Source organism: Rhipicephalus sanguineus, chromosome 8, assembly GCF_013339695.2.
Source record: "Rhipicephalus sanguineus isolate Rsan-2018 chromosome 8, BIME_Rsan_1.4, whole genome shotgun sequence".
Lineage (NCBI taxonomy): Eukaryota > Metazoa > Arthropoda > Arachnida > Ixodida > Ixodidae > Rhipicephalus > Rhipicephalus sanguineus.
In genome coordinates this window covers 59044048-59188226 of record NC_051183.1, presented here as the reverse complement: position 1 = coordinate 59188226, position 144179 = coordinate 59044048, and the positions used below count along the sequence as shown (strand labels likewise).

General features: G+C 47.1%; 3 protein-coding genes across 3 annotated transcripts; 1 reads left to right on the top strand and 2 right to left on the bottom strand.

Moving 5' to 3' along the window:
- Positions 1 to 1476: 1476 nt before the first annotated feature.
- LOC119402765 (neprilysin-1) lies at positions 1477 to 3954 on the bottom strand. The gene has a single exon (XM_037669842.2). The coding sequence runs from the start codon at positions 3952 to 3954 to the stop codon at positions 1495 to 1497; it is 2460 nt and encodes an 819-aa protein (XP_037525770.2). The 3' UTR covers positions 1477 to 1494.
- A 36836-nt stretch (positions 3955 to 40790) lies between these two features.
- On the bottom strand, positions 40791 to 43229 carry LOC119403248 (neprilysin-1). The gene has a single exon (XM_037670193.1). It carries the CDS (start codon positions 43227 to 43229, stop codon positions 40791 to 40793), a length of 2439 nt encoding a protein of 812 aa, XP_037526121.1.
- An 8983-nt stretch (positions 43230 to 52212) lies between these two features.
- On the top strand, positions 52213 to 133962 carry LOC119401986 (multidrug resistance-associated protein 1). Its single transcript, XM_037669018.2, has 30 exons — positions 52213 to 52390; positions 62792 to 62971; positions 65596 to 65721; positions 75649 to 75786; positions 78083 to 78220; positions 79502 to 79563; positions 79768 to 79896; positions 83190 to 83357; positions 86843 to 87017; positions 90063 to 90161; positions 92392 to 92547; positions 92949 to 93152; positions 94788 to 94934; positions 95616 to 95700; positions 97591 to 97784; positions 102999 to 103175; positions 104262 to 104429; positions 108866 to 109116; positions 110254 to 110476; positions 115075 to 115291; positions 116003 to 116147; positions 118071 to 118236; positions 120704 to 120903; positions 122153 to 122279; positions 122400 to 122501; positions 123065 to 123211; positions 126119 to 126277; positions 126845 to 127011; positions 128907 to 129101; positions 132593 to 133962. Exons 1-30 carry the CDS (start codon positions 52361 to 52363, stop codon positions 132720 to 132722), a joined length of 4605 nt encoding a protein of 1534 aa, XP_037524946.1. The 5' UTR covers positions 52213 to 52360; the 3' UTR covers positions 132723 to 133962.
- The last annotated feature ends 10217 nt before the right edge of the window (positions 133963 to 144179 follow it).

The window sequence follows — 144179 nt, the reverse complement described above, 5'->3', positions numbered from 1 at the left end:
CCTTATTTGCATATAAGCTAATTCATTGCACGCAAGTCAAACTTAAATCCACGACATCCTTCAAATCGCTGATATGTAAAATCCACGCGACGCAAAGCAACACCATTCTTGCACGCATCACATTTCGTTACGGAGCAAGACGCAAGAGAACCTTCAATAACAACACTGTAACAACATCAGAATTTGCGCGATAGACGCCGCACGCAGTGGAGTACGCGGCGCATGTACAGTAGCTAAGAGCAAGTGTCACGGCTGGTTGCAGGGGCGTAGTAAAGGGGGGGGGGGAGGGGAGGGGTTGGGGGAGGTTCAAACCCCCCCCCCCGAAAATTCTCAATTATGCTTGCGTATATATACACGCACACATACAAACGCACGCACGAACATACATAACGTATGGTTGAACCCCCCCACCCCGAAAAAAATTTCTGGCTACGCCCTTGGCTAGTTGGTTGGTTGTTCCTGGAGGAATGGCACAACCCACCACGGAGGATCGGCCACGAATCGTGCGGCAGTAGGATTTGTGAATGGGAAAAAAAAGGATAAATCTAAAGAGATGATTTGTAGGTAAGCGAAAATATTATTTGTGTTTGCGGTTTCCCAATTGAATGCTAAAGAGATAGATAAAAAAGGAAGAGAAAGAGCGATTTAAATAAAAGAATTACATAAATAATTAACGATAAATGAAATAAATAAGTATGTACTAGAAATATTAGCATGGCAGTCTTTTTGATTCTTTTATATAGTTAAATACCGCCTCACATATGTCCCTGTTGCAGTGCCCTAGTGCCGACGTCCCCAGGGAGAGTAATGCCGTTACGGAAAGCTCAAGCCCAAGTTTTCGGAAAGGAGGTTCGAGAAATCTTTGCCTTAGATATTATTAGCGCAACTAAAAAGAAAAGAAATCGAGAGAACAAAAGGTGCGTGGGCTGGGCGTAGACGTCCGCGTGCTTGTCTTCTTCATTTTATACCCTCACTGGATGACTCTGGCGTAAAAATAAAATAACGCCACTGCCCTTAGACTTATTCAGATGGCTTAGTGGCACCAGTACCAGCTTGAGAAGCGGAGCTTGGTCAGCAATTATTGTTTCGCACGGTTGTGTTGCGATAGAAGTATCTTGTACCTTAAGATACACGATACTATATGGAATGTATCGGAATTACAAATACAGATTCTCGTCTTTCGAGACGTATCGCGATACAGATACAAGATACCCATAGAGTATCTAAGACAGTATCTAAGATACATGTATCTTCGATACTGCCCAGCACTGCCAGGTACCATTAGGCAAAAGAAAAAGAATTCAAGTTGCTTCTGCTGAACAATCACAGGTCGCATTCCACGTTTGTACAGGAATGTCTTGTAGATATCTGCGGTGAAAGTGAACTGCTGCCTACCACATGACACTGTTTGCACCCTTTCGTACCCTCACCAGGGTCACCGACAAATTTTTGGTGAAATGCGCTCGTGTATGGTAAGCTGGAGCGATGTCAAGTTCACCAGACCGTGCACTTGCGAGTAGGGTTCATGGGTGAGCCTAAGGGGCAGTTGAACGCCGTCGAGAACCTCGCAAAGTTCTTGAGCGGAATGTTCACTCGCAGTTTGCCGGGTATTTCACCAAACATGAGCTTACGTTTCCAGACTTCGCTGTTAGGATTGTCGCATAGTCCCACGGCGTAGAGAATGAAGAACAGCTGATTCATGCCGAGCTGTCGCCCGTCCACCGTGATCTTCAGTTTGTCCGCGCCATCCTGAGACATCAGTGTTTTCATGTACATGTCAAACAGCGGTCCAATGACGGCGTTGTCCGCGATGTTATCCTCCAGTCTTAGCCGTGCCTCGAAGTTGTCGCCGATGAGGTCGGCAATGTCGACGTAGTATTGGTCGTGGAAGCAGAGCTCCAACTGCGAGAACTTGCTCATCTCGTCGGGGTTCCACCACGTGGCCACTGCGAGGTTGTGGTCCACCGTGGATCCGCGCCTGTCCACTGCCCCGAACATGCCTCGGAAGATTTCAGTGAGAACCACCGGGAAGAGTACTGGGTCGATGTTCTTGGTGATGTCATTGAGGAAGGCGATGTTGGCGTGTGGGATGAAGAGCACGTTACGACCGAAGAAGTACTCATGCCCCGGTGAAAGAGCTGTGTGGTCGTACCTGGCGTCAAAGTCCTCCTTCGGAGGCCTGGTCTCCCAGTAGACGTTCATGGTTCCGGCTTGCAGCTCGCGGAAGCTTTCCACTAAGTGGCTTGTATCCAAGGGCTGAGCGTTGAAGTTGTAGTAGCTTGCGATGGCGTTGATGTCGTCCGTGCTGCCCAGGAAAATGATGCGCATGTTCTCGAGCTTGTCGACGCCAGTACCGATGGCCGAACGGTCTAGCCACGACGAAGATGAGAGGAGGCGATCGCTCATGCTGCTCTTGAGCTGCACTTCGAGGTTCGACATGCTGTAGTCATAGTGCTTCAAAAGCAGCGTGGAGTTGCTCTTGCTGAAAGTCATTCGGCCAAAGAAGCGCATGCCGTGCTTGTACAGACGTTCGAGCAGATGCATGCATGCCTGACGACGGTCTGGTACGAACTCTAGGTAGTTGTCGTGGCTCAAGCGCAGAAGAGGGCTAGCTGACTTGACTAGCAGTGGGGAAACGTGTACAACCATACGGTAGCCCACGTAGTTCAAAAGGGTGACAATGTCCGTTTCGTTGAGTATGCGGGCCAGCTTGATGACGTAGTCGTGGTTCATAACAGCCACCGTCCTGTCGTTATCGAACGTCTCTATATCTTGAAACAAGATATTGAGGTAAGCTTTCCAGTCCCAATTTCCCTGGTGGTCGAGCTGTCCGATGCTCTTGATTCTGTGCGCGAATTCGACGAAGCGGGGCGCCGACATGACGTGGTGGAGCTTCGTCTCGAGGGCGCCTATAGCTTCCGCTTGCTCCGCAACGTCTTGCGTCTTGTCGAGAAGCGACAACGCGAGCGCTATCTTTTGAGTGAAGTTACTCGGCGGCTCATCGGGGTACGCGAGGTTGTACCTCTTCAGCGTTAGGCTAGGCACGTCGATGTGGACCGTGTACGTGCGGTCGTCTTCGAATGGCTTCCGAAGGAACACCCTGGCGAAAGGGAAAACGCCGAGGTCTCGGTCCACGAAAGCCGACACGGCGACGATGTTCGAACCCCGCGGAGCCCTCTTGTAGGGCCAGTTTCCAAGGTTATACTCTTCCAGGAGACCTCGCAGGGACGTCAGGTTCTTGTCATCCTTCTCCTCAGATTGACACTTTGGCAGCAGAGAGATGGCCTGGTGGAGGAAGACGCCAGGATACCTGTGGTAAAGCTCTTCGTTCTCGCTGAGGTAGTCCCGGAAGAACCTCTCAATGTCCATCATCATCATGCCCGCCGTTCGCTCCCTGAACGCCCTGGACTGGAGGCTCAGGCCTCGCGACGCCCATTGGCGGGAGCAGACATGTCCGTAGAAGTCGACGCATGGGTTGATGGCTGTGTCGAGTCGGCCCTGAAGGTAGTTCTCGACCCAGGTACAGACGTCACTCCCACAGCTGGACCGTGTCGACGGAACTTTCCTTTCCTGCATGACCAGGTACCGGCTGTCGACCTCGTGTAGCGGGCCGCTGTCGTTGGCGACTGTCGCGTTGCCCCGCAGCCTCAGGAACGCCGCGGAGTGTTTCAGGAGCGCCATCACGGCATCGCCCGCGTGCATCTTGTAGGCGGTGGTGGCCACACCGGCAATAGTCAGGAGCACGAGCAAGCTACAGACGGCCATGTACGGCAGGTGTGTGGACGAGCCGGGTACCTGCATTGGCGACTGCGACCGTGTTTGGACAGTCGTGCATTCGGAGTCCAACGGCGACGCCGGGCCCGGCAGTTCTTCGGAGCGCGAGCAAGTCGGGAGAGGCTGCTCTCCGTGGTCGTCCTGCACGTCGACGTCTCGGTCCTCGGCAACCACAGACATCGCAGCGTTATGATGCCGTCGATCTCGGCTGATGCTTCTTCTTCTTCTGTGGCTTGCGGTTGCGCGCGCCGCCACGTGACAGTTGATGTTGACGATGGCGTCAGAAATTTTGGCACGTACAAAGCATGAAAGATCAACCGGGAATCGGGACGTCGTGTACGAAAAAAGGATTTGTGGGACTTAAGCTTTCGAGGAAAGGTACGAAACGAATAAGTTGCTGCTCATTTTTATAATGCTAACGGGAGCACAGACGAAAGCCTATGCTCTCACAAGACTCATTAAATTACTCCAATGTTCTCAGTCCACTGCAATGTTGGTTCTGTAAAGGCGTTTATTGGACGGTACCAAGAAGGGACGGTACTCGGCGACGATGCACAAAGGCGACAGTCAAGACGGAGCATGGACTCCCAGCACGAGCGGCGTTCTCTCAGAAAGGAGCCGAAGAGGACGACCCACCAGAAGGCGCTGGAGACGCACAAGTTATGCACGCACCCGAGGACACGTACAGTCGAGCGCGATATGAAGGTTATCGTGCGAGCGTCGACCGGCCTGGCGTCCCAGGGGCCTAGCGGTACGTTTGGGAACAGTGAAAATCAAGATTACGCATTCTTCTCGCCCTCGTTGGCTGTTCCATGCTATAACAATCACCCTACGGCGAACTCTACACCCTTTCTCTCTATTTTAAGCTTTCCATTCGTTGCGATAAAGTGTATTCTTCGTTGGCTATTATCTCCACGGACGATAACGTTATTGCTGTGAAAGATGTGGTAAAGCTGGTGCTTGGAACGGCTTCGTTTGAACGGCTTACTATGTTGAACAAAATATATCGCGTTGTCAAAAAAAAAGAAAAATGAAAATTCGCCTTTATCAGGCGGGAGTGATCGCAGTTTAGGAACAGCAAGAAGAGTGAGTGAAGCTTGCCTGATACCTCCCTCTCCTCGAAAGAGTAGTCTGGGCCGTGGCGCTGTTGTAGTTCTTGCTCGAGGCTCGTGCGATAACCTTCGATTCGCGCTCGACTGTACTTTCCCAGTTCCAGAGCACTCAGCGCTGTTTCCACTTCCGATTCGTCACCCGCCGATGTATTCAGTTCCTCCATTGCTGACCCCAATAAAGTTTGCATCATCATCATCATTACCATCATCATCATCATCATCATCCATTGCTGACAACCTTACGTCGGTACAGCGTTCCCAGCTTCTGTGCCTGTTGGAAGAATTTCGTTCTTCTTTCGATGTCGCGCAAACTTCTTTCGGCCGCACGTCCGCTGTTACGCATCGCATCGACACTGGCGCCCAACCGCCACTGCGGCAACGTCCATATCTTTCTTTTTTTTTTCTTTCTTTCTTTATTTCCTTAAAGACCCCACTAGGGGGTATTACATAAGGGGTGGGTTACAAGATACACAACAAGGGAAACACTTTGTTACAAGGTATATAGGGATGTGATAGCTTCCATGAAGGTAGATGGGCTTGAGTCAGCGATTTCCTGCGCAAGGTCGTTCCAGTCCTTGGCTGCTCGAGGAAAAAAAGAAGATGCGAAGGTGACAGTACGAGCATGAGGACGGGCAACATTTAGAGGGTGACCAATGCGATAGGATATGCGTGATAATGGCAAAATATACGGTGCTTGATTTAGCGCGCTGTGATAGAACTTATGAAATAACGATAAACCAGCGATGAGACGACGATTGGAAAGTGTTTGTAGGCCAGATTCTGCTTTCAAAGATGTTACGCTGATATCATATGAGAAGGCGGAGTGGATGAAACGAGTGGCACGATTCTGAAAGGCCTCAAGGGCATTTGTGAGGAAAATCTGGCGAGGATTCCAAATGGCTGATGCGTACTCTAGTTTCGGCCGTATTAGTGTCTTGTATGCTAGGAGTTTGACATGCTGTGGAGTGCTTTGTAAGTGACGTCGTAAAAACCCAAACGTTTTGTTAGCTGATGCGATTACTTTTGTCACATGCGCACACCAGTCAAGGTCATTAGATATCGTCAAACCTAAGTATTTATATTGGCTTACTGTCTCAATTTGTTGATTTACTATTTCATACTGGAATTCCAACGGGTTAGAACGGCGAGAAAAGGACACAGTTTTGCATTTACTGGGATTTAAAACCATTAACCAACGTTGACACCAATTTTGAATGTTGTGCAAGTCATGTTGAAGAGCAAGCTGGTCAGTATTGTTAGCAACTGAACGATAAATAACGCAATCATCGGCAAACATGCGGATTTTGCTAGTAACGTGCATTGGTAGGTCGTTAATATATATTAGAAAAAGTAGGGGGCCTAATACCGAACCCTGAGGGACGCCGGATCCTACTGGAAGAGGCTCAGAGTTGTTATTGACGCACACTGACTGTAGGCGGTTAGTAAGGAACTGCTCAATCCACGTTAGAACAGCGGGTTGTAGATTTAGTTGTGAGAGCTTTAGTAATAAGCGTTGATGAGCAATCTTGTCGAATGCTTTCGCAAAATCAAGGAAAATTGCATCAGTTTGTATGTTAGCGTCTAGATTTAGGTGCAGGTCGTGCAGAAAGCCAGCTAATTGTGTTTCGCAAGATAGTCCCTTGCGGAACCCATGCTGAGAATGGTGAAAGAAATTGTTATCATCAAGGAAGTTAATTATATGAGTGTATATGACATGCTCCATGATCTTACAAGGCACTGATGTGATGGAAATGGGGCGGTAGTTTAGAGGTGAACTCTTGCTGCCAGATTTGTGGACCGGAACGACATTGGCCATTTTCCACTCTATCGGTAGGCTTCCAGATGACAGTGACTGGGAAAACAACAAGGTTAGCTATGCCGCAGAAATGAATTTGGTATTCTTTAGGAACTTCGACGTGATTTCATCAAAACCGGCCGATGATGACAGTTTAATGTTGGAAATTATGTTTGAAATGCCTTCTATCGAGAAGGTGATAGGAGGCATTGTAGCCTCAAAAGGGGCAAGAAACGTAGGAAATGGTCCGTCAGATTCTTTGGTGAATACAGAAGAAAACGCGGTGTTAAACGTGTTAGCAGTGTCTTTATCCGATAGCATTTCACCCTGTTCATTGGGCAGAGATATCGTGCGGGTTGGCTGCGGATTGATGATATGCCAAAATTTCTTAGTATTTTCTCTGATCATCTTAGCCAGGTCGTAGTGAAAGAAGGTGAACTTGCTTTGACGGATTGCTTTAAGATATAAACGTTCAGCTTCATAGTACTTTTCCCATGCGTGGTACTGGGGGTTTTGTTTAGCCTGACGAAAAAGTCGCTTTTTCTTGTTTTCAAGTTTTTTGAGGCTTTTCGTGAACCATGGTTTGTGACGGTTAGCGTTGATTGATATTGTTGGAATGTATTTGTTGGTTAGATATGCAATTTTTTCTTTGAAAAGAGACCAGTTTTCATGAATGTCGCGCTGTTGAAATGTTGCTTCGTATTCCTCGTAAAACTGTTCAAATTCATTATTTATCGCTGAGTAATTGCCTTTATCATAGAGACGGATGATTTTCTTTTGTGAGTGACGCGCGGGCTGGGTTAGAGCAAATGTGGCATGAATTACTTTGTGGTCACTTATTTCGTGAAGATAAGTGATAGAAGACAACGTTTCTGGGCTTGAAGACAATACTAAATCAAGAATGTTAGCACTATCTTGTGTGACACGTGTTGGCTCGGTTACCAGTTGACTGAGGTTGAAGTTTAAACAGACGTTAACGAATTCTTTAGATTCCAAACTTCCGGTACTTAGTTCAGGGTTTGACCAATCTATGTTAGGGTAATTAAAATCCCCGAAGAGTAGAAGGCGCGCGTTCGGGTACTTTTTGACTAGTTGGCTTAGGATGTTGTTCAATTTCGTAGGAAAATCTGAAGAACTGTTTGGGGGGCGGTAGCACACACCAACGAGAAGAAGTTGCGGCTTGGAACGACATAGGATCCATAGAATTTCCAGATCTTAACGTAAATCAATCGTACAAAATGGAAGTTCTTTGTTAATGGCAATGAGGACGCCACCACCTCTGCTTCCATGCCGATCTTTGCGGATTAGTTCAAAGTTTGGCAGATCTTCCAGTATTTCTGCGTCGGAAACATCGGCACTCAGCCATGTCTCTGTTAATATGAGCAGGTTGCTCCCAGACGAAGAGACAAGGTTAGATATGGCATCACGTTTTGAAAGAATGCTTCGTATGTTAGTGTAGATAATCGAAAAAGCCGTAAGTGTACAAGCGGCACGTGTAGCATGGCATGGAATTTTAGTACGGCGCGATAGCTATGTTAATTCCTCGACCATTTGAGATGACTCGTTAAAGACATATCGCTTTGAGTTGATGTGCAAGGTTTTGTAACGAAGCGAATAAGGAACGGATTTGTTTTTTGCAAAAGCAGTGAGATGCTTACGCGCGTTTTGGGTTTGCCGGGAGTAGTCTTCGCTAATGCCAAAAGAAGTACCCTTTAATTTACGGCTGTTGGATAGTACTGCTTCCTTCGTTTTGAAGAAGCTGAATTTAACAATAATTGGCCGGTTTCGACCTTGGGTGTGTCTACCCAGTCGATGTGCACGCTCAATTAATTGAGGGTCTAACGTGAAGTTAAGGTGTTCGGCACAGTGGCGAATGATTATTTCTTCGGAGCGCGCGAATGATTCTTTTGAATCTGAATCAGGAATGCAGTGGAACAACAAGTTGTTACGCCTTGAATGGTTCTCAGCTTCATCGAGGCGGTTCTCCAGTTTTACAATTCGACTAGCCGAACCAACTATGTCCGATTGTATCGATTCCAGCTGCCTCCGCATAGGTTCAATACGCTGGCAGCTGGTCTCGACATTAGCCAAACGTGAACTCAGGTCTGAAATGGCAGCGCTGTTAACAATGAGTTGGGTTTTGATGTCCTGCACTTCTGTTAGTAATTTGGACTGTCCAGCAGATAGTTTCTTCAGCTCGGAGAGAACGTTTGCCATTTCCGGCCCGGGGTTAGTCTCTCTATCTCCCGCAAGCAATAGTATATTGCGGGCAACAGCAATACATTCGCAACAGATACACATCAAACACTGCGGGCTCGGCAGCTGTACCAACATGTAGTTACTAGTTTTTTTGGAGTATAATTGATACGATGGACCAACCTGCATGGCGAAGCGGAGCGGGTTAGTGGATGCTAATGTGGCACAGCCACCAAGCCCACAGGGCGGCGCAGATCCAAGCAGCAGCTTTATAGGCATCACTGTGAAGGTTGTCGTTGGCGATGGGGCCAGCCAAGGTGGATTGATGACTAGCGGCTGCGAGTGAGTTTGTGGATGGGCTGACGATATGTTGCCTCCTGGCAACTCCCACTGATACGCCGCACGAGCTCGACCAGCGCAGAGATTTGGTAGATGAGACGGCATTGCGCACGTTGAAACAGCAGCCAAGCCAGGAACGAGCGCTAGCAGAAGGGCAGCTCGGATAGAAGCCTGCATGGCGAAGCGGAGCGGGTTAGTGGATGCTAATGTGGCACAGCCACCAAGCCCACAGGGCTTGGTGGCTGTTCGCGTCTCCCGCAGAACGTCGGGTAATTAACGAGCAATTCGACGACATTCTTTGACGTGGTGTTATTCGACCCTCAAGCGGCCCCTGGACTCTTCTCCCGTTGTTCTAGTTGCGAAAAAGAACTGTTCTGTGCGGTACTGTGTGGACTACCGACGCCCCAACAAGATCACTCGCAAGGACGTTTATCCACTGCCGCGAATAGACGACGCGATTGACAGCCTGCAAGGAGCAGAATTCTTTTCCCCTCTCGATCTGCGCTCAGGGTACTGGCGAGGACCCATGGCTGATCACGCTGATGGCTGATGAAACCAAGCGTTCACACCTCTCATAGAGCTAGGAGAGGAAAAACATCTGGCGCCTTTCGTTAAGCAGCTGGCGTCTTTTCGTTTTGCTTTAGAAACATCTGGCGCCTTTTCGTTTTGCTTTTAGAAAACATCTGGCGGCTTTCGTTAAGCAGCTGGCGTCTTTTCGTTTTGCTTTAGAAACATCTGGCGCCTTTTCGTTTTGCTCTTAGAAAACATCTGGCGTCTTTCGTTGGTTTATTTCATCAATCAACGGCGTTTTGAACAAAATTTTTATTGTTTAATCACGCACAGGAGAAATCTCACCAGGCACTACCTTGGAGGTAAACAATGGCTGCTAATGGGAATGAGACAGAAAAAGTCGGCTTTTAGCTAACACTTACACTTCTACTTCTACTAACGTTTCCTACTGGAACATGCCAATGGCTGTTAATGGGGAATGAGAGACAGAAGAATCCGGCTTTTAGTTAAGGCGCACGCTGCTAACTTTTTATTGTTCAACAACGCACAGGAGAAATCTCCCACCGGCACCACCTTGGAGGTCAAGGTCTGGTACTAGCGTTAAGACTGGTTACGCACTACGAGGGACGAACGGGTGCCGCTTTAAGGAGCTTCGCCCCTAAAAAGACAAAACTCCAGGCCTGCGTGCGTGGAACACGCAGCACAGTCACAGCGAAAACTGGGGGAGCGGCCTTCATAGAGCCCGTTGTAAGCCCTTGGGGTTACTACTACAAATGCACTTGCAAGATACCTACTACGCCACTATTGATCAAAATTTTGAGATGTAGGGAAGAACCCACTATGCCATTATTAATAATTCTGCGGAGATGCGAGGTAGCCGCGACGTGTCTCCAAGACACAATATATGCACTTTGTGACGCTCTTGCTGATGACGATGAAGAATTATGGCTGAGCCCTTTGTAATGGGTGGGAAGCTTTGGCACTTCAATTCAATAATTAAAAACAAATAGTGTACCAAGGAGTTATGCCTTACAGAAAATACAGGAAGAATTCACTAACTACTCGGCCGATCCCCTCCAATGGGTATGTGCCATGAGGAGAGGACAACAACAACAACAACAACAACAACAACAACAACAACAACAACAACAACAACAACAACAACAACAACAACAACAACAACAACAACAACAACAACAACAACAACAACAACAACAACAACAACAACAACAACAACAACGACGACGACAACAACAACAACAACAACAACAACAATAAGCTTTAAACGACCCACTCGTTACGCAATTCGCTATGCGTGATTCCTGGTTGTTATTTTACTTTTCTGCCACGCTATATGGCACCTGCTAACGCGATTTCTTGCCCGACCTGACCCCTGCATAGGGTCTTTTTGTGGAGGAGGTTCAAGCACTAGCGTGGCCACGACGAAAGAAGTATTTGAGGAGGAGAATCTGCTAGGCCGTGGCAGGTGCGCGAGGGCCACCCGGTAGTTTCACGGAGGAAATGTGGTTTTCGCCGCAACACGACAGATGACACTTGCGGCGTGTCGGCATCGTTTACATGTTCTTCTATGGACGTGACGCATAGAAATCGCGATGCCGTCTAATTACTGTAAATGTTTCAAGATTTCCGTCTCTAACATCGATTAGTAGGGCGAGACATATTTAGCTGCAGTTTCGATTTCACCCTTGAAATTTGATTATGAATATCTCGATCTACGGGGAACCTCTGTGATTTCTAAAAAAAATGAGTACCCTAAATTGTCATGCGCTACAACTTTCTTATATAAAGAACTGCACTCAAATAAATAATTAAAATGTTAATTAACGAGTTTTGTGAATTAGTCTCGTGAACATCATTTTAGCTGCGGGAAAGTATTTCAGCCTCGACATAGGGTTCATGCGCGAACACTACAGGAGCCTAGCTGTCGTAGAATTTTTATAAAAAATCTGTAATGTCTAAAAAAAAACACATCCTGTATATAGCCGTATTCAGCGCTTGAAACGTGCTACCGGAAGTGGTGGAAGCTACGACGTTTGCCACATGCAAAGGTCCCTCGCTTGCGTATTGTGTGGACGCGTGTGTCGGGAGCCTTGGTCGAGTGTACTGTACACTCTAGCCTTGGGAAGGAAACTTCCCACCTTGGACGAGCAAGCTGTCGCGTATTCTTTCGGTGTCTGCAGGCTTTCGCTCTCTCTCGAGCGCTATCGCCGGCTTGCACGCATTGCGCCGGCGGCGACGACACCTCGCTCTTTGCGCGCTTTTCACTCGTTAAAAGCTGGGCTAGTTGGTATTGATTGTATTGATTGTAGCGGTTGTCCTGTCTCTTTCTATGTCGTCCTTTGTGCGTGTTCGCTAGCAATATGGAAGCGCGCTTTTCACGCTGAGACAGAGTTGAGCGCTTTCCAGGATTTCCGCCAGAGCTTTTTTAAGGACGGGGCAGATATGTATGACTACGTAGCCGCCCATATCTGCACGTAACCGCGGCTACGCATCCTGCAAGGACAATGTAAGTACCTTCAAAGTTGGCAGTGACCCGGTGAGGTTGGAAGCCTCGGCTCGTGCGATCCCAAGGAAAGATTGAGAGCTCACGACTCGTGGCTACGTTTGCGAGAAGCACTTTTCGGAGAGTGACACAGCGAGGCGACGTTCTCATGGACAAACGGAAACGGCCTGTCTTGCTACCCGGCGCCGTGCCTTCAATATTTACGCACTGTCCGTGCTACTTGTGGTCTGTTACAGACTTCGATCGGCAGGGCGGTGAGTGAGGAAGCGGGAAGCTCCGTACAAAACTCACTGTGCTCTCGCATATAAAATGCAACAGCACTAGCTGTAGGCCTACTAAGGGTTCCCTGTTATTGGGGGCGGGGGCTGGGGCGAAGTCTCACCGCACCACTCACTCCTCCCCCCCCCCCCCCCCCAGATGGCCGGTTTCGAAAAACAATAAGAAGCTTCGCAGTGGATGCAACAAAAATGAAAATGAAGCGACGACGTGCTTCCCCCAACAGCCTGCCTCTGGCCCCCAACTTTCCGGGTGAGGGGAGGGGATGGAATGGGTAGTAAACAGCGCTCGGAACATCAGTCCTCGGCCGTCATTATTGCCAAGAACATGCGTGGTCATAAGATTGCACTTTAAAAGAATGACGTGACAGGCACGTCTCAATAAAGGTACGGAGCAGACTTGACGCCCCGTCTTCAGTTGATCACAGGGGGCGACCTCTGCCCCGCTCGTAGGCACGCCTATGGCATCAGAAAAAAAGAAAAAGAAAAACGAGTTCTCATGTTTAAAAATTGACGCCAGAAATGCAGAAATATGCATAGTGAATTCCATGCACATTGTTTTTTTAGCACCGTACCATGGATCGTCAAACACCTGAAGAGATACTATAGCAGGAACTAGTGATTCGCAGTAGTGGCGAATGGCGATGGTTTTAATTCTTAAAGGCAAGAGGGAAAAACAGTATAATAAGAACAACTTAAACATGAATTGATGTCATATAGTGTAAGTTCACGTTCAAGTTCACGTTAAAGAAAAAAAGTCACAGTTTCGCCGCAAGGGCGAAGCAATGAATGCAATAGAAAGAAATCGAAATGTCACACGAAGAACGAGAAGCAGCTCGATACTTGCAGCGTGCCGCTGTAGCACAAAGAAGGACGCCCTAAATGAACGCACAGGTATACACAGGACTAGCGTGAACTAACAACTGTCACAGTTGTTACGCCTATGTGCTTGAGCAACACGCTGCAAGTGTCGACAATGGAGAATCAGACGCTTGCTTGCTTGACCCTTAATTCTTGGCTCTTACCCACTACGGGGTATTGGCCATGAAACCGGCGGTTAATATAAGTGGGGAAATTAAGAATTTAGATAGATAGATAGATAACTTTATTGTACACCGAGGGAGAAGAGCCGGAGGAGAGGAGGACGAAGAATTTAGAAGCTCTTAGATATTTCTTCTTCTTTTAAACTGCGGCGCGTGGAGTGACGCTCTGCGTCTCCTACCACAGGGGGCGCCTGATGCAAGGTGTGCCTAGAGTTACTGTATATGCTACCTTTAGGTAGCAGAGTTGCGCCTCTGATAGAACTCGCCGCTCGCGCCACCATTCGCCCAGCACGCTCACGTGCGCAAAAAGCATCCGTTTTAGGGAAAGCCAACTTCACGGCAGCGCGGGTGCTAGCGATCGCCGCGCCACCACCTCTGTATCAAGCCAAATCAAGCCGTACGGCGAAGCGCAAGACGGTCCAGCTACATAGTCCAGCTGAGTTAGGATTGTTTGTCGTTGTTGTGGTGGTGTCTTCTGCTGTCCGTTTTTGCGAACGTCTGCGCGGCACAGCGCCCTGACTCACTGTTGCGAAGTTGCGACAATGACAGGATGCTGCGCTCCCCGCTGCACGAACCGACAAGAGCACGGAAAGGCCTTCTTCTCGATTCCATGTGGCAAGTCTGTCTCTGTCGTCCGTCGCCGTCTCAAGTGGCTGCTGCGCACGAGACGTCAGAAGCCGGCGACAACGAACAGGATATATATCGCTTCTCTCTCACTGGTCAAAGTTTGACTAAAAATCGAACGGGACAAAACGGTAAAAATATGCGCGAGTGACTGTGTGAACGAGGCGATGTGTGTGAATATGAACCTTACAGGTCTATCAAAACAGCATGATTCATTCCGAGCACTGTGCGGCATAAAAGTTTGAAGCATGACCGAGTGTTTATTATATGCCGCATCTACCTAGACGTACGCGAAATTCTCGTTAGCTTGCGCTATTTGTAAAACACAGTGATAATTTTAGCACTTGTTTTCTCGAGCTATCCACTTAATCTTTTGAAGCGCTGCATCAAAAACTACGTGAAACGAATAATTAGGCTGAATTTAATTGGTCCAGAATCGTGACCGTCGCACTTTTTCTAAATGCCATTTAAAACAAAAATATTACTTATGATAGTGTTCCATCTCCACCTGTTCCATCTCAAATTATTGTTTCTCCGAGCTTTCCATTCTTTTTTTTCTCTTCGAATCGAAAGTCATTGCGCCAGCGACGCGTTATGAACGAACGAGAAGGTGCACGGAGCCGCTGGGCCGAGAGGACAGTATCAACAACAGCAGCCGCGTCGGCTCCTACATTCCAGAGAGGTGGCTTTCCTGCTTAGCGTGGATGCCACGGCGGGCAAGATGGCGGACCTACGCGCAACTCTGCTACCTAAAGGTAGCATATACAGTAACTCTAGGTGTGCCTAAAGTCACTGGAACGGGAAAAGTACCGCGACCGTCGTGCGCGCCGCCATATTTGGTCCAGCGCTGCCGAAGCTGCGGCGGTGCGGTGTTGATTTCACGTGGAGTAACGCATGTTTTACGCATTGCGTGCGCTTTTGCAGCCCCGAATGAAGCATACCGTTGTTCTCTGACTGATTAGGAAAGAAATAGCGGCAATTTTCACTTGCCTACATGCGCACGCACGCGTACTAACGCGATAAAGAAATGCGAACTGCGCGGCATTTACGCGCTCGGCTGTCTGCATTTATTAAATGCGAAGCATTTCTTAGCGAATTTCTGTGACTATCTATCTATCTACCTATCTATCTATCTATCTATCTATCTATCTATCTATCTATCTATCTATCTATCTATCTATCTATCTATCTATCTATCTATCTATCTATCTATCTATCTATCTATCTATCTATCTATCTATCTATCTATCTATCTATCTATCTATCTATCTATCTATCTATCTATCTATCTATCTGCCCCGACTTTGTGCTGTCCTGGCCGCTTCGTTAACGAGAAGTACACCAAATTTGGTATGACATAACATGACTGTATGACAAATTTAAATTAAGGTGATAACATGAAAATAATGACATGTATGCCATGTACGGCATCATTTACATGCCACGCTTATAGTGCGCTCGCGACCGCTTCGATAGCTTGACATACAACAAAATTAGAATGGCGTGACAAAAGTGTATGACGAACATAAGTGACTGGTTATACGTGCAAATCATGACAGACATGCCATGTAAAACATGATTTACAAGACATGGTTTCGGGGCGCTCGCGGTCGTTTAATGAAATGCATATATACCAAAATTTTTATGACGAGCTATTTCTGTATGACTAACGTTAGTGGTAGGTGGTAACATGAAAATCATGACTTCCATGTCATGTACGGCATGACCTACTTGCCACGCTCATGCTGCGATGGCGGGTGGTTCGCTAGCTTGAAATGTACCCAAATTGGTATAGCGTGAGGTGACTGTATGACGAACACGAATGACAAGTGGTAACGTGAAAATAATGACGGTATTTATGTTGGTCATACAGTCGCGTCACGCAATACCGATTTTGGTGCATATCAAACAAGCGAACCGGCCGCGAGAGCATCATGGGCATGGCATGTAAATCATGCCATACATGACATGCGTGCCATTATTTTCATGTTACCACCTGTTATTAACGTTCGCATTACAGTCACGTCACGCAATACCGATTTTGGTGCATATCAAGCAAGCGAACCGGCCGCGAGAGCATCATGAGCATGACATGTAGATCCTGCCTTACATGACATGCCTACCATTATTTTCATGTTACCGCGCGGTATTATGTTGGTCATACAGTCACGTCACGGAATACCGATTTTGGAGCATATCAAAAAAGCGAACCGGCCGCGAGAGCATCATGAGCATGGCATGTAAAGCATGCTTTACATGACATGCGTACCATTATTTTCAAGTTACCGCACGGTATATATGTTGGTCATACAGTCACGTCACGGAATACCGATTTTGGAGCATATCAAAAAAGCGAACCGGCCGCGAGAGCATCATGAGCATGGCATGTAAAGCATGCTTACATGACATGCGTACCATTATTTTCAAGTTACCGCACGGTATATGTTGGTCATACAGTCACGTCACGGAATACCGATTTTGGAGCATATCAAAAAAGCGAACCGGCCGCGAGAGCATCATGAGCATGGCATGTAAAGCATGCTTTACATGACATGCGTACCATTATTTTCAAGTTACCGCACGGTATATATGTTGGTCATACAGTCACGTCACGGAATACCGATTTTGGAGCATATCAAAAAAGCGAACCGGCCGCGAGAGCATCATGAGCATGGCATGTAAAGCATGCTTTACATGACATGCGTACCATTATTTTCAAGTTACCGCACGGTATATATGTTGGTCATACAGTCACGTCACGGAATACCGATTTTGGAGCATATCAAAAAAGCGAACCGGCCGCGAGAGCATCATGAGCATGGCATGTAAAGCATGCTTTACATGACATGCGTACCATTATTTTCAAGTTACCGCACGGTATATATGTTGGTCATACAGTCACGTCACGGAATACCGATTTTGGAGCATATCAAAAAAGCGAACCGGCCGCGAGAGCATCATGAGCATGGCATGTAAAGCATGCTTTACATGACATGCGTACCATTATTTTCAAGTTACCGCACGGTATATATGTTGGTCATACAGTCACGTCACGGAATACCGATTTTGGAGCATATCAAAAAAGCGAACCGGCCGCGAGAGCATCATGAGCATGGCATGTAAAGCATGCTTTACATGACATGCGTACCATTATTTTCAAGTTACCGCACGGTATATATGTTGGTCATACAGTCACGTCACGGAATACCGATTTTGGAGCATATCAAAAAAGCGAACCGGCCGCGAGAGCATCATGAGCATGGCATGTAAAGCATGCTTTACATGACATGCGTACCATTATTTTCAAGTTACCGCACGGTATATATGTTGGTCATACAGTCACGTCACGCAATACCGATTTCGGGGCATATCAAGCAAGCGAACCGCCCGCGACAGCATCAGCCATTATTTTCATGCTACCATCTGTTATTTGTGTTCGTCATACAGTCACCTCAGGCAGTACCAATCTGTAGCAGTCAGTTTTCATGGGGCGCTGATCATTATATGTGAGCCCAAAGGCGTCAATTTTACGCCATACATAATAAAATATTATTGTGCATGAACCTCCTGCGACAACCACGCGAAACAAGCTGCACTAGTGCAGGGTAGGCGCCAACATTCCCCGAAACATTCGCGAATTCTCAATGAAGCGCTTACCTCACAATGCGGGTATCAGTCGTGGGAACAAATCTTTCCCGCCCAATTCTGTGCAGCCACACAGCCCGTCGTTTGGCATCCTTTTTCCTGCTGGGATCGGCAAAGAGGGCCTTACCTGGGCATTCTTCGATGCCTCGATAGGCTTTCGATGAAGTATCAAAACGATACGGGATGTCGTAATGTTCCTGTACGCTTTCCTGAGCCTATAAAAACAATCGCCCTCCAAAGCGCCGTACGTCTGCGGCCGGGAGACACTAGTGAGGCGAGCGAGCTGGACTATTTATGTGGCGAAGCCGCCGAAAGGGCGCGGCGGCGAAGAGAAAAGGAACGCGGTACTTTTCCCGTTACAGTGATTTTAGGTGTGCCCGGTTACAGTGGATAGAATGGGGAAGTGTGATGAGCGCGCCCGCTCGGTCGTGCCGTATTGCAGGGAACAAGGTAGATGGCGCTGCGGCCCGTATTCACGTCGCGCGCTTGAAGCAGAAGCGTTGCCAAGGTCGTGTATCGCCGCGTTTTGTTATTCCACTTAGCGTTTTTTTTTCTCGCTAGTGTGGCTACACACTTTGCATGTTGTAGCTCATTGATATGTAATGCTACGATCACCTGAACAGATGGCTGAAGCTTGCACGGATGCGGAATGCCCGCAGCTAAACGCGATCAACAGGATGTTGGATTCTTGCGATTGCAATAGTTTAGTTCGCCCTTAAATTTATTAAACAACTCTTAATGAAAAAAACAGTGTGGACACTTCATTGTATTATTGTTTATTGTAATACACTTTATTGTATACTTGTCCAAACACAACAGAAAAACACACAGATGCAGTTGCACAGGTTAGAAAGCAGTCATGTGGCCTGAATGTTTATGTCAGACGGCTAAGCTTCAGATGTTTTGTTTTTTTTTCTCTCACTGGTAGATGCACGTTCCTTGATCAGCGACTTCGTGTAAAAGTGGAGGCGCGTTATGAAAAAAATCTTTATCATCTGCTTGGTTAGGCTCTTGCCTAACCAACCAGATGATAAAGCAGCTGAGGGCTCTTCATTCGCATTATCATGCATTCAACTAACCAATCTGGGTTGTACTTCATTCCCTTTGCCGACTTACGTCGTGCACCCTGAAAACACTGAATGATGACAAGCTTGGGTGTGAGATCTTTTAGTCGGCTTTCAAGGACGTTTCCTTCGAGCTCCTCACTTTGCTGTTTCAGTTTCTGCATAGTGTCTTTCATACCGCGAAAGCTTGGCCCTTAATATTTTAATAGCTTGTGTTTGTGCCCTCCTCTTTAATGATATACGAACAGCTCGAGTCAGGCTGCGTTGTTTCCGCGCAGACCTTTCATTAATGAGGCCTTTCCTGAGATGCTTGCACGAAACGCATTGTTTTTCTCTTGCGTAGTTCCCTGGCATTTTGACCTCCATATTACGGTACCAGTGACCACGTATGTACCTCTCGTTGCCGACGGCAAACGGATATTCTTCAAGAGTTCCAGCCCCTGGGTACACACTCAGAGCGTCTACCTGCCCTTACAGTGAGGCAGGGTTGTCGCGCCCATCATGCAGTATCTGCACTCCTTTCACAAACACTTCTTGCTTCACCCCGTTTTCTTCTTGTGTGAAAACAACCAACTTCCTGGCGAACAAGATGCTTTTGTCTTTTCTGGGTTCACACACGCTGTAACCAACAGTCAGAGGAGATGCACCGAAGCAGGGGCGTAGCCAGAAATTTTTTTCGGGGGGGGGGGGGGGTCAACCATACATTATGTGTGTTCGTGCGTGCCTCTGTATGTGTGCGTGTATATATATCCAAGCAAAATTGAAAAATTCCAGGGGGGGGGGCGGGTTTCAACCCCCCAACCCCCCCTCGGGTACGCCCCTGCACTGAACGTGTGTTTCCCCCACGAGGGCGACGGTAAGGCGAGATTGTCAAACGGCATGCATGAATCGCTGTCCATGTCAACACTGTCGATCGCGTGCTCAGCACTTAGTGATGAGGCAGTTTCTTGAGCACGTTTCTTCCTCGGCGGGGCATACTGTTCAGTCCTTGTAGCGCGCGCTTTCTCCCCGGAAGCAGCACAGGCCTGGTTCTGTCAATGCGGACGAGCTCACCATTCACAGTGTGCTCATAGTATCTAGAAATGAACCTGTCGTGGAAGTGGAGTCCGCACACTGCACCATTTTCTTCCAGTTCTTGTCGGCGCGAGGAATAGCGCGTTGCCCCTGTGCGAGCAAGGCTGGGTCCTTCGGTACACCAAACAAGGACAGTTTAGTCTTATTAGACTTAAAGCCTGTCGCACATCCAGGCACAAAACAGTGACTCTGCCTCCGCGGCATGGCTACAAAGGACGGGGGGCGAACATTGCGCGCAGATCCGTAAAATTAACCGCACGCACATATGTCACTCAACAAAGAGAAACAGCAGGCTTTTCGGCGCGGCGGAGCTTCAGCGACGTGAATGCGGGAGCGAGCGCCCCCACGCGGTTCCCTCTCCTCAGTCTTCAGCGCCTCCCATAGGAACCGCTCGCCGGTCGTCACACTTCCCCATTCTAGCCACTGTAGCCCGGTGTTCTTTGCCTTTTTTTTTTGTCCTTCTACATCCCGAGTGGGTACAGGAAATGGCCACTTTGTGGCGCGCGACTCAAGGGCAGTTTTCAAATTTATAGAAAATTAAGAGTGTGGCGTGATAGAAAACACGCTCACGCTCCTCCGAGATTTGTTTACCACCAGCGGTACATGGTGTATATAAACAGTTCGCCGTTATTTCGCCTGCGCTTACATGGCGTGTGGCTGAGTTGTCTAACGCAGCGCGGTCGGGTACTTCAGAACTTTTTTCTTCTGTTTTATTTTTCTTTGTGCCTTTTTAATATATATACATACATATACATATCCGGGATATGACGGCGTCGACAGACGGCGACGGCAACGGCAAGAAAGAGCCGAGTGTGTCCATATAATTGCTATCGCAATAATATAGATTTTGCGTTCTAGAAACTGTATTGTCACGGGGAAGAATGTCACGGGCGGAGATGGCAGAGAATGACGACGACGAAGTGCTGAGTGGAACGCGCTTGGACTGCGGCAGCGTTGTACGCTCATGCTGTTAGATATATCCTGTGTATATAGCATCTTCTCCGTAACACATTGGGTGGAGATGCGGGGACTCGCTATACAGCACCAGGAAGTGGATCTTCGCAGCGGACGGCGCGTTGCTGCTGCCACGATGACGTTCCAAGCGCGTTCCCCTCAGCACTTCGTTGTCATCCGACTCTGACATCTCCGCCCGTGACAATAAAACGCAGGTAATTTCCTTGTTCTTTTTCATCTTCAACTGTGGCTCACACCAACCCAGGGGGATTGGCCAAGGTTTGAGTGGTTTTATATACTGTTATAGTACTTTAGAATAAGGGAGGTTGTAGAATAGAAACATTACAGATTTGACAGAAAATTTCGGCGCTCGATCACGTTTCCCTGTATGTGACGCCCTTTTCCTCGTTAATTTGCCGAACGATTTGAAGCCGGCAAGGAGGTGCAAGAAACACGCCCACTGATGCGTTAATCACTACACCCTATAAGAAAAAAATTCACGGACAATTACGATACTGCCTAATGCGAATTCTGAGCGCAGCTTCGCGTTGGGGCAAGGCCAACCGTGTTTGAAGTTTTGGCTTTCCACAAGGTATCGACTACGCCATTAATCGTAACTTTTTTGAAGTAGGACAGCACCCACTACGCCATTATTCGCCTTTCTGCGGATAAGCGAGGTACCCGCTACACATCTGTGAGGTGTTATGTGCACTTTGGTGATGCTGCATGTGGCTGATTACGGTGAAGAGTTATGGACGAGCTTTTTGCAGTGGGTGGGAAGCATTAAACAGCACACTCGTTGCGCAATCAGCGTTGTGTGATGACTGGTTGTTATTTTACTCTTCTGCCACGCAATATTACATCATCATCATTCTCATCATCAGCCTGTCTACGCCCACTGCAGGGCAAAGGCCTCTCCCATGTTCCGCCAATCAACCCAATCCTGTGCTTTCTGCTGCCACGTTATACCTACAAACTTCTTAATCTCATCTACCCACCAATATTACATAGGTTAACGCGATTCCGCGCCCGACATGACACCTGTATAGGGCCTTTTGGAAATGAGTTTCAAGCACCAGCGTGGCTCTGTGGTAAAATACTCGACTGCCATGCACAGGGCCCGGGTTCAAATACCATTCAATCACGGGAATTTTTTTTTCATTTTAATTTTTCATGTCTCTTGCTTACTTTTTCATGTCTATCGGTTACGCCACCGACGGCGACGGTGACGGCGCTCAACGTAGGAATGGGCACCTAAGAGCTGCGCTCTAAAAATCGAGTATTTGGGGAGTATTTCTGCCAGACAACTACAATCGTCATCTACCTCGTGTACTTTCCCTGCGTTATCACTGCGGTCCCGACATTTCCCGGTCACGAACGGCGTGCGTGCTTTCAGCGTGGCATATCATTCTTGATAGGGAAGTGGCGACAGCCAGGTTTTCAAGAAGGGAATGCGAGCAAGCTAGATAACGATCGTAGTTGTATGGCAGAGATACTCCCAAAGTACTCGATTTTTTAGAGCGAAAGCTCTTATCAGATCACAACAGCGGTGGGGTAATTGTCCGTCGCCACCGCCGCCGATGTCCGTAACCACTATCGCGCAGAAAAAAAATAAACGAGAATAAAATTTCTAGGCATCAACCTGGGCGAAAGATACCACCGGTGGTGCGTGTTATTCTTTGCTTCCACCCACCACCTACCTAACCATTGGTAAGCAGCCACTCAGTGCTCTCGGTCACTGCTCTGGTGGCAGTGATGGTGTTTGGGGCCCTTATATATATATTACAGCGACAGCTGTTATGAAATCACAACAAGAGCCGATTTTGGCGCCGTTGTTGTCCGCTGCGCCTCCGCTGCCCGTACCCGCTCTCGTGCAAAATAAGAAAAACTGAAGACAGAAACAAATTTTAGGAACGGATGGGATTTGAAGCCGGACCCCGCTGCATGGCAGTCAGCTATTCTACCACAGGGCCACGCTGGTGCTTGAAACTTCTCGCAAAAATGCCCTATACAGTTCTCATGTCGGGCAAGCAATAGTGTTAACATATGTGATATGGCGTCGTATAAGAGTAAAATAACAACCAGGCGTCACGCAATGTGAATTGCGCAACGAGTGATCGGGTCGTTCATCGCTTCCAACCCATTACAAGAGGTTCAGCCATAATTCTTCATCGCCATCAGCCACGGCACAAAGTGCACGTAATGCCTTACAGATGTGTAGCGGGTACCACGCTTCTCCGCAGAATGACGAAGCGTGGGTGCTTCCCTACTTCATGAAAGTTACGATTGTTTATGACGTAGTGGGTGCCTTGCATGTGTGCCTGTATTATTTGCCTAAAGAGAGTCGATTACGGGCTCTAAAAAGGCCGCTCTTCCACCTTTCGCTGTGACTGTGCTGCATGTTCCGCGCAGACCTGGCAATCGCTTCATCGGAGAGCGCGACGCGTTCGTTTTGACAGCGAGGCTGTGCTAGCTAAGCGCAACGCCGTGACTCAAGAACTATCATCATCACGAACGGGTATGTGCCACAGACATTGGACGAATTGAGCCGATTTCTCCGACGTGCAGCAAGGGAGTGAGAGGAAGAGAGAGAGAAAGAAAGAGATGGAAAGACAGAGAAAGAGAAAAAATCTTCGCGAAAAAGAAATTCCTCACAAGGCGGCGGGATTTGAACCCACGTACCCACGATCCCAAGGCAAGGGTCTTACCCACTCGGCTAACCAGGCACGCTGACAGAACATAGCATAGCGTTGTATAGTATCGTATAGCAAGGGGGTAGAAAAGGGAAGTGTGGATGAGGAGGAGGGAAAGGAGGAGGAGAGAGAGTAAAACATAGCATATGAGGAATGAAAGAGATAGAAATAGAGAGAAAGAAATGGAAAAAGAGAGAAAGCGTGAAAGAGAGAGAATCAAAGAGAAAGAAATAGAAAGAGAAAAAAAAAGATATAAAGAAAGAGGACGCAAGCGAGAAACAGAGAGAGGGTCTGACAAAGAAATGAAAGAAATGGAAAGAAAGAGAGAGAGAAAGATAGAAAAAAAAGAGGGAGAGATAAACAAGGAAAAAATATAAATAAAAAGAGACAAAGGAATGCGGAAAGTTTGCATTACGTCGCACAAAGCTTGGCACATCGAAGATATAAGATCCTCAAGCAAAACCTAGCTACAACATAGCAAAGCCTACTTACAACATAGCAAACCCTAGCAAGAACCAGTTACGACATAGCAGCAACCGGCGTTAGCCTAAAGACTTGAGAATCGGCAAGCTTCGCGCGACTTAGTGCAAACTTCCCGCATGTTTTAGGGACGAAGCTCCTTAGGGTGTGGGCCGTTCCCTCCTCTGTAGTAGTAGTAGTATGTATGTAGCCAGCTCTAGTTTAATGAATTGCTCACTAGATGGCGTTTCATGTATTTCTTAGAGTTGCTGTTTAGAGATGAGAGATGACGCTTGTATAATGCGAATTGCGCATGTAATTGGATGCCTGCGATCGTAAAAGGTGCTCGCTCTTGGCGCGCTTTCTCTTTCGCTCGGGAGCGGACACTTTCCCTGCATTTGACCGATCACAAAGCGATGATAATGAAGAGACCACGTAAACCAACAGTACAATAAAAGTTTGATGTTTAATATATACACGGTGGTTCACGCTCTTTATATGATGTACTGGGCGAATTTCACGGAAGAGTTTCACGGTTTACCGATGATTCCCTCAGGAGCTTCGCCCCACTCATCATCATTCACCCCGTGGATATGCTGTGATTTTTTTTCCCTCCTCCGCTAGCGGACTCAGACGACAGAGGGCGCGTCAGTGCCGGGCCCGATTCCGTGACATTATTAGGACGCCCGAGCGAGCGCTATTTCTCCTCAAGAGTTCTTGCTCCGTGGGCGTGGCTCTGTGGTAGAATACTCGACTGCCACGCAGAGGGCGTGGCAGTTCAAATCTCGCTGGGTGAAAATCATTTATTACCAAAGAGAGCTGTGGGACGAACCTCTTTAGAGGTTCCTACAGACTAGGTGGAGTCTCTGTCCCAGGACCCTATTGGTTGAAGCCGGCGGCGGCAGCGGACAACTATGCCACGAAAATCGGTTGTTGTTGTGATGTCATAACAGCTTTCGCTGTAAAACCTTTAAAAGTAAATTTAGGTCCGGCCCACACGTCACTGGACAGCCTGGCATTACGTTGCCCAGAGACGTCTGCATAACAAGCAATCGCTTTCGTTACGGAAGAGGAAATCGATACACTCTCTTTTTGAAAACAACCGCTTCCTTTTCACAAACGAAACAAAAATTAGGCAGCTTGTGCATTCCTATTTTGATCGCCACACGAAAAATAGCGAAGAAAATCTCGTTCAAGTTCGGTGAACGCATCCGGAACATAGACAAAACATATACTATAGAGTTGACTTTGTCAGCATGAAACAAACTGCAGATTGCAGCTCATGCTAATATCTGCGCAATCTTAGGTCTCCACTTTATTATTTGTGCTTGAGCCCGCTCACTTTGCTCGGTTTGCAACTTTGTCGTATCGCGATAGTATTGTAAAAGTAACACGACGATAAGCGGTTGGCATATCGGTAAGCGGTATGTTATCGCACATAGCTGGCCGGCCGGCTGATGCATTATTCATACCAGTCGCCTAAGCTTTTCTGCGAACTTGTGTCACAACCGGTGAGTCTTCGAAGTAGTCTTGCAGCTTTGGCTGCCTCGCGTGCGCGCTCTTGGAAGGGCCCCTAAACCACTCCGAGTTCAAAGACGAGACGGTGGTTTCTTTGTTGCCTTCGCTACCACTCCTACGGGCGCTGTCTTCTCTTAAAAACCACTTATTTCTTTATAAGGCACGTGGACAAAGTCAACGCTAAGCGTTAAGCCTATCAGGATTTCGCGCTTTTCGCCTGCACGCCGTTATCTCCGCTTGAGCAGTACAAAACGCCCAAAACGAAGTGAAATCACTCGATTGCGCAAGGTAGCCAAGCGAGACAAGTCAGAACGGGTGGGCGACTGCGTGGCAAAGCAGGGTAGGAGACAATTCGTAACTGACATCCTTCGTATTTGGACCAATCGGGAGCTTATTTCCTCACGACGTCACGTGAAAAGACTGCTGGGTGTCACGAACTGCGCCGAAAAGAGGGGAAACGCCAGGAAAGAATAGCGCGCCCGTTCTTTGTATTTTCAGAGGTTGTTTAGGGGCCCTTAAACAGCCCAGGATAGGGCATACGTCGTCAGCGTAAGCTAGCATTCTTGGCTCTTAACTTAAAAGACGGTAGCCGTGGGTGCCTTGACTCTAGGATCTTCAAAGAGAAACGTTGAAGAAAAAACGCTGCTGTTGATGCGGCTCCGCGATCCGTTATGACGGTGAATGGTGCGCCATGTCTGAGCACGATATTTTCTATGAAAAAGCGGGCGACCTCCGCTTCTGTGCCCCTCTGGATAGCTCGTGTTTCGGCGTAATGAGTAAGGTTGTCGGTTGCTGCAATAACCCAGCGGTTACCAGCACTAGAGGTAGTGTCTCTTTCTTTCCCTTTCTGTATTGATCTCCGTTTTGTCTGTCGCTTTTTGGGAGCGCGCACATAATCGGGGAGCGAATCAGAAGATGAAAAAGAGGACGAAGAGAACGCGCACCGCCATGATAGTTTTCGCGAACGCTTTACGGGGGTACACCGAGCGTAAACACCACGGCTGTTAAAAGGAGAGAGGTTAAACGGCGCCAGCCAGACTATTTTGGGTACAGCGGCTGTGTGTAACAATGTTTCTTATCACTACGTTGGGATACTTCATACAACTGTTACATTGTTTCAGGACAAGCGTGCAAAGGTTTCACTGAGTTTGTGCGGTCTATATATGGGTCTCGACTGGGAAAGATGTAAGCGAACAATTTTGGATAGATAAAGGATAGGGATTAGGCTTGGCGCATCTTTTTGCACAACTAGTCAATAGATCTTTGCTTTCTTCTGAGGTCAGTGACCCCTTACTGCTCACCGTATGACAACTACGATTAGGTAACGCTTTCCTGGCACTGATTTTCAGCACTTATAATAATTATTGTTGTGGTTTTACGTCCTAAAACAACGATATGATTATGAGGGACGCCGTAGTGGAGGGCTCCGGAAATTGCGACCGCCTGGGATTCTTTAACGTGCACTGACATCGCACAGTACACGGGCCTCTAGCATTTCGCCTCCATCGAAATGAGACCGCCACGGCCGGTATCGAAACCGCGACCTTCGGGTCAGAAGCCGAGCACCGTAACCACTGCTCCACCGCGGCGGGAGATAGTGTAAGGATGTTTCAGACATTGTTTTTATAGTGTCATTTACAGAGCCATACGCAGTGAAAGGCAGGGACATAATGTAACCGAAACGTGTGAAAAACACGCAGGTGCCTACGGGAGTAAAAATTTTGTTCCTTAAGTTGCACGAACACATCTATGGAATAACGGAGCTGGCTTGTATCACAGGGATTGCAAGGGTTCGCATGAAATAAATCATACGGTACTTATTTGTGCACTGTTGGTAAGGAGTATAGATTTGGGACATATTAAATGAAGAGTAAAGAATGAAGTTTCATTTGGATCTGCATGATATCTTGTATTTGGTGACAAAGAATCAGGTTGTCGTTCTATTTGACATGATAATGCTGAATGACCACCGCTCGACCATGCTGGCGGGACAATGAGTTCCGTATGAAGGGTGTAGGTGCTTGTTTCTTCCTTCTGGACCGGTTTAAAGGAAAATGGACTGTCAGAAGTGGGATTCAAACCCACTACTCGCAGACGGGACTTCGATCTGAACGCCTTGACCAGAAGCGCTTGGCCATCATGAAGGGAAAATACCACCGTTTGAACAGAAGCGTCCATACTGCTTCCTCTTCACCGCTTCAGAAAATGAATTGTCAAAAGGAGGATTCTAACCACCGCCCACAAGAACGGACTAGGACATGAACGCAGCTCCTTGGACCGCTCGACCATCCTGACGAGACGATAAGCCCAGGTGAGAGGAAACTGTCTCAATACTACTATCATTTCACAATTTTAAAAGAAAAAGGACTGTCAGAAGTAGGATTCGAGCCAACGACTAATAGACCGTACTGCGACCTGCACGCAGCTCCTTGGGCAGTCCAGCCATCCTGACGGGACAGTAAGACCGATTGAACAGAAGAAAATTCACTACTACTTTCGTTCACTCCACCACTTCAAAAATGGAACAAAAGAACTGGGATCCGAACCCACGCCTGAAATACCGGACTGGGACCTGAATGCTGCGCGTGATTATACTTTCGGCTCACGTTCGGTGCGGACACAGAATGCTTTGCTCCGTTGAGTCGGTAATTGCAGCTCAACCCAGCCGCGGATATCGGAACACTGAGAGGCAAGGACTACCAAGTTGTTTTGCCGCAAATGTCTACAGCAACCTTGCGTTTTCAGTGCTGTTTTACTTGAGGGAGGCGTGAAGGCAAGTCCTTTACGCGCCAGAGACGTCAGGAACACTATGGCAAGTCTGGGAATGCTCTCCCAGGTTTCCACCTTGAGGGCGTTTCATATGAACCACACTTCTGCGGTTACGTTTAGGAACCCGTCGTCGGCAAAGAAGATGCCGTTCTTTCTGAGAAGCTTTATTTCTCAGAAATCCGTATGGATTTCCCTGTGGCTTCGTGCTACAAAGGGGTGGTTCTCTATTTTCCCTTTCTTAAGGTGCTGGTGTATGGCGAAGGTGCTGGTGTTGGGTGGAGAAAGGCCGCTGGTGCTTAGTATAGGACCCGGCAAACTAGGACGTAAGCTTGAAAGTATCCTGGCTCCTTGACCGTGTCCTAGACGAGGATATCCGAGAAGTGCTTGCTTCTTAGGGAAAAGTTACTGATGTGTAAAAAAACGCTGGTGAGTGCAAGAAATTACGGACAGAGGTAATCTTGAGGACCGTAACCTTGAAGCTCAAGCCTAGCGGAACAGTCAAGAACCTGTGGCACCAGCTTCGCGTACATGGTGCTTCTCGTGGCCCCATTGCTCCATTGTGTTTGAGGAGCAACCACACCGGCCATATCAGTGGAGAGTGTCTCGCATCCCGCTGTCTTCTGTGGTGGCGATTTGGACACGACGACAGCCACCGCGTGAAGACGTATGCGAACGTCGCAGGCCCAGCTAATGGCGATGAGTTCCCTCAAGAGCACGTTATGGACGCTGCCGATGCCGAGCAAGCGGCTGGTGGGTTAAGCACAACGCGAGAACACAAAGGTAAAGAAGGTGCTGCGCAAGGCGCGGATAATGACGTAGTTCAGGGTGATTCTTTTAGAACTGACCTATTTCATTGGGATGTAGTTTTGTTACAAATTGTCTGTTTTTAATCTGGTTTGCGGCAAAAGATCCGGGAAGCATGAAAATTTCATGTCCAGTCCCGTTTTTTTTTTCTATTTGCAACGCCGAAAAATAAAAATGAATAAGAAATAACGAAAACCGCGACATTCTGCGGAATTTCAAAAAGAGGGACTGCATACTGTTGAAGTCGCAACAGTTTGTCCTTTTTGGGTGGTCATTTTAACACCTGCTCTAGGGTAAGTGATTATAAACCTTTATAACAGTTATAACCTTTACAAACTTCAACTAGACACGTTTGGTGTGCCCCATATGAATCATAGTTTTTGACAACGTTGTCTAGGCGCAAGCCATCCCTTCTTGCATAGCATTTTGCCGGCTTTGCTATTTCTTCATTTTTTTTTTTGCGGCGTTGCAAATAAAGAAAACGGGGCAGGCCAATAAATTTTCATCCTTCTCGTATGTTTTCCTGCAAACCGCATTAAAATCGGATACTTTGTAAGAAATCTACAGCCCAATGAAACAGGTCGGTTCTAAAAGAATCACCCTATATAATATAATGACCGACTGGAAGGAGCAAAGGGAGAAATGCAGTTCAGTAACTTCGCGACAGAGGTCGCCACGACGGTCAGCACTGAAAATGTTGTGACGACGCTAGTTGAAAAGGTAACACTAAGGAACACTACTGGCCCACGTTTTGCAGCAGCAAAGAGGACCCACGAAGAAAAGGACAACGAAGAACCCGGGAAAAGCGAGACGGTTACAAGCGGGCCGCCCTTGAGGACGGCGCCTGCTCGTCGACTGACAATTAAGCCAGCATCGAATATATTACCTCGAAGGAAACCGCCGGCGGCAACGCCGACATCATGTGACAATGGGCGTGCTGGCCATTTTTTTCTTCGTTTGTTATTGATTGCGGGGTGAGAGTGGAATGGCTTGCTTGGGGACAGATACGAAGTCGACGGTGAGACAGGACTCGGAATGAGCGATTGAATGCCAGAGGAATGACGCTGAACGATGGCAGCAGAGACGATGTCGTTTGCGGAGCGTTGCTACTGAACGTGAGTGGGCGGGCTGCAAGTTGATAAGAACTGCGAATGGCGTACCAGCTTGTTCGCGAGTGTGTGTGTGAGGGGGGGGGGGGGGTAGGCAGGCTCCCTCACCCAGTCCGCCGTATCTATCTATCTATCTATCTATCTATCTATCTATCTATCTATCTATCTATCTATCTATCTATCTATCTATCTATCTATCTATCTATCTATCTATCTATCTATCTATCTATCTATCTATCTATCTATCTATCTATCTATCTATCTATCTATCTATCTATCTATCTATCTATCTATCTATCTATCTATCTATCTATCTATCTATCTATCTATCTATCTATCTATCTATCTATCTATCTATCTATCTATCTATCTATCTATCTATCTATCTATCTATCTATCTATCTATCTATGCAGAGAGAGAGAGAGAGAGACGATAACTTCATTCACACTGAATAAGATGTGATTTTTCATATACAGAGAATACAGAATTTGGGTTGCAGTGTATAATAACATTATAGGAAAATTCGGCAGATCCCACGTACCGTGGGAATCGACGATATGCGACGCATGCGCAGGAAGGTGACTGTGTCGCAGTTCTTCACATTGAGCGAACCGTTACGGAATGATGCTAGAGGAATGTGCAAATGGTATACGCACAGACATATTTGGAAGAGTCGCACATGTGTTATATAACCAGTTGTGTACAGTTGCTTAACGATGCCAACAGCAACGTGGGTGTTACCAAAACCAGACGAAATAAGCTGATACGTAGTGCTTATATTCTTCAATATTATATAGCGCGAATTCTAATGGAACAATGAAAGAACACAGATGCACAGGACAGGCGCTGCTCGCAACTAAGCTTTATTCAGAAAATTTTCCCTAGATATATACACAGCCGAGTACCACGCGCAGGCGCACTGCACGTACGTTACAGTCACAGTTGCAGTTGTTAGTGTTGCGTTACAGTACTTATGCTTATACTTATCCGCTATGACGGAGAACGCACGCACGTTTCACGAATCCACGTGCATGTGTGGAAGGGGTTCTTGGCAGTTCTTGAATAACGTCATCATCACAATGATCAGTGAGCACCAGCAGCTGGACAGGACTTGTTGTCGGATCCGTTCATGATTGCGGCAACGAGGGCTCTAAGTGCAGTGAAGTGCGAGGTATATATACTATAGCTGGTGGAAATCCTGGATGCCTCTTACGATGAAATGGTCTATGATGCCGCCTGTCCAGGACGTGGCAGCGATGTATTTTGATGCCCTGTCCACATCCAAGCCATCTTTCATGCAGTATAAGGACCAGGCGTTGTTCGGTTTTGATAAATCGATGCTGAAGTCACCGGTAATCATGGGGGACATGGCCTTCTCGGCAGAGTTATTGTAGGAAGCATTGACCCCGGTTTTTACGTAATTCTAGTGCTCGACGTTTCGACTTGAGACGGAAAGGAAACACACAGGACAGGCGCTGTTGCGACGTTGCGGACCACGTGGACGAGTGGAGGGTAGCCCGGCGTCTTCCAGGGGTGCTCTGTCTTCAGCTCCCTTACTTTCCTTGCGTCGGCCGCTGTGGTATAGTGGTTACGGTGCTCGGCTGCTGACCCGAAGGTCGCGGGTTCGATACCAGCCGCGGTGGTCGCGTTTCGATGGAGGCGAAATGCTAGAGGTCCGCGTACTGTGCGATGTCAGTGCACGTTAAAGAAAACCTGATGGTGCAAATTTCCGGAGCCCTTCACTACGGCGTCTCTCATAATCATATCGTGGTTTTGGGAAGTAAAACTCCAACAGTTACTATTATTGTCACTTTCCTTCCGTGTAAATGTCTATGTTCGCGGTTACTGCGTTGATTGAGACTCTGTTATCACCCGTGGCACATACCCGCCTAACATAAACTCTGGTATGCGGGTATGTGCCACACGTGACTGTGAGAAAGGGTTTCATGACGTACTCTACAGGTATTTTGCGTTGTTCATGTCATCACCAGTGAATCGTGTTCGTCATATACTGATCCTATGCTATGCAAATTTTGGTATATTGCAACCTATAGAGATGACCGGGAGAGCGCCCAGACGTAGGCGGCTAGATAGATAGATAGATAGATACGTAGATAGAAACGCCCAAAGTGCCTGAGGTTCGCTAAGAAATGCTTCGCATTTAAAAGTACAGTCAGCTCAACCTAGCACACACTGGGACAACTGTACACATGCGTGTTATGCATGCAATAGTATTGTAAGCGATACTTTTTATACATTACCCACACAACTTTGTGCATAAATACAGTTATGTCTCAACCCCCTCCCCTATACAGAGTAGCATGTAGGCGCCTTTGTATACGCCGGCAGAATTCTCTGTTTTTCATTAAAGAGCTTTCTCTCTCTCTCTCTACAATTATGTCGATGGCGGCCTCCAATGTAGAATAGATTTGTATCGTTCAATGAAATTTCGTTAACGTCTAGAAGCTGCTCACTGATAATTGCGTTTTTTAATTAGGTGGCAACGACTGCACCTTTTATTTTCCGTAATTAGTGCTAAATTTTCTTGCAGATAGTCAGGCCTGCGTGTCTTATATTTTGTCTTGTTTGCTCCTAGTCGAAATAGTGTTTCTAGCGCATTGTTGTTACTATTACTATTATTATATTACTATTATTGTTAACTTGTCAACCACAAGTTATTTTTAGGTAAGAATGCGTGGTATTAGGGGCGTAGTACGTTGTTTATACTCATCGTATTTGTATTTGCAACTTTGCTTGGAGCGTGCGAACTTCATAACAGAAAACAGCGCAATACTAGAAATACAAGAAAGACCAAACAGGGCCTGTTTGGTCTTTCTTGTCTTCGTTGTATTGCATTGTTTTCTAGTTTGCTTGCAGGGCCCTCCGGCCCCTCCAAGGAAATACGCCTATGCAAATGTTCTTAGCACAATTCTTGTTTAAAAAAATGTGGGCAATTATAACGTTAAAATACCCCGCATTGTTTCCTTCTGCATTGATTTTTAGCTGTTTACGATTGGTCGATATTTTCTGGGTCATGCGCACAGCCCCTGCTCTTAACGCGATGCAATGAATGGCCCCACAATGATCCACTGCGCAATGACCACGCATGCACGGCTACGTAAAAGAATAAGAGAATACACTATTTTCGATACGGCATATTTTCGGCCATTGGTTCTTCGCCATTCGTCGATTTTCGGTATGCCTTAAAACCGCGTGCCTGTTACGCGACGTCACAAATGTGTGAAATCTCGCGGTGTTAAAATGATGTGTGCACTCTAAACGACGCACTGCTATGCTGAACAATACGGAAACATTTTTTCAGAATAGCCGGAAAGTGTCTCATTCTGAATGTAATTCAAGGAGGCTTCCCGCCGATCACATTAGCAGCGGCTACACACAGCAGTCGACGAGACGGACTCATATGAGTATAAAAAATAATTTCAGTTGTAGTGTAACGATGTTGAACTGTTTGTGCGCGTGTACAACTCCGTGAAATCATCCCTCCTGACAGGGAAGGAGGGAGGGAGGGAGGGAGGGAGGAAGAGAAATAAACGGTGCTGCGCATGTGTGCGTCTTTGCCGCCCCATTTGTATAAGTCAACTCGTGATGACTCAAAGCCAGCTAGCCCAGCTGTCAATACAGTCTCCTTAGTCCAGAAAACCCAGGTCACGGGATCGAATTCCAGCCGCGACGGCTGCACTTTCGATGGAGGCGAAAATGCTAGAGGACTGTGTGGTTCGACCTCGGTGCACGTTAAAAAGAACATGAGGTGGTCGAAATTTCCGGAGCCCTCCACTACGACGTCCCTCATAATAATATCATGGCTTTGGGACGTTAAACGCCAACAATTCTTAGTCAAGAAAACCGTGGGCCTTGAACGTTTCCACAGTATGGTAGATGAAGTTGCGGGACAAGTGGAAGCCGGGTTTCCCGATGTACTCGAGTCCACTGCCTTATTCATCGCCTTGTTCCAAGCCACCGCGATGGCTGCAAGCTGCCGTGTGATAAGCAAGACCAACGTTTCTATATTAATCTATAGACGTTGGCAAGAGAAATCAGGTTAATAGGAAACTCAAGCGGAAACATTCCTTAGATCCCCCAATGCAGCCCAACTAAAACGCTCAACAGTTCTGGTCACTCATCGACCCATAGCAAATTGGATATAGAGCATCGGTGATGCTTTTCCTTTCCGATAACAGAAAATGAGTTTCCTTAAAGGGGAAGAGCGTTTGATAGGTCCATAAAACGTTTACTGGTTCCTGCCCGCATTTACGTTGTCAATTACCATGGGCGTAGCCAGAATTGTTTTTCGGAGGGGGGGGGGGTTCAACCATACTTTATGTATGTTCGTGCGTGCGTTTCAGTGTGTGCGTGTATATATGCGCAAGCAAAATTTAAAAATTTCGGGGGGTTTAACCCCCCCCCCCCCCCAGCCCCTCCTTGGCTACGCCCCTGTCAATTACGTAAAGTTCAGGCCATGCAGGGCAGAATAAAATCATGACAGAGTGCTCTAACGTTAAGAGACCCTACTCAGCGGTAGCCTTCTCTGCAGTGCTCTAGCGCAAAGCGCGAAAGCGTCGCATAGGCGGCCTGCACCGCGGATAACCTAGAGTGCGTGGTCTTGAGACACTGGAGACATTCTCCACAGCAGAAGCGCAGGACAAATTTCATTATATAATTAAGCAATTGCTGTGTAGAAGCAAAATTTCGCCTCATTTGATGGTTTCCCCAGTGCACAGCCGACAGTGACTACTATCGAGAGTGGGGGGGGGGGCTCCGCCCCCTTAACTTTTCTCTGTGGGGGGGAGGGGGGGGGCAGCGCTCCCCTTGGCCTCCGGTAGGTACGCCCATGCAGCCATCCCATCTTCATAAGAGTATTGACGTTAAAGATGACGTCACACATCGGCTGCATTGATAACGTAAGGGGCCTTGACACTAAAAAGAAGCAATACCAATTAAGCAGGCTTTTCTTGGTAAATGATCTTGACATTATCGTAAGAAACTAAAGAAGGAACGGACCGTGTCATAGAGGTTCTACGGCCACGGTATTATGTTTGCTTGTCGCATTCTGTGGGGAAGGCTGGTGGGTGTGCACTCTTCGATGTAGGAGAGGGATGCCAATGGACGCTTAGCTATGTCGACCTTATAATTGGCACGGTGGAGTGGAGAACGATGCTTGTCTACGTGCCCCACAAGGAAATTGATTGAAAATTGTTGTTTGATGAGTTAGAATATCATTTAAATTGCGAAAAAAAAAATGTATTATTCTTGGGGCAAATGCGAACAGTCGCACAGAGATGTAGCGGACGTAACTCTACCGGTGCTCATTTATAAGTCGAAGTATTCCGTAGAAGGCGGTGAAACTCTTTTTTTTTTTTAAAAAGGGGTTAAGCGGACTTATGTATGTTTGTCAGTAAAATCGTTTTTCCTTCAATTTCACGGCGAAACACGACCGGTCAAACCATGGCTCATGGAAAAAGGCGTGTTTGTAGCGTGGCCAATCAACTACTTAAAGGGACACTAAAGAGAAACAATGAATCGGTTTAGATCGGTCAATTGTGCCGGGAGAACTCTAATGTCGTTAATTTTGCCATCATAGGTTTGTTAATAGAGGAGAAAATCAAGCTCAAAGTTTCATTTTTGAATTTCGCACCGAAATCTTCCCGTGTGAGGTCACTGATTCCAAAGTGTATATATCGTATTTCGGCGCCATTGGCACAACAAAATTACCCAAAACTTGGTATGTTAAGTCTATGGCCCCATCAGATGACAGCGTACTTCATGTTTGCCGATTAGGAACTACGTAGTCCTTAGTAGGCGCCGTCAAAACATGTGACGTCACGGCAAATGGTGCAAAGAAAAGGCGTCGCCACCCACATTTTGTTTTTGCGCGTTTTCTCGCTTACTAAGCGTCTTCTCGCAGCAAGGGTCGTGCTTTTGCGATTGTGAAAGAGTACTTTACTCATATGGGAAAAATCATTTTGCTTTTAGTGTCCCTTTAAGACGCAGAAAGCCATAAAGAATAGAGCTCATTTTTCTAAACTGCTCTGACGCATAGTTCTTGTGGGGACATTTTACCTTGAGAAATAAGCTACCGGTGACACCGTGCGGAATCCGCTTTCTCCCGACTTCGAGTGCTGATGAAGCGCCTCATGACATGTTCATCTTATTGTGTCTTCACATTCTATGAAAAAAAAAAACATGGAGGTTAGTGTTATAGATGTACTCGCATCTATCAAGTGCTTTTAAATACCTGTGTCTACCTGGGATTGGCAGACGCTTGTAAATATCATGAACTGAGATTTCCTGTACTCGTCGAATATATCGCTCATTGGCAATGAAGAAAAAATCTGGCAGATCCCACGCATGGTGGGAATCGATTTCATGCTAGGTAGTCAATCAGTAGCAGCCTATGCCGGATTTTTCGCTTTAAGCGAAGCGTTGCGAGATGGTTCGACGTATTCCTGTAATTTGAGTAGTTGTGCACATATCGTGTGCTTACCAGGCACGCCGAGTACACTAGCTTGTAAAGGGTAGCTCGTGGTCCGACGTAACATCGGCATTGCCTTTAGAGCAGAGACGTCGGTTTCATCGCCTCGAAGTTCACGCTACGGGATGATGTGCGTAGCGATCGTAGGCGTATTCACGCTAGGCTTGACTATAAGCTTGAGGAGTATTAGATATGTAATGTTTGTTCCAGTGATATAAAAGAGGATAGCCGACACTGCCGCCGCAATTGGCGTTGTCGTGGCAGGACACTAGTCTATGATCTTTTTTACAGCGAAAGCTGTTATGAGATCATTTCACCGGCCGTTTTTGGCGCCGTAGTTGTCCGCCGCCGCCACCGCCGCCGCCGCTGCCGCCGCCGCCGCCGCCGGTGTCCGTAACCAGTATCGCTCGAAATAAGAAAAAAAACTAAATAAGAAAAAAATTCCAGGATGGAACGAGGTTCGAACCTGGGCCCTCTGCGTGGGAGCCCAGTATTCAACCTCTGAGCCATGCCGGTGCTTGAAACTGCTTTGCAAAAAGGTCCTACACAGGCTTCATGTCGGGAAGGAACCACATTAGCATATGCAATATAGCATGGTAGAAGAGTAAAATAAGCACCAAGCGTCGCACAGCGCGAATTATGTAACCAGGCGTCATACAATGCGAATTGCGCAACGAGTAGGTTGTTGAATGCTTCCAACCCATTACAAAGAGCTCTGCCATAATTCTTCATCGTCATCACGCACATCATCAACGAAGTACGCATAATGCCTTACATGCGTTTAGCAGGTACCACGGCTGTCTGTAAAATGACGAAAAATGGCACAGTGCCTACTGCCCTACTTCTCAAAAATTACAATGATTTATAGCGTAGTGGGTTCCTCGCAAGTGCACTTCTGTTGATTGCCAAGGAAGCCCATAAGGCTCCCATGATCCATTTCCTCAGGGTCTCAATAAAGTCAATTCTCTCTCTCTCTCGCTCTACGTTTCTCCGGTTAAAGTGTGTTATAAAGCGTGGTGGGACAGTTAAATAACGACCGGGCGTCACACAATATGCATTACGTAACTAGTGGGTCGTTTAAAGCTTCCAACCCATTACAAAGGGCGCAACCATAATTATTCATCGTCATCAACCGCCGCATCAACAAACTGCACATAATCGCTTACATATGGTACCTCGCTTCTTCGCAGAACAACGAATAATGTCGCGCTGGGTGCTTCCAAACTTCCCAAAAATTACGCTTTGTGGCGTAGTGGGTACGTTGCTAATATACCTGTATTAGTAGCCACAGGAGAGTTTATAACGCGCTCTAGAAAAGCCGCTCTTCCAGCTTTCGCTGTGACTGTGCTGCGCTTTCCGCACAGGCCTGGCGTTTTTTTCTAAACAGTTTGAAGCATTGCTGTGGCTCTGTGGTAGAATACTTAACTGTCGTGCAGAATGTTTGCGTTCGGTTACGGTTGGAGCAGTGATTATTACTGTTTCGTTCCACTGGGATACTTAAGCCATCGACAACACTAGCTACTCCGGCACCACTTTTTCTGTGACACGGGCTCCTGCAGGTGGTCGGGATGAGATTTCCAAAGTCTGGCTTTTTATAGGCTGATGATCACCTGTGGCGTATACCCGCACACCATGGGCCGTGGTATGCGGGTATACGCATGCCAAAAAGATGTGCCGCACGTGACAGATAAAAAGGATTTCGTGACGTACGCGACAGGCAAGTCAAGTTATTCATGTCATGACCTGCAAATCTTGTTCGTGAGACATTCACATTCTCCCATGCCAATGTTGGTATGTACCAAGCTAAGCAGACGACCACGAGAACGCCAAGACGCAGGCGGATAGATAGATAGATAGATAGATAGATAGATAGATAGATAGATAGATAGATAGATAGATAGATAGATAGATAGATAGATAGATAGATAGATAGATAGATAGATAGATAGATTTTTTTCTTATTTCGAGCGATATTTGTTACGGACACCAGCGGCGGCGGCGGACAACTACGGCGTCAAAAACGGCTGTTGTGATCTCATAACAGCTTTTGCTGTAAAACTGGCGTCAATATGTGGCAGAATACCCGAGTGCCACGCAGAATTACTGGGTTCGATTCCATAGCGAACCCGCAATTTTTATTCGTTGCAGCGATCAGAATTTTTCAGGTGACGGACAACACCGCCGACACCGCCTTTTACAGCGAAAGCTGTTATGAGATCATTTCACCGGCCGTTTTTGGCGCCGTAGTTGTCCGCCGCCGCCGCCGCCGGTGTCCGTAACCAGTATCGCTCGAAATAAGAAAAAAAAAACGAAATAAGAAAAAAAATTCCAGGATGGAACGAGGTTCGAACCTGGGCCCTCTGCGTGGGAGCCCAGTATTCAACTTGTGAGCCATGCCGGTGCTTGAAACTGCTTTGCAAAAAGGTCCTATACAGGCTTCATGTCGGGAATGAACCACATTAGCACTTGCAATATAGCGTGGTAGAAGAGTAAAATAAGCACCAAGCGTCGCACAACGCGAATTCTGTAACCAGGCGTCACACAATGCGAATTGCGCAACGAGTAAGTTGTTGAATGCTTCCAACCCATTACAAAGGGATTTGCCATAATTCTTCATCGTCATCAGGCACAGCATCAACAAAGTGCGCATAATGCCTTACATGCGTTTAGCAGGTGCCAACGCTCTCCGTAGAATGACGAAAAATGGCACAGTTCCTGCTGCCCTACTTCTCAAAAATTACAATGATTTATAGCGTAGTGGGTTCCTCGCAAGTGCACTTGTATTGGTTGCCAAGGAAGCCCATAAGCGCATGATGCACTTCCTCGGGGTCTCAGTAAAATTATGATGATTTATAGCGTAGTGGGTTCCTCGCAAGTGCACTTGTATTGGTTGCCAAGGAAGCCCATAAGCGCATGATCCATTTCCTCGGGGTCTCAGTAACGTTCTTCGCCCCCCCCCCGTCTCTCTCCCACGTCAACGTATGTTATACAGCATGACGGGAGAGGGAAATAGCGACCGGGCCTCACCCAATGCAAATTACATAACTGGTGGGCCGTTTAAAGCTTCCAACCCATTACTAAGGGCTGAGCCATAATTCTTCATCGTCATCAGTCGTCGCGTCAACAATTGCACATAATGCCGTACAGACGTGTAGCTGGTGTCTCGCTTCTCCGCAGAATGACGAATTATCGCTTAATAGACGCTTCCCAACTTCACAAAAATTGTGATTTATGGCGTAGTGGGTACCTTTCTCGTGTACTTGTATTGTAGCCCCAAGAAAGCTTACAACTGGCTCTAGAAACGCCGCTCTTCCAGCTTTCGCTGTGACTGTGCTGCGGTTTCAGCGCAGGCCTGGCGTTTTTTTGCAACACTGGATCTTAGATGGCGTCAAGATGCCCAAAATGTTCACAACTTATCCGCTTGCCGTTCCGTAAGAGCGCCCGGTCGCAACTCTACAGTGCGGCGATCCCAATTACAGCGCACCTTTCTTTACCCGAAGTTGCTACGCCGTCAAAGTGCTGTCCTCTCTTTGGCTTTGAGCGTCCAGTTTACCAGTAGCGTAGCCAGAAATATTCTTCAGGCGGGGGTATGTTCGTGCGTGCGTTTGCATGTGTGCTTGTATATACACATGCAAACGTTAAAATCTTGGGGAGGGGGGTTGCCCCCCTCTCCCCTGACTATGCCAGTGCAATTTACATTTATGCAGGTAAGGAATCACAGTCTGCTGTTTAGCTTTGTGGGCTTCATCAAGAAAAAATTAAGATGAACGGGATGCACTTACGTGCCGTGTCGAAACTAATGACAAAAGCTGTGATAGTTTCTTTAATGATGGGACAAGAAGAGAATGTCACTGAGCCATGAGACTATCACCTGAAAAAAAAGGAAAAAAATATACTAACACTCTTGAGGGACATTCTGACCCAACCACATGCCGCACTCACAGGCAGCGCCAACATTCCCGTTACCGAGCCCCGTGCAGGTCTGCTTTCCACAACTGTGCCGGGGTGGAATGAATTTTCACCAGATTGTGCACTTGCGCACCGGATTCATGGGCATTCCTGAAGTGCAACTGAAAGCAGATGAGAACTTCGCGAAGTTCATGAGCGGAATATTGACTCGGAGCCGACCGGGAATGTCGCCAAACTTCAGTGTCCGCATCCAGGCCTCGCGGTTCGTGTTGTCGCATAGCCCCACAGCATAAAGGACGAAGAACAGCTGCTCCATGTCCAGTTGACGGTCGTCTACGGAGATCTTAAGCCTGTCGGCGCCGTCCTGGGACATGAGAACCTTCATGTACATGTCGTGCAGCGGACCGATGATGGCGTTGTCAGCGATGTTCTCTTCCAGCCTTAACCTCGCCTCGAAGTTGTCCCCAATGAGGTCCCGTATCTCGACGTAGTACTGGTCCTGGAAGCAGAGCTCCAGCTGCGAGAACTTGCTCATCTCATCGGAGTTCCACCAAGTGGCCACTGCTAGATTGTGGTCCACTGTGGCTCCGCGCCTGTCCACTGCCCCGAACATGCCTCGGAAGATTTCAGCGAGGACAAGTGGGAACAGTACCGGCTCAACACTTTTGGAGATGTCGTTGAGGAAGGCAATGTTTGCGTGTGGAATGAAGAGCACGTTACGACCGAAGAAGTACTCGTGTCCCGGCGAAAGGGCCGTGTGGTCGTATCTGGCGTCCAAGTCGTCCTTGGGAGGCTTGGTCTCCCAGTAGGTGTTCATGGTACTTGCCTGCAGTTCCCGGAAACTCCCGATCAGGTGGCTTGGGTCGAGCGGCGACGCATTGAAGTTGTAATAGCTGGCGATGGTGTTGATGTCATCCGTGCTGCCAAGGACGACCAAGCGCATGTTCTCGATCTTGTCGACACCTATGCCAATCGCGGAGCGATCTAACCAGGAGGAGGAAGAGAGAAGGCGATCCGTCATGCTGCTCTTGAGCTGCACTTCGAGACCCGACAGGCTGTAGTCGTAGTGCTTCAAGAGGAGCGTCGAGTTGGTCTTGCTGAAGGTCATCCGGCCAAAGAAGCGCATGCCGTGCTTGTAGAGTCGTTCCAGCAAGTGCATGCAAGCCTGACGTCGATCTGGTACAAATTCCAGGTAGTCGTCGTGACTCAAGCGCAGCAGAGGACTGGCCGCCCTGGCGAGAAGTGGAGACAGGTGGACGACGAGGCGGTAGCCAATATAGTTGAGAAGGGTCACAGTGTCTGTCTCGTTGATAATGGGGGCAAGCTTGCTGATGTACTCGTTGTTCATAACAGCCACCGGCTTGTCTTTTTGGAAGGTCTCCAGGTCCTGAGAGAGTATACTGAAGTACTCTTTCCAGTTCCACTTTCCGGTGTGGTCGAGTTGTCCAACGCGCTTGGTTCGGTCTTGAAACTCGGTGAAGTGCGGAGCACCCATAATGCCTTGTAGTCTCTTCTCAAGACGGACAATGGCTTCTGCTTCTTCACTTACGTCTAGCTTTTGGTCGAAGAGGGACAACGCGATGGCCACCTTCTGAGTGAAGTTCTCCGGCGGTTCATTGAGGTACGCTAGGTTGTACCTCTTCAGCGTCAGGCTAGGTGCATCGATGTGCACGGTGTAGCCTCGGTCGTCCTCGAAAGGTCTCCGGAGGAGCACCCTGGCAAACGGGAAGACGCCAAGATCTCGGCCCAGGAAAGCAGCGACGGTGACGATGTTAGCACCGCGGGGCGCCTTCTTGTACGGCCAGCCACCGAGGTTATACTCTGCCAGCAGGCTTCGGAGGGACGTGAAGTTCTTGTCGTTCTTCTCTTCGGACTCGCACTTTGGTAGCAGCGAGATGGCCTGGTGCAGGAACACGCCGGGGTACTTGTGGTAGCGCTCTTCATTTTCCTTCAGGTAGTCCCGAAAGAATCTCTCGATGTCCGCCATCATCATGCCGGCGGCCCGTTCTCTGTACGCCCTCGACTGCATCTCCAAGTCGACCGCCTCCCAGTGCCGTGAGCACACGTGCGCGTAGAAGTCCGTGCACGGGTTGACGGTCGAGTTCAGCCGGCCGCGCAGGTAGTTTTCGGCCCACACGCACACGTCACTACTGCACGTGGATTGAGACACGAGGACTTTTCTTTCGTGCTTGGCCAGGTAGGTCGGATTCGCTCCGGACATAACGTTGTCGAGGCCACTCCCCCCGCCCGCTGATCCGTTGACTCCGCGTCGAAGCAGCTCCATCGAACTGTTGAAGAGGGCCATGATTGCGTCACCCGCGTGTAGTTTGTAGGTGGTGACGGCGACGCCGACGGCGACCATGAGGAGGCCCACGCTGCACACAGCAAAGTACGGCAGGCGGCTGGGCGTGCGGGCCACCATGATCTGCGCCCGCGACCGTGTCTGGACAGTCGTGCATCTGGGATCCTGCAGCGGCGAGCCCTCTTCTGGCCTCGCAGAGTACGGGGCGTCACGCTCGTCCGGACTTATGTCGGCGCAGTGGGACATCGCGGGCACTCGTCCGACCGGCCGCGGGAGAGGCGTCTTCTTCTCTGGCGCGTGCTGCGGCGCGCGCACGCATCCGGGATTATTGCCGATGATGTTGTGGCCGTTGTTAACCCAACACTGGCACCTACTTGCTTGTGCATTCGCGGTTTCTAAAGTGAAAATGTGATCCGAATACTGAACAACCTAGCAAACTTACTGGGCAATGCACGTTTATCGACAACCTGCTCCTACGGATGGAACTTCTATGACGTTAGCAATAATATAAAAGTTTAGAAGAAGTCAAATTTGGGTGAGCTTGTAGCTGTTCATAAATGAACGAGGAAAAACCTAGGGCATAGACACGATGGGGCACAACGCTGAGTGCGTGCCCCATCCCAGTTCACTGTTCTTGAACAGGCAGCGCTAAGGGGCAAAGGAATGAGCAAGGAGCGCAGTTTGAAGATAGCGCTCGTGTGGTCTTCTTGTCGTTGTTTTAGTGCGCTCCTTGTATAATATAATTGTTGGGGTTTAACGTCCCAAAACCACGATATGATTATGAGAGACGCCGTAGTGGAGGGCTCCAGAAATTTTGACTACCTCTAGAGCTTTCGCCTCCATCGAAAATGCGGCCGCCTCGGCCGGGATTCGATCCCACAATCTGCGGGTCAGCAGTCAAGCACCTTAACCACTAGGCCACCGTGGCGGGTGCGCTCCTTGTCCAAATATAAGATTTCGCACGCAACTAGGAAGTACACTCTGAACTGCTGAGACGAATGCTTGCTCGTCTCTGCTTGGATACATCGCACTCCTATAGCCGCACCGTTTTTGAGCAGTTTTCTCCTCCGTGGTTTCATTTACTCGAGACGCAGCGTCCACTATGTTGTATAGAAGTTACCGGGTGGTATCAGTGAAATAAACAAAGACAAAAGGTAAAGATCGCTCAAAATACATATTATGTCAGAAAGGAAGATTTAGAGGTGCCACTTTTGCCGTGAAATGAAACCGGTATGACTCACGATGAGGTATTTTTTTTTTTTTCGTTACCTGCATAGTAAGCAAACCAGTGAGCAGAAACGCGAGGGCAACAAAAGGCGAGAGGCTGCTTATGCGTTTTGCAGATAGCTTGCTTTCGCAGATTCAAAGAAAATTGAGGAGCCCTTGAAATATTGAGAAAGTGGGGGCAAACTACGCTTGGCGTGTGCGGGCCTGACTTTCTTTCTTTCTTTCTTTCTTTCTTTCTTTCTTTCTTTCTTTCTTTCTTTCTTTCTTTCTTTCTTTCTTTCTTTCTTTCTTTCTTTCTTTCTTTCTTTCTTTCTTTCTTTCTTTCTTTCTTTCTTTTCGGAATTTTGCCTTCATCTACGAGCTTAACAGCGCGAGACAGGCTAACTTGGAGATAATTTGGAGATGCCATGGTCCTGCAGTGTGCAAAGAATGGGCTGCTACTGCTCACGATGATTAATCATTAACAGTTCCCATCAGAGATTGGCTGGTGTTTTATTTCTCACTTTCGTTGCATGAACTGACTAGTTTTCGATGACATGTTTATTGATGGCACGCTGACACATTCCCTTGCGCGTACATGCTCTTTGGGATGTGTTCACGTATATCCGCCGCTCTACATTGCAGCGCGATTTCTCCAAGACAATATAAAGAATTAGATGACACGAGATAATAGAAAGAATTGCGCAGAAACTCTCGGCCACTGCTATTTTCTGATCCAGGTCATCCATCCTTCAAATGAAGGTTTCATTCTGATTCATTCATTCCGATTTGGTAAAGTGTTGCCTCGCTCTCCGAGGCCAGCGGCTCGCGGAGGTTATAGAGGCGAAGAAAAAATTATGCTGACCCTATCCACCCGTTAAACTATATCTACACAACACTGACCTGGGGATAGTTGTGCCAGAAAAAAAAAAAAAGGATATATTGGTCCCCTTGTTATCAGCTGTCGCTAGCCAATAATAATAATAATAATAATAATAATAATAATAATAATAATAATAATAATAATAATAATAATAATAATAATAATAATAATAATAATAATAATAATAATAATAATAATAATAATAATAACTTGCGGGTTCATACCTCATTGAGGGTACGTGCCAACTACTCGAATGCACCCCTTTATCATCATCAGTGTCATCATCGTTTTTTTTCACAGTTTTACTGGTCGTGCTTTTTTTTAGAATCGCCTTATTTTACTTGAAAAAAGCCACTTTTCCCTTTCCCTGATATTTAAAAAAAATTTTTTTTAAACCCAATATTCCAATTGACTGTAACCGCCGGCTTCTTGGCCAATTCCACTTGTGGGTGTGAGCCAATTGCAAGGAACAAGCAAGCAAGCAAGCAAGCAAGCATTTGCCGGACGCTTCGTGCTGATTTGACGCGACAAGGATTCGCCGAAAGCATCCACGCACACACACAGGTAGGCCAGCTGCCAAGCGCCTTAAGAGACCATAGATTTAGCGCTGGGAACTGTGGCGAAAAGGACTTGTGGCGTTTGACAAGTAAGCCTTCGTGCAAAAATCCCGTATGTTTCACACCCTAATCACATATGCTCGTACGGATTTCTACGGGATCACAATTTTCATAGGAGATCACGAAGAATTACGTAAGCAGGGCTTAATGGGAATCCGAGGTTTTCAAGCGAAGCTTCCATGAGCTACAGATTTCGGTGATGGTAGCGGTGGCGGCATAGTTCGCGAGAAACCTGGCGCCTGCCTGTGTACACAGATGCGCGTGTACACATGTGAGGCCCTCGAGGGTGTGCGGTGAGCCTTGGACTGGACGCAGGAAGACTCGCAGCATAATAGAGGCACTGTTTAATAAGGCTGTGTTAGGGCTAGACACATGGTTCCACAACGTCTTCACACGCCAGCATCCGTGGCCCTATTACTGAACACATTGCACTGCGACGCACCACAAAATCCCGGAAGCGGAACACACAGTGTGGCCGACCGTGCGGCTAGTTGCTGCGCAGGACACGTTGCGCCATCTGTAGCAGTCCTCGCAAACGTGCCCAAACATCCCTCACGGTGCCGGTCACATGCGTGTTGTATGCGCCGTTTTCTAATAACTGATGCTCTTCCGATCGTGGGCTTGTTGGGGATCAGCCGTTTCTGATACGGCGCTCTGATCTTTTATCGAGGTCGCTGTCCATTTCATGACGCAACATTTGATTGTTGCATTTCACTGCTGCGTTTCATTGTTTCACGCATGGACATCATTGTTACCTGTAGCAATAGAAGTGCTGCTCTGCTTAGCACGTGAATGCGGGTCGAATTCACGGCATGGAGGAAGAAAAATTTGAGAAAGGAGCATTGCGCAATGCGAAAGAAAGAAAGAAAAATAGTAGGCGAGCCACGCACACGCCGTCTTCGCTTGCTCCTATTTTCCCGACAGGGAAAGGGTTCCGATAAGGGGAGGGTTTTCCCGATAAGAGAAGGGTTCAACACCTACGTACGAAAAAAAAAAAAAAACTCGAATACTCCACGGCATTTTGCGTTTTCGTTATGGAAACTGTCTCGTTACTGTTTAATCCGCATGGTATATTTCTGCAGTCACAAAGACGTGCACCACCTCATTAGACTCGAAGAAAAACCAATCAAAATGCCCGTAACCGCTGTAAGAGCCTCGTAGAATTCTCCATTCGTTTCACATGACACGCAATTATTGTCTTGATATCATTTACATTATTTTGCGGTTTTGAAATTGATTTGTTACTTTTTAAAACACGGCGCTCGCTTTAACTTTTTTACCTAATCATCTTGCTTATTAACGGTAAACAGTTACTTTATTGACGAGACTGTTTATTTTTATTTATTGATGGTTTAGACATTCACTGATTAGGATGGGTTGGGGAAGGGGGGGTGTGTCGGAAGGCCTATGCAACTGCCTCACAAGGGGTTACAAGGGACGTAGCAGCTTTGAGCAATTAAATTTGCGAGAACTCGGTTTCGGCTAGTTCGTGGATACGGCTTGTAAGTGTCCACCTTTTAGTTTCATGGCATGAACACCACCATCGGCAAATTACTGAGACATTAAAAAATGATATTAGGACTTGATAGGTAGATTATTCGTCTTGAAATGGTTCACTGTCTCATGTGTTACGCTGTTGCTTTAAAAAAAATCTGCAGAATTGATGACGGCCTTGCCTATTTGAGGAAAGCACCTATTTTGAGGAAAGTACCGATAGAGGAAGCAGCAATTGGGGAAGGAGGGTGCTTCTGGGGCCTACGTGATTGGTCGTGGGCTTACCAGGCACGTCAACTACACTGACGCCCAAAGGGTATCCTGTGATTCGAGGTGAGGTCGGTACTCACCTTAGAGCAGAGATGTCAGTTTTATCTGAATGACCTCCTCGCTACGGTGAGATGATGTGCACATCAGAAGAAGCGGTTTCTGCCGTATTTCGCCGGCTTGAGCAATAGTTGACCATGGCTTGGCGAGTGATGGGAGTTAATATGTCATGTTTATTACATTGTTACAAACGCTGATTGCGAACACTGCAACCATAGTTGACGTTGCCGCGATATGAAGCCATTATAGGGTATTTTTCGTAAGCAGTTTCAAGCACTGGCGTAGCTCTATAGATGAATACCTGACTGCCATGCAGAATGCCTGGGTTCGATTGCGGCTCTAACCGTGATTTTTAATCTTTGCATCCCTCTGATATTTCCCTCACCGACAACACTGCCAACGCCTGCTCCGAATTTTCTGCGACATAAGCTGCATAACGCGATCGCGTAAATGTTTTTGTAGCGTTAGCTACATTTGCCTAGCCGGAGCCGATTTCGCGTGGATAGTCATGAGCCGTGCTACGCATGCGCGAGGATCAGTGATGTCACACAGTTGGGTCACCGGAGATGGCATCTCACGCGCTCTCCGACACCGCCGCGCGCGGCTCGCCGCTGCTGGTCTGCGCCGCATTCGAGAGGAGTGACGTCGTAGCCATAGACACAGTGGCACCGGCGCGCGCGCAGCTATTCGCCTTCGCTGTGCAGTCGCCGTCTGACACTGCGCTACGGCCGCTTGATATCGCCTCTGACTGGCGTTTGCAGGTGGGTAACGCCATGGAGAAGGAAAGCGCAAATGCTGCTCGACGGCGCAGAAAAGCCGAGAAGCTTATCTCATCGGATCCCGAAGTCGTTGCCTGGCAATTAGCGGTTCAGCGTACGAAGAATGAACCGAAGAAGGCTAATAATCCTGGACAATCTCGAAAGCTAAGAATATTCAGCTGAACCTTTGCTGACGCTACGTATATCCTGGCATAGCCAAGCTAAGCCACTGCAAATTTTTGAGCCTGTTGTCGCCGTTCCTGGGTTGATACAAACTGTGAATCACCTGTGGCTCATACCCGCATTCCATGGGCCGTGGTATGCGGGTATGTGCCACACGTGACTGAAGGAAAGAGTTTAATGACGTACGTGACAAGCATTTCATGCTATTCATGCAATATGTCCATCGTGTTCGTCATAAACTAATGCCCTCCCATGCAAAGTTTGGTATGTGTCAAGTTAAGCAGACGACCACGAGAGTGCTCAGACGTAGGTGGCTAGATTGACAGATACGTTAGAGACAGTCGAAGTGTTTTAAAGACGATAGTCTTTCTTGGGGAACTTAAACGCAGAAATTTTGGTCTGTCTGTCTTTCTGTCTGTCTTTCTGTTTGTCGGCACGTCCCTCGATTCAGCCACTCGACCAAAGTTGAACCACTTGCCCAAGGGCCAGCCATCGTGAACGGCTGTCTAGGTTCATACTTGTGTACATTGTTGATCAAAAAGCAAACATTACGCATATCTGAGGCGCAACATCACTAGGTAAGTATTAGCTGGTGTGTTCCTTTAATAGAAAATACGGTTACGGGGAGACGACAGAAGAAGGCTGTATTTACAGTATTTACACAACCACAGAGGTAGGGGTGACAACCAAGATGGCGAAAGCAGCAATGAACACGTCCTCTTCCTCTTCGTCCTCTAGGTAAGCGGCACATAACATTACCCGCCGGCGGTGAAAGCACCGACTCGGTGCGCCCGGGCAAACACGGTCGCGAGGATGGTCACTATACACACGCGTCAGTGGGTTCCGGTATGTGATAGGGCTACAGACGGACAACGTGAACAATGTCGGTGCGGGGCTGAGTCGACGAGGACGAAGACAATGGCTCGATTTCATACGTCACATCGGTTACTTGGCGGCATACACGGTATGGTCCGGTGTACGGGAAGAGGAGCTTTTCAGAAAGCCCAACACGTCGTGCTGGAGGCCAAAGGAGGACAAGAGATCCAGGAAGAAAGTGGGCGTTTCTGTGACGGCGATCGTAGCGAGATTGTTGGCCCGCTTGCGATTCCGTTAACCGAACGCGCGCAACTTGACGTGCATGGTCGGCGCGGGCAATAGCTTCTTGAGCGTACTCAGTAGGTGGGTACATGGAAGGCGGCACCATCGTGTCCATCGTATCTATGTATAACAATACATAGATACGTAATTCTAGAGACCCTAGTTTCTTAAGCTGCGCTGAAAATGCGACTGCGCCGAAACTTGGCTTCCTCCGTGCCCTCTGCACGAGCTCATTGTTGTGTTTCGGTTTCAGTTCAGTATTGCACTGTACGAGTGCCATGGGGCGCCGCTCTGGCATTCCTGCTTTACCTAGGCGACGTGAATATAAAAGAGTGTGTGGAGAGTACTCGTTGAGTGCGGACGTTTCTTCTGCTTCGGCGCTTCGCGCCAAACCGCGTGTTCGGGCTGGCTGGCGTCCCCGCCGGTCGCGTTGGTCACCGCCGGTCTTCGCCTGCTGCTGCGCCGGGACTACGAGCCCGCAACACAGCATTCACGTTTCCCGACGTATTGCCAGATGGCGTTCATATCTCACGCAGCGCCTCTTCTATCGTCTTTAGACGACATTTGCAGCGAAGCACGCAGATACGCGGCCAATTTTTTTGGTTCGCTAACAAATGTTACGCATTAAAAAAAAAATTGCGCTAACGTCAGTGGCAACCCAGCGCTGTGTACATATATACCCAGTGTTGTGTAACATATAGCACTGTGTGAGATTCGAACAACACTGTTATTTATACAAAAGAAACTTATCTCTCATTATGCTGAACGGTAGTGGTGCTGAGCCGTTCGTTGCAACGTTCGGTGCTAAGACTTAAGGTATGAAAAAAACATCCCTTAATATACGGCAGAAATGTCCACAGCCAGTTGTAAACGCTGTATAAAATTTTCTTGATTTTGAATGTGTGCAATTGAAAGTTAGATGAAGAAGTATGCGACAGAGCTCTTATTTATGTTGTTATTCAAAAATGCAACAGAACATCTATTCCGAAGGACGTACAAAGGGGAGTAAAGATATTTTTTACAGGATGGGGCACCCACGACGAGGGAGTTCCTTTAAGGGGGGGGATTGCCCCCTTTCCCATTCGCCACCCTGGCGCCGCCTCTGAGGAGGTGCCAATACGGCTGGAAAGGAACCTGCTTAGAGTGCACTCAAACGCACTTAGCATCTTTACTTAGCGGTGATAGACCCGTCAGATAATCTTGTCATGTGGAGACGAACAAATTTAATTAGCTTGCGACCTGTCTCTGGCGCTTTTCGTCGTAAGCAGTTGCCTTTCATTCACCCGTGGCCGTAACGGTCTGCATCTTAAATGCCCCATTCAGCCCGAAGACGCGGGTTCGATGCCGGCCGCGGCGGTCGCATTTCAACTGACGCGAAATGCTAGTAGAAGCCTGTGCACTGTGCGATGTCAGTGCGCGTTAATGTGCACCAAGTGCTCGAAACTAGCCGGAGCCCTCCACTACGGCGTCCTCTCACAGCCTGAGTCGCGTAGGAACGTTAAATCACGCAGACGGCACGCCAACCAATAGACGTTTTCACATGAATGCGACAGAATGCGACGCTAGCGCATCACGAGTAATCAGTTGCATTAGCGTTTACATGTGGCCCATTCACTCTTTCGATTCCCACCAGCAGCTACGTTACAATAGCCCCGCTTAGATGATTGCGGCAGGTGCGCGTCGCATCGCATTTCTAGCGTGTCGCATTCATGTAAACAGCGGCGATGCTCCAGTAAGGCGCATCGAACTAAGACGCCGGACATGGGTGGTGTTGCGGGCCCCGGTTGACTCAAGGGCCGTAAATCACGAGGAGGAGAACGGCGCCACCCTTCGTGTGAGCTCCGAGAGCGCCTCTCTCGCTAAAACCCGACACCACATGGCCGCTGCGACGAGCGAGAAAATGAAGGCTCCTCGGAAGAGTTAATGCGCTACATGTAAACAGCGTCGCATTGCCTTTCCGAAACGCGCTTGCAAAAGCGATGCGCTACTGTCGCATTCGTACGAGCCGGGTTCGTGAGAACGGTGCGCTCCAAACTCGCACGATCGTGACTCGCGGCCCGTAAGTCGACTTGCCGCTCGAAATCCACCCCCGCCGGGCTTACATGGACTGAACTGTTGGGGATTTGCGTCCCAAAAGCACGATATGATTATGGTGGAGGGCTCCGGAAATATTGACTATATGACTGTTTCGTGTTCTGACTGTTATACCTAAATCTAAGTATACACGGGCTTCAAGAATATTGCCTCCATCGAAATGTGGCTTCCACGTCCGGGATTCTATGCCGCAAGCTTTGGGGTTAGCAGTCGAGCACCATCGCAAGTACAGAACCGCGGCGGGTCCATTTACCTGGATGCGATGCGCTGCGACGTGCGAGTTGTCGCATTCCTGAAAATGCGGCTAATATGTCCGTTTGCCTTTTATACCTCAAGTGCAACCATTTGAGCAGGCCGCTACGGCGCATCCGCGCACCAGGCGGACGCGTATACAAACACAGACGCACATTGCACACATCTACACAGGCACACCTACGTACACGCAAGAGATAAAACACGGGAGTTAAAGGAGCCGCCGGTAGCGCTTTCCGTGTCGCGAAGAGTATCCGGCGATAGCGCTTATCGGGGGACGATCGCTTTGCTCTTTCCGACAGGATTGAAGAAAGCCCGAAAGGAACACGTTCCTCTTCGAAGACGGTACGAAAAGGACGCTGCGGAGCTGAAATCGAAAATGTGGTGTGACTGTTGGCGGGATCGAAGACTCTGAGAGGAAGAAGGACATCACGTATCGTAAGGGCACCGTCCTCCCAGGTCGCCATGCAGTCCTTTTGTGGATCTGCGTTTTGGGTAAGTAGTGTATGGTGTTCGAATCACGTCCAGGTCACCACTTGAAGGGAGACACGAGGCGCTTCTTGTCGTGCACGTTATATTTATCGACGCTCCTGCCGGGATCTCCTTCTCTCGTGCTCTGGCTAGAACTCGCGGAGCTGCTGAGGCGTAACTTCGTCGTCGTCCCCCAGACGTTGACGGCTCGCCATTGGTGTAAGGTAGCAGCCTTTGTGTGTGTTTTTACGTCGCGGCTAAATTACGTCCTTAAGTAAATACCAACTAGGCCAGCAACCAGTCTTGCTTAAGGCTCCCACAGATTTGTCTTTGTTTAATCAAATTTCTTTCGTCTTACCGCGTTTCTTCTTGATTGAACTGTGCAAGTGTTTTTCTATTGAACGTCTTGGTTTTCTTCATGGTTGTGGTCTGTTCGCATTCCTTCGTCTTCTTCTTCGTTGTGCTCTACTTGTATTGCTTGGTCTTGCGTTGACTTTCCGGCTTAGGTTACTTAGTCTTGCGTTGACCTTATGGCTTGCGTTGCGTGGTCTTACCTGGCTTGAGCAGGATCCCGACGCCATTTGCATTCCACAGTCGCAGCCTTGCGGCGGCCGTGACATACAGCCAATGGCATGCCTATTGGCTTCAGGTCACTAAACTACAGATTTGCAAAGTAAATCAATTTACGTGCCTCGTATAGTAGTAGGGTACTGAACCCACCGCTTCGAGAAGCGCTTCAACTTGAATCTCGTCATGCGTGCGACCACTGTCACAGAAACGTTCTTGTACCATTCGCTGGCGCTCACGTCGGGTAGCTTGTTCCTTGGGAGTGCTAGCGGTCTTGGTGACTGTCGAAGAGCGAATATATATAGTAGGTCTTGCTGAAGAGACGCTGTTTTCTGTCTCCCAAGTGCGGACACGGCTCAGCACAAGCGAATGTGAACCTCAGAATGGCTGGCAATAGGGCATGCATGCTCATAATCAAAAGTGTTGAAATGCGCAAACAGGACAACCTTGTTCTGGTAGCGCAATTCAACACTTTTGAATGTGAACCCTCTTGTCTTGGCGTAGCTCTTTCCCCCTTTCCCCCTTTCCACATAGCCTCACTCTTGCCCCTTTCGATGAAGCAATCTCATTGTCTCTCCTGCTCGGCCCTCGGCGCGGCGCAACCCATTCCTCGTCGGCGCTACCCATTCCTCCTTTCCACCAAACCTCACTCTCGCCACTCAGGTCACGTGACCAGCTTTACCCAACAACGGCAACGACACAGGGTCGACTAAGACAGATTCGTGGCAAAACTTTTCCGTTGAGTCGATCTTCAGCAAGTAGGTAGATGCGAATGGGGGCTGGATGGAAAGGGAGCGAAAACGTGGCGGCAGTGAAGTGACGTTCGTAAGAATGCTGTATAAATAATAACGATGTTCCGGCAGTGAATGTAGAACTCTACACCATTAGTAGCAACCGAAGCCCGATTACATAACCACTATGCCACAGGCGCACCACAGTAGGCAAAATAGAAAACTATTAAGAACGTCCCGCGTGGCAGAAATGGCATTCATACGCTTGGAACTTTTACCACGTGCAAGCCAACGCGTCTAGACACTTCGCGCGTTTCCACAGCGCTGACGCTAGGTCGCCGATCTCATATGGTCGTGCATACGACATACAGCTGCGACACCACAGGTGGTGCCATTGTCTACTTTACGGTTTCGGTTGTTGTAAACAAGATGTTTACCTCTTCGTTTCTTTCTCTGCTTCAAACTAACACGGATGACAATGCGGGACTTTTCCTGGTGCGCTCTTGTGTGCACATCGCCTCTGTGTACTTTTCCCGTCAATGCTTCGGTCAAAGTTACCCACGAGCATAGTTCGCTTCATTAACTGTAGCGGGTGTCCTGTTGGAGAAGACCCAGGTACACCCCTTGCCATAATACTGAATCATCATATTGGTTTACGTTAGAACACATCCTTTCATACAGGATCACAATCAATTATATAACGTTATGCATATGTGATATACGGGGGTTACTAAATTATCTTATCGGGCATGGACTACAAGGGCACACCTAATTAATTATTGAAGGTCGTAGTAAAGTCTAATCGCGCGCACCCTGCACGCATAAATTATGAAATCGCGCTGCGAACTGCGAAGATGATGTGTGCATGTGTGAGGAGGGGGTTGTTTGAGAAGCCCTTAGTAAGAAGGTTGGTGAACTAGAGACGGCAAAATTGGATGCGAACAACAAGGAACATCACCGAGATTTGCAAATACAGCGCGCGAGAAGTCGAAAGAGGAACATATGTACGATAACGCGGAGAGCAGTGCCTGTTATTTGAGACTAGGAGAGGCCGCCTGAGGAGAAAGGGCTTATCGGAGGCAAATATTTGCATTAGGATTGTATGCTGCAGCAGTAGTCCGGCAACGAATCACGACGAGAAAATAGAGCGCTAGAATATTCACCCTGCAATGACCCTAGAGGGCGTGCGCCTCTCAAATACTCTGGGGTTTGAAAGGCGATACGAGTGTAATCTTGTCAACAAGCTAGATAAGCAAAATTCGCATAAGGTACTGTTTAAAAAGGAAACAGGCAAGAGATTGATGGAATCAGAGTCATTACAAGCATAGATACAGTACTGTACAGACGGATCCACTGTCAAAGGGAACACTTGCGCGCATGGTATGTTTGGATTTCGCTCTCTTGCAAAAGCATAGTGGCTTAGATATCCGTAACATTGCTTGTGGCTGACAGTTCTGAGTGCTTTTCACAGACTAGTCCAGTGTATGAACAATGCTTCCCTATCCACTAGCTGCTAGAGTTCCAGCAATATGAAAGGTGCTCATTCGAGTGTTCCCTTTAACAGTGGACCGTGCTGTACATTACAAGAACAGAGGCTCGTATGAAGAAAGAAAACACCATATGATAGCCTGATTAGGTCAAACAATCTACGTGATTCTTTATCATCACTCTTTTTCAAAGAAGGTGCCAATCATCATTATTGACTGATTGATTCTGGCGATTCATAAGCCAAAATCACGACATGGTTTTGAGGCACGCCGTAGGGGAGGAGCAGAAGGGTACGCAATTGGGCTGGGTGGTTCAGGATTATGTGCAGGAAACAGTGCTCCCTAAAGTCGCGGGATCGAATCCCGGCCGCGGCGGCCGCATTTCGATAGAGGCGAAATACTAGAGGCCCGTGCACTTAGAGATGCGCGTTAAAGAACACCAGATGGACAGAATTTCCGGCTCACTCCACTACGGCGTCCCTCATAATCATATTGCGGTTTATGGACGGAAAACCTCGACAACTATTATTAGGAAACAGTGCTATTAGACAGGAAGGAAGAAACCACCAGTGCGGTGGTGTGCGTTCTTTCTTTTTCTTCCCGCGTTATAGCGCTGTTTCGTACCTGTAGCGGTGGACCCCAGCCTAATTTTCACCGCCCAAGGTTCTTTAACGTGCACTTAAACCTAAGCATACGGATGTACTTGCATTTGGCCTCCGCTGAAATGCGGTTGACGTGACCAGGAAATCACCACAGTCTAATCTTATTTATGCTCTCCCTACTCTTAACATGCGTTAATCTTGCGCGAGATGGGGAACTACTGACGGTAAAAGCTGTGAATAAATTTTCCTTTCTCAAGCTCGAAGCTTTGTCTGTAGTATATCGGCGTGACGTCTTCGAGATTTTCAAATCACGTCTTGTGTCTAGGCAAAGCCAGATGCATGAAAAGTTCTAAAACGTTCCTAACTTGAGTTTTAAGTTCTCTTAAAACACGAGATAATAATCCTTGCTTTTCGTTGAACGATTACGTACACTGAAAAAAAAAAATGCTGTTATGAGCCATGGCATGGCGGCCAGCTCTTGTAGTCTGAATGTCTTAGGACATAAATCTCTTATACTGGACGTTCTGGCGCGTTGGACAATTCGGTTAAGACGGAATCTTGCAACGTTCTCCTGGAAGAGATAATATTTATTGGTTCAAAGTTCGCTAAATTTAATGTGGATGGAGCCCTTCGTCCAGAGCTTTACTGGCTACAGCGGCTCACCGGGCCCGGTCCAGGGTTGCTAGTTGGTTTCCCAAGGCCTGTTTGGGAACTCGCGCCTGCTACTTCAAGTGTGATAATACATAATCGTCGGTGTTTTACGTCCTAAAACCACGATATGATTATGAGACAATCCATCGGGGAGGGCTCCGGACATTTCGACGACCTGGGGTTCGTAAACGTGCAGCTAAATGTAAGTATACGGTTCTCTAGCATTCTTCCTCCATCGAAATGCGGCCGCAGTGGCCGGGATTCGATCCCGCGACCTTCGGGTCACCAGTCAAGTACCATAACCACTAGAACGCCACGACGGGTTGCAAGTGTGGTAGCGTGTTTGTTTGTATTAGCGTCGAGTTTGTATCACCGATACGCAACCTACACTTATAAGTAGTGTGCGTCAGTGATGGTGCCCCTCCGCACCAGGAGCATTCGTCTCGATATTCCGTGTGCATGTGTCTTAGTGCCCGTAAGTTTAAGCACATATTCGTCTGCAGCCGGCTCCAATTCCCTGGACTATCATCTGTCCAAGTTCAGAAGAGGTGGTATCATAATGACTCGTCCGAGTCATTGAGCTTCCAGGATGTCGGCTAACGCTGTGTTCTTTACCCATCATCCAGGCGAGGATTGGGTTTTTTCAATACTACTTTCTCCACGAGGGCTCGCGTCAATGGCAAGCGGGGATTCCAGTAGAGTGTCTGGGATTTCAATAAAGGAGGTGTCAGGATTTCATGCACCTATGGCAGGGGCGTAGCCAAGGGGGGGGGTTGGGGGGGTTCAAACCCCCCCCCCCCCGAAATTTTTCAATTTTGCTTGCGTATATAGGCACGCACACATACAAACGCACGCACGAACATACATAAAGTATGGTTGAACCCCCCCCCCCCCCCGAAAAAAATTTCTGGCTACGCCCCTGACCTATGGAGTAGTGGGGGTAAAAATAGTGCGCCGAAGTTTCGGCTAGTTCTAATTCATAAACCAACCCGGGTTCCAGATTTAGTGTCCCCTTCCCTCTTTTATGTCGTCGGGGCACCGTTTAGTGCGCTAAATAATTACACGCTGTTCATACTCAGTGCATGCGCAAGTCCTTACTTTACTTCTCAGATGCACATTCTGTCTCAGCCGGACAAATTAGTATCGTTGGACACTCCGTCTCGATGGCCATCCAGACTCTTTACCCGAGTCGACCTGCTGAGGGGTTCATCATAGTGACGACCCATCCTACCTGTCATTCTCATAACCTTTCAGACTTAGCTACCCTGATTACCGCCCCCCCTCTCCCCTCCTCTTTTTTTTCGTCTCTCGAAAAACGTGACTGTTGTGCTAAGACACGAGTTCAATGTCTTGACGAAGCTTACTTCATACCGGTGTCACACGGGCACTTTTGATCGCGATCAGCGCCAATTCGGATCAGAATAATTGATCGCGATCAATAATGGCCGCTGCTACACGGCCCAAACTAATCCGTATCGCACATGGCGCAGACCTCAGTTAAATCGCGATCTGGGATGCGCTGATCGCGCTCGTCTTGATATCCATCGGGCCTGATCGCGAATAAAAGTGACCGTGTAGAAGCACATCATCCGGATCGAGCCTACAACGGATGAGCTTTGAACTCGATCGAAAGTGCCTGTGTGCCACCGGTATCCCTACAATTTAGTCTCGCTTGACAACGCAATTGTACAGCCTTTGTGGTATGAACGAAGCACTCGCTCGTACGATTGTGGATGCCTCATACGCATCTCATGTGCGTTATCTGTGCCGGAGCCCGCAGGCGGACAACTTTCACCCCTCGTTTTTATCGCTATGCTCGCAACACCCTTCATGCCTCGACACACCGTTTTGATGTAGCTGAGTACTGACGGGGTATATATATCTATGCTTCTATTAGGTGGTTACAGAAGATGCGCGTCTTCCACGCGGCAAACATGCCCGCCACGGTGGTCTAGTGGTTATGGTGCTCGACTGCTGACCTGCAGGTCGCGGGATCGAATCCCGGCTGCGGCGGCCGAATTTTCGATGGAGGCGAAAATGCTTGAGGCCCGTACTTAGATTTAGGCGCACGTTAAAAGACACCAGATGGTCAAAATTTGCGGAGCCTTTCACTATGGCGTCTCTCATAATTAAATCGTGGTTTTGGGACGCTAAACCCCAACAATTGTTATGAACGCTGCCACCGCAAAAATAGCGGTCAGTGAAGGAGCTGGCCATTCGGCGTACCATGCTTGTTAAACGCGCACATCCGGCGTCTGGTCTCAATGATCAATTGCGACACACAGCTGCGATGAAGTGCCGGCGCGTTTGATTGCTGACCACTTATCGCTGAGGTGGCGGCGCTTACAAGGGCCGTAGCTGAGCACTTAATCGCTGAGTGGATAGACCATCCACCGATGTAGTCGATGAAGGTGCTCTAGAGTGCTTATTTGGGCCGGCTGGTACATGTCCATAGAAAACGCGAAACAGCATGGACAACAGGACAGAGTCCGTCTCTATCTTGATATCCTGTGGTTAACACTGTTTCTCATTTTCCGTGCCCAGGACGGCCAGAGCAAACAGAAAACGGACGAGAGGAAAAAAAAAAAAAAAACTCTCGACACGCAGCGCCTGTGTCGTCGTTTCTATTTCTTTGTTTCGTCCGTGTCCCGTTTGTGCTGGCCGTCATGAGTATTTTCCAACTCGCCCGATTCGCGACCCTATTACCGTTTTCTATGCTCATGAGTGCTCCGCTTATGCGATGCTCTTTGGGACATATTCGAATGTTCAGTCTAGAGCATTCCGGGAACGCCACATAACCTTCGCGATGCATCAGCGAAAACATTGCTGTAAGAGAACAGACTATTGGGCTAGTTGGTTTGTAACGTTCATTGAAGCGACAGCGCTGTTAATAGCGCACATCCCGTCCTCTTTCTGTGGTCCCTGTCTTAACAGCGCTATGGCTTCAATTTGATATAAGGCCGACAGTCGGCCTTATAGCAAAGTGCCACAAAACACGTTGAACGCGTCAGTGCCATCAAACAAACTGAAGGGCATTGAGGCAAGCCGTAACAAGCAGGCCAAGATTCATTCGAACCTCTGGGTTTATGTATTGCTGTTTAGAATCTCGGTGGCTGAGCACTTGAGCACGCTATCTCTACTGGAATGCCAACTCAGTGACCAGGAATGGAAACCAGGGAGCTTTTTTGTGCTCGCCTGCTGAAAGTCGTAGCATCTCATCTTTCGCATAAAAATTTTTCTGGGGATACATATAGGGTATGTCCGAAAAGTAATGTCGATGAGTCAATTAAAAAGATGTATTGACCACGTCAGTACAACACAATTGAAGGTTTCAAAATGGGCTCCTCCTGCGGCGATACATCGCTCCCAGTGAGATTTCCAGGCACCGAAGTCGTCACGGTTGGACTCTTGCAGAATGTCATTTAAAAAGACTTGGTGCAAGCCTCGTTGACTTCGTCGTCTGTCCCGAAATGATGTCCTTACACGGTAAATTTCAAGTGCGGAAACAGAAGGAAGTCTGGAGGATCCTTGTGAGGACTGCAAGGTGGCTGGTGAACCCTTGGCACATTTGAATCGACAAGAAAGCGGGTCGAGACGAAGGCAGTGTCGACTGGCGCGTTGTCATCGGTGATGGTCATTGGCGGCCTTCCAGCACGGGCTTCATCGCTGACCTCTTTACTACCTTCTAAAACGGCTTTATGCTGCCGGTACACATGAAGTTATGACTAACAATTATAACCAAAGATCTTTATCACAGGAAATGTTTTCACTTCGGACTTGTCGAGTTTCACACAAAACATGATGACAATCCTTTGTTCTAACGAGCGCTGCATCGTCGCTTGCACAGGAAATGAAAACGAGCCTCACGGAGGAGTCTCTCCTTACTCTCCAGATGGTATCATACGACAGTGCGACCGCATGTGCGTAAGCTTACTTCCACCTCCACCAATGTCAAGATGTTCTAGCCTGCTGTGAGCTGTAGACACTTTACAATTTTGTCATTGACATTACTTTTCGACAAAACCCTGTATGAGCCGATACCAAGATATGAGACTGGGGCACGCCATAGCGGTGGACTCTGGCTTGATCTAGACTACCTGGGGTTCCTTAACGGGCAGCTAAACCTATGTACATGGGTGCTCTTGCATTTCGGCTTCATCGTATCTAGTGAAGGAAGTGCTTCGCCAAAGGACCGCAACATATTCAATATGCAACGTGTTCAACCTGCTCTGTGTGGCGCTGTCTGCGGCCAGGCTTAAAACGTAAAAGGAAGACGAGAGGAGTGGGGCACGCTCTCGCTCACGCTCGATTCGCCGTTGTGGGCGGTTATTCTGGCTCCGAAGTTCGAAAAGTAAAGCCACGAGTTTCCATCTGGCTGTCTAAGTGTCATCTATAAGGTCTTCAGCTGGCCGCTGGCTCCGAGGCCACGACCCTGAGCCGATAACTTATCGCAGAGTGTGCTAAATAAATCCCGGATCGTTTAGCTCTGCAAAACGTAGCGAACAAAATACAGAATGACTTGGGGAAATCTCGCAATATCACATGCTCAAGTACTAGCACAGTTGTTCTTTTGAAGCGCCTGAAGTAACAGTTTCAGCTCTCTGTAATAAGGCCGTTTAACACCTAAAGCGAATTGGCCGCACATGAATCGAATGTGTCAGGAAAGCTGCCCGCGTGTCATACTTTGCGGTATTTGTTTACGACAGTTTTTTTTCCTCTTCAGATCTAATGAATCCACACACGTTTAAGTTCCCGTAAATCATCGGTCATTTTGTCTTCGTCCTTGCGCTAGTCCTTATCGCTCCGTTTGTGTGATTGCCTATATAGTCTTGAGCTGAGCACGCCAAAATGAAATACCATACAGCCCGGTTCCACACCTTGTTTCAGACAATTATCCCGCCATTTCTTGCTATATTAAAGCTACTTAGCACGTGTACTTCACCCAAAATATCGGTCCGAAATTGGCGCTCTTCGCAAAGCACACATAGCGCTGTACGGAGCTAATATAATAATAATTGCTGGAATTTTACGTGCCAAAGCCTTGATATGATTATGAGTGACGCTTTAGTAGAAGGCTCCGGGAATTTCGACCACCTGGGGTTCTTTAACGTGCACCTAAATCTAAGCACACGGGCCTCCAGCATTTTGCCTCCATCGAAATGCGGCCGCCGCGGCCGGGATTTGATCTTGCGGCCTTCGGGTCAGCAGTTAAGCACCACAACCACAAGACGACCGCGTAGGGTTCGCTGTTGTGAGCTGTCACCAACGCAATTTACTGCATAAGCAACACATATCTACACACGTGGAACATTACGGCATATTGTCCATAGCGTGTTTTATATAATATAAAAAAAGGTTGTTCGTTCACCTCGTGGAGGAAGCCTGCCCTGCACTATAAAACACGCAAAATTCGGTGAGCAGTTTAGCAGACAAAGCGCTGTACATGTAATTTAATTAACTGTTCATTTGGCGAACTGGTGCACGTAAAGTAAACGAAACTTGAACCACAACGGTAACGGCGAGCACAGTCGCCGAAAATTTGATCTGTGGGTGAAAGGCGGCAGTTCGTTACAGATGCGCCATCGTACATTCCAGCTGCGGCTCGCCTAAATTCTACGCTGGAAAGCGCTATCCGCGTCACGCATCATAGTCTGATTAGAATCGGCGATAACATTCGAGCAACTTCCGATGCATGAAGGCGCGTCTTGCACCGAGCGATAACTTCGTAACCTGTAAAAGATGGTCACGAAAAAAAAAAAACATACGCATTCGTGCGGTACAAAGTTGAGGCAGTTGGTAGGCGTTCATCAAGAAACAGCGTAAATCGTGCAGACACGTGCATAAGAGATGAGGCAATGGTCTAGTTATCTTTTCTGACGTCGGTGACTCACGCCTTACATTATTTTATGAGCAATAAAGAAGCATACGTGTGAATATGTGGAGTGGCTAGTGGCAAGGTTTTGGCACGGCTTAAATTGTCGAAAAGGTTGTTGTACTCGGAATTACAGCAGAGGCGGGGCGAGTCTTGAGCACGTTCATCTTTATTCGTATTTCCCTGGAGCGATTGGCCATCTGTTCGATGACAACCGCTGCCTTACGGCCAAGCGCGACAGCCGAAAGGCGAGTGCTCGAGAAAGACATAAATATCGAACGTGTACAAGATTTCTAAAGTGAAAACTTCAGCGCAAACCAGGACGGACCACCAAAAAGGGATGAGGCAAGCATGCATCTACCTTGTGATCCATCCTGGTTTGCGCTTAAGTTTTCAGCTTAAAAGTTATGTACGAACTAGGCCCAACCGAAGTTTTACTGACGCACAAGATTGCCTTTCTCAGGACGCCTTTGAGATCAAATTCCTGAGTAGTACAGGGCACGTCTTGATCGCAGGACTCCGACCTCTCCTGGAACCGCAGGACGAACCCCGATCTGACGACATGCTTCCAAGACACCGTGATGCTGTGGGTGCCTTGCGGTCTGCTGTGGACCTGCGCGCCGTTAGAGTTCCTTGCCATGGCGAAGAGCAAGAGCAGGAGAAGACCCTGGACCCTACTGACCATTACCAAACTGGTGAGTCCTTCAACAGGACAGAGCTTGACGCACTCTAGGTAAGATATAAATTCGGCTTAAAACTGAGGACGAAACAACGCGACCAAAACAGGGACGCAGAGGAACACATAACACAGGACGGTCGCTGTGCAGTAGCATTTGCACTTTTGTTATGGTTACGCTCTTTCATGATCAGTTCTAAATATGAACCAACCAGGCATCATGAAGTTTTTACTAATGTAAGTACAGCTGTAACAGTTTTTACAGCCCTTAGTGTAGTGATACGCCTCCAGCTGCTCGTTTCCACGCCTCAAAATTTAGTTCGCTGTAAAATTTCAATTCAGTTTGGCATGGTATGAGGAACATCATGTAGGTTCTGAGGAATCAGTATGGGACAGAGAGGGCCGAGCCCTTCTGCCACCAGACGGGCCCTCCGGACAGCCCTGAGTCGGTCCGCCAGGACGTCACTGTGCAGCGTCCGCTGTCACCACTGTCCACCTGGTCCAGCTTCACTCGATTGCGATCACTTTTATATTGTCGAACCGGCTTCTGAAAACAACGCGACGCGCTTCAACCGGTGGAGCGTTTTCAAAATCAAATTCCTGTGTTTTACGAAACAGAACTACGAAATGATCACGAGGCACGCTGTAGTGGGATTCCTGGTTAATTTCGACCGGTATGTCCCTTTTTCAACGTGCACCCAAATCTACGCAGAGTGGTGCTGTTTTTTGTGGGTTTCGCCTCCACCGAAACGCGACCGCCGTGGCTGGGAATCGAACCCGCGTCCACGAGCTTGGCAGCACTACACCCTTTATTGGCTAAGCTATACCACGCGGGATTAAAGTGTTTCGATATGATGTTCTTGATAAACTGTCGACATCAGCGCAAGATATGAAACACCCTTTTTAGTGTGTAAACTCAGTGTAAGAGGCGCGCTGGACGACGGAAACGCGTGAACCCAGTAGTTCTGCCCGTATTTCGAAAGTGACGTTGCCGGCGTCGATTCCTACTGGGCATCATTCGAAGTGCCCCCAAGACGTCACTCTAATGCCATTTCATTCTAACACTCAATCTAGCAGGACCAATGGGACACGAGTCTATGACGGCGCACTTATCGGTCACTGACGGTCAGCGCGCGCCAGCTGTCCCGGATGATGAAATCTCTATACAAGTGAACCTAAACAGCCACCAGGTCCCGTCACTGTAATGTAGACGAATAACTGCACTACGCACGCGTCCAAAATTGGCTGCCACGCGCTATAACCCGCCGTTGAGAGGGCTCCAAGACTGGACTGCAAGGCCGACAATACGAAAAAAAAAAAATCAGAAGCAAGCATCGTTTAAAATAGCTGTGTTCACTAATGCAGTTTTCTGTATGCCAGCACAAAGTTATTTAAATAATACAGACACTCAGGGCAACATGGAGGCTTGAACAGATGCGAAATAGTTAACTGGGAACTTCTCTGGAGCAGACGTTTCGACAAGAGGACTTGTCGACGAGATACCTGCCCCGACAAAGACATGTCCACTTGTTGAAACGTTCACTCCGGCGACGTTACCTGTTCAACGATTTCTCATCATCATGAAGTTATGACATATGACTGCTGACCCGAAGGTCGGGGGGATCGAATCCCGGCCGCGGCGGCCGGATTTAAATGGAGGCAAAATGCTAGAGGCCCGTGTACTCAGATTTAGGTGCGTGTTAAAGAACCCCAGGTCGTCGAAATTTCCGGAGCTCTTTACTGCGGCGTGTGTCATAATCATATAATTGTTTTGGAACGCAAAACCCCGAGAATTATTATTATTACTGCTGAATCATTATCACTGCCATCACTTCACTGCCGACGAAATCGTTCTGATCTCTTATTTCTCTACAAGCTAGTCCACGGTATCATATCCTGCCCTGTACTTCTCAATTGTGTTAATTTTCGAATACCACGTAAGTTAACCAGAGAGAACAGACCGTTTCATGTACCCGCCTGCTTCTTCCAACACTCTACCGTTCACAGAATACAAAGTCTTTATAATGTTAACTTTCTTGATCTTGACGTTTTTCATAGTCCACAATCATTGTTTTTATCCGAGCTTTGCACTGTTTTGACATAGTATGGCACAATGCACAAAGTCTTCCCTTCTTAGTCTTTCCACATAGTTGTATATATGCAATCTAATTTTTTATTCCCCTTCAATATTTCTCATATTGTCTTATTTTACTCCTCCCCTTTTGTGTTCATTTCTCTTTGTCTACGTGTTTTTTTTGCTCTTTTTATTTCTGAAGACTGTCTGTATTGTATTGTTTTTTTATTGATTTTTTTTTGCGTGCGCCTGCACAAAGACCTCACGGTTGTTCCTGGGCACATTAAATAAATCATTGATTGATTGATTGATTGATTATTGTTATATTATTATTATTATTATTATTATTATTATTATTATTATTATTATTATTATTATTATTATTATTATTATTATTAAAGTTATGACATACGCAAAGAGACAGCAAAAGCGGAAATATTTACTTCATTTATGTGGGATTGACACCAAGGCTTTATTTGAGATCCTGTCAGTTGTGGTTTGTTTCCACAGTAGAAAAACGAAGTGATTTGAAGATTGAACCTTTTTACTTTTTTGTTTTCTCCATGCAGTTTTTCTCTCTGGTGCTGATCGCCACTTCACTCAGCGAGCTGGCGAACTGCTTCACGAGGCTTGGTCGGGGCGCTCAGCTTTATCCAGTCGACTACGCGGCGCCGTCAATACGGCTCGTTACTTTCGTAAGTAGGCCGTGATTGTTGTCACACTTGCCTGTCAACTCATGTTTGCAGCATCAGAAAGCGGTGAGGTTAGTATGTTCAAAACCTAGATAAGCGAAAGTGCGGTTTTCTTAACACGAAAGTGTTTTAGCCGGGATCCACCAAGATTTTAATCACGTATTTCCGTCACGGAAATACGTCAGCAAAATGAATGCCATCAAATGGCAAAGAAAAAAAAAACTATAAGAAAAATTACACCATCTCCCGCTAAAGGGGACCATGAGGCGATGCGAAGCCGGAGCACTTGCACGATCGCGTTCCGTTGGCGTTCGTTGGGCATGCTACCGACCTCGCGTCGTGGAACGCGAAGAGGGACGCTACGCGCGTCGTATCTTCCATCTAGCCTGGCCGTTAATTCTCACAGGGCGAGCGGGGAACGCGGTCTACAGGCGGGCGAGAGGGGGGCAGCGTAGGAGAGGAGAGAGAAGAGGAGGGGACGCGCATGCGCTCGAGCTCATCGCGGCGTTGCGCAGGAGAGAATTTCGGCGTGTCTAGCCCGCGTTTCAGAGGAAGAGTGGAAAGGGGGAGGGAAGAGGGGGAGGGGAGAGGGAAAGTGGAGAGGGGAAGGGGAGAGGGAAAGTGGAGAGGGAATGTGGAGAGGGTGAGTGGAGGGTATGCGCATGCGCAGTAAGGGTGGTCACGCCGCACACCACCGGATTGAGCTCGGCCTTAAGATACTTCGCATCTAAATGTTCCGCTGACAGGAGTTGAACCCATGACCTCTCGGCCCGCGGTGATGGCTGGCGGGCGTTTAGCCCACTGAGCCACCGCCATACACATCACGGAGGGTACCTGAACGCGCCTTTTATCTTTCACACTTTCTTCTCACAGTGCTCTTCGATGGATGGGTTGATGCCATGAGGAGAACGCTCGTGCGCTTGGTGACTGAAGACGTGCGCGTCTCGGCTCTGCAGACAACCTCACTTTCTTTCCGCAAACATCACCAGAGACCAATGTGACTCATCTCACTCGAAAGAACACGACGAGAGGATTGCGCCGATACCATCGCCAAGACCGTGAGTGCATTTTCCACTTCTCAACGGCTTCTTGAAGTATCGACGCGGCGGCGGCGGCGGCGGCGGCCTCGCCAAGCCAGACGCGCCATGCGTCCCGCCATAGGGAATGCATAGCCCTCGTCAAGCCTAGGCGTTGTCGACGATTCTGGCGACAGCAATGAGTTCAACTTCGCTTCCAGGACCTTCTAGTGGTCCCGAAAATCACCTTGTTCCCTCCGCTGGTGCCAGCGATGAACCCTCAATGGATTTTCAAGAAACTCAAGTGGATTTTACGACTCAACGCCACGAGACGCCGCTTGCGCACAAAGCGGCGCAAGACAACGACGGCAACTGGAACATAGTGATGCGGAAACGCAGTAAAAAACAGCTCAACAAGGAAAGTGTCAGCCTGCACCAAGCCAGCTGTCAAGAGAAGAACGCCAACAAACCTTTATGCAATAAGGAAGAAGCTTCGCAAGGCTTTCGCGCTAGAAATTCAGGCAAGCCTCCCATCCGACGGAAATTGCCGCCACTACCTAAGAGTGACATCAAAGTAATTATTAGACCCAAGAAAGGCCTACTCGTTAGCAACTATAACAACCATGATATTGCACGGTCAATAGTCGCTGCATGTGGAGATCCCCACAAATGCAAAGATGGAGACATCTTGACTAGACTTCGCCACGGATCCAACATTATTATAGTTAGCACGCCAAGTGAGCAGGCTGCTGATGCAATACGAAAGCTGGATAAAATAAACCTCCAAGGACAGATGCACGAGGTCAACGCCTACGTGGCTGCACCAGAAGGCGTCAGCAAAGGCGTCATACATGGAGTAGACAGAGGTACCACTTCAGAAGAACTCCTGGCTCATCTCAGAGTACGAACTCAAGGAGTTAAAATTCTGCATGCCAGAATGCTGGGACAAACAAAGACTGCAGTTATCACATTCGATGGAGACTTCGTTCCTCGATACGTGAACTACTACGGAGGCGAAGAACCATGCTACCCGTACAAGCCAACCAAGCAAGTCTGCAAAGTCTGCAACAGGCTAGGTCACCGCTCCGACGTTTGCCCTCATCCAGAGAACCCTGCGTGCGAAAGATGTGGGACAGAAAACCCGGAACAAGACCACACCTGTGAGTTACAGTGCGCCTTGTGCGGGGAGGCACACCTAACTGGCGACACTCACTGCAAAAAGAAGCTCAAGCCAATTCGACGACACGTGCCGCGATCTGCGCAAAAACACACAGGTACCGCCGGACGACGGAAATGGTTCAGCTCTGATAAGGACTTTGACTCATCTGGAAATGAACTTGAGGCCACAAAGCGTCAGCCCCGCTCTCTATCTCGCTCCCAGTCGGCAGGCAACGAATTCACCACTACCGAAGACGACACCTCCTCAACCAGTTCAGCACCGACAGCTAAGAAAATGAAGAAAAAGAAAACCAAGAAAGCCTCTAGGAAGACGGCTGATCACCAGAACCCTCCGTCCAGTCATGAGCTGAGGTGGGCAGATATCGCTTCTTCCGCTGCTCCGAAACACAAAAATCTATCACAGCTTGAACAGGAGAACAATTCGTTAAAAAAGGAACTTCAGAAACTTCAAAAACAACTGCAGACCGAACGACAGGACTCCCTTCGCAGAATAAGGGAACTAGAACTCAAACTAACTAACAAAATCAATCAATTAGAACATCTTGAACCATCTAAAACTGCACCGCTCTTAACCCAGCAACAAAAGCAAGTTGCTGCAGAAGCTATGGAAGTGGCAATACCAACGCTCGACAACCCATCCATAGGAAATAACCTGACCGCGAACGATATTAAAGACATTTTCTTAGAACATTTCCGCCATTTCGCCGAACAATTCAATGAACGACAGGAAAAACTACGCAGCGAACTAGAAACTCAGAGGTGCTACACCGAGGAAGCTTTGGGCTCCATGCAGCGACAACTCAACAAAAGAACCGGAACCACGCTAAAACTGAAAGGCGCAAAAGCTAGCCGTATAGACAATGATGAATCGCAAACCTCTGGCACCGATCTGCCAGCAGAGTTAAAGAAATAAATCACTTGTAGGAAACATGGCTAGCAGGACATTCCTTAGCAAGCAAAATACACCGGCCCAAAACATTGACATTTGGCAATGGAACTGCCGCTCGTTTCGAAACAAAGCGGCAGCACTCCACAACTTCATTCAAAACTCTATAACCCCTCCAGACGTAATTTGCTTACAAGAGGTGGGTACACAACCCGCTAAACTACGCAATTATTACGTCTTGGGGGAGCCCCAAAACACCAAAGTACAGACGCTGGTGCACAGGCAGGTCACGGCGATTCAAAAATCTATAGGCGTACCAGAACTCGACACTAATTTTCTTCTAATTGGCGTCCTACCGAACAAAAAAGCGAAAACCAGAACTTGGATCCTTAATATATATAGTTCGCCAAAGAGCAAAGGCTCTGACATTCCAGCAATTTTAACGGCAGCCAAACGTGTGGCGGGCGCCAGGGATACACTTGTGGTGGTGGGCGACTTCAATGCGCCCGCAATTTCGTGGGGTTATGCCACTGACTCCCCCAAAGGAAAACTGGTTGAACGCACGATAGAAGACCTAAACCTTTCTATCTTAAACCATCCAGATACCCCTACACGAACTGGCAATAGTGTCAGCAGAGACACGGCTCCTGACCTCTCTCTAACCAGCAATGCACAACATGCAACTTGGACAAACCTTGGTGAAAATCTGGGCAGTGATCACGACATCATCTGCACAGCCTTAAACTCACCGAAAATCCGCAAGGCATTGGGCAAAATAATCTTAACAGATTGGGATAAATTCCGTAAACATCAACGATCCCTCAACTCAAATGACGCACCCACAAGCATAACAGAATGGGTAGCACAGATTAAAGAGGCTCATAAAAGCACCTCTAAAGAAATTACTCGCACAATGGAATACCCTGTGGTAGATCGCCACCTATTAAGGTTATGGGACGATAGGCGAAAATTAGCAAAACGCTGGAAACGCCAGAAGTTAAACAAAAAGTTGCAGCAGCGGCTCTCAGCCCTAGCACAGGAGTCTAACGAATATGCAAGAAAGCTGGAGCAAGATAACTGGGTTCAGTTTTGCAGTTCTTTGCGGAATACATAAAGCACCTCAAAAACATGGACGATACTAAGAAGTATTCTTAACCCAGAACAAACCAAGACGGAAAATGAGCACCGGGTAAGGAAGATAATAGATTCATTTGAAGGCTCAGAACAAGAACTCATTCAGACACTTAAGGACACATACGCTAGTACGACCCCTGGTCTCCGCCAGTGCACAAGTCCTAGGAACTATCAGGGTCAACCAAACCATGAACTAGATGCCCCAATCACAAAGGCTGAAGTATTCGCCGCAGCTAGATCGGCGCGAAAAAACACAGCTCCAGGCCCAGACAAAATAACCAATAGTATACTGCGAAACTTAGATGGCTCTACTCTTGACGGTCTGACGGAGATGTTTAACTCTCAATATTGGGAAACGGGAGAAATGCCCAAAGAATGGAAAGAAGCACACATCATCCTAATCCCCAAACCAGGTAAAATCCCGTCACTAAGCAGCCTTCGCCCTATAGCTCTGACGTCCTGTCTGGGCAAATTGTTCGAACGAGTCATCCAACGCAGACTACAAACCTACATAGAAAAACACAACCTTTTCCCCCGCACAATGATAGGTTTTCGAGAAGGTCTATCCACTCAAGATGCCTTTTTGTTGCTGAGGGACGAAGTACTTAACAACGTAGCACCCGGAAATGAAAATCTAATTCTGGCGTTAGATCTGAAAGGCGCATTTGACAATGTGTCTCACGAGGCCATATTGCGAGGTCTGGAGGATATCAATTGTGGTAAACGAGTCTTCACCTACATCTACAACTTCCTCACAGGAAGGACCGCAACAATAGGCCTAGGTAGCATTCGATCAGAAAATTTTGAGATGCCCAGTAAAGGAACCCCTCAAGGCGCAATACTATCCCCTTTACTTTTCAACTTAGCAATGTTAGATCTCTGCAGACGCCTAGATCAAATACCAGACCTCGGCTACACCGTATATGCAGACGATATTACGCTATGGACCTCTAAAGGATCGCTCGGAAACAAAGAATGGACACTGCAACAGGCCGCTGACGCTGTGTCTACCTTCGCTCGGCAAAGTGGTCTGCAATGCGCACCCGAAAAGTCCGAATTCATTCGTATACTGCCACCACGCAGTGGCAACAAAAAAACACAAGAACTCGTGGAGCTTTTCGTTGACGGTCACCGCATACAGGAGGTACCCAAACTTAGGATACTGGGCTTCTGGTTACAGCAGAATGGGCGGGCCACCCATACGATACGGGCTCTACGAACCACTACCAACAATGTAGCGAAAATGATTCGTCGAATTACCTATCATAAACAAGGAATGAAAGAGACAGACACCATCACGCTGGTGCAAGCCTTAATAATTAGCAGAGTCACCTATAGCCTTCCTTATTATTCATTAAACAAAACTGAAGAATCACAGGTGGATTCAATAATTAGAACAGCTTACAAAACGGCACTCAGTCTTCCCCAAAGCACATCAACAGAGAAATTACTGGCGCTAGGCATCCACAATACTTACAGTGAACTCGCTGCGGCGACTATGATAACACAACGAGAGAGACTCAGCCAGACCGTAGCGGGCAGAGACATATTAAAGAGGGTTGGAATTCCACCCTACCCGCAGCATGTGGGCAAGGAGCTCGAGGAGCTTGATCCATCGGACAGGGACCACTTATACGTGGCCCCATTGCCGAGGAACATGCACCCAGAGCGCCATAAGGGGAGACGTAGGGCTCGCACAGCGTGGCTCCGCGCACTCCTGCGCCGCCTGAACAGGGAAGACGTCTACTATGTGGACGTCGCTTCCTACAGGCAACCACTTCCTCTAAAGAAACGTCATGACCATCAAAACTTTGTCGCGGTGGTGATTGACAAACATGCTGAAATAGTAAATGCGCTCTCGTTCAGAGACTCCTCAGTGGCGGAGGCGGAAACCAGGGCCATCGCGCTGGCCATACATACCGCTGAACGTAAAGGACATGACAGCACCATCGTCACGGACTCTCAGGCAGCCTGTCGTCTCTTATTACGAGGCAGAATTCCCAGTGGATGCCGTGGTTTAATAAAGCATCGCGTCAATAACGACCATACAATCTTCTGGTGCCCGGCTCACGCAGGGTTGGAGGGAAATGAGAGGGCGGATGCCGCGGCTCGTGCATTAACTTTCCGAGCACAGGCTCTGGCCCCCTCAGCAGATTTGCGAACCCCCGCGCCTTCTGACACCTACAACCCCACAATCGCAAAAGACCTGCTTGCCCATCAGCGTTTTACCCGACAAGTATACGCCCCTCCCGACAAACGCCTAACAGGAAAGGAGGCAATAAATTGGAGAAAAAAAAAATTCAAACTGGGGTTTATCCCCACTTAAAGAGATTACACGCCATGTTCCCTACGTGCTATCGAAGTTCCTGCCCCTGGTGCGGAGGAAGCCCTACACTCTACCACATTACCTGGGGCTGCTCTAAACACCCCCCACACCTGACACACACAGGCACGATACCAACACACACGTTGGAGCAGTGGGAGGCGCGACTGTCCAGCTCAGACCTGGCCGATCAGCAAGCGCTGATCGACCAGGTTGAACGGGCGGCCAAGGCCAGTGGGGCCCTCGACTAGGGTTCCCCCCAAAAGAATTTTTTTTTTATTGTAAATAAAGTATATCTCTCTCTCTCTCTGATGCCATGAGCGTCCCCTTTATAAGGAGGTGGTGACATGTATGCCACCAGGCTCGAAAAACAATATGAGAAAAAAAAAAAAACGCGCCGTTGCTGCGACCGTCCCATTCGGCGCGTTTCCAATAGAAGTGTAATTTGGTTTAATACAACGCAAGGTGGTGGCTTCAGCCCTAGTCTCGCTCATAGCGTCCATCCATATCGAAAAATAGCTCTCCGACGCTGTCGCACCGCGTTCCCCGCTCGCCCTGTGAGAATTAACTGCCTGGCTAGAGGGAAGACACAACGCGCGTAGCGTTTCTCTTCGCGTCTCACGATGCTTTGGAGGAATGCATATCGAGTAACAGTGTCCATTATGTGCTTGTAGATGCCATATTTGCGCGGGATTCACCATATGTGGTGTCCACGTGCATGTTAAGAACTTATTCAGCTACCGCAAGGGTTAAATCATGATCATGGGCGTTTGTCGTCGGTACGGAGATGTGCCATGTGCCACTAGGCGTCAACGTGAGTGCGTCCACATCAGGCGGTGCTACATCTGCCAAACAACAATAGAGATTAAAAATCACAGCATATCCACGGAGTGAATGATGATGAGTTGGGGAAGCTGCGGAGGTTCATCGGTAAACCGTGAATCTTCCGTGAATTCTGCCCAGTACATCATCACCGACGTGAGATCGGGCGCGTTTATACTAAAGGTTCGATGAGTTATGACGACTTGCAGCTAGCTCACTTTAATTTTACATGTACGCTGTGAATTTTCGTTGTTTAGAAAACCATTGCTTTAGAAAACATCTGGCATCTTTCGTTAAGCAGCTGGCGTATTCGTTTTGCTTTAGAAACATCTGGCGTTCTTTCGTTTTGCTTTTACAAAACATCTGGCGTCTTTCGTTGGTTTATTTCATCAATCAACGGCGTTTTGAACAAAATTTTTATTGTTTAATCACGCACAGGAGAAATCTCACCAGGCACTACCTTGGAGGTAAAGAATGGCTGCTAATGGGAATGAGAGACAGAAGAAGTCGGCTTTTAGCTAACGCTGCGAATTTTTTATTGTTCAACAACGCACAGGAAAAATCTCCCACCGGCACCACCTTGGAGGTCAAAGCGTTAGACTGGTTACGCACTACGACTACGACTACGAGGGACGAACGGGTGCCGCCTTAAGAAGCTTCGCCCCTAAAAGCTCTGTTATACCAATGCACTGAAGCAATCAACTGCTTCTTTGACGACACGTTTCACTTTCGTGTTATACCGATTCCTATGACAGAGGGATCAACCATCTTTTTCAATCAATTGCTAATTTCATTCTGTCACTTCAATTCGTACATCAGGTGCAACGCTGTGAAGTCTAGCCAGATTTTTTACAGCGGATTCGCCCGCACCAAGATATAGTTCAGTTATTTTACCGCCCGTAACGTGACTTTTTTTTTTGATAGGCTGAGCAATAAATGATATTTCGTGCCTTAAAAATGAACAAACCGTGTTATACGGTTGCCAATAGACGGCTTGCAATGACGTCACTGAAGCAGGCACGTTGGAGCACCAACATGGTGGGCCATGAGCTTTGTGACGTCACGTCAGTGTTATGAGTACATCACAATGCTGGTTCCTTCGTTATTCATGCACAGAAGCCCAATAACGTTCCGGTGACATCGTTATCACATCGAAGTAGGTTAATCGCCGCGTGACTATACTGCCTCGATGTAATCTAAGCCGCCTTGTTGGCGCCACGTTTCGCGTACATTAAGTCACGTGGAAACTATCAATAAATTGTTTGAAAATAAAAGCAGAGCGCAATTTTCAGACAATGCACCAACTCGCCCAGCAACGCATTCAAATACATTGTTCTGGATCGCTTAGCGTCTCTTTGTTTTCGTTTCTTGGTGCTTCATTTGCAGGCCGTCGCACCTCACGCGCAGGCTCGTTCAATTATTTTTTGTGTTTTATTTTAGTTGGCGAGTGTGCGTGTTCTTAATATGATACAACAACACAACATAATATGATATACTTGCACTTGCAAGTAGCTTCGATCTTGCACCCTGCGAGGTTACTTCGAAATCACGCAATTTGAAAAACTAGAAAATAAAACGGCATGAGGTAAACAATGTGTGGATACCATTTGCAGCGACAATATGAGCATTTTGAATTTTGAACACGTCGTATGCTTTTCACGTATTTCATAAGTAAATACTTACAGTAGATCAGTAGTATTGGCGATAATATACAATTGTTGTACGTGAATTTGAGCAGAACACTGCTATTATTACCATGTATACCGGGACGAAGACTGTAACAAAACTTGTAATTTTTTACTTCGCTACAGCCCTGAGGCCTTCTGTTGAAGGTTATTATACTGGGGGAGCTAGCAACATAGGTTTATTACACAAATAAAACGCCATGTAAGAAATCGCTTTCAAATCGGAGCAAATAAAAGCACGAAAATGACGCCTTTTTTTAGCCCGCTATACTTCATTAGTCTCTTAATGATAATTGCGTTGCTTTTAATATACGTCACAATAGAAAGTTAAAACAAACATGGTGGGCAATGGTCATACGCGATGAGGGAAGAAAAAAAAACAATTATTCGAAGTATAGCTGTCACTGACAGCGGAAATAATCGATGGTTTGTCACTTGTGTGCTCTATGTGTGTAGGTTGCGTCATACGACGTGAGCCTCAGGAACACAGCTGAAAAGGAACATGCTGCTAAAGTGCAGAAATATCGTTATCCAAAAGTCGTGGACAGAGAATTGATGAAGAGTACAATAATTTCGGCAACAAAGCAAAGGAGATAGTGAAATAAAAGGAAAACGCCGACCAAGGTAAAAGGCACAAAATTTTAAAAAGACGTTTCGGCTCCTGCACGGCAGCCTTGTTTACAATGACAGCAAACAGCGTAATATGCTCTTCTTCAGTACGTGCTTATCCAACTACTTGCCGCTTAAGTAAGCGTTCGTATTTGTCTATTTGATCATCCGGCTCCCGCACTGGTGGGTGCAGGCAATGTTACCCCCACTGAATGGCTTGCGGTCATATCAATGTATCGACTTTGTGTATCGAACACGCTACATATCACTTTCCAGGGTCTGACCGTTTCCTTGATCATCGGAGGTCGACGCGCCGGCTTCTACACGTCGGCCCCACTGTGCCTCTTCTGGCTGCTGATGTCCGTGGGCGCTGTTCTTCGCTACAGGTCGATCATGATCAGAGTCTTCGGTCAGGTACGGTGTTCGTGCTTCGGCGTTTGTTTTATTTGTTTTTTTGTTATTTTTCTATGTTTTTTACCACGAATGGCAGCTGGCAAGTGAGACGCGAGGATTCCGTAGTCTATCCAGCCACTACAGACGTCACGAGCGCGTGGTCGACACGTGACGAGCCAGGAGCACCGAACCTGTCTTTCCAGCGGTGCAATCGCTGCAGGCAGCGCATACTCCGATTCATACATCAGGTCAAGCTAGCTCGACTTCTTTCAGTAGATGCGCTCGTACCAAGACATAGTTCAATGATTTTACCGCCCGTAATGTTGCTTTTGTTTTTAGACTGAGTAATAATTGAAGATGCTTTCTGCGTCAGAAATAAACCTAGTCATTTATACGATTATAAAGAGGTTGCTCTGGATCGCTTAGCGTCTTTTCATTTTTGTATTGTAGCCTCCGCGATTAGTTCCGCTAGCGCACAGCCGGAGCCAATCACGGAGGCTACGTTTGCAATTACGTAATCCAAGCTAGAGTCGCGTGGACTTCAACATTTTGCTGACCGAACTTCTTGAATAGCTTCCACAATGTTGCACCTGATGCGTGAAACGGAGTATAGTGTCCGACAGGGCAAACGAGCCTAAAGCTACCCCGTCCTCTCTGCCTCCACTTGCCTCCTTTCTTATTATCTTTCTGAAGCAGTGTCATTCTTTTCCCTCTCCCCTGGGTGTGGATAACAAAATTTCGCGCCAGTCCGCCGCAGTTTACAGTGGTTAAGGTGCTAGACTGCTGACCCGAATGTCGCGGGTTCGATCCCGACTGCGGCGGTCGCATTTCGATGGAGGCGAAATGGTACAGCCCAGGTAGTGTGCGATGTCGGTGCACGTTAAAAGAACACCACGTGCAAAAAATTTCCGAAGCTCTCCGCTACGGCGTGCCTCATAATAATATCCTGGTTCTGGCACGTAAAACTCGTCAAATTATTATTAAAGCTTCGCGCCATCTTGCAGTCTGTCGCGAATTCGTAACGTCTAAATCCTCATAAAGGTGCAAGGCAAAGTAGTCAGACAAAGCGAACGTATTTTCCCACGTTGTCTCGTAAACCGCGATGTTTTTGCGACGCACTGTCGTCTTGCAAATGCGAAGACGTGGCCACGGATGGCATCGACAAGCAGAGTAAATGCCAGCGTTAAGAACGAAATGACAACATGGGGAGGTGCAGGGTAGCGAAGGAAAATTAACACCTGTAGTCGGTTACAGCCTCAGAAAAACTATAAGCTCCCCCCCCCCCCCCCCCCCCCCCCCCCCAGCCGTCACCATCCCACCCAGAAAGAATTTGCATAGACGTTCCATTCAATCACATTTGCTCACTTCCACGACGTCAAGCACTTTTCGAGTGTTTCATATACTTGTTGTTCCCATAAACACACAAGTTCATGTTGCTGGTTTTACGTCGAAAACTTAAACGTCCTGACCAATTTCATCAACGATCCTGCCATAACTGCTTAGCCAAAGGTCTTTTGAGACGTTAAACCCCAGATATTATTATAGCCAAAGGCCACATTTTAGCAAGGAACTACGAACCTTTAGCTTTGGACGTGCGTGGCATTTTCACTAGCACATTAAAAGTACTTACGGTTCAAAAGAAAACCAGCTTGCCCGACTCTCTTACATAGGCGATTGACAAGGGCGCCTCGGTTTTGAAGGCGGATCTTGTACTTACTGTGAGGTTGTAACCGAGTACACATTATGAGCCGAAAGGGGCGTTAGACGTAATAAGTGCCGGAACCAGAGGCGCGTATCCCTCAGTTTCTTATCGAAGCGTTTCCGTCATAGACGTAACTGAAGGCGAAGAGGTTGTAACGGTTCCCGATGTGGAACAATATTTGAACGTTACTGAGTGAACTGAACACGAACCGTATACGTATTTGGAAACGTTACGCAAGCGTATCGTACAGCATGGGTACACTAAAAAAAAAAGACTCCTTTGACTCTTTATATGTGACTCCTGATTTGCCACGTATATAACTCTCTTTTAACTCTCTTTTGGAGATACGTGCGTCCAATGACTCTCCGAAGATAGTATAACGATATCCAAACAGTGTTCCCGTGTCTTTTTAAAGAAAGTTATGTATGTGGCAACACAGGACGCACAAAAAACAGTAAAAGGACTGTTTTTTTTTTCTTAGAGTGAATTTAGGTTTACGTGGGAGCGCTACAGGTTTGAATCTCAGGACAGTTGTGCTTGAAGAGCCTGTTTACTGCATGTTATCACGTTGCATTCTTCTTCTGTTTCTTTTTTTGCTTTTTTTGTGATGAGCAGGAGAACCTCGACAGTGAGCACAAGATGCGGAATCTCGAGTTTGACTTCGTAGTGACGGTCGTCTACTTTCCCGTCGTGACATGCCAGTTCGTGATGAGCTGCTTCGCCGACAAGTCACCGAGGCTTAGGCAGAAAGCGGTGAGCGGGACAGTTCGACGATTTCTCCTTCTGTGTTCCCATGATCTAATTACGGAGAGCTTTAGTTTTTCCCTAAGCTTAATCTTTTGGGAAGAAACAGACACTCATGAGAACGAGAGACGCAGACACCTTTAAGTAAACTTAATGTTTGGCGCGTTTTCAAACCTGTCGGCGCGCCGAATCTCGGAGGCCATGACAGAGCTATATTTGCAAAAAAGGCAGAAGTTATTGAGAAGATGGAAGCATGAAGATATGACAAATTCGTGAGCACGGAGTGCCACTGGAGCCGACGTTTCGGCAAGTGGAGGACTTGTCTTCTTCAAGGATGCAGCCTTGAAGTAGACAAGTCCACTTGCCGAAACGGCGGCTGCAGCGACATTCTGTGTTCACGAATTTTTCGTCTTTAAACTATTATTGCAGTTTCGCTGCCATTTTACCTGCCAACTTGTTTAAATGTTTGAAAGCGATGTAATCGGGGATACGGCGCCTTCTAAAATAAATGTTTTTCCGGCAAAAAAAGACAAAAGAAAGTCAGTTCCATGCAGTGAAAGCTGCTGGAACTGCGAAACGACAACGGCGAAAGGGCGACTAAAGGAGAGCTGCGCTATTAAAACGCCATCGGAATACATACAACAGTGCGGTTATACGAAGTGCGGTTATACGGCAACACTGTATTCCAGTAACGCCCATTCGCATACTTGTGTACAAGGCACGCTTGAACTTCCCAATAAAATGGAGCTTTGGCTTGACGGTAGTACGCGACATGATGCCGTGATAAGTTCGGCGTTAGCGCCATGCTTAGCGCAGTTTTTTCGAAACACAGCTGTACACGTGCCTATCACCAACTCGTTCGTATAGAATCGTCACGTAACGTACTGAACAAGGAATTAGAACGGAATGTCTTGACCATACACATCAAAATTTTAACTATTGTCAATGGCAAAAGGAGGTTCGCTCCTTTAAACTTTTTAACTAAACGATTAATAAGTGTTGAGAACGAGGACTAATTGGTGTGAGCATTGATATTTCGTTTACATCACCCTGCATGCGGTTTCCGCCGCAATCTCGCATGTACATATACCATCTACCTTCCAGTAAACGACTCCAACTCACCCTATTTACCTCGTATCTCTAATGAAAGAGCGCATTTAATCCGAACAACTTCAGAAACAACGTGCTTAGTGTGCAACAATAGTAAGGTATCCTGATTTCACCTAAGCTGTCTTCGAAATTAAAGTAAAATGATGATTGGTTAACCTTTTCTCCTCTCTAATATTACAGAATGCATCGCCCGAAACAAAGGCGTCTTTCATATCGGCGATTTTCTTCTGGTGGTTCAACGGGTAAGTGAGAAACAATTGTATCCTTGTGACTCCAAAAAGTTCATTAGGTGGTTGGATGGAATCAGTATTGTCACTTTTATCTGGCGTGTGTTTCCAATAAGATTGTACACCTGAATTTAAGGAGCATTGAAGGCTGCAATCAAACGCTCATTATAGAGTGGTTAAGTGACTAGTATTACAGTTTGCGTGTAATTGCGATTGCAGGATGATATTCCGCGGATACAAGCAGCCGTTGCGGCTCGGCGACATGTGGAGTTTGGACCAAGCCAACGAAACGAGGCACATCGCCAACAACTTCGACCACTTCTACCGTCGCGAGAAGCCGTCGAAGAAGTGAGCCAATGTTTTATACGTACAGGAAACGCACGCACGGGAAACTATAGATGTAAGCTACATAATACAACGTTCTCCATGAAGATCGTGTACTTCGTTGGCACGAACTGCGCAGCCGTCGAAACGTTCGCTTACATTGCTACCCTTATATATTTACTTTTCTTGGTGCAATACATTGAGCGAGTTGTCACGCCAATGTTAAAACAACTAAAGGAATTGAACACGATGATAAATGAGAAAAAAAAAAGCAATGTAAAACGCTGAAGCAGTGAAGGATCTGGTCACATAAAATTAAAATCCTGGGAAAGAATAACGCTGCCTCGCAAAGACGTGGGATATTATAACATTGTATTTTGATTGCATTAGAGTTTAACATGTGTTTGCACTGAATTGTAGAAGCCGTGCAGTGTAATAATAATATCTGGGGTTTAACGTCCCAAAACCAAGATATAATTAGGAAGGACGCTGTAGTGGAGGGCTCCGGTAATTTCGACCACCTGGGGTTCTTCAACGTGCACCTAAATCTAAGTACACGGGCTTCAAACATTTTCGCCCCCATTGAAAATGCAGCCGCTGCGGCCGGGATTCTATCCCGCGACCTTCGCGTCGAGCTCTCGAGCAGTCGAGCTCCATAACCACTAGACCACCGTGGCGGGGCGCCGTGCAGTGTAATCGTAAACTTTTTTGGTATCTGAAGGCGCAAGACACTTTGATACGCACGCATAATCACACTCATACCTGCCAACGTGAGGAATACATACTTTTCATCATTTGATGTAAAAGAAAAAAAAATCTGCTGCAGGGAAGCGGCGGTGCCATGTGTCACTGTCAAGTAAAAACCCTAGAAGCAATGCGCGCTGAGTTTACCGTGAAAAAAAAAAAAAATCAGCCATTGCTATAGTACTTGGAAAGCTACGTTATGCTTGTGTGCCGTGTATGCTTGAAAATGAAGCCAGAATTGATCCAGCGGAGCATATGGGAAAGTGTTAGATACATTATTATCTCATATGAGTGTACCTGATCAGTAAAAACGATGGCTTATCTCAGTCGCGTTAAAATTTCTTGGTAGTCTATTACTACCTATACCTTTGTCGCACGGGCAGCTTTAACTGCGGTTATGCTTAACCGTGGTTTCCAGGATTAACCGCAGTTAACGCGAACGCGTGTTAGGCCATTGCTACACGGGCTCAGTTAGCTCAGTTTAGCAAGCCGTCGAAATCACGTGCTTATCATGTGGTCAGCAAGAAGTTTGGGCGCAACCCGCTGCAAGTTTCGTGGCACGAAACAGCACTTCTACACCTCCGCGAAAAGGTTCAGTGTTTGCAGCTCTGTGAGGTGGCTAGACACGAACAATGCGAAAAGCATTTCCCCTCAAGAAACATGTAGCGATAGGACTGTACCCTCTCGCCAACCCCGTCGTTGACGGAATATTCTTTGTTGTTGGCCTTTCCGCGGCGAGCCCCGTTTCCCCGAGTTTCGCCTGGCTATTTTTCGCCGACTGAAGTCGCGTTCCGCGAAAATCATTCGCGAAGCGCTGGTTGACGGCTGGTGCGCTCGGAGCTTGTCCGCCATATTGTCAGCTTCTCGGTTTGGCGTTGGTTAACCGTGAATACTTAGATCGGTTTGCGGTAACCGTGGTTAGGAGACTAACTGCGGTTACGTCTGCAGTGTAACCGTAGTTAGATTAACTGCGGTTAACTCTATCCTTGTGACAGGAGTATTAAACAACAAATGATTCACTGTTAATTCGCACCAGATAAAGAGGTCAGGAAAGCTCGGCAGAAGTGGTTCTCACAGCCTGTTGAACGATTCTGCGGATAATTCTGTAGATGGCCGACTTAACGTGGTGCCGGAAGTTCTGAACTGGCTACCATAACTGTATTTTAACCATCCTATGTTCCGAGACAAAAAGTGCAAAATGAATTGTTCAGAAGGTGCAGCCTATTGAGAAACGTTCATCTCTTACGCGGTCTTTGGAGCTAATAGGCTCATTAATAGGGCGTGGCGTTTGTGTGCTATCAGGCGAGAATTCCACGTGTCTTGATGGTCCTAAGATCTTCAGGTGTATTATGTCTGCGTGTATCGTTGCTCCATCAGCCACCGCGTATGTTGTGGTAGTTTAAAAAAGTACGGAGAACCTTGAACGGGTGAGGCTGACGTACTGTCTAGCAGCGTTGGAGGCAGTAGCCGAACTTAGGCGTTGAGAATGGCCGACTTAATTTCTTTTTGTGTCCAGCCGGAAACAGGGCATCTGGAGAGTGATTCTCCAAACTTGTCGAAAGCCGGTAAGTGCGGCCTGCGGACTTGAAGTGGTCGGAGCTGAGGGTCAACTATCTCACAATGAATTACTTTTGAATATTAAATTTAGTAATGGAGGTATCTCCGAAGCGCACATCAGCAAGACAGAGACTCCAAAACTATCATGTAGATGTCCAAAACAAAAAGATGTCCTGGTTCCCACTCGAGAGCCTTATCGGCTTACAGAGCTTTCGAAGAAGACTCGATCGCCTATGGCAGATTATGATAGGAACTTTTCGCCTCCTTCTAATCTATCTAATCTTAAGTTAACTACTCTGACAGTACGTCGCCCCAAGCAAAGCTTAAGGTTGCTGCATTCCTTAATTAACTACCCACGCTGTACCCCTCTAAATAAATACTTTAAGCTTGCTCAACCTTTATTTACTTGTAGCTTGCAGAATCTTAATTTTTTGCCACTTATATGCAGAACTGATATGTGCAAACGAAAGTATTTTCCCTGAACAATTGAACGTTGGAATGCATTGCCCGGAATTGTTCGCTCTTTGCCAATGACCGATTTTCGGTCGGCAATCGACATGCGATGTTGTCGCCCCTAATGCCATAGCCCATGATGGGCTGCAGTATGTATAAACAGACTGACAAACAAACAAACAAACAAACAAACAAACGAACAAACAAACAAACAAACAAACAAACAAACAAACAAACAAACAAACAAACAAACAAACAAACAAACAAACAAACAAACAAACAAACAAACAAACAAACAAACAAACAAACAAACAAACAAACAAACAAACAAACAAACAAACAAACAAATCTTTAAACTGGTATATTCGTTGTCGGTGTCTGCCTTCTCGCCGAAACTGTTGCATGGTCATTTGCGACCATTTTTCGACTGCTAGGTTAGACGCACCGCCGGAAATAACGGGAGCGCTTATTTATATTCATTGATATTACACCAAGAGTTTTCCCCAAGATCTATTTCAGCTATTCCGCAGAGACATCGACCAATGGTTCCTCTTTCAACGCAGGCCCACTGCAGCGAAAAGTGGTGCCGAGAACACAGGACTATCATCATCCTCGCCTGAAATTGGAATAATGGCGCCGCTCTTTCGGACATTCCTGCCCGAGCTCATCGTGCTGGGTTTTCACAAGCTCGCTGGATCACTGCTCACGTTCGTCAATCCTCTGGCGTTGGAGTGAGTACTCGTTTGGCTAAATGTTCTGCGTAGCGTTGGCCAAGAGACGAATGTTGGACCAAATCAAACTAATTTTCATTCCGTCACACAGAAAGAAGGACTGTGAGAAAAACTAGCTTTAGAATAGGTTGACTAGTTCACGGACTCATATATATGAAAATATGGAAAAAAAGTGGTACAGCACGACGGTAAATAAAAAGGATAAAATCGACGCTTCACAGGTAGCGTACTGCAACGGGGCATAAACAGTAAAGAATGGAATTATAAATATCATACTTTGTCGCATAAAATTCAAACCGATCATTACAATCTCTGCAATAGAAAAGTTAAATACATTTTTCTGAAACATTGCGATATGATTGTTATCTAAATACTGATATCTGGAACGATATACACAGAATACAAAAAAAAAAAGCGATTATGTTACCTTCTTACAAAAAGCTACATACAACAAAAATAAAACAATTCAATGCAAGACTTTCCATTTGACGATGAAGCAATGTGCATAACAGAAAGCAAATGCGAAGTAGTTGAAATCGAGTTTTATACCACTGCAAATAACTTAAGGACGTCGTGATATGAACATGGTATGAATGTGAACGTGACTCTTTACGAAATCACATTCGAATCTAAATATTCAAATTCTGCAAACGTGGGTTTGTACACGTATTTGCGCATACGATCCAAGGCCCATTAGCTGGACACCGGTCCATGAGGGACGTCGTAGTGGTCTGTTGTGGATTAATGTGGGCCACCCGGGGTTCTTTTAAGTGCGAATAAAATCGCAGACAACTCAGTAGTCAGGAAAACATTGAAGACAACGTAGGCGTTGTAAGAACCATCTAGCCGTCTTCAATCTACACTAGCCTTCATAAGCGAGCTCTGACGACTGCCGGAAGTATGTGAGGAACTCGTTGAATACACGTGACTTAGTGACAGGCTCGGTTGGACTGAACTGCCTTTTGGTTTAGCCCTATTTCTAATTGCGGAAGTATTTATATGCCGACTGGGCGAGAAAGCTGTCCGTCCGTCCTTCCATCACGTAATGCTGACCCGACGATCGCGGGATCGAATCCCGGCCGCGGCGGCCGCATTTCGATGGAGGCGAAAATGCTTGAGGCCCGTGCACTTAGCTTTAGGTACACGTTAAAGAATCCCAGGAGGTCGACGTTTCCGGAGCCCTCCACTACGGCGTCCTTCGTTATCATTGCATGGTTTTGGGACGTAAAACCCCAAAAATACCTATATTATCCGTCACGTAAGAAGATCATTGCTGTAAGGAAATAAAAAATGGATAAAACAAAATAAAACCTTTTGGCGGGGCTGGGTTTGAAAGAGGACTCACACTCTCCAAGAGCGAGGGTCTCAACCATTGGTGTAGGCCTTTTCCCCCCATTATTTCCGATTTTGCATCATACAAAGGGATACAACGAATGAAGGAAGGGAATTTTTTTCGAGGGCTCGTTTCTTTGGTGGCATAGCATTAATGAAAACCAGCAGATAAAGCCGAGGAAGGTATAGGGAACGTTAATTGTACTGTTTTAAGTGTATCTTAATAATTGTAATATACTCGTAGATGTGAAGAAAGTAAAGTGGACAAAAAGACAACTTGCCACCGGCAGGGACCGAACTAGCGACCTTAGCATTATGCGCCCGATGCTCTTAGCAACTGGGCTACAGCAGCGGTCGTCCCCTCCTCCACATTGCGGGGTATTTATGTGGATGCAAACCCTGGGAGTGTTAGTCAGCGCCGCTCTTAGCCGTGACGGCGAATGTGGAACACTTTTTCTTTTGGCCAGATGGCGAAAAGGAGACGGCAGAATTCACATACAACAAGTATGGCCAGCACACACGTGCCGTCAGTCCCTGGGTAAGTGTAGACCAGGATGACACTGGGCAACACACCCATGTTTGCAGAATTTGAATATATCTGAATTTGTACGTATGTGACAACGTTTTATCGCTGCAGGACTTTATGCGGACCAGTACGCCGACGCCCACGGCAACGGCGAGGCTCCGTGGGCGTACCCTTAAACTATTAAATTACTATCGCAACAAGAACTTTAGAAACTATAGGGATTACCGATGATATATGCGCACTTCTTCCGCAAGCACTCATCATGCCCTATTGTCGATCTCGGCTACAAGGGCAAAGCGATAGCGTCAAACGCAATAGCAGTGCATATATACAACAGCCGAAATGAATAGTCACCAAGTGCGGCCTACGAATCCAGGTGTGACATTTCGACAGTAGTTCGTGCTTCAGCGAAACTGACTCGGTTTATGAGTGAAAAACAGCGCGAAAAAGACGGGACAAGAAAGGACACGAGACCACGGCGCTGACTAACAACCAAAATCAGCGCCGTGGTCCCGTGTCCTTTCTTGTCCCGTCTTTTATAGACGATAGTCTTTCTTGGGGAACTTAAACGCAGGAATTTTGGTCTGTCTTCCTGTCTTTCTGTTTGTCGGCACGTCCCTCGATTCAGCCACTCGGCCAAAGTTGAACCACTTGCCCAAGGGCCAGCCATCGTGAACGGCTGACTAGGTTCATACTTGTGTACATTGTTGATCAAAAAGCAAACATTACGCATATCTGAGGTGCAACATCACTAGGTAAGTATTAGGTGATGTGTTCCTTTAATAGAAAATACATAGATACGTAATTCTAGAGACCCTAGTTTCTTAAGCTGCGCTGAAAATGCGACTGCGCCGAAACTTCGCTTCCTCCGTGCCCTCCGCACGAGCTCATTGTTGTGTTTCGGTTTCGGTTCAGTATTGCACTGTACGAATGCCACGGGGCGCCGCTATGGCATTCCTACTTTACCCAGACGACGTGAATATAAAAGAGTGTGTGGAGAGTACTCGTTGAGTGCGGACGTTTCTTCTGCTTCGGAGCTTCGCGCCAAACCGCGTGTTCGGGCTGGCTGGCGTCCCCGCCGGTCGCGTTGGTCACCGCCGGTCTTCGCCTGCTGCTGCGCCGGGACTACCAGCCCGCAACAGAGCATTCACGTCTTTCTGTTTGTCTGTCTGTCACCCGATTCAGCCACCCGGCCAAAGTTTAACCACTTGCGGAATGCCCAGCCATCGTGAACTGGTACCGCCGTTCATACTAGGGAACATAGTCGATCAAAAAGCAAATGTTACGCATATCTGAGGCGCTACATCAATATATAAGTATTAGATGGTGTGTTCATTTACTAGAAAATACATCAATACGTAATTCTAAAGACCGCAGTGTTTCTTAGGCTGCGTGGAAAATGTTAGTATTTTCCGGGCTGCGCTGCAAATGCGACGCTATGAGCCAGATGCGGCGATTCAACATAGAGGAGGAGGACACATGTAGTACGGCAGGCAGACGACTATCGTCTTTCGGCGACATTTGCAGCGAAGCACGCAGATACGCGGCCAATTTTTAGCGTTGTTTTTCACTCGTAATCATGAACCAACCAGCCCAGATGCCTATCCTACTATGATACCCTGTGCAGCCTGCTGATAAGATTCATGGACTCGGACGATCCCGCATGGCATGGAGCCCTGTTCTCGTGCACCATGTTCTTCGCGTCGATGGCCGAGTCCCTGTTCAACAGCCAGTACGAGTACCGCATATTCCTCGTGTCCATGCGCATGCGCTCTGCCATGATCAACGCCATCTACAGGAAGGTACGTGAATCTCCTAGTGCTTTTACAGCGAACGCTGTTATGAGATCATAACAACAGCCGATTTTGGCGCCGTAGTTCTCCGCCATCACCGCCGCCGCCGGTGTCCGTCACCACTATCGCGCGAAAAAAAAAAGAAATCAGAAAAAAAATATGCAAGGTCGGATGGGATTTGAACCCGGGCCCTCTGCGTGACAGTCGAGTATTTTACTACAGACACACGTCGGTGCTTGAAACTAATTCGCAAAATGACACCGCACAGGCGTCATGTCGGGCAAAGAATCATGTTAACATATGTAATATGGCGTGGCAGAAGGTTAAAATAGCAACCAGACAGCCACACAACCCGAGTCGTTGACTGCTTCCAACCTGTTACAAAGGGCTCAGCCATAATTCTTCATCATCATCAGCCACAGCACAAAGTGCACATGATGCCTTACAGACGTGTAGCGGGTACCACGCTTCTCCGCAGAATGACGAATAATGCCAAAGTGGGTGCTTGCCTATTTTACAAAAACCATGGTGATTTATGGCGTGGTCGGCACCTTGCATGTGTACTTGTATTATTTGCCCCAATAGAGTGTACAACGGGCTCTAGAAAGGCCGCTCTTCCAGCTTTCCCTGTGACTGTGCTGCGTCTACCTCGTAGGCCTGGTAATTTTGTGCATTCGAGCTGTTTAGAAGAACTTCACCGATGTAAGGTAGTTTGCTGCCCGTTCTGAATTCTCAGGCGTGATTCTTCTTATATGTCTTTTGACTTAACCCTACGATGGACGTTGGTGCGTATTTATGCCGATATTCAGGGGCAGCCTCATTGTTCTGCAACGTTGAACTATAAGAAATATGGATATGTTCCATAACTTTAACATGTTCTATGAACTATAAGAACTATGGACAGTATAAGAACTATGGACACATTCTGTTATGTGTGTGTGTCTGCACCTTTTCTGAACGTATTTTCGTACAGTTTATTAACCACTGGAGGCACTCGTTGCACCGGCCCTTTGTTTTCTCTTCCTCTTGGATGTGATATTGTCTCGCATTTCGCCTTTCATCGAGAGAGCTTGCCAGTAAAGATTCTTGTGAGCAAAATCGCTTTAAATAATGAAATTATTTACTTGTTTATTCATGACGCCTTGCAGGGCCCAATGGGGCATTGAGCAAGGAGGACAAGTACAAAGTAAATATAAAAGAAAAATACATCAATAACTACAGGAAAATAAATAGAAAAAAGTACAGTGCAGTTAATGAGAAATTGTTTTACGGGGCAAAAAAAAAAAAAGCTAAGTACAGTGCAAGGCATTTTCAAACAGAGAAACCGCATTTATTATTCAGTGGGAAAATAGTCGCCAATCACGGACACTCACAAAGGAAAGAATGCTTGAAGATTTGGCGAATAAAAAAACAATGATGATCAAATGATACTATTTCAAAAAATGTTTTCGCAATTTATCAAGGAATGATTGATGGTTACTGATATATGTAAAATTGTAGGGAAGATCATTCCATAGAACAATGGCTCGGGGAAGTGCTGATGAATTGAAAGCCTTAGTTCGTCCATTTATGCGTTCAATGCTACATTGGTTATGTAATAACAATAATATCTGTGGTTTAATGCCCTACATTGGTTATGTACTTGTAAGCGGCGTGAAACGGTTGAAGGCGCTTTCAGTGGTAAGGGAAATGGCCTGATGTTGTTGCGATATTTATGGAATGTGGATTTCTGGCAAAAATAGATAACGGATCCGGAAATGTTGTGAGCTGATTTTAATTACGCCCCCTTGTTTTTATTGTAATAATTTCGAGTCGTTTTTCTTTTCTGGAAAGCACCGTACTCTTAATCGAATAACGCGCTATGTCCAGAAGCTTCCTTAACTTGATTTTTTATGATTTAGCCACAAATTGCAGGCCACTTAGTGTGAGCTCTTCCTGTATAACATCCTTCCAGAATGTGACCACTGGAACACGAAAGGAATCATAGTCGTTTAGACAAAGGGAAAGGGGTCACATGGGTGTTATTGCTTCCCGCCGACCATTTCTGTCGGAAGGCGACACCCCATTCCCTTGCCTTGCCCCTGGGTAACACATCTTAAACAGCCCCAGTTACCGGCAGCACTTTCTACCTGGTCTTTGGTATACTGCCGGAATGAGTCATGTGAAAATAAACATCGAAATTTTTAACAGAACAATCAGTCATTTGTTCTGTGTCTAATCCGCCCCTCTGCCATTCCGAGAAAATAAGAAAACAACAACAACAACACATAAACCTCTGCGAAAGATATAGGAGCTGTGGCTTTTGAATTGCATCAGTATTAACAGTTTCATGAGACTGCGCGCTACATAACACAAAAATAACGTAGCCACACTCGTGGGTATTAGTTATACAGCCTTTGTTTTGCAGTTTTACCAAAGCATCGCTTAAAGTAGGTTTCGGCGTGTCTCCTAGATTGGTCCTTCATTTCCTCATTTCGGCGCGTGTGGGGAAGAAACGTCTTCATTGACCCAACGCGATGGTCAAGTGGTTGTGGTGCTCGACGGCCGGCTGACGCGAAGGTCGCGGGTTCGAGTGCCGGCCGCGGCTGCTGCATTTAGATGGAGATGAAATGCTAGAGGCCCGTGTACTTAGATTTAGGTGCGCGTTAAGGAAACCCAGGTGGTCGAAATTTCCGGAGCCCGCCACTACGGCGTCTTTCATAATCATATCGTGGATTTGGGGCGTAAAACCCCAACAATATTAATAAATATTTGTAGGAAGCGCAAAACTAAACGCCGACATACACAAGAAGGTGTATATCGACATACACAAGGTTTTTAGATAGTGTGTTAAACAGAAATGGATGCGTAATGATTGGCTTGGCATGTGGGCTTCTTTGTTTTTTGTTTGTTCTTGCACACCTATATATACATTCGCATTTCCTAACAACCGGTCTGTTGAAGTTAAGCGCTTGCGTCTCTTCCTTCTTGTGTATGTCGGTGTTTAGTTTTGCGCTTCCTACAAAGATGGATCTCTACCAACTAGCCCGATCTAATTGTTCTTCATTACTGCAGGCGCTCACGCTGTCGAGCTCTGCGAAAGGCCGCTTCACCACGGGAGAGATCGTGAACCTCATGGCGGTCGACACGCAAAGGATCATGGAATACATACAGGTCAGTACGCATAACCAATCAGGAAATTCTGCTTTAGGCAATGTGGAATATGCTTTGTATATCTAGGACTTCGTAATGCTCAGACAAACAGAAAAAAAAAATACTCGGCAGATCCCACGTGCCGTGGGAATCAATGTTATGCGAAGCATGCGCGGGGTGGTGACTGTGGCGTAATTTTTTGACATTGAGCGAAACGTTACGAAATGACGCTAGACAAATGTGGAAGTGGTATACGCACACTCATATGCTAAAGAGTCGCATATGTATTATATACTAGTTGTTTACAGTTGCGTAACGATGCCTACAGCAACATGGGTGTTACCAACACCAGACGCGGCAAGCTGATATGTAGTGCTTATATTTTTCAAAACTTAATAGCGCGAATCCGAACAGGACAATGAAGGAACGCAGATGCACAGGGCAGGCGTTACTCGCAACTAAGCTTCATTCAGGAAAGCTTCCCTAGATATATACACAGCCGCGTGGCACGCGCAGGTGCACTGCACGTATGTTACAGACACAGTTAAAGTTGTTATGCTTGCACTTGTCTGATATGATGGAGAACGCACGCACGTTTCACGAACCCGTGTGCACGTGTGGAAGGGGTTCTTGACAGTTCTTGAACAAGGGCATCATCTCCGTGATCAGTGACCACCAGCAGCTGGACCGGACTTGTTAATCGGATCTGTTCGTGATCGTGGCTACGAGGGGTCTAAGTGTAGTGAAGTGCGAGGTATAGTGCAGCTGGTGGAAATCCTAGATGCCTCTTACGATGAAATCATCTATGATGCCTCCTGTCCTGGACGTGGCGGCGAGGTCTATTGATGCCCTGTCCTCGTCCAAGCAGTCTTTCATGCAATATAAGGACCAGGCGTCGTTGGGTCTTTATGAATCAATGTTGAAGTCACCGGTAATGATGACAGGCTTGGTACTCTCGGCATATTTATTGTAGCAAGCATTGGCCCCAGTTTTTGCGTAATCCTCGTGGTCCACGTTGCGGACCACGTGGACGAGTGGATAGTAGTTGAGCGTCTTCCAGGGGTGTTCTGTCTTCAGCTTCCTCACTTTCCTTGCGTCCGCCGTGGTGGCGTTGCGGTTACGGTGCTCGGCTGCTGATCCGAAAGTCGTGGGTTCGATCCCGGCCGCGGCGGTCGCATTTCGATGGAGGCAAAATGCTAGATGCCCGTGAACTGTGCGATCTCGGTACACGTTAAAGAATGCCCGATGGTGAAAATTTCTGGAGCCCTTCGCTACGGCGTCTTTCATAATCATATCGTGGTTTTGGGACATAAAACCCAAACAATTATTATTATTATCGCTTTCCTTGCGCGTAAATGTACGTCTTCGTGGTTACCGTGTTGGTTGAGACACTCTATCACCTGTGGCACATACCCGCATAACATGAACTCTGGTATACGGGTATGTGCCACGCGTGACTGAGAGAAAGGGTTTCATGACGTATGCGACAGGTGTTTTGCGTTATTCATGTCATGACCAGTAAATCGTGTTCGTCATACACTGATCCCCTGCTACAACAATTTTGGTATGCTACAAGTTATGGAGACGGCCAGGAAAGCGCCCAGACGTAGGCGGCTAGATAGATAGTTCGATAGATAGAGAGAAACGGCCAAAGTGCCTGAGGTTAGCTAAGAAATGCTTCGCATTTAAAAAACTGACTTCACAGAACTCAGAAGTTGCATTGTTGAGCTTTCTCTTCTAGCAAGGCTCCCTCTATGCGCTTTATCTCATGGTTACTTCATTCTCTCTTTTATGTTTTGGTTTCTCTTGGATTTTCGTTAATCAACGAGCAAAAAAAAAAGTACATCTTCGCATAACCAGAACCTCGGGGCGAAATGCCTTGTCTTACAAGTAGAAGACATTGTACCACCGCAAAAATTGTGAAAAGTTCGGACTGTGTTACCGTGCTGAAACATAATATACGTATGCGCTATGTGCAAAAGACAGAGAGAAGAAGTACATTCATATCTTAAAGTCTACATGCTTCATAACGACAGCAGACGTTACCGTTATCTGATGGATGGTATCGGGGTACCTGTATCGACAGAAACAAGGTACGCCGCTATGCAACTCACTGGAATCGATCAGATCTCAATGTGTTATACGATAGCCTAAGGCGTGGAGAATGTTGCATAGTGTAGGCGCCCTTTGTACGGTACTATTATTAATGCCCATTAAATACGTTTAACTCCTCTATTTATTCCGCTCGCAGGTGTTCAACTACCTGTGGACCACGCCGATTCAGGTTGCCCTGGCCACATACCTACTGTGGCAGCAGCTGGGAGTGGCTACTCTGGGTGGCCTCTTTGTCATGGTCAGCCTGCTGCCAATCAACGGCTGGGTCACCGCGTACCTGCGAAAGTACCAGGTAACGTATGATGGATGTTCTATTCATAGAGCCAATGTTGTGGATCTTTGTCGCAGATGACAGTAAAATCAGTTGGTAGCTGGTATGTAAAACAAAAATGCGAGATCCGAGGGGCCTGCTCACGCCTCTTGCAAACGAGATGTTACATTACTAAATACTAGGAAAAAAACTGAACAATCCGAATGAAATCTCAAACATCACATCACTGTTTATGCATGCCAACAGCTCTATAAACTACTGCTAAGCCTTTTGCTTTCGTTACTAAACACGTCCGCAGCGAACATTGTAGCTCGCCAGCGCGGTATCACACTGATTCTGGTATTGAGCCACACGTCGGAAGCTCTTTAAAAAGTGTAGTATTGCAGAGATTGGTGACGGCATGAGACATGCTTTGTGTGCAGTTCAGCATCATGGAACAGAAAGACCGGCGCATCAAGCTACTGAACGAAATGCTGGCTGGCATCAAGGTGCTGAAGCTGTACGCTTGGGAGACGGCCTTCCAGAAGCGTGTGCAGAATCTCCGCAACCAGGAGCTCATCTACTTGAAGAAGCAGGCGTACCTTAATGCGGCCATCGTGTTTTCTTTCGCGTGCGCACCGTTCCTGGTAAGTCGTACAGGTGTGGAGCGAGAACAATTTGGCTGAGTATGCTTATATCCAGTCGCTTGCGGCATTGCGACGCTAGCTTTTGATACATGCGACTCAAAACGCTGTTGTTTTGAGTCTTATGGCAAGCAATTCATCAGTGTGGCAGTTCAGTCTTCCCGAAATGACGTAGGTGAAAAGTTCATGAATGGTAAAGTTGTCCGTCCAATCGCAACACGAAGGTAAAAAGAAAGAGAAAACAGTACGGGCTTCTTGGAAAGAAAGCTTTGCAGATGTAGCAACCGTACGGTGTTTCTGGATAGCTTTGCGGTTCACTCAGGCAATGGAAATTTTGTTTTTTTCATGGAAGCTGTTGCTGATGCATCGGTAAAATGTTCTTGCGTCTTCAATCAGCAACAGCAACTAAAGCCTCCACTAGCGCCATCTATGTCAGAGTACGTGAACCTGAACACGTAAAAGACACACAAGGTCGATAGAAGCGGCAGAGAATGAGCGACGACTCTGCTCGCTACGGAGTTGTGCATGAAACCTATAAGCGGTGCCGTAGTGATACGTCAATACAGCCTGGTTTTCTAATTTTGTAGTTTTGTTTCAACCGTTCGTTAGGTGTCTTACTGTTAAGTGCATTATCTGCGGTGTCGGTTCACCCTAACAATAAGCTACATGCATTGACTCAACACTACCCAAGAGTCCGCCGCTGTGGTGTAGCGGTCACGGTGCTCGGCTGCTGAGTCGAAGATCGCGGGTTCGATCCTGGCCGCGGCGGTCGCATTTCGGTGCAGGCGAAATGCTAGAGGCTTGAGCACAGTGCGATGTCAGTACACGTTAAAAAAACACCAGGTGGTCAAAATTTCCGGAGCCCTCCACTACGGCGTCCCTCATAATCGTATCGCGAGTTTGGCACGTAAAAAACCAGGTATTATTATTATTCTTACATTACCCTAGAATATCGAGAAAGCACGTACATGTCGGTGTGTGCTGCAGTTATCACAAAGCAATAACCAATGTTCTTTAATAACAATATTGTCTCATTATAACCCTGATTTATGTGTCACTATTTCGGCAATACTACTTTCCACTGTGTTCAACAGCTTCGCTGCCCAGTCATGTCGTCGAGGATGACTGTCAGTTATTTTTTGTTTCCTTCCGTGACCATTTCTCTACCTTAGGAATTTCTGAAGAAGCGAAATGCCGAGTTTCGCATCCCTGTGCTTCGAGTTGTCGATCAATGCGCCATCGCTATACGTGTTTGTCTCGGCTTTGATCGATGGACCGAGATAATGTTTTCCGTGAGTGCGAAGATTTCATTCTGAAAAGAATGCGTAAGGTGAGCGATACCATCTAACTGTTTAAAGCCAGTGATAACTGGACAGCTGGGAAAGAACAAGTGTGCTTGTGGCCATCTTAGAGACGTCAGGTGTTACAGGGCTTAGGGGTACAATGAAGTTCTCTCACCACCACGACAGCACGTAATATCTTAAAATGAACCGTGGTATAGACTTTCGGAGAATCAAGGGCTTATACGTCACATAATTTGAAGTGAACAAAGTTACTGTTTTGGAATGATTGCGTGACGCATCGCTAAGTAGTAGGCGGGAGCAATACGAACGCCGCTTTCTTTCTTTCTGACAACAGGTGGCGCTGGTGAGCTTTGGGGTGTACGTCACGATAGACAGCGAGAACATATTGGACGCGAACAAGGCGTTCGTGTCGCTCACGTTGTTCAACACCGTGAGGGTGCCACTTGGACTCCTGCCGCTGATCGTCTCCAACACTGCCATGGTGAGAAGGATTACGTAGAGAAATGAGGAATAGGGTTTCAGTGCCTTGGTGTAGAAACTTCAGTCAGTATTCGTAGGTTGTAGAATATACTTGTCTTAGTCTCGTCTAAATCCAAGCAAGATAATGTAGTCATATGACTTTAATAATTTAAGTTGATCAAAAGTGGTCGAGTACGGAAAGTCGGACCCGTGAAGATTAATTCGCTATCAAACTTGATGGCACTGAGTCTATACTTCAGTCGCGGTGTTTTTAGTCCAGGGACGACGTTTCGGCAATGTGACTCGCATTTATCAAGAAAAAAAAATGGCGATCTTCTTCATATGTACAGCTATTTCTCTCTCGCTAAAGTTGAGTAGCCTGATTGGGTATGAAGAGTAGAGCCTGTCAATGTTTGATTGACAAATGTAGTTGTGACCGTCAGAACGAAATGTTTATATGGTGGTGAGGACGCGGCAACAATTTTAGTTTTGGTGCCATTTCACTTGCGAGAACTTTCTGTGCTTAGAAGAGGAAATGAGGCTGGAAGCAGGCCAATAAAAAAAAGTAATCTCGTGTGAGTAGGGTAGCAAATCTCTTGCACCGAGTCTGTGAGGAAACTGAAAGTTTCTGAAATCAGATAATTTTTTTTCCCAGATGTACTTGCCTTTCAAATAGTGTTTGGTGCTTTTACTTTGTTTTCAGTTCCTCGTGTCCCGTGACCGTATCAACGACTACCTTCGCTCGGATGACTTGGATCCTACGGCTGTGCAGACTGATGCCAACCAAGGTTTTCCCTATTTTTGGTGGAACGCAGTCGATTATTGAGAAAAATTTTGCATGTTGCTGGGATGTGAACTCTCTTTGTGGACATTTAGTTATAAGGTTGAAGTCGTAATTTTATTGTGTATTCGCTACGTGCAAATATGTTTTTCTTAATAATTGGGCAAAAATATTGCTTCGCCTGTGATGGTTTGTGAGATACCCGTGTTCAACTAACACGCCTTGCTTTAGAGGCGGTCATGTATTCGAGCGATGTTGTTTTTGACTGGGGATTCTATGAAGGCGTGTTTGGCATAAATAGAAAATATGACATGCTGTGATGGTAGAATATGCCAAAATTGATTGTTCGTTAGATATTAGGTAATAACTGCTACACAATAGCATGGTACTAGAGCTTTGGCTACTATTTTTTGTCGCATTCTGTCACAGTAGTCTACTCTGCACGGAATTATCGAAAAATGCAACATTTTCTTAAAAAATGGCGAGGTGCGCATTGCTGGCTACATGTGAAGGTGGAGCCAATCTATGCTTTAACTATTTGTGTGTTTATCGCAGTTTGCTGTAGAATGCTATGATGAGGCCTTGCGAGAAATGCCTTATACAGTGAACAGACGTAGAATAGCTGCGATCGGATGGACCTCTTCTCAACGAACTAAAATCTCGCCAAAGCAGCGTTCTTTTGCTTTGTACATCTAGAGGGTGTCGCAAGAGAATTGCTTTGTCGAAATGGAACACGTTTCAAAATACAGCTAATTACAGTCCCTCAACATTGCATACGAATCTCATGTTGACAGTTTTGTTAATTCTGTTTACGACATATATACGAAGCACGTATGGAGGATGACGAAACCCTCCTACTGTAAGAAAATGCTCCACTTTTCACAACCAATATACGGTATCTCATACAAAACCATTGTTCTTTCGCACATCCACGGAGCATTGCGCATGAACCGACGAGGATCGTTACGTTCGAACTGAATTCGAAAAGCCGGCAGCCGAAATCTTGGTATATCTTCCTGTATAAGGGGACAAGAAAAAAAAAAAAAACCGACAAGAGTCTCTTGTGCGTTCGTCTAAGACAAGAGTTGACATCCTTTTGAGGCGGAGGGCCGAGTTACATGAAGCCGACACGGCGGGAGTCAGACAGTCAATAAAAAAAAAAGGAGGGGGGGGGTCTTTACAGACAGAGAAAAATTCGGCGAATTGACAATAATGGTATGCAAAACTGGAATAGAAATCATGTTTGTTTCCAGCACGCATACCACAAGGTTTCAATTGATTAACACAGGGTAGGAGAACCGAAAACTCTTTCAATGCGGCTTTCAGTGCTGAACAATCTTAGCGAACTCGCAAGTGTCTGCATCAAGGTTGCTCACAGACAGACGAAGAAAGTCGTGGAGGTGTTCATCGCATAGTCGGGAAGTGTTCATCGGCTAGTTAGGGGGGGGGGGGTGCGGGCCGCAGGTTGCCGACCCCTAGTCTAAGACGAGTAGAAAGCGAAAGCCACCTATTTCTTTTCCTTCCGAGTCTAAATTCATCCAAATTCAATGGCGACCTTTGGCACACCTTTGACCATGCGGCGATGTCTTGTGATGACACGTTATGTGGCGTCATACCGACGTCATGATGAAGTCGTCAACTGTGGCTACCTGTGACGTCATGGTAACGTCATATGGGGACGTCATCACGAGATGTTTTTTTTTTTTGCATCACTCGTGTTGACGACAACGCTCAGTTTTCACGTTTGATGAGGCAGCCAAGGCTCTCGCCTTAATAGGGGAACGTAAGAGTACCGAAGTGTGCGGCGATGGAGTCCAGACGCAGTGTAGTTACGTTTCTGACGGCGACACTTGATGGACTTCTGACGACACCTGTATTGTTTCCCCCATTCCTACAGAAGAGGCCGTGAAAGTGCAAGACGCCTCGTTCGCCTGGTCTCGAGGCAGCCCAGCGATGCTCAAGGACATAACGGTCAGCGTGCCCAAGGGTTCACTCGTCGCCATCGTGGGTTCGGTCGGATCGGGCAAGTCGTCCCTGCTCTCGGCCTTCCTCGGCGACATGGTCAAGCTCAAGGGATCCGTAACCGTTAGCGTAAGCGCTACTTTTATCGTGATTACTCTGGAGGAATATGCCCCGTAAATCTAATACCTGACCTCCAGCTACACTGCTCTTTTTTTCCCGTAATTTTGATAGCACCAGCCTACTGCTGACCCGAATGTCGCGGGATAGAATCCCGGCCTCGGCGGATGCATTTCGATGGAGGGAAAACGCCACGGGCCCGTGTGCTTAGGTTTAGGTTCACGTTAAGAACCCCAGGTGGTCGAAAATACCGGAGCCTCCATTAACGGCGTCTCTCATAATGATATCGTGGATTTGGGCCAAAGTCACTTCAGACATTCGGCATTCATTATGCGGAAGACCAGAACAATTTATGGACTACAGTTATTAAACTGGCGAATTCCAAATCTTCTAAATACCCACAAGGATTTAATGTCATATATTACTGCATATCACACGCTCGTAACATTCAGCAAGCAATCCAAACAATATCTCCTTGATTGTGATGCCCGTTAACTCTCATAACTTCATTTTTTTCTTTATTTATTAGTTGTAATTTGTGTTTTGTAATGCCATTACTGTCGAGAGGTCAGTAGCTCTCTTTTTCCTGACATTCCTTCTGTGTAATTTCTGTATGTGATGTATTTTGCGCTAAGTTATAGTCACATTTTTCGTTATGCAATTACACCATTGTCTACATGTCATTTATATTGTTTATTTATTATTGCTAGTACTTTTTTGTATATTATGTACCACACGCTTGCGATTATTCTGTGCGGTGAATGCGTGTATGGTGCTAGAGGCCTAGTCCGGTGACGTTTCTTTCAACGTCACCTTTTGCCACAAGCACCATCACAACCTTGTATTGTTGCACAAATGAAGAAATAAGTCCCCAACAATTATTATATCGTTATTTACCGACACTCTGGTTTCTCTTCCGAACACTTCCAATTTTCCGAATGTTCAGAAAAGTCTTCTAAAAGATAAAACGAGTACAAAATCGGTGGCTCCGATTAAAGTTAAAAGTTATATTGGATATATCTGATATTGTAGCATGAGTTTACTTAAGGAAACGGCCAATTAAATGTCAGGATCATTAACAAAATTGATTTAAGGCTTTGATTGAAAGAGTAGACGGTTTTCTTGTGAGCAGCTGGACTTTTTGCGGCAGCTGGCGGAACAGATCTCAACCACACGCTTCCTTGTACGTCGCCTCTGAAATCCGCGTCGGTAGCGCGGCGAAATACAAAGTTAGCCGAAGGAATATTCTACGTCACACAAACGCCGGCGTGTGAGTTCCTCTAACAGACACCTCAGATCAAGGATTAGGCACGCGGCCTGGAATCGACAACGCAGCCCGCGGCCTCGAATCTACAATGAATTCTGAAATTCAGCTAAGCTAGCAATCCTTCCCTCTTCTTTCTACAAACTATGGCATATACCCAAATTCACGGTCGTTGGCCGATTTCAGCATCGTAAGCTGTACAGTCACCGCGGCCACCGCCAGAGGCCGCCACGGGCCCGGGCGCTCGCTCGCGTTTACAGGGAAGTAAGCCACGCGTTCGCAGAAAAAAAAAATAAAATAAGAAGTGTTCGAGGTCATGACGCGCGCGTGACGTAACTCCTTTCCCGCGTGCAATACCTCTCTGTTTAGCTTACATCGCGCTCACCGGGACGAGAGAAGAGAGAAAGTAATTACAGCATACGACAAATCTTTGTATCTCTATTCACTCGACGGATTGTAAAAATTTATGCGGCGGTCGATTCAAGAGGTAATAAACTCCGTTCATGAAGCCATTGGATGGTTGGTTGGAAAAGCACCGCATAATAATAATAATAATAATAATAATAATAATAATAATAATAATAATAATAATAATAATAATAATAATAATAATAATAATAATAATAATAATAGTATTATTATTATTAATATTATTATTATTCTTATCTGGGGTTTAGCGTACCAAAACTACAATATGATTATGAGAGACGCCGTAGTGGAGGGCTCCGGAAATTTCTACCACCTGGGGTTCTTTAACGCGCACTTAAATCTAAGTACATGGGCCTCAAAAATTTTCGCCTCCATCGAAAATGCAGCCGCCGCGGCCGGGATTCGATCCAGCGACCTTCGGGAAAAGTGGCGCAGGGCCTCTTTAACTGATTCTTACAGCAGCAACGTAAGCATCTCTTTGCGCAATGAAGACGTACTCTGATGGGACTCTTTGCAGGACACACCACTCTTTTTTTCTGGGCGTCAGAATTTACCCAATAACACGCAGATGGGTAAAAGCCAATCGGCGCCCTTACGTAAAATGAACGACGTTTATGGTTCTCGAAGAGAGGGTAACAGTAAAAAATGCCCCCACCTCCCCGAAGGGAATCGTGAGGAAATGCGAATGCATTTCTTGCGCCGAGAATACACGGCGTAGTAATTTTAATGGCGTAAATCTGGACACATCGACGCGCTTAAGTGTCTCCCTTTTGGGCGCCTCTTTCAACGAACGCTTCCTACGTGCGTTAGTAATCACCTCAGGGATGTTGCCACCGCCTTCAATGCAGCACAAACGCGTTTAGAACAGCGCTGTTTTCAGGCTGTGCCAAGGCAGCACAAACACTACAAACGTGTTTCAAACGCACTGCATTGAGGCGGTGGCGCAGTGAGGAGAGAGAGCGAACGGCGAGAGAAGGAGCGGCGAAGCACTGCACCTACCCTCTCCTACACTCTCTCCACATACGCGGGAGCTCCGCCGAGCTCCCACGATGCGAGCGCCCTCACACGCCAGAGCGCGCTCCTCCTCTCCACTGACTCTCCGCTACTCCGCCCGCACCACCTGCTCCGGTTGCCAAGGGCGAGGATAAGCGCGCGCGCCCGCAGCTGCTGCTATGGGAGAGGGAGTGAGAGCGGAGAGGCGCGCGGACAACGCCGGATGCCTTACATAGCCCGACTAAGAAATGCATTCGCATTTAAAAAATGATTAATTTTGTAGGTGTGCATAATTGTTTAAAATGCTTTTATTTAAAGAGCGGAGCTGTTTATGCTCCAGGATATGCGCGGGATCGCTCTCATGAACTCGCGTTGCCTAGCAACCGCTTGGTACAGCTGCGCCTGGCTTCACCAAGTGCGCAGCCTAGCAACGCGTTGGAGGAAGAAAGGAGGGATAGAGGAGAAAAGTGCACAGGTGGAGAAGAAATAAATAAAACAAAATGAATATTCTTGACGAGGTGGGATTCGAACACGAGGTCCGAAGGCGAGCGTCGCAGCCACTCGGCTATCCAGGCACGCTAACAGGACAAGCACATATGGGAACCATACTGTTATGAGCAAGAGAACGACAAAAAAAAAACAGAGATAGAAAACAAAATGGTTGATCCCTCCGTCATAGGAATCGGTATAACATGAAAGTAAAACGTGTCTTTAGAGAAGTAGTAGAATGTTTACTGTACATTCATATAAGAGAGCCTGCACAATGTCTATTGGTGTTTGGTAGCTATAGCAGCGTTTAACGTGGATGCACTCACATTGACGCTTGGTGGTACATCTCCATCTCGACGACTAACGTCCATGATCAATGATTAAACAGACCTTTGTGGTAGCTGTAGTAGTTAACGGTGAGACCGTAATCGGAGAAAGCGGTGTGACAGCCAGAAGAGCGTCGCTGATTGGACGCAGAAGTTGGGCTAAGGTCGCTATCCCGCCGCATGTTAAAGAGTGATTGAACACCATGGCGGGACTAAACGTAGCTCGCATAGTGTCTAACCTCTAGTCCGGCCGCGAGTCTTCTCGGGACGAGCGTAAGCGGGGAACGCGGTGTTACAGCCAGGCTCTAGTTCACTGTAGCTAGGCGAGGCAGGCGCGCGTCGCAGAGCTATTTTTAATATGGATGGATGCTATTAGCGAGGCCGACGCTTGGGCTAAGGTCGCCGCCTCGCGGTGTGATAAGGCGTTGACAAAATTGCACTTCTCCTATTGGAAACACGCTGAATAGGACGGACGCGTATCAACGACGCGTTGCAGGGGCTAATCGCAGAGGCCACGGCCATGATGCATTACTTCACTTGACCACTCCCAGACGGAGACACCACCCCGCCGACCGAAAACACTGTGAGAGAAAAGTGTTAGATAGAAAAGGCGCGTTTGTAAAGGCTCCAGAGTGTGTGACCGTGGCGCAGTGGGAAGCGTGCCCGGTACCTGTTGTCGCGGACCGAGAGTTCGTGGGTTCGACTCCCGTTGATGGAAATTTTTCTTCCAAGTTTTTCTTTGCCATCTGTTCGCCTGCATTTTTTCGACGTCATTTCCGTGACGGAACTACGTCACTGAAGTCTTGGTGGAACCCGGCATAAAACACTTTCGTGTTAAAAGAGAAAGAGAAAGGAAGAGATAGAGAAAGAAATAGAGAGAAAGTATACCATATCCATGTGTAGTATAGTATAGCAAGGAGGCTGGAAAGGGAAGTGAGGGGGAGAAGGACGGAATGGAGAAGGCCGCTGTTTTCGCAGTCTTCGCGCCACTAGTGCCTGGCTGCCCCAATTTTTCCGATGCACTTTCTCTCAGGGAAAGAGGCCGTCCGTAGCCGTGATGCGCGCCTCCGAAAGGAAGGTGAACACGGCGATAAAAATCACGCACATTTTGTTGAAGCCTGACCATCATTAGGCTGTATTTCGTGGTTGAAAAATAGCGAAGGGGCGTAAGTGAAGCTATCTACCACACGCTTGATCTTTGCTTGTCAGTGGCCGGCCGTACTGAAATTGGAATTGAAATAGAAATTTTATTCCGCAACAAGTGTATCGTTCGAGAAGGACCGGTAAAAGCTATTAGAACAGCTTGAAGGGCCCCGGCCCTCTAGTACTCAGGATAGCAAAGAAGCATTCGGCTAAGTACAACCTACTAAGAGAAATATGTATGCGTTTCAGAACGTTGTTAAAAAAAAAAGGAGGTTACAGCGCTGGCGTAGAAAAGAGCTAGTCGGGCATTACGTGCAACGTTACCAGCGTCAGGACTGATGGAAGTTTACTCACGAATAAATCTTGCGCAAAAAAAAAAAAATTGGGGAATATAAGGCCACATGATTCATTGCGGTATTTTCAAGCATGGGATTATCTTACCAGTATTATTTCACTCTGCAAACATAGCGCATGACGGTGCACTGAACAATACCTTTTTTTAGTCACTGTCAGCGGAACAGAACCGTCTCGATATAGTGTGTAAGGTAAATCATTGCGATGACGCTCGTCATACGCTCGCAGGGCTCTCTAGCCTACTCGCCTCAGCAGGCTTGGATCCAGAACGAGAGCGTCAGGAACAACATCCTCTTCGGCAACAATTACGACAAGGACCGCTACGACCAGGTGATCGAAGCATGCGCCTTGAAGCCAGACCTGGCGGTGCTGCCTGCGGGTGACAGCACCGAAGTTGGCGAGAAGGTAAGTTCCGTACCCAGGCACACGTATAGTGATTGGCACTGTACTTTGAATGAAAAAGGTGGGGATGAATATCTAACGCAAGAAGCAGCGTGCACGTGACCGTAAGTGTTCTTGTGCGCGTGGTTAAAGATTAGCATTCCTGACACTTATGTTGTGTTCTTGAAGGAGCGAAAAGTGTACATTGGTGATATCACGAAGTCGACAGATTTGCTAAGACAGTAAAAGGGAGTACAACATGAGTTCCGCGTACGGAATGTAATTAAAAAATCAAGAAGCGTTTACACAGTCTTTTCCAACATTTGTCCATGTCATATTCGCGGCTCTTTCACTTAAGGGCCCCGTGTATCCAACCTCCACGGTTGTCTAGTGGTTATAGTGCTCGACTGCAGACCCGAAGGTCGTGGCATCGAATCCCGGTCACGGCGGCTGCGTTTTCGATGGAGGCGAAAATGGTTGGAATCCGTGTTATAGGTTTAGGCGCACGTTAAATAACTTCAGGTGGTCGACATTTCCGAAGCTCTCCTCTACGGCGTCTCTGATAATCATATCGTGGTTTTGGGACATTAAACCCCCGCGACTATTATGGAGATCGATTTCTCTCAGCGATTAGTGGTTTCCTGCTCTGTTGAAGGCAGCATACTTCATTCAGGTTGCTGTTATACGCCGCATAATTAGGTATGATATACTAATTTGGTATGGTAAAAATCTAATTAGATATGGTGCTTAGATAGTATAAAAAGAGAGATTGATTCATAATGTATGAAGGGACAAAGGTAGGTATGACGTTTAAATCTCCAACTTGCTTAAGAATCGTGGCTGATAGCTGCTGCTCGCAGCCAGATGGTTGAGATTACCAAGCATTAGAATAATCCAATAACCACGTGTAAAAAAAATCCCTTCAACCATCGTGCTTACACGCACAATAACGGATCAGCAACTGGTCAAAGCTGTTACCCTGCCATGTTCTATTGTCAAAGCTGTGACCCTGCCATGTTCTATTAAGGAAAGCCCTTAGATTGGCGCTGAAGTGACATGATTGACAAACGCTTGCTTTCCTATGTGACCTCTTCGTCTTTTCACGCTCAGGGCATCAACGTGAGCGGTGGCCAAAAGCAGCGCATCAGCATCGCGAGAGCGGTGTACAGTGGCCGTGACGTCTACCTACTGGACGATCCTCTGAGCGCCGTCGACTCGCACGTGGGCAAGCAGATCTTCGACAAGGTCATCGGACCCAAGGGCATGCTGCGGGACAAGGTGAGAACAGCCGTGGAGAGCGTCGTGCTCATGTAAAATATTTCATTTATGTGCTCCCCATTGGCTTTATAAACTCATTTACGAAAAGAGGCAACCAAAAGTGCTACCTGTTGCTTTCACCTCACCTGACAGCGACGGGAAGCAGCCTTGATGGACAGCTGTGTGGAGACAGTCCGCACGCTAACGAACACGTTTACCGACTTGTTTAGGCAATTCATTATGCACTATAAGTTCTGTTTTATTGCCACTTCTAATACCGCACGCTCTATACACCAAGACTTCGCTCTTTTTGAAGCAAAAAATTCGGCAGATCCCACGTACCGTGGGAATCGATGTTATGCGAAGCATGCGCGGGATGGTGACTGTGGCGTAATTTTTCACATTGAGCAAAACGTTACGGAATTACGCTAGAGAAATGTGGAAGTGGTATACGCACAGACATATTTTGAAGAATCGCGCATGTATTATATAACCAGTTGTTTACAGTTGCCTAACGATGCTAACAGCAACATGGGCGTTACCAACACCAGACGCGGTAAGCTGATATGTTGTGCTTATTTTCTTGAATACTGGATAGCGCGACTCCGAATAGGACAAAGAAGGAACACAGATGCGCAGGACAGGTGCTACTCGCAACAAAGCTTCATTTAGGAAAGTTTCCCCAGATATATAGCACGCAGCCGAGTGGCACGCGCAGGCGCAACAGTTGAAGTTGTTACAGTTGCGCTACAGTTATGCTTATACTTGTCCGTTATGACGGAGAACGCACGCACGTTTCACGAACCTGTGTGTATGTCTATGAGGTGTTCTTGAGAGTTCTTGAACAAGGTCATCATCACCGTGATCAGTGAGCACCAGCAGCTGGACCGGACCAGTTATCGGATCCGTTCGGGATCGCGGTTACGAGGGGTCTAAGTGTAGTGAAGTGCGAGGTATAGTGCAGCTGGCGGAAATCCTGGATGCCTCTTACGATGAAATGATCTATGATGCCTACTGTCCTGGACGTGGCAGTGCGGTCCTTTCATGCACTCCCACATCCAAGTCGTCTTTCGCGCAGTATAAAGACCAGGCGTTGTTGGGCCTTGATAAATCAATGTTGAAGTCACCGGTAATGATGAGAGGCGTGGTTCTCTCCGCAGATTTATTGTAGGGAAGCATTCACCCTGGTTTTTTTGTAATCCACGCAGTCCACGTTGCTGACCACGTGGACAAATGGATGGTAGTTGAGCGTCATCCAAGGGTGTTCTGTATTCAGCTCCCTCACTTTCCTTGCGTCGGCCGTAGTGGTGTAGCGGTTACGGTGCGCGGCTGCTGACCTGAAGGCCGCGGTTTCGATCCCGGCCGCGGCGGTCGCGTTTCAATGGAGGCAAAATGCTAGATGCCCGTGTACTGTGCGATTTCGGTGCACGTTAAAGAATACCAGATGGTCAAAATTCCCGGAGCCCTTCGCTATGATGTCTCTCATAATCGTATCGTGGTTTCTGTACAAAACCCCAACAATTATTATTTTATCACTTTCCTTGCGGGTGAATGTGTTGTTCGCCGTTACTGTGTTGGTTGAAACTCCGTATCACCTGTGGCACATACCCGCATAACATGAACTCTAATATGCGGGTATGTGCCACACGTGACTGAGAGAAAGGGTTTCATGACGTACGGGACACGTACTCTGCGTTATTCATGTTATGACCAGTGAATCCTGTTCGTCATGCATTGATCCCCTGCTATGCCAATTTTGGTATACTACAAGTTATGGAGACGACCAGGAGAGCGCCCAGACGTAGGCGGCTAGATAGATAGATAGATAGATAGATAGATAGATAGATAGATAGATAGATAGATAGATAGATAGATAGATAGATAGATAGATAGATAGATAGATAGATAGATAGACACGAGGGTTGTACCACAAGTAAGGTTCCCGTATTTTTTACAAATAAAAAACATTATTGTTATACATCGTTGAAAAGCTTACACTATTGTCTATTTTTCAACATAGTCTCCGTTGTTTACGACACAATTTTCAAAACGGTGCTCCAGCTTTTGTATTTCTAAGTCGAAGAAGTCTCCCGCCAACCCATTGAGGAAGCGTGTGACCTCTGCTCGGACTTCATCGTCACTCTTGAAGCGTTTGCCACCTAAGTGTTCCTTTACCTGGGGGAAGAATTTCTTTCATTTGTGCCGTGGGAAGCTCCAGGAATTCGTTCAACAAGTTCACGGACAGTGACCCTCCGATCTTTGAGCAGCTCACTGTTGATCTTCTGGACAATCGCATCCGAAACTGGCGGTCTTCCTCTTTGTTCTGCATCGTGAACTTCCGTGTGACCCTCAGCAAAAGCCCTGCACCCTTTGCGGACGTGCTGAACGGACGTGCACTCTTCACCATAAACAGCAGTCTGTTGCCGATGAATCTCCATGGGCGGTAACTTCCTTACATGGAGAAAACAGATTACTGCACGAACCTGGCACTTGGCGGGAGCGGCGATCAACAATTCCATCTCTGACGGCTGCCAAGCGAACACTGGGCGACGTAGCGAACCGCGGACGGGAGTGCTCGAGAGAGGGGGAACCACTGCGCATGGCACTGTTGTCGGATTTGGCCTAGCACCTTTCCTCGAGGCTGTAGCTCAGCGGGAACCTTACTTTGGTACAACCGTCGTAGATAGATAGATAGATAGATAGATAGATAGATAGATTGATAGATTGATAGATTGATAGATAGATAGATAGATAGATAGATAGATAGATAGATAGATAGATAGATAGATAGATAGATAGATAGATAGATAGATAGATAGATAGATAGATAGATAGATAGAAACGGCCAAAGTTCCTGAGGTTCTCTAAGAAATGCTTCGCATTTAATATACAGCGGGGTAGAACAAAACCCCTTTTGCACTGTGTACTGCGGCATGTTCCAGGCAGCATAACGGGACGGGCGCGAGCAGGGAAGCGGGGATAATGAACTAACGGCGTCGGGTGACTTGTTGGGGCAGGTGACAACAAGATGGGCAATATGTCGCTTCTGTAGAGTAGAGAGGAAGGGCAGCTATGGCAGGTATGGTGGGTGATAAAGGTACTGAAATGCGCAATGGAAAAATCGAGCTCCTGCACAGCGCGTCGTGTGAAGAGGGTGTCTTTTTCTTGCGGGGCGTGGTTCGGATCGACTCGCTATACCCACTGCGGTGTGTTCCCTCCCATCTGTATCCCAAGCGCCACAATAACCAGCACGTGATCACGCTCAGTGCTGCAGAAAACGTGCTACTGGGATTGTGTCGACTGGGAGTGACGCTTTACTTTAAAAAATAGTGGCAGCTAGGCAACAGTAGTAGGTCAGTGCGCCACAAAACTCTCAAGTAACTGTGAGGTAAGAGAGATTATTCGGATGTTGGTAGGTAATAATCGAATAACACGATCTCAAAAATGCTGTCGTGCTAGGTCAATCGTGGGAAGCACATCAACCCGTTTTGGGATTTGTTTTGACGTTCTCTCGACTGAGGGAAGGGAGGTCCAAGGTTAAATAAAACAAATCGCACAACAGTAGACATAAAGAGTGCCCATTAGCAAGTATTGGCAGATGATGTTATTGCTTCTTCTCTTGTTTTTTATATCTTGCGCCGCAATTCCCACATAAGCTGTAGCCCAGCAGTGTTCTGTTGAAGCAGGGGTCGGCAGCCTTTTGAGGTGTAGTCTGGAGGGCCTAGTTGCATGAAGCCGACACGTTGGGGCAGAGTTCCAAATCGGAGGGGGGTAGAGGGGGGCTTTGCAGGCAAAGAGAAAAATTCGTCGAATTGACAATATTATACAAAAATGGTAGGTTTTGGATAAGTTTTAGCTCAGTTCTGCCTAAGTCTGAATGTGGGTGACAGTGCCAACAAGAAGTAAGCGTTATTTGTTGCTAACCCAATTCGAAGCCACTACTGCCATGTCTTCCTCCAGATAGGAAGTGACAAGGGAAGGGAAGGCGAAGCTCCTGACGTCTTGCCGGGGGCTGCATGCAGCCCGCGGGCCGCACTTTACCGACTCCTGTGCTAAAGGATGGGGTTCAATTCCCGTCCACGGCGGCCGCGCTCCCGAAGGGGCGAAATGCGAAAGCACCCGCGTAGAGGCGTCGGTTACATATAGGCGGGGCCGATATGGGGTCTCATCTTCGTCGGGTAGGATACTTTAGCAGCCCTGTTTATCGGCTGGGGTTTGTGTTAGGCATGTAGAGCAATGATTAAGTGAAGGTTGGAGAAGGGTGCTTCTGAATTTTGATCATAACAATGCGAGATTTATTTTTACGACATTCTCAATGTAGAGTCAGCCTGGCTCGACTCCACTCCACCCCCATCCCCGGTCGACGCCGGCTGTGTCTTGCTAGCTTTTACCGTTTCGTTTGGACCGCGTCTTAACTTATCATTCTTGTCCGTGCCATTCGCCTTTCCGTCGAGCAGACCCGCGTACTGGTCACCCATCGGCTCTCGGTGCTCCCGGAAGTGGACACCGTGGTCGTCATGCGCAATGGACGCGTGTCGGACTGCGGAAGCTTCCAGGAGCTGCTGTCCCGGGGTGGTGCCTTCTCCGAGTTCCTGACGCAGTTCATCAAGGAAAGCGAGCAGAACGAGGAAGGCCTCTCGGAGGAAGACGTCGAGCTCTTCAGCGCCATAGCGTCGCAAGCGTCCTTGTCCTCTCCCGAGCTCGTCCGGTAAGTTGCATTGCGGCGTAAGCACCTTGTAGTGAGCTTCGGCGCCGAAGGCGTGGTCTACCGGGGAAAACCACTGACTAGGGGCCGGTTCGTAATACATTGTCTTGCTTATTAGCGCTGTAATGTGGGAACGGACGTGGACACACGCAATCCAAGGTAGGGAAGCTGTGAACAAAACAAGAATGAGTTGTCGTCTGTAGATGAAGGTCATGAAGTACAAGGTCGAAGCACAGAATGAGATGAAGGTCATGAAGTACAAGGTCGAAGCACAGAATGTGATAACAACGAATCGGAATGTTATAAGAAGTAAGACTAGCAGCTTAATCTTTTGGATTCGATCTCACGTAACTACACAAAACTCTTGTCTAAGGGAATACGGCCGCTCCAGGGAACGAAGCTATTTTCGTGCAGTCTGTCGTCCCGACGCGAAGTAAAAGGCGAGAGCACAGCACGCGCATGGGCATAGGAGCTGTCTACTGATGTCTGTAGAGACAGCGCCCCCGATACAGCGCCCTTATGATCAAAGTTCGCCATTGCTGCCTGAGCGATGCAGACACCCCCCCCCCCCACCTTCGGCGCCCCTTCGTTCTTCGTCGCCCGAAAAGAAAAAAAGCGTTCCTCCCTGTTTTATAAGCCATCGATGGCAGGACTCGCATGCGCTCTTCGTGCGACGGAGATGGCCGGCTCATTTTGTCACTGCTTCAGCCGCGTTTGTCCCTAGCGCTTGCGCGCTTTTACTCGCACGTAGAGCAGACGATGCGTTTGGCGACATCCTCGATTTGGACTTTATACGGAACATATAGAAACGCGATAGCCGCTGCCGGGATATAACCCGCGACATTGGGGTCAGGAGCCGAGCACCGTAACCCCTGTAGCACCGAGGCGCACAACAAACTCCGCACTGGTGCGATAATCATGCATACACTGTACGACTTCTCGCTTGTCTTTTTTAAGGCTTGGCAAACATAGCTGCGGCATGCCACACATCTAATGCAGCTTCCAGTCGACATGTTTCTTCGTAAAAGGTTTTTGTGGAGTAGCGGGATTTGCGCATTTCAACGCAACAGTGTTACAATGCTGCCGTTATGTGTCATTTACGTATGACCGCCGATTCAGATTGGACATACGACCGTGCAGGTACCGCTCGGCAAGAAGCGAAACAAGCGACGTCGATTCGAGTGCACCTGAGGATGTCTACGTTTCGGGCAGCGGGCCACGTCGCCGGCAGTTTTCGCGTAGGAGCAGCGGCCGCGAATCTTCTGGTGCAGCCGGAAGCAGCGTGGCGCGGGGGAAGGAGCCGCTCCACGACAGGGCGTCCAAGGCCAAGCTCACCGAGGAAGAGACGGCGCAAGAGGGATCGGTAAGCGTGACACTACTCAAGCGTAATGAAACCAACAGACGCGGAAACTAGGAAAGGTGTACAGGACATTATGTGTAACTTTTAACTGTGGTATATGTGGCGTCCGATGCTCTACCCGCCAAGAAAACTGATTTTTCTTTATTGATTTCTTTATGGCCGTGGTTGTCCTCAGTGACAAAGGTACGGACGGACGCTAGAGCCTGCGACAAGCTGCTACCTGCGACAAGTTGATTTTTTATCCAATTTTATTCCTTCCTGTTTGTGTCATAATTACAATGCTGCTGTTACAAGCTACGAATAATGACTCTTATGCCGTACTCAGCTTCACTGTCTGTTGGTTTCATGGTTGTGTATAACAAAAGAAACGAGGCCTAAATCAATCCCCCCTCCCCTTCCTCGTGCAACTTAAGCGTGATGCGGCTGCATCCGGCCTCCTCCTTGCGTCACTCACGCATTGTTTCGTTTTAGGGGCGAAGCTCCTTAAGGCGGCACCCGTTCGTCCCTCGTAGTCGTAGTCGTAGTAGTCGTAGTGCGTAACCAGTCTTACGCTTTGACCTCCAAGGTGGTGCCGGTGGGAGATTTTTCCTGTGCGTTGTTGAACAATAAAAAATTCGCAGCGTGCGCGTTAACTAAAAGCCGAATTCTTCTGTCTCTCATTCCCCATTAGCAGCCATTGGCATGTTCCAGTAGGAAACGTTAGTAGAAGTAGAAGTGACTTCTTCTGTCTCTCATTCCCATTAGCAGCCATTGTTTACCTCCAAGGTAGTGCCTGGCGAGATTTCTCCTGTGCGTGATTAAACAATAAAAATTTTGTTCAAAACGCCGTTGATTGATGAAATAAACCAACGGAAGACGCCAGATGTTTTGTAAAAGCGAAACGAAAGAACGCCAGATGTTTCTAAAGCAAAACGAAAAGACGCCAGCTGCTTAACGAAAGACGCCAGATGTTTTCTAAAGCAATGGTTTTCTAAACAATGAAAATTCACAGCGTACATGTAAAATTAAAGTGAGCTGCAAGTCGTCATAACTCATCGAACCTTTAGTATAAACCCGCCCGATCTCACGTCGGTGATGATGTACTGGGCAGAATTCACGGAAGATTCACGGTTTACCGATGAACCTCCGCAGCTTCGCCCACTCATCATCATTCACTCCGTGGATATGCTGTGATTTTTTTTGTCTCTGGATGGTAGGGATGAGGGATAGTGAAAAGCGGGTGTGCTAGGGGTTATCCATTGTAGATAGCTGAGCAAACGGTTCAATACTAAGAGTTAAATCCAACCAACAAACAAGAAAAATGCGAACAACCCGATTTTGGAGTTAACTGATGCGTAAGCGTAGAATTCCTTTGTAGGTTGTACCCCCCCTAGAATGTGGTTTCTGGGCGGCATCGGCACGACGTCTTTCATAATCTTTCCAGCGCTCGTCAGCATCTCTAACGGCGCCACGGCACACGCCGCGCGGTTACAGAAACGCGCGTTTGATATCGAATTTTCACAAAGTCGGAATTTTTCTCACGTATAAAGTACTCCAGGCCGTCTTTACATTTTGTCCTACAGAGGACTTTTGTTCCACTACTGCGAAATTCAATGTAGTCCTCATACGAAACGTTCTCCTTTTACAGTTGTTTTGCACAGAAGGTACCACGCATCCATATCGATCGGATGGGTCGACATTTTGCTAGCGCGAATGTGTAGCGCAGCAGTTAAGACACTGCTTTTCGGGGCTAGGGGATCCGCATTCGAACTCAGCCCCGCCATAAAAACGTATTTCGTTTTCAATTTACTCCTTTTGTGGTGATGATTGTCGTATGGTACTGAGGGACGGATGGTAAATTTCTGGTTGAGTCGACGAGAAAGACTTACACTCATTAAATAAAGCACTGTTTATCAACTAAACGCCGAGACACTCACGCGTGCGTGAGTGTCTCGGAGCCTCGTCGTTGCCTCCACGCAGTGAAACACATGATATGCGCAACTACGCTAACGACGTCAACACGGAAGCCGAGAATCCGGCACACGTTTTTAAATGGTTCTCACGTTCGGGAACATTTCTTTTCGTCAATTTATACTTGCACACGGCACATAAGTTCATGAAAGATAGAGGCTTGAAGGGATGAGACATCGTTGAACTATAGCAATGCCGTTGGAGCTACCGTGCCAACAAGAGGCCTTGTCTGCGCCAGAGCGAAGACACCTACTATGACGAAGACGAATACTCTTGTCGAAACGTACGCTCCAGCGACATTGCAAATCAGCGATTCCTTATACTACGTTCGTAACTTTTTCTTTGTTCTGTGTTTACAGGCTCAGCTTATTTCCTCGAATAAATATTTAATTGACACGTAGCAATCGTTGTGTGGTCTTCCAAATTTGGTCTCGTCCATTCGCGCGACGTATTTAACACGAACGTATACCAGCCTTAATCCTCCAATAAGGCTTCGGCGGGGGCTAGTTATGGCATGACTTTGTTCTTTTGTGGCGGTATACTCTTACTCCAGGATGAAACGACGAAAATACCAGACACACATGTTCGCAGTGTGTATTTAGCCTTTCAGTTTTTTCGAGCGAAGCCTGCTATGGGTTACAGATTTGGGCGGTGGCGGCGACGGGGGCGTAGCGCGTGAAAGACGCGGCAGTGTACAGAAATGTAGCCCTCGAAGGTTGCGAATTTGTATGCGCAGTTTTCCAATAATTTATGCTCTCCCGATCGTGGGCTTGTCGTCGATCAGGCGGCTCTGATATGGCAATCCAAACTTTTATCTAAGTCAGTTGTCATTTCACGTAGCCATACTTCTGTGTTGCCTTCGTATGGAAGCATGACCGTCGTTATTGCTTGTAGCAACTGAAATGTTGCGATGAGAATCACGTGGGTCAAGGTCCCATTCCCGGAATGGAGGAAGGAAAATGTTAGAAGGAAGCATCGCCCACGCGGAAGAAACAAAGAGAAGTAGTGCGTCAGGCACGCTCACGGTAGAGTGTACTAGAACAGGGGAGTGCCCGGAACGAGCTTCAAAAAGTGAAGCCCAAAGAGGGTCAATCCGCTTGTAGCGCTGCGATCGGTAGTCTGCAATGTGTCGTTGTTTAAAGAGTTGCGCGCGGCTCCGCGAAAGTGGTGCAGTGGTACAATCCCCGCTTCCCACTCAAAAGGCCCGGGTTCGAATCGCAGCTGTACAGGGTGGGTTTTTATTCGTAGTGTCTACCTTCATAGCTGTATTGGTTTCCCTTACTTTCTTAAAAATTAGCTTCAGTTGCTACGTATTGCTGCAAAAAGTAACGCAAAATGAGAAGTAAAATAAAAAAAAATTCACAGTTAACATAGTTATTTGCAGCGCCATCTCTTAGGATTCAATCTCGGGGGCCATACCTTATGCTTTTGTTGAATTCCGCGGGATGGCGCTTCAAATAACTACGCTCACTGTGAATTTTTTTTTCTATTTTACTTCTCATTTTGCGTTACTTTTTGTAGCAATACATAGCAATTGAAGCTAGTTTTAAGAAAGTGAGGGAAACCAATACAGCTATGAAGGTAGACACTACGAATAGAAACCCACCCTGTACAGCTGCGATTCGAACCCGGGCCTTTTGAGTGGGAAGCGGGGATTGTACCACTGCACCACTTTCGCGGAGCCGCGCGCAACTCTTTAAACAACGACACATTGCAGACTACCGATCGCAGCGCTACAAGCGGATTGACCCTGTTTTGGCTTCACTTTCTATACATTGGTGCTGCGGCCGTTCCGAGCACTCCCCTGTTCTAGTACACTCTACTCACGGCAAGCTTCGCTTGCGTCCATTTTCCTCCGGTTGGCTTAAAATACCGCCATCTTGTCAAATTTCGTAATGGCGGCATTTTAAGCCAATCGGAGAGGTCGGAGCAGCCCTCCGGGACAATCAGACTTGACCGATGGCGGAATTCGACAACATGACGGAATTTGACAATGTCCAGAATAGCGCTGTCCTCCTGCCCTGCGGCGAACCCTTACTCCCGTTCAACCACTTGCATCTTTCAAGACGGGTGTTCCCTCTCCCGCACCCTGCCTCGTGTACGGCGCGTGCAGTTACCCTTAGACTTTTACAAGCCCGCGCGTATCCTAACCTTGTGGTTCTTCATGCTATACAACCTGAAAGGTATCCGAGCGCGACTGCCCTGCCTGTGAACTAACAGCAAAATTGGACCATGTGTTATGGGAGTATGAAGCCATCGGTTCCGCCTTCAGCGAGGACAGCTGGGCAGCGCTCTTGCGCAGCCCCGAACTCAACGACCGAACCCTGGCGGTTCAGGCTGCCCGCGATCAGGCCGCGAAGCTCGGCTTGGCGGTCCCTACATGGGACTAGCTCGCTGGACCAGTTCGAACTTTGTTCTGGTCCAGTTCGCTGGGCCAGAATAAAGTTAATTCAACAACATCAACGTGTCCATAATAGCACCCCTGGTGTAACAGTATAGCGCGGGAAAAGATCAATAGCTTAATCCTCGTAGCTCTTCGTGTACTTTTGGCGATCTCGTTCACTCCACACTGTTCACCCCTTAACCACCTTTCTTTTGCCGACTGTCCATGAGACGCAGTTCATGTTCTCTTTCATTCTGCTTGGACGCAGGTGAAGTGGGGTGTGTACTGGGACTTCGTGAAGGCCATGGGAACGTGGATGACGATGTTTACCCTGTTGACGTTCGTTATATCGCACGTATTCAACATCGCCGGCAGTATCTGGCTCGGCCTCTGGAGCAACGACGCCCTCGACCCCGAACTGGCCACAGACCCCGCACAGAAGAACTACAGGCTCGGAATGTACGCCATGTACGGCACCGTGGAGAGTAAGTGTCCCACCGCGACGCATTTCTTTCGCGTAAACGTTTAGCGGGAGCGGATGTGTGCAGTTCTAGAGGTGCCATTTCGATGACTGAGGATGTAAAATTGCTGATCAGTAAGTACGCCGATGAAAAGAACGGAGGTACTGAAAGGAAAGACGCTTAGCACTTATTCGTACGCGATTCTCCGCTGTTAATAATATATATGTCACACCAACTGGCGCTGTGTGTGTGTTTGCATGTTCCTTCTCTGTCCGTGTCCAGTCGCGCTCTAGAAACTTAGCATGAACAACTAACCAGCCCGACAACGAACTTTGGCCAATTTCAACTGGCCCTGTTGCGGAACGCCGACCTTCTATAGGTGGCGCGAGACAACCATCAGAGCTTTTAATGGTGAAAATGGAGCAGACTGAAGTACACGATGAGGTTAAAAGTGCACGCCCTTCTTGGCGCCAGCTGGGGAGACGCCATCCCGCGATCCATTCTTCGTCTTCGTCGTCAGCTAATCTCCAAGTCCAATTTGAAATGAAATACCACAGTTTTAAATGGAATACTATCTAGGCCGTACTCAGACCTTGCTTCTTTACGCACGGACAAGGGAAGAACACTCCAGGACGGGCGCTGCACTTTGTCCGTGTGTAAGGCAGCGCTGTTTTTTAGATAGATTCTTACCAACGAACTCGCTTCCAAACACTGTCGTTCTACCCGTGATCGCAGCCGTGTTCGTGCTGTGCGGAGGTGTGTGGCTAAACCTGGCTATGCTGAGGGGCAGTCGCGTGGTCCACGACCGAATGCTGCATCGCGTGCTGCGTGCGCCCATGGCCTTCTTCGACACCACGCCCATGGGCCGCATACTCAACAGGTGAGCGAGCCGTGACACCACCTTCTAATGGTGTAGTTCGGTCACATGGTGGCCTCAGAGCATGGCAACGAGTGGCAGAGCGTCCGGGGCACTCGGAATAATAATAATAATGATATCTGGGTTTTAACGTCCCAAAAACACGATATGATTATGAGAGACGCCCTAGTGGAGGGCTCCGGAAATTTCGACCACCTGGGGTTCTTTAAAGTGCACCTAAATATAAGTACACGGGCCTCAAACATTTTCGCCTCGATCGAAAATGCAGCCGCCGCGGCCGCGATATCCATCCCGCGACCTTCAGGTCAGCAGTCGAGCGCCATAACCACTAGACCACCGTGGCGGGGTGGCACTCGGCTTAGACACATAGCTATCGGCAATGTACCCTGCATTTACACCATCTCCACCATCTACACCATCTCCCGCTAAAGGGGACCATGAGGCGATGCGAAGCAGCGTTTCGGAATATCGAGCACGCGCTTCAGAGGTGGAGTGGGAGTGGAGAGGGGTAGGGGAAGTGAGGAGGGGGAGGGGAGAGGAGGGCTGTGGAAAGGGTCTGCGCATGCGCAGTAAGGATGGTCACACACCACCACCACAACCATCACCACCACCACCACCACCGGATTGAACTCCGCCGTACGATGCTTCGCATCTAAAAACCTTGTCCTACGGTGGTGAAGAGCCGTACGTCCTGTGTGGAGCAGTTGGCGGTGGGAGTGTGACACATTGGGGAAGGAGGAGCAATAGAATGACGTGCCGAAGCACGTGATGAAGTGGCAGACGTGTTTTCTTGCATAATTACAGCCTCCCATTGCTTTACCGTGCCGTATAACCTCCTTTCCTGTACACCCAATCTTCTTTTTTTTTTCTTGCCGCGTGTCACCGACAGGGGCGCGCGCGCTTTATTCTTGTACGACTCGCTATAATTCTATGTCCGAGCCGTTTGATTTGCCATCATACGCTTTGAAGAATATATCCGCTTAAAAACTGAGGCTGTTATAAGCAGGTAAAGGGCCGTAAATAAAGACATAAAAGCGTCTCAAGGCCAAAACGGTGAGGATTAGGTAAATTTAAGCATTAATTAGCTAAGATTCTGGTCATAGCAGAACAATGATAAAGCCTCACTTTTCACTTCTGATATTAGAAGAAACCTATACGGCCACAAGCACATTGCATTTCTCGTGTTATCAGGAACACCGTTTCTGTAACAGAAAATGGAGCTCGAGAAAGTTATTTGTTCTTTTTATCTTGAGAGAATTATTTCGTACCATTCCATTATTCGCCTGGCCTACCAAAGTTGGGACCAGCTTGAATTCATGAATAACTTTTTATTCGTTAGTTATGTCGTGTTTTCAAGCCTGTGCAATTCACAGTCGACTGTACGATACCTATTTCTCTCATTACATGGAATTTTGTGACGAACCACTGTTGAGTTCTAGTTTTAATGTATGTATGTATGTATGTATGTATGTATGTATATGTATGTATGTATGTATGTATGTATGTATGTATGTATGTATGTATGTATGTATGTATGTATGTATGTATGTATGTATGTATGTATGTATGTATGTATGTATGTATGCATGTATGCATGCATGCATGCATGTATGTGTGTATGTATGTGTGTGTGTGTGTGTATGTATGTATGTATGTATGTATGTATGTATGTATGTATGTATGTATGCATGCATGTATACATGCATGTATGTGTGTATGTATGTATGTATGTATGTATGTATGTATGTATGTATGTATGTATGTATGTATGTATGTATGTATGTATGTATGTATGTATGTATGTATGTATGTATGTATGTATGTATGTATGTATGTGTCTATGTAAGTATGTATCGCAAGCCTCAGTTTAGTACATGGTATTCATGTTTTGCTTAAATCCCTCATGACCTTTTACCTCGCTTGCAGGTTCTCGAAGGATGTCGATGCCGCGGACGTGACGCTGCCGTTCAACGCACGCATGTTGCTTGTGCAGTTTATGCGCACCGTGGTGGCGTTCGTGCTGATTGCTCTACAAACACCGCTCTTCCTGACCGCTGTACTACCACTGTTGCTCATATACTACTACATACAGGTATACTATATGTGATGGGCCATGCTTTACATCTGCTCAAGAAGTCACCGATGATGCACCAATGCACTGATGCTAATGATGAGATGGTTGTAGAGGGATAGCGCTTGAGGTTGGAGATTATTTTGTGTACAGTCTGGAATGGTAGACGACTGTCACAGGTGAAACGGTGTGCCCTTTCGGCTCGAGAGATAGCATCCCGAGCTTAGAAGGAGGCCCGAAGGCGTACTTGAAGCGAGAGTCGAAGGTTAGAAGGGCGTAGCGTCTGTACAAGATATAGAAGGGCAAATGGCCCGTCGTAGTGTCATCATGTGACGAATTACAAACGTAGGTGACAAGCGGCAATGCACAGTCACGATGACGGTGTTCTGCTGCGACAGACATAGCAGACATGTCGGTAAGCCATTGAAGAGGCGTTCAGTGAATCCATTTGTTTGCGGATCGTAAGCAATCGTTAACTGGTAGTGAATTAATCAGGACTGGAGCGTATCGTCAACCAGTATGGTGAGCAAGCAGTGACTGTGTGATTTGTAAAGATTCGATGGATGGTACCCTGACGTGGGCTGATATTGTGAAGGATATCGGCGAAGTCGGTGGAGCGCGCAGTTCAAAGGGGGAGCCCGCTTGCCAGCATTTCGTTGGATGCTAACGGTAATTCATTAGGTTCGAAGCATTGACACCGGAAAAGTCGGAGCTGGTTTAACCACACACGCAAAGATGGGAGACCACATGGAAGGAAAGATCTGGAGGTGACTTTAATCATTGGCTCGGGCGTCTCGTGGTGGCACTCGCACATCGGCGTTCGCGTACCCGGTGTGTTCCTTAGGTGAACCTTGCGTTTCGTGCGCTGCCGAAGCGAATCTCGGAAGCCACCAAGAACGAAGCGCTGTGTTCAGGTCTGCTCCGACAGATGCCGCAGCGGTCCCAGCTGCTCACATAAAAAAAAAAAACTGCTTTTTAAGTGAACTCATTCAATTAACTTTCATGAATTAACTGACAATTAAAGGGACACTAAAGAGAAACAATGAATAGATTTAGATCAATAAATTGTGCTCTGAGAACTCTAATGTCTTTAATTTCGCCATCGTAGTTTTATTAATGCAGGAGAAAATAAAGTTCAAAGTTTCATTTTTAAATTTCGCGCCGAAATCTCCCCGCGTGACGTCATGGATTTCAAAGTGTACTTATCGTATTTTGGCGCCATTGGCTCAACAAATTATCCCAAACTTGGCATGGTAAGTCTATGGCCCCCATCAGATCCCAATGTACTTCATTTTTACCGATTAGGAACTACGTATAGTCCCTAGTAGGCGCCGCCAAAACATGTGACGTCACGGCGAATGGTGCGGAAACTTCAAGGTGGCCTCGCTACCCACGTTTTGTTTTTGCGCGTTTTCTCGCTTACTAAGCGTCTTCTCGCAGCAAGCGTGGTGTTTTTGGTATCGTGAAAGAGTTCTATATTTACTAATATGAGATGAATCGTATTGCTCTTTAGTGTCCCTTTAAGTGGCACTTAAGTAAAATTATGCTCCAATATCACACACATCGAACTTAACTGTGAACTTAAGCAGAACCATCGATTTCTATGCTTTAGAGGAATTTTTATGAGTATTCGGAAAACCGCTAGTGATTGAAGGAGAAACATGAGTGGCACTGTCACTCTTTGCTGGTGCCACTAAAAAGGGTTTCTTGCGGGGACGGTAGGGTTCACAGGTGGCAATATATCGCCGATCGGAACGGTAAATGCCGACCAGAAGAAGCGCACAGAGACGCTGCCGTAAGTGCGAGCGATGGTCAGATGGCAGGAAAAGGGGCGGCGTGAAGTTGCGTGAGCACATCGGAGTGTAGGTGTTCTGCAATGGCGAAGGAAAGTTCGTTGCCATAGGGACGCAGGTTGGACCTGTGCAACGCACAATGTTAGAATGAAAGGAATGACAGGGCAATGACTCGAAAGCAATAGCTGAACAAAATAGCCGATACAACACTCGCCATTTTCCGCTCAAACCTCACCCTGATGACATGTATGTCACTCGTGTATGTCACCCGGGAGTTAAATTCTTGGGATTTTTTTTTTGCGAAATCACCGTAGGAATATTAGGCACACCGTAGTGAGAGACTCCGGGTTAATTTTGACCACGTGGCTTTCTTCAATATTCACAAAAATCCACGCACAAGGTTGTTTTTGCGTTGCACTCCTGAAATGAGGCTGCTTTGGGTGAAAATCGAACCAGCGTCCTCATGCTTAAAAGCAACACTCTAGCCGATTAGCTACCACGTCGGTTCGACCTAACAAGAGTATTGCGGGCGCACCATTAACGAAAGGAAAGAACCGCTAGATGTCTATTATTACTTTGGAACAGAGATGTTACTTTACGGTGTGCGAATCATTTCTGGAATGTACCAGAACTTACCTGCTACGGCTGGTGTATTGCTTGCTGAGCATGGGGTTCCCCTCTCTGTGGCTGTGCAGAAAGTCTACATCGCCACGTCGCGGCAGCTTAAGCGGCTCGAGTCGGTCTCGCGGTCGCCTATCTACGTGCACTTCTCGGAGACGGTGACCGGGAGCAGCTCGATCCGGGCCTACGGTGTCGGCAAGCGATTCGTTGACCACTCGGACGAGCTGACGGACATCAACCACAGCACCTACTTTCCCAGCATCGTGGCTAGTCGGTGGGCATTCCTCGGTTAAACCGCGACACGTTAGTCTTAAAGGACGTGAGAGAAAAGACTAAATGGCCTCGATTGCCAGTGCGTTCATTGGAGGTGTCCATGAGACCGAATTGGACTACAGAAACACAGTTTGTCACTAACCGTGAACTTATCTTTAAGAGAACGTAGGTGAGTTGCGTTTGACAGCTGAATTGTAGAATACAGCCAAACACTGATATTAGAAATAAAGAAGCTTTCAAATACACTGGACTACGAAATATTGTGTTGCGCTAGGAGTTGAAGAACAAGCTTGCAAGGAAAACTGTCTCGAATAAAACAGATTTACTTTCATTGAAACACTCCAGAATATATGGAAGTGCGTTTACTAAGACGCTTGCAAGTCAGCGAAAAAGTGTGACGCAAAGTGATTCTTCAGCAGAGATGGTCGTTGTCTAGCAGCAGCCACATGACAGAACGAATAAGCCTTTTTCTTGATAGCCAGGCACCACTTATCACACCATAGGAGAATACAAGGCATTCTAACATTCAGTCAAGTGGCTGCATATATTTCGTCTTTTAGAAGCGCAGAAAGAAAAAAAGAAAACGTGTTCAGGAAATGTGATCAATAGTAAACTGATGTATTTTCCTTGGCATGCGTCATGCCTGTTGAGATAGAGAACTTGTAGGCAAGCAAGAACTGCACATTAGTGACGACCAGAGGCAGCGTTTTTTATTATACTTGCAGGAGATATTGAATGCGCAGGTTTACGATGTAAAAGATCCTACAAAAAAGGACAACCTAGGAAGCCATATCCGGGTTTATGCCTCCCATAGCTGAAAAAAAAAATGCTCAAGGCATTACAGCACTGTATACACAACAGAAGCGACTGCTGTAGCTACGGTCATCGCGTATGGTCCAATAACTCTTCCCCACGGCGATCAGTGGCTTGCGGCATGCAGCTTGCCTATATCTGTTAATTATATCGCGGCCGGAGTAGAGCGCCGGCTTGGAAAGTATGCCTGGCCGGACGAAACAGTGACACGGCGATTCTTTCCGAGGAACTATGCGCACGCGTTGCGTCGGCGACAGTGCTCTCCCACAAATGAGCGGATACCATATGCCGCAGTTGCCGCGGAGGCAATGGTTACATAGCTGTTAGCAAAAGCGAACTCACGATGACGTTCTGTGAAGTTTGTGTACGTTTCTGCGCACTGATCCCGGTGGTCAACTTTGGTCTTAACGGACTACGTGTAATTGTCTCATTTCCAGGTGGCTCGCCACAAGACTGGAGTTCATCGGTTACACCATAGTGCTAATAGCTGGACTACTTGCGGTCAACAGCCGAGATACCCTGTCTCCCGGCATGGCTGGCCTTTCGGTCAGCTACGCTCTCACGGTGAGTGTCGAGCTGCTCTCTTTAGAACAGCATGCACTACCTCATTTACTCATTTCATGGCCTTTGCGTCGACGGACAGTGCACATCATTCTGTTACGTACGGTTTTTTTTTTTCTTCAGGTCACATTGACGATGAACATGCTGGTCCGTTCTACGTCCGACACGGAAACGAACCTTGTCTCGGTCGAACGCTGCTTGGAGTACACAAAGGTGACGCAAGAGGTATGTACGAGACTATCGTATGTACGAGACCGGTTTACGTACAATAACAGACTTTATGGTGGCTGTTTCCTCTATTTCGGTGTCCATAATGAAGTGCTATTGCTGTTCATGATGCATAGCCGCTGCGAAATTACAATACATTATTTTTACGAATTAAAAAGAGTTGACGCTGAAAAGCCGCGCTGCCTTCGGATCAACTAGTGATACAGCTTCGAGCCGCGACGCATGCGAGTAGCGAGAACGCATGCGCAGCGAACCGCAGCCCACGAACAAAAGCTACTATCGCGCTCACCTACCACTGTTTGCAGCGCGTGCTGCGTCCACGACATTGTCGGCGTTGCAGATTGAAAAATTCTGATAAATGTTTCACAGCGTTTTCCGCGTTACAACTTCATAATTAGGCACTCTGAGTGATAAGCTTTCCGTTATCCTAAAGAAAACAGGTACCATGAAAACAGTTTGTCGATCCCTTCAAGGATTTCTAGCTTAACCTATGCAGTGACGTCGCACGAAAGAGGTCTGGAAATGTGTGACGCGAAACATTCTGTGCACTTCGGTTTCAGGCTCCTTGGGAGAACCCCTATTTCAAGCCCGACCCTTCGTGGCCAGTCACCGGAGAAGTCGAATTCCAGAATTACTCGACTCGGTACCGAGCAGACTTGGACCTTGTCCTCAAAGGGATCACATGCGACATCAAGCCCGGTGAAAAGGTTCGCCCGTCAGTTTAATGCACAATTTGCTTGGATGTGCCTGTTCCCTCACGAGCTAAGGCAGAATATATCGTACCTAAGCCGCCCCTACAGTCAAGCTTTCTATGGCTGTGTTAATTTCCCATTTTATATTCTCTATTTATTACATATTGTGTTGTATCATTGATCAGCGTTGTGTTATAATATTTCCGAGTTTTTGCTCAGTACTGATGTTATGTCGTGTATGAATCTTACACAACATTAGTTTCGTGTAAGGTATTGATTGCTTTCTGCATAAGCTTTTTTTTTATGTTTGTATATTGTCTCACTGTATTGTCGCAGTTTTGTACCTCGAGCAATGCAGGGAAAAATAGAGGTGGGGGCGATGAGCTTTGTCAGGAAGTGGCGTCTGCATTAAGTCTATTTATCCGAGACAGTGAATGGGCAAATAAACAACTAAAATATATGCTTTCAGTAAAAATATTTATTGCCAGTACTTCCTCTTCAAAGCTGAGAAAGCCAATCGGCACTTATAGACTCAAGAGTACGTTTACATTGACGTGTATTGCGCCTGAGTGTAAGGAGACGCGTTACCGTGCTGCTTTGTGTGTACTAAACTGACAGTATTTATTTAGGCTTTATGGCGACTGTCATGCAAGCATCTAGACAATGATTCATTCTGCAGTGATGAAATAATTGGCAGCTGTAAACTTAATTACCGCTTTAAAGCTTTCTTACTGGCCACCAAATATTTGAACCCAATTTGCTGTGAACGTAGCGTACTTGCTAGGTCTTATTCCTCAAATTGTCGCTATATCAACTTCCTGAGCCTGACGGTGGCTTACTTGAACTAATGAGAGTGGTCGCATTCTCCACTGTTTTATATATTGAATCGGAGATCAGTTGCGCGTCGTAACAATCTGGCGTGCCAGTGACAAACAGCGGTTAAAGAAATGAGAATTATCAGCCTACTGTCAGGCATTGTAGAATGTTTCGACGAAAACATGGCGTAGGCAAGCCTCTGTTCAGTTTTTACATCGATGTAACCATCTTTGGGCACTGTTGATCATTACAAGCGCTCGCCTTCGTTCGAACGTTTTAATTTGTCTGGTGCGTCAGGTGTTAATAAAAAGCTGTTACAGGATAGCCTTGATCCAGGCCTAACTACACTTTTCAAAATAAGTTTACAGATTAGATAACGCTCAAGCACCATATTTCATTTACGAAAAATTGTTCCATCTTAGGAGAGAAGGATAAGTTTTGGCATTTGATGACAGTAATACTTTCGTTTGCAGTGTAGAATATCTTGCTAATATTATCAGAAAGTTCTCAATTAGAAATAAACATTTGTCATCTTTCCAACGAAAACTGATGTCGGTGATCTAGTAACTGCAGATGTTGAAATATCAGGGGCCTAATTCACAAGACTTCCCTTTCGTAGGTGCATTTTCCCATTGGTCAGCCAACTTTGGTAATGCTATGTCCCGCATCGTGATTGGCTGAAATAATCTGTTACGAAACCTTTTAGCGTAAGACGCTTTTATGAATACGGGCCTTGAAGCTTGTAGCAATGAAGACGTTGACACCTGGCACGAAATAATTACAGTGATAATCGTTAGAGGACTGAAAGAGCTCCAACCAACATAAATCACGCTAAGGTGTGCCTGCTCTGTGTTTATATTAGCGGCTAACGCACAGCGGGAAACAAAGAAGGCGTAAGTATTTCCGCCCACTTTACGCAAGCCTGCCACATAGGCGGCGCTATTGAAGAAACTTAACACCCCCTTGCCTATATTCCAGACCTCATCGATGACATAACTTTAAAAGTTGTACCTCACCATTTCTCTCGTCACTTCCCCCTGAGAAGGAAGTAACCGATTTGGCTTCGAAATGTCGGTAAAATAAAAGATTTTGTTTTGGTTAGAGCCACTCAAAAGTCCTTAATAATTAGCCAAAGCGGACAGGCAATTCTGTCGAAATGTATCACTCCAATGCTTACGATGGTTCTAAGAAAAGTGTTACTCAAAAATAAGTGGTGCACACTAGAGTGTCGTGTAGCACACCGATTTTGTCAGCTGATATCTATGAAATAGTTATTAACTACATATGAGCAAATGTTCACAGACAACCTACAGGTTGGAACATATGCGCGAGGAATATGGGGCACACTGGGCTGCGTGGTAGACTCTTACCTTCACTGCGCTGGGAATCCAGTTACATGACGTCTTCATCAGCAACTCCGACATTAAGGCGTCACAGATGCCTCTTCGAAGAACTTGTTGCTGCGCTATTCTGCATCAGCTGATTCCATCATTGGCCTTCGCATTTCCCTGGCTCTTTGCTGCATGTATAGTTAGTTACCCACGGACTGAAACGCGACAATTTAGGGCTAAGTAATGCACCTACAGGGATGGCCGAAAGTACGTAGGCCACGCTTCCGTAGAAATAGATGGGATAGCGGATTGAGGACTTTTGACGTCCCCCACCCCACCCCTGTACATTGGTTTCCAGTGTCTTCGGTTCCCGTCATATTGGCGTATTTTGATTGGAACACTTGCATAAGAGCAAACATAACCCTCAACGGCAGGATTCGTAGTGATATGACGCAGTTATCACGAGCAATCACTCGTTAGACTAGACTAGAAAAAAATCTAGTCGTTAGACTAGAAAAAATGAATGTCTCTTTCAATCCGCGAGGACTGTACTCCTACGCTTCACCTTACGTCGTTGACTTTCCTTCGACAATTGCTTCAATAAGTTAAGCAGCCGCCTACTCGCTCAATCCAATTCTTTTGCATTCACACAGCATAGGGTGTGTTTAGTTATATTGACTCACTTAGGCGGCACGGGTTAAGTGGGAAACGGGGCAAGAATTATGAAGAACACCACCTCACGCCAATCAGCACCCTGTGGGCGGCGTTCTCGCAGGTTGGCATCGTTGGCAGGACGGGCGCGGGCAAGTCTTCGCTGACGCTGGCTCTGTTCCGCATCATCGAGGCCGCCGGCGGCGCCATTAACATCGACGGGCTGGACATATCAACGCTTGGCCTGTACGACCTGCGTAGGAAGCTCACCATCATACCACAGGTGACCGCACGTACGATTTAGGGGTTAAAGGACAGGGCCTGGCCTGGGGGTAAACTAGCTTACGTGATAGCTAATTCGGCCTACCTAAGTGGGTGTCTTCTTTTTTTCGTTAGTCTACGGCGACCAGAGCATTCCGAATGGGCTTAAACATGTTTATTTATGTACACACTGGTAGAAATTGCGTAGCCTGACGACATAATACAAATAGCAATAGGGTTGTCGCACAAGATACATTTTGTTGTACAAAAAGAGCAAAAACACAAATTCTTTGGAATTATACAGAATGTGCAACCACTACCACAAAAGTGCGTTCTAAACAAAACAGACTTCGGGAGGATAATTCGATTCATGTCGACGTTGTTGGTGGTGACGTTATCGTAGGGAAGAGAAAAAAGTCAATTAAAGGTGATGTTGATAAAATTTGTATGTATATAGGTCAGAGGACAAACGATATAGTGCGGTAATTTCACAAAACATCGAGAAATCTTGAGCATGGTTCGGTTTACGCGCGAGCGTGATGCCACCTTTTTCCGTACTTGAAAAAACACCCCGACATCATTCCTCCAGGATCCGGTGCTGTTCAGCGGGACGCTGCGCTCCAATCTGGACCCTTTCGATGTGAAGGGCGAGGAGGAGCTGTGGCGGGCGTTGGAGCACTCGCACCTCAAGGACTATGTCGCCAGCCTGTCGGAGGGCCTCCAGCACGAAATAGCCGAGGGTGGCGAAAACATCAGGTGAGCGTTAGCGTGTCTCGCAAGCTCAGTGCAGGCCCATAGCCAGGAGGGGGGGGGGGCTGGGTACGGGCCTACGTCACCCCCCCCCCCCGAAATTTTGGGGAAGTAGGCGTTTAAAAAAAATAAATAATGAAAATAGGTGTTTTTCTCAAAAAGTGAAGGTTTTCAGCTAGTGCCCCGTCCCCCGAAAAAAATTCCTGGCTACGGGCCTGGTTCACTGCATGAGTTGGTGTCGTTCCTTTTAGAAAGGCTAGGCGCCGTGATGGTATAGTGTTTACGGTGTTCTTTTGATGACCCGAAGGACGCGGGTTTGATTCCGGCTGCGGAGGTCGCATTTTGATGGAGGCGTGATGTTGGAGGTGCACGTTAAAGAACCCCTAAAGGTGCCCTAAAGGTTAAAGGTGCCGTTAAAGAACTTAGATTTAGGTGCACGTTAAAGAACCGCAGATTATCGAAATTTCCAAAGCCCTCCACTACGGCATCCATCACAATCATATCGAGGTTTGGGACGTAAAACCCCAGCAATTATTATGTCATTGGCATTTTCGAAGGATGAAGACGAGACAAATGCACGCTTATTTGAGTTTGAGCGCACAATAATGTTATACAGACGAACGTTTCGACAACGCAGCTGTCTTTCTGCTAGAGCTTCGAAATGAAGAAATTCCAGCTGCTCTGTCACTTAATTTCCGAAGCAAATAGGAATGTCTATCTTTCCTTTATATGCGGTTGGTTTCTTAGGACAGCAAGTATGCAAATATTCTCGGAATGTACTGTTATGTTGCGGAACGTATGCTTTTGTAACTACATTCAAGTTTGATAGATACGTATTCGTTATTTTTAAGTTGCAACGTCAAAAGACTGGCACACGTTACCGGAGCTCGAAAGTCGCGGTGCGCTGTATCTCGTATAGCAGCACGTGGTGCTGAAAAAGAAATGGGAAAAATCGCGGTGGTCAATAGCCAGTGCACACTAAAATTAAATCAAATTATGAAATCTATACTACATAACACTTTTTCTTGAAAAAGTATTAGACTGTACGGAAATACCCATTCTTTGAATCATTTTGCGATATATAAAATTGTTCTTGATCGGTATTCATGCAGTACTGAAAAGATGTTATATGCTGTTATAATTTATGACATGCTAAATAATCTAACGCCTTTATCTGGCCAGCCAGCAAACATAGTTTCTCTTAAGACTAAAGCGAAGGTGGATGTTTTCAAGTTGAATTACGAACTTATGCTTATACCCACCGCAAATATCCACCTTGCTTTGATGGAGCATGTGTAAGCCAGAGCAGACGCAATCGAAACTGAAACATTGGCAGTGGCGGAATCGCGCTCCTCCCGCACTACGTTCCAATTGCACTATGAGTTTTGACAAATTATACATGTAAGTTAAATGTTGTCAGCTGAGAACCAAGGACTGAAAGGACTGCTATCTATTTGACGTCGCAAATTTTCAGAGGACTTTCTGCACAAGCAAAGATACATAAAATTTACTGAATCCGTACTAACGGACTGTGGATGAGGTTGAAGCGAACTGTTAAAAAAAATGTTAGCTTTCATTCATACCTTATGCTTCGGGTTCTTGAGCAAAGCTTGTGTTTTTTAATGTGACCTGCCATGTTCGGCTGCACTACCGGGCGTCCAATGGGCGCCCGGTAGTGCGAGGATTGCATAACACCTGACGAACGTATTCTCACCCATCGCACCCTGCAATGAACTTACCTGCGAACAATATCCCGTTAGCGTGGATGACGTGTTCATTCACTGACACAAACTCTGTCGAGCAAGAATTTTACCGCAATAATTTCTAACGGTTAGAGTAGCTTGTAACTAAGAAATTTACAAGCCACGCACCTGACTGACGTTCTGCACCACTCTCGGCAGCGTGGGCCAGCGGCAGCTTGTGTGCCTGGCTCGTGCCCTGCTGCGAAAGTCTCGCATCTTGATCCTGGACGAGGCCACGGCCGCGGTTGACATGGAAACGGACGACCTGATACAGGCCACCATCCGGCGAGAGTTCGCCGACTGCACCATCATCACGATCGCCCACCGGCTCAACACCATTCTCGACTACGACAGGTGCGTCGTACGCGATGGCAACTCGTGGATCATTTTAACCCTTTGAGGGTCGAATTTTTTCGCGAAATGCAGTCCAAAAATGTGTAATTTTTTTATTGCTGAAATAAATTCTTCAGACGATTCTATTTAAGAAAAAAATTGTCTAAAATTTTTTTTCGTGACCGTAAAGTGACAAAAAAATCAGTTTTGTTGCTACATACATATGGTTTATTCGTAGTAAAATCAAGCAGAATCCTAAAAAAAAGAAGCTTCACAGTTTTTTATGAATAAAAATTATGCATTGTATTAAACATAGCTCACAAACATACAAAAATAAGCGTACCAGACTACGTTTCCGGTTAAAAACGCTCGTGCTCAAACACTAAAAACTTTTCAGCGTGTGATAGTCTTTGAAGCATGGCTCCCCGCGCACGCGTTTCAGATGTCGCTCCTTGATCGTCATCGGAGTCTGAACTCGTCAAAACTCCTCGTCTGACGAACTGAAATCCAATGAATCAGATTCTGATCGGCAATTGGGGAATAGTCCGCATCGGAAGAATCGCTGCTCGACTCACCGGCAGCAGCGCAACCGACGCGCGCTTCCATAGCGTGAGCGAACTGCGTTAGTGAGCGCACGGAAGAAAACTCTATGGTTCTGCGCCCGTCCGGAAAGCAAAACGAGTGAAAAAGCTACAGTAATACTTCGTCTTATCGCCAACAAGACGTAGTTAGTTTTTCCGAGAACCCAAAACGGCAAACGCAATCACGGCGGCGTCGTTTGTGTAATTTAGCGCCGCGCGGAAACAGATGTAATCACGCGCCGGGGTGCAATAAATGAGAGAGTAACAAGCGGTCACCCTTTGAGAGATTAGAAACCAAACAGCCATCCGCTCTGCGGGCGCAAGAAGCGAAAACCACCCGAAGGACGAAACCGAAACGAGCCGGACCGCGTGCGCGCGTGCTGATGCGAGACTACAAGCCGCCGCGCCTCTTTGGAAAGAAAACAAAAAAAAGACGGAGAGACATTGGCGCATTAAAAAATTACACGAATTCCCGAAGCGTGGCAGCACATTCCAAGCAAGAGAAAAGGGAGAAGGCGCGCGTTTGAAACCAAACCGCGCCGCGGGCGCTCTCGGTTGCGCAAGCGATAGCCGGCGCGCGGCGCGCCATTTTGCGAAGCATAAAAAAGCAACGACGGAGAGACATCGGCGCATGAAAAAAATTCCACGTATTCCCGAAGCGTGGCAGCACATGTCAAGCAAGAGAAATCATCGAAAAAGGCGCGCACTTTAAACCAGCTGCACCGCGAACGCGCTCGGATGGGCAAGCGATTGGCGGCGCGCCGTTTTGGGAAGCGAAAAAAAAAATACAACGGAGAGACATCGGCGCATGAAAAAAATTCCACATATTCCCGAAGTGTTGAAGCACAGGCCAAACAAGAGAAATGATCGAAAAAGGCGCGCGTTTTAAAAATAAACGCTATGCCGTACATGTACGACGAAAACCCTTTGGTACCAGGAAGCTTCTGCCGTACATGTACGGCGAAAACCCTGAAGGGGTTAATAAAACAACAACAACAAAGGGACGAAGAGCAGACACACTGGACAAGCACTGTTTATTTTTGTTGTTTCTCACTGCATAACGATGAAATAATTATCTAAATATCTGAAAGTTGTTATGATGGATGATTCGCTCAGCCGTTGACCATCCTATCAAATTTCACTAGCAACAGGTCACTCAGAAAAGGAGCTACGGACGACCCATCTGAAATACCTTCTTTCTGAATGTGATCAATTCATTACACGAAAGTTGACGCAAGGTACATCAATGCGAGGTATGGGAACTCACTAGAAGTGACACAGTTAAGCTGTATTCTAAAATTGCACCACTCCAAAAGCACCAAGGCTTTCTTCTAAGCACTTCAGCAAATCTTTGCGAGGAAGGAAATAATAGAAGTCCTTTTATATCTATCGAGAAAGCCCTCAGCCTGATGCACGATTTTTGCGCTAGACATTCCACGACTTGTACAGAATTTTGAATTCTGAAAGGGTCATGAACGGTTAAAAGCTTGAGCTTTTCGTGAAGAAACCGCCCCTGTTCATTTTGGCAAGAACGTATTTCTGAAACAATTGTTCTGAATGGCACACCTTCTCTGTGTGTCTAGGCTGAAAAGAACACGTTTAGGGCCAGTCTCACTTTTCGTCGCCGTGTTTTATCGCGCTGGTTATTATTAGTATGAACAACCGACTAGCCCAGTCGGCTACCTTAATGGACTATCTGCATGTTCCTGATGAGAGGAGGTACTCGCAAGTGCATCGTGTTGAGTCGTCCGAGAGTAGCGAACACCTTCGTCTTGGTCCGCTCTGTTTTGCTGTGATGACGTGCGACGTAGGCGCTGACGTCAGATATCTATTTTTTTCCAAAAGAAACGCTGTTACCATATGCGATTTAGTACTTGACATTATAAAATTGACCCAGCCATACTGGAATGCCCGTGCGTCATTCCTAAAATTACTTATGTTTCTGTAAGATTTTCGTGGAAATACATGAAAAATATATGGGATCTATAAACAAGGAAATATTGGAATGACCTATGGAGCAAATAAGTAGGGGATCGGAAATCTGTTTGAAAGTTCGAGCACTGTCGTAATAAAGCTCTTGCTTCTGTGAACATTGATTCGAACACACTAAAGTAAAATCCGTAGCGAGATAGCAGCTCATTGTCGAAGTGACCAAACTCTGTGCATGCAATAAAGTTGCATTTTTTATATTAATGGAATTCAAAGGACGGCTTTCTTTGTACAAACTTCATACTTAAAAGTATCGAGTATACCGTTATCGAGAGGGTGCGCTAGGCGTCTAACTCATGTCTTTTTATTGTTGTCTCCGTTGAAGTTGTAAAAGAATGAATTTTCACCAACCCATGCCGGTCCAGTCAGATGTTACTACACCTATCGCAGTCAAGCAGTATGTATATGTAAAATCGCCCACGTTATGAAACGTCTGGGAATGTTTAAATCGATCCTATGATCCCCCCTAACACTCTAAGCAGTATTTTGCACATCTCCACTTCTGGTTCGTTAACGCCTCGACAAAACCGGTTTAAATGTGAGTGCTTCTGGAAGGTGGTCGTTCTGGCATTTCAGTATAAAAGAAAAACAGAGAAGAGATGGCTAGAGGTAGGGTCCTTAACCATAGGTAACCTTAAAATATCTAGATACACATTTTAATTAAAAGAAAAACAAAGCATGGAGTGCTAGACGAAGTCCCGGACTGACCATAGATGTAGAAAAGCTTTATTTGCTCACACTACTAGTTGCCGCTATGCTTGGAACAGGACTTCAGCAAATACAACCCCTCGGCCTCATGTTCGGCACTTATAGGGATCGTAAGCTATTATCATGCCAGTACAGTGAACGTCTTTGCAAACGAAATAACCGATCAGTTATTCTCCTAATATTGCATACAGCAGTCAGTAAGCAACTTGTGGATATTTTCTCTGAACGACGCAGGGTGATTGTCCTGGATAGCGGCGAAATCGCAGAGAGCGACTCACCGCGGGAGCTCATGAAGCGAGAGTCCTCGATCTTCTACGCTATGGCCAAGGACGCGAACTTGCTGCAGGCGCCGCAGCAGGACTGATCTTGAAGAGCATTTTTTGTGCGAATCATCAACGAACTGCTCATTCAATCAGGCATACCCTGACATTGCCATCAGCGCTTGGCTCCGTGGATGGCACATCGCTTGAAAGCCTACTTAAGACACTGTCCCCGATGTGAAATAGTGGCGCAAATCAAAATGCGTACACGTTCATGCTCGGTGACGTGAACATCTAGATGGGAAATAGGTAGGCAACATAACTTCGCCACGAACACTCAGTTTGTGTGTTATCGTGATGACGATATTTTGTAAGATGTTGCATGGCGTTGTGCCTTTTAAGAAACATTATTCAGATGTTTGGCTTTGGTCAATCGGTCACTCGCGTAAAATGCGATGTTGGGTATTTATTGAACTCACGAATGTCTGCCTGTAGTTCTGCATTTATATTCTTGCCGCATTTTTACAATAATCATTAAAATATAGTCTATCGTCATGCTTTGCTGCAAATTATGTCTAAGTGGCCTATGTGCGGTGATGCGGCATCAGCAGACACCGTTGGCGTTAGTTGCAGTCTTACAGCAGTTCCTCAGATGCGTACTTTAGGCACTGAAAACGGTCACATTCGCAGGCACGTGCAACTAGACACTAGTTTGTGTTCTTGAATGTAGATAGAAATCTCTGAACAAAATCTAGTTGAAGCGTTTGTGTTAAAAACATCTTAGAATCTTACGCGTTCTTATTTCATAAAGGTATCGGCGAAAGCAGAACACGCAGTTGACGTGGTAGATATACATGTATATTGCTTGTGTGTTCATTTGTGTGCATTGTACGCGTGCAGATGCGTAACATTACAAACCGAATCCTTCCCGTCATCACCGAAAGTTAACAGGATTAACTTAGAAAGTTTAAAACGTTTGACTAAAGTAAGTTTCAGACATACTTAGGACAAGCTTGAACCAGGTCCTACGGCGTACCTGACTCGCTGGATGAGCAGAGTCACTTTGACTTATGCTCAAAATGTTTTTTATTCCTTGAGTGAGAGGTGTGTGGAATCAACTCAAGAGCTTTCTATATACCTGCAACGAAGTTGCATTCTTTTGTTTTTCATTATTTCCATGTTGCGCTATTGTACAGTTATGCCTGTTATTTTGTGTACTAAAGTGCTCACTCTTCCGGATTGCCTACCCGCCATATTTCGTGGATAAATTAATAAATAGCCCGAACTCCGCCAATCTGACTTTCCTTTCTTTAGGCGTGCATTAGCACTACGCACAAGCCAAACATCCTTTCTTGGCTGGCAGAACGTACAGATGGCAACGAAATAAGCACATGGAGTATTACATTTTTGCTATTTGGTTAACAAAGTCGCTCGAATCCACCTTCTTCATGGTCTCTTTCAGTATATCCATGGCTGGTCACGCAACGTAGCGATGAGTACTTCAAGACGTCAGACTCGTAGAACGGCAGGCTTAGTGTAGGCGAAGTTAACAAAGGACAAATAACTGTTCCTTGGCCTCGAATTTTCATGCTTGGACACAGCTTAACAAGCTTGACATCTGCAAGGTGGCGCTACTGCGCTTTACTACGAAGCCTTGTTGCCTGATTTCGATCACCCCTTCTCGATAAGTCAGTCGCGTCTGGGCTAACGTTCGTGCTATGATGGTACGCTCTTAACATATTTAAACTCTCACAGGCGTTGTTTGGTCACATAACACATTGACTTTTACGTCTATACAAAATTTGATTAATGAATACGGCAAGCTCTAACTACTTGTACCCTGACAATAGGTGGCTTAAAAACATTGTAGCTATTCTGACCACCAGAAGAGCACAGACATATCCGATGAAAAAATTTTGACAGTGCCAGATACAAGAATTTATTGTAATTTTTGTGTCATCTCTTCCAGCCGTCATAATTTTTGCTTGCAACAGAAATAAAGTTGTATATGCTTCTGGCAACATTCCATCTCGGTTTTTATACGGGATGTTGTTAGTCATTAGACAACCAAACACTCCCTGCATGCTAAAAGAGGTGCAAAATTTTTAGTCCTCACGGTTGGTCACCTAGAAGTGGTATGTACTCTGTATTGGTCCATTAACAATTACAGAATGGTCAAATTATCCGCGCCGTCGCGGCGACGTGTAAGCCTAAGAACGTTGCTTGGCGCCGAAGGTGGGCTGGTCTCTCTCGCAACGCATGCGCGAAATGTTCTATGGCCTTTCGAGAGGCAGTGTGCCGTCGGCCATGTCAGACGGGACGTGGACGGGGATGCATGGACTTCAAGGATCCATTAATGTCACTCCATGAGATCACCTCAGCTCACAAACTAGGGCGCAGGCTCTTCCTCCCTCCACACCCTAAATTGAATAAAGCGCAAGCGGTCACACTACGACAACTACAGACAAAAACGTACATCACTCCAGCCATGCTAAACAGAATCGATACAGACTTTTCACCCCACTTTCAGCACTGTAATCACGTGCACTGCAATTTCGAACATATGCTCTGGCTGTGCCCCTTTAATTCGGGGTCAGTATTATCAGACAAATCCTCCTGGGAGGCTGCCATGCGCAGCATGGAACTCAACAACCAACTCCTGGCAGTCCAGAGGGCCCGGGACATCGCGGAGAGGCTCCAGCTTCCGGCACCTTCCTGGGTGGAGCCACCTGCCTGAGCTAGCGGGACATCCAGTCGCGTTCAGCTTCTGCCACTTTTGGACCACAATAGGGTTCTCACGCACTTACTCGACTGTAAAATTAGCCTTGCCCTAAGCCGCGCAAGGCTGGGTCCCAGCCGAGCTGGTGGGCACGTTTCAGGGTCTCCTGTTAACCGTCTGTACAGAATGCTTGGGCGGTCAGTCAGTGAGTGTGGGCCAGTTCATGATAATGATAATTTTCTATCTACGACACACGGCCAAACCTCGAGTATAACAGCTCTGCCATGAAATCGAGGAACGGAAGTGGATGCTACGAAAACGCCACGTAGAATCACATGCTCGGCACCACCACTATCACCACGGTCACTATCACCACCACGTCACTGTGAAGAGAAAGACGGCATTCTGGCTATGGCTGCTGGAAGACAGCGTTGTTTGTGTGCAGGCTGTGTTCTTTTAAGGCGAAAGCCTTAGATGCCTCATCAAACGGGAAAAGAGACCACCAGCGCGGCCTACAGTGACAACACAAGTGATGCAAAAAAAATCATCATCATGTGATGACGGCACTCTATGACGCCACAGGTCACCAAACTATGTCACGTGATCACATGGAATTGTCGCTGTGTCAAAGGTGGCCCGATCACGGAGGCACTGCAAAACCACGTTGTGTGTGCAAAGCTTTCGGGCGGGACCCATCCAATCGACTAAGAAGAAAAAGATGGCTTTAGCCTTCCCGTCGTCTCAGGCAAATGCATAAAGATAGCGTGAATTTTCTTTTTACCTAACCCAACGCCTTTCCTCCCACATTGTGTGAGGATGCAGCGACAACTCCAACACATCACAAGTACAGCAGCGATCAGAAAACTGTGGCGAAGGTGTGCTTACTTGCTAGGATATCGAAGACCAGCTGAACTGGTAAACAGGGTTTCACGATACGGTAAGATTTTATAGATTTATTACCATAAGTAAAGATCAAGACTATGCGCTTCCTCAGGTCAACACACGCCTTGTCCTAGCAATAAATTTTGTTCCCCCTCCTAAGAAGCTGCTGCATCAGTTTCGAGGTGATAGAAAATCGTCGAACTGTGGGAATGTCGCTGCAGCCAACCCTTCGTCGAGAGGACTTGTGTTCGCAAAATTTTCTTACCGAAGCGTCGGCTCCAGGGACATTCCTAATTCGACGACCTCTCATATTTGCGAGCCTCCACGTTTCCCTGAACTTCTGTATGGTTGGGATTTACTTCGATCTTGCATGATTTTTCGCATTCGAGAAGCAAAGATAAAATCGTGACAGAACTTTTTTAATTGTAGGAGATTGACGTCCCAGAACCACGATATGATTATGAGAGACGCCGTATGGAAGGCTCCGGAAATTTCGACCACCTGGGGTTCTTTAACGTGCACCTAATACTAAGCACACGGGCCTCTAGCATTTTCGCCTCCATCGGAAATGCGGCCGTCGTAGCCTGGATTCGATCCCGCGTAGTGACAGAATTAATTATCTTAATGTTTAAATTCGGGTTTCAGTAAACGATGTTGCAAATGTCCAAAAAATTCTGTGATCTTCAATTGAAAAAAGTCACAGTTTCGCCGCAAGGGCGAAGCAATGAATGCGATAGCAAGAAATTAATGCTATACGAAGTGAGGCTCGCCAGTGGATACTCTCAGTTTGAACAGCGTTCCTGTTGCAAAGGCGGCCGAAGCAGCGAAGGAAACTAGCGTGCTTCAACTTTCGAGCTGTGACACTTGATAGTTCGCGCTCATCTTCTGTTTGTTCGTTTAGCGGCGTCCCTTCAGCTCGAGTGACTTTCGTACGCTCGGTAACATGAGCGCGGACATCACGGTGAAAGCGTGAAACATTCCTCTTCCCCTCACCGCGAGAAAACCGCGCGAGCAGACAACGGAAGGGCAATGTTCTCGCTGCGCAAATATAAGAAGCGAGCGAGCTCGACGACGACTTTTAAATGCGCCCGTCGCGCTGCTAGCGCCATCTCGCTGGTAATGAAGAAAGCTTATTATCGCCTGCCGTCTCTGAGTCCGTCCAGCGGTAAAGGGTATGTATATAACGCTCGCCGTTAGCTACGTGGAGGATCTGCGTTTCGTGGCGTAGTGGATAGCGCCACTCGCTGCGGAACAAGAGGTCCCTGGTTCTATTCCGCGCTTCGGAAGCATTTTTCTGAATTATTTTTCTTTGGGGCTTTTATATATATATACATACTTATACATATACGGTGCATGATGGCGACGGCGACGGCAAAATCCAGCCGAGACTGTCCATATAATTGCTATCGCAATAAAAAAACAATATCGAAGTTCTGCGAGCCGCACATAACTATACTAAACCTAAATACTCGCGGGCTGCGGCGGCCGCATTTTGATAAAAGAAAATACTTGAGACCCGTGTATCTGGATTTAGGTGCACTTTAAGAACACCAGATGGTCAAAAGTTCTAGAGCCCTCTCCTACGGCGTCCCTCATAATCATATCGGGGTTTTGGGACGCAAAACTCCACAAATTAATAATCCTATTATTAAATCTAAATACACAACACCCATTTAGTACATAGATTAAGGCGCATGTTAAACAAACCCATGCGGTAAAAATAAATCCGCAGTCATGTGCTATGGCGTGCGTCCAAATCATATCGTGGTTTTGGACGTGAAACTCCATAAAGTTATGAATTTCTTCATTAGCCAAGCGACGTCCCTGATGTTCAAGTTCTCAGGTGAGCTATGCTGATAGCAGCTCGGACAGGGAGGCCACTGCATATTAGGGCTAAATATTGAATCATAACGGACGTCATGTGCGCCTGTTCGGCACATCCCAATGCATTCGGCCATTCTCTGTCCCCGGCCACGAGCGGTACGAGCGATGCGTGTGCTTCTGTGTTTATATGACCGGTGTCCCTTCCCGCCAGAAGGGTTGGCACACGTGTGCTGGCAGGACGTGCTAGTGCAAGTCCTTTTCTGCGCACCATAGGCTGTATGCTGCGACGCGTGTTTCCATACCCTAAGGAACGCAGTGGAAAGACTTCCGTTGCAGTTATATGTGACAGAGTCACGTGACCTGTGGAGAAACGTCGCGTATCATGTCACACCATTGCCAAAATATGAATGAAAAGGAAAGGTTCTGCCTGGGGTCACACAGGAATCGCTGTTTTGCCATTGCATGTGGTTTAGCCTTGTGACTGGTCGACAAAGCACCGTTGCCTCGAGTCGAGAGAGTCCGGACGGAGGCCGAAGTCGACGACACGGGTCCAGTCTATGCAGTCGTGTGTGCTGTAAACTTGGTGTGTTCCACAAGGATTTTATGTCTTCATTGGCAATCTCTCGAATTTTCATCGCAGCATCCGTTCTTGATAACGGGATGGATTCTTGTACGCCGTCTTCGTGTGCAGTTCGAGCAGCAGCGTCGGCATGTTCGTTGCCCAATATGCCGCAGTGACTTGGAAGCCACTGAAAGGTGATGTCATGCCCTTGAACGAAGAGGTGATGGAGCAGCTCTCTAATTTCCAACACGAGTTGCTCGTGAGGTCCACGGCGTAAGGCGTATATCAGGCACTGTAAAGCTGCCTTGGAGTCCGTGAACACGCTCCATTTCTTGGGTGGTTGGTCATAAATTACTCTAAGTGCGCTACGCAGAGCAGCAAGTTCCGCAGCTGTCGATGTAGTCTGGTGGGATAGCCTAATCTTCACGGTGGTTGTTCTTGCAGGAAAAATCACCGACCCTGCAGACCCATCCACGGTAGTTGAGGCGTCAGTATAGAGATGACTATGCTCGCTGTACGTCTCGTACAACAAAAGAAGAGAAAGCTGCTTGAGCGCTGGTGACGAAAGCTGTGCTTTTGACCTTATACCTGGAACCGTGAGGCGAACTTGTGGATGAGTCATACACCATGGGGGAGTTGGAACTCTTGCTGGAGCTGTATATCCTGTTGGTAGGCGTGTACGGTAGGACAGGACTGTCTGACAAAATGAGGCACGAGGTCGGTCTTCAGGCAGAGAGGCTAAATGATGGGTAGGGGCGCGAGCAAGATGCCTCACGTGTGCTCTGAGCGCTTCCATTATAATATGCGTCTTGGCCGGGTAGTCGTTTGCAATCGCAATGGTCTCAGCTGTTGACGAACATCGCGGTAGCCCCAGACAAACTCTAAGAGCCATAGCCTGAACGCTTTCGAGTGTGCGAATATTGGTTCTGCAGGTATTGGTCAGCACAGGCAGGCTGTATCGCAAATAGCCGAGAAAAAGCGTCTTGTACAGTTGCATCATTGCATGTACTGAGGTCCCCCAGGTTTTCCCTCCAAGATACGGCATGGCAGAGAGTGCTACTTGCAGCCAGTGTGACAGCGAAGAAACGATAGAACACGTTCTTTGTCGCTGCCCTCGCTACAGCTCGCACAGACTGTCGCTAGCTGCTGTGTTGGCCCGCCTTGACGACAGACCCCTGTCGGAACAGTCAGTGCTGGAATGCCGACCTGAACTGTCTGCACAGCGAAAATCGTTTAAGGCCTTACTGAACTTTTTGCGTGCCAGTGGCCTATTGAATAGGCTTTAGTACTGCCGATCTACAGCTTCCTTTTGTTTATATCTTTTTTTTTTATCGCGCGCCTGCTCTTCTCTCCGCTGTCCTTTCCATCTTTCTTTCCCTTTCCCCCTCCCCTTAGTGTAGGGTAGCAAACCGGATGCTACAATTCTGGTTAACCTCCCTGCCTTTCTCTCGTTTTATTATCTCTCTCTCTCTCTCTCTTGTGACTGGTCGGCCATTACACTCTTAATAAGGTCCTGATTAAATGCTGGCTGGATCCAGGAAACCAGACGAAAGATGTGGGGTCTCCTGGATATATCTAGCACTTTAAGCGGGACCTTATTAAGAGTCTATCCTACCGCCGTGCCACTCCTCGTTTCTTACCGACTTCACATCATCACTATAGTGCCGGAACCAGAGTCGACCGCGACGTACCTCTCTACCGTTGACGTCACAGGGGACGTTCTTGATCAGGTCACTAGAACCTCCCCGCGTGTGACGTCGACCGCAAATTCCACTACTGCGCTCTTAAAGATATGTTAAAGCGCGGCCGCTAAGCTGCGATGTACCAGATATATATATATATATATATATATATATCTGAAAATATATACTATATATATATATATATATCTATATATATATATATATATATATATATATATAGTTGAAAAAAGATGAAGCACGTAGGAAAAATTGTTCAGTAAAGGACTGATGTTTGGGCCGCGAGACCGGCCTTCGTCGGAGTGATGCGAACATGCGACGGTACCGCAATATAAAATGCGCAGTAACGTATCATAGCGCTGTTCATGGCTGACAAGCGGTTGTTAAAAGCACGTGGGGAAACAGTGCGCGTGATAGGACAAGGAAAAACGAGAATACACGCTTGCGCACTTGCGCAAGACGAAACGAATAAAAGAGTAAAAAATAATCAACAATGAGTAAAAAATGATGAAGCCACATAACGCGTGTGTCACGAGCACAAACATCAATAGCACGTCATAGGTACAACTGCGAGCAAGTTATCGATAAACATAAACGCGGGTGTAGCATCTTGTCATGATCCGACAAAGCTCAAACAGGGTACTAATCTATCTACGTGAAAGCATAGCGGCAATAATGGCGGGGGTAGTCAAGAGTGTTTAGGAAACTAAATGGGTAAAAATGAAAGTTTGCCAGCGCTTTCATTCATACCACAAGTGACGGCTTTAAACTTATAGATTAAATACGATTCTCGAAGCTCTCTTTCGTGGTGAGTACGGAAACCAGATTGAAGGATTGTAGCTGTAATATTATCAAATGAGTGGCCCGGAATGTGCACGTGTTTTGATAGCGGAAGGCTAGGAATGGTGGCAGCATGACACTTGTGGTTGTTGAACCGATATCTGAAGGGCGTTTCGGTTTGTCCTATGTACTGTAATTTGCAGACGGAACATTCGAGCAAATTGATGCAATTGTAAGTGTCACACGTGAAATTTACTTTAATTTTATAGAAGAAATCAGACGCAGTGCTTTTAGCAATGTGTGACGTCGTCATATGCGCGCAAACCTTGTATCGTGGTTTGTCGCAAGGTCGGCAACCGACCACGTAACCATAAGGCTTGAGCACAATGTTTGGAGCCGCTCCTGCGCACCCGTACCCACTTGAGAGTGCGTCAATAAGATCGCGGTGGCGTCATTAGGCGAAACTCAACAAAGTCCCTCGAGGTATTACCAGTATTAAATGCGAGCCCGGTTGCCGACATTTCTTTCGCGCGCTCGGTCAAGCTCGCAACAGACACTTCCGAGGCAGGCAAGCATCGCACGGGGCCTTTCGGCACTTCCGGTCGCAACGGTGGCCGTCCAATATTGAGTGCGTGCGTGTGTGCGGCGTCAGTGATCGTTCCCAGTGTGGTACGCTGAACCCGAACGGTACTATGTCTGATCCTGGCGCCGGGGTAAGCGCTATTTCTTTTTCTGCAGGCCTTTTGACCACCAGGGTTCTTTACTGGCTGGCTTCGCAGTTCACGCCCGTGGACGTGCTAACGATTCTTCGTTGACACAGTGCTCCAGACGGTCAGCGCTCGTCCCATCCTTTCAGTGACCGTGTCTTAGCTCGCGCTCGTGTCTCTGCCTGAGTATATACTAACACGCCCAGCTACAGGTATTGTCAAGTCCAGTCGGAAGGTGTACATGGTTTGCATGCGCAGAAATACCTGATTAGGTAGACGGGAGGACGACCGCCGCTGTAGCTCAACTGGTAGAGCATCGGACGCGTAATCCGAAGGTTGCAGGTTCGGTCTCTGCAGGAGGCAAGTTGTCTTTTCGTCCACTTTTAATTTCTTCACCTTTACCTCATAATTACTACAAATAACGCCCCCTATACCTTCCTTGGCTTTACTGTCGGTTGGTCTTCATTGAGGTTGTGTCTAACAATGAAAATATGAGCCCTTAAGTTCCCCTTGAAATAAAGTCCAGCCGGCTGTCTTGCACTGGCTTGTGCTATCTGCTACAAGGAAATGAAATTTACAGACATCTTATCCGTATAGGCGTTTTCGCGACGCAGGCATTGTACCGTTTGAATGGAACAGCAGAGTTCTTGGCGAACAGAATTGAGCTGGTGGGTGCTGCGGTACCGTCCCCAGCGCGAAAAAAAAAATTAGAAAAAAATTCTGTGCTTTTATACTCTATGAAGGTGGATGAGTAGAGACGACCTTTTAAACACGGCACAGAATTTGATACAGTTGCCGTCGGCACACCCGCTACTAAGTCCTCAGTATCTTTCCAGAAAGTCCTTTATTTAGCGTAGGCTTCCTTACAGTTTTCTGCTTCAGCAGCATGGTACTTGCGTGTTTCTGCCGCATTCTCCGTTTCACGACATGCGTCATCTGGTTTGGCTGGATCGCCGCATGCGCTTGCCTTTTCATACACGACCTTAATCTGTGTTTGTAGCCCGCGTGTTCCTTTCATATCTAGTGCATTTGTGATGAGTGGCGGGGTTCGTTGGACGAGTTGGTGCTTAGATTGCTTAGGTATGCTTGACTGTGGCGCACATTACATTTTACATTTCGTGAAAAGAGGAAAGAACAGTGAAGACCATGTCGTGGAAGGGCATCGTCATGCGCTTTCTTGGTAACATGAAAAAATCCGTAAACCGGGGGTGGGTGCTCGAGCCGACGTTTCGACAAGCGGACTTGTCTTCTTCAAGGCTGGAACTGATTTCCTTAGCTCTAGTGTGTATATGCTTCGCGCCCTCTGCACCACAAGGGAGAAGGGGAGGGCAACTGCCAAAGTGGGGGTGGCGGGGGGGGGGGGGGGAAGAGGCCGCCGTGCCAAACTGGGTGAACTGGCTGACTCACCCAGTTCGTCATGGCGGCATGGAGCTATGTTTTGGCAGTGCCATTACATAGCTCGTAGTTGGGGCTTCACTTCTCTGTTCACCCTCCCCCCCCCCCCCCCCCGTTTTTTTTTCACGAAATGTATTTTGCGCCACAGTGCATGCCTTAGCCCTGTACACCTTCGCTGTAAAACCTAGCGAAAAGGATAGGTTGGAACAGAACGCAGGACTAGTCAATATTTCGTGGCTCACTGCAACGTCCAACGTACTGCAGTCTTAGACAACTGAAGGGCGAAGCCCAGCGCGTTGGTCTAGTGGTTAGGGTGCTCTACTGTTGACTCGAAGGTTGCGGGATTGAATCCCGGCCTCAGCGGCCACGTTTCCCTGATGATGGTGCCCATGTAGTTGGATTTATGTGCACGTTAAGCCCAGATGGTCGACATTTCCGGAGCCCTTCACTACGGTACCCCCCGTAATCACATCGTGGTTTTGGGACTTAAACCTGGAACAAATAAGCGAAGTGCGAGAAAGTCTCGGTAAAATCGGAGAAAGTCTCGGAGAAAGACTCATTTCGTTCTTGTTACCTTCAGCACTTATTGTCGGCATGATTTCGGCTGGCAAACTTATGTGAGCCTGAAACCATATTTGACCACATAATTAGCGATATGCGATAATGCTCCGGAGTTATCACCTTCGAATCCTATTCCGTTACATAACTTCTAGTTCGCGTTCTTTTTTGTCCTTCACTGTATTCGTCACATCGGCAGTCGAAGCCAAACTCTCGCTTTAAACTTTTTTGCCCGCACACAGTTACTGAAGACAATGGGCCCACGGGAACTCCATCCTGTCCGCACCTTTTCTTCCTGTGGCGTATCTTTTGTTTTGTTGTTGGCGATGGTAGTATTATCACGGCAAAGACATAACACAGCCATTCTAGGAAAATGGAGTACCGTATTTCGCAAAAAAAAAAGAACGGTGGGCGGCTCTTAACGAAACCTATAT

Excerpts from the sequence above, each read along its gene's own strand:
- LOC119402765 (XM_037669842.2), bottom strand. The coding sequence starts at position 3,954 with ATGTCTGTGGTTGCCGAGGACCGAGACGTCGACGTGCAGGACGACCAC.
- LOC119403248 (XM_037670193.1), bottom strand. The coding sequence starts at position 43,229 with ATGTCCCACTGCGCCGACATAAGTCCGGACGAGCGTGACGCCCCGTAC.
- LOC119401986 (XM_037669018.2), top strand. The coding sequence starts at position 52,361 with ATGCAGTCCTTTTGTGGATCTGCGTTTTGG. Across the intron at positions 118,237-120,703 it reads TCATATACTACTACATACAG|AAAGTCTACATCGCCACGTC; the intron begins GTATACTATATG and ends GTGGCTGTGCAG. Across the intron at positions 129,102-132,592 it reads ACCATTCTCGACTACGACAG|GGTGATTGTCCTGGATAGCG; the intron begins GTGCGTCGTACG and ends TGAACGACGCAG.